Here is a 144,179-nt window from a genome sequence, read left to right on the forward strand (position 1 = left end):
GAACCAAGAAAGACAGGTGGAGCCAGGATTTTATTTGCACACAGCCACAACAGGAATAAATTAGAAAAGTGTGTAATAATCTCACGCAAAGCTTTACTGCCGTGCCCCAGTCACTGTCAACTGAGGACATATAATATTACTGAGGTTTATTCTTGAAAAGGGAAATATTTAATAAACCACAAGTGTTACAAACAGAATCAGATGGCTTTGTGACTTGGGCAACGCATCCTATAGCTATGATTAGTTTCTACTTCCACCACAAAATGATTAAAAATAAAGCGGTTTCAAAGACTCATTTTGGGGTAAACTGTTAAATAAGGATATCTATACCAGTGAACAAAAGAATTCAGGTTATAATTTTGCTTTATAAAACAAACCAAGTTTTAGCTGCTGATTAATTCTAAATAGGTCATACAATATTAATAATGATGCTGCTTTCTTAGAATTAATGATTTGATAAATTTTGTTCCAAAACAAACTTTAAGTACAGTTACAGACATTCAACACATTCAATTCAATGTTCCTGCAGAATAGATGAACTAACAAGCTATGTTAAAAGAAACTACATTTGGGCGTATCTTCACTTTTGGACAATGGCCAGAATAATTGAGTTTAATTTCAATTTTCAAATGGCAAAATATTTTTTTAAACTTTTGAAGAATATTAGCGTTCAAAGTTATCTGCATTAAAAATAATCACAAATAGTCTAACTAGATCAGTTTGTCTCAGAGTTAGGCATAAATAGAAAATAAGCAATTGAAATGTCGACACTAAATGCATATTTAAATGTTTTTTGATTATTCAGTCTTCTGTACATGATGCAGCCTGGCATGTTTACTCCATTGTTGATGGGATTTTGACAATCCGGCTGGACGCACTGTCTGGCTGACATGTTTGCAATTATCAGGGGCACTACATGCTTTCATAGCTATCAGATCTGGTCAGCATCTTGTGCTAATAAAGTGCTTTTCTTTTGGCTTCAAGCCAAGACTCTCATATGAATTAAACTGAGGATACTCTCAACTTTATTGTGCTTTCGAGTAACCTTCTTAGTTGTTACTTTTGGTTGCATTTACAGTACAAGGATTTTTAAAACATGAAACAATCAAACAGAACTAAGGATTTCAGATTCTTGTCTGCAAAAGAAAATATCTACAATTACTCTACATTAAGTCATCCCCAGCTCAGGCAAATCTCATTGAAACAGATGTAAGCACTCCAGTTCCAAAGCAGAGAAGTGAAATGTTTTTTGAACGTAAATTAACTGTGAGTAATCACTAGCTACAAGATGGACAGTATTTACTATTAAGCAAAACAGCATGACAACTGTAATGCTTCCAACCATTTCTGAAATGTGTTTAGTTTTGACACTAGAGAAATAAATGTTTAAAGCTGTACAAGATTATGTGTGCTAAAAGATTTGTCAATGTCCTGGTATAATAATTAGCATTCAAATCCATGGTTCAAACCTAAAACACATTCAAATAAAGTTTAACCAGAAAACAGCTTGTTACAGAACCTTATTGAGCTAACAGGATTTCACATCAAAAGATGTGGAAGTTTTTGTTCAGCACCATTTTTTCTCCCATCTAATTCTACATTCAAATATCAACTCACTAAATAGTTTGATGCTTGTGAGTAAAGTCTTGAAATAACTACAATAAAACATTTTATAAGCTGATTCAAATGTGTCAGGATTCCATCTCACAATCTTTTATTTGGTTGATATAAGGATGTTACAGACAAAAAGGTGTGAATTTCTACAGGGGGTCAGTTTGTGGAAATGTCCCCTTCTTGGACCAGGTTTGCACTTGAATACCTTTGCAGCCTTTTAAGAGAAGTTGCTGTGTAAGTATCCCAGTGTTCATTTTCCAGAGCCTCTCCTTCAACATATATCGTAGGTGGTTTATTTAGTTTTTGGCATGTTTACTGTATTGTTGATGGGATTTTGACAATCTGGCTGGACGTCCTGTCTGGCTGCCACGTTTGCAATTATCAGGGGCACTACATGCTTACATTAGCTATCAAATCTGGTCAGCATCTTGTGCTAATAAAGTGCTTTTCTTCTGGATTTAGGCCAAGACGGTCACGTGAATCAAACTGGGGATATTCTGAACTTTATTGTACTTTCCTGTAACTCTCTAACTACTTATCTCTGGTTGAAATTTACAGCATAATGACTTTTAAAACATGAAACTTAAAAATATAAACAGGATTTCAGGTTCAGGTATTTTTTGGACAGTGTTAATTTCTTGAATTTTAAAAAAAGTGAGAGCAGTTTGGAAATTTGGTTTTGAGAGGACAGCAACACTGGAGTCACCCAAGATCCAACACCAGAGACTGTTAGTATAGCTTTTTACAAACTGTAGTCATGAAAGTCTGACAACAAATATCTCTACAAAACACAGTTGATAGTATAAAGCAGCTGGCATCAGTATGCTTCTGTACAACAATGAGACCTGGACTAGATATCAACACCACATAAAGAGTGAGAGAGAAATCCTATCAAAAATGCCTCCACTGAATCTCTCTGATTATATGGAAGACCATTGTCTTTCCACTGTTTCTTGAAGCTAGGGTCATAAGCTTCAAAGCAAAATTCATGCAAAGTCAACATTGTTCGAGTGACCCCTTATCTGGATGGTCAAAAATAATCTCCCCGCCAGGTTGTGTTGTCGCAAATCTCAACTGAGAAGCATTCTATAAGAGGACAAAGAAAATCGATACGCTGCAGCTCTCCTAACAGCATTGACATTAATAACTGAGAGGTGCAAACCATAACTTGTTCAGAATGGTGATAACTTGCCCATCAAACTGCATCATTCTTAAGAATCCAAGCACACTCAACAGGTGGAGTACAAAGAAAAGGAAGCAAATCCCAGTACCTCAAGGGACTTCTGGGCCCATGTGTCCAAAGATCTCTGGATCAAAAATCTGCCTATTCAGTCACATGAAGACCCATGGCAGAAAGTGGCGACCGTGAGAAGACAATGTCCTTGAATTGAGGAACAGCTGATGGTGAATACATTTGGAAGCCACTGCCCTACCAAGGCTGCCTATTGCTACCCACTCGGTCAAGAACAAACATTTGACAATGTGCTCAGTTCAGAAGAAAATTCTTGGTAAGACAATCAAGCATCAGAATGTGAGCAAACTAAACACCAAAATTGCTGGAATCCATTCCCACATGTTTGATTCAAACCTTCTGCCATGTGAAATATCAAAAGGTGTGGTGTATATCCTAGTGCTCACCACACATGGGAGAAGGGAAGAAATAACTGCTTATGGACACATAGACTAAACATTTACCATGCAAAGCAATGTCTAACCCTCAAGGCAACATATAATCTAATGCCTTTTTTGGAGCTTCTAGCCATTCTCATGATAGTTTTGAAAAGTATAAGAAAAAAAATGGGCTGTTTAGTCCAGAACTAAAATCAAAGTGCTGGAAACACTCAACAGGTCTGTGGAGAGAAAAATAAACACATTGATTTTAAAAGAACAAATGAGTCATGTTTAACCACAGTTATAGGTTGGATCTCAAACTATGATAAGATGGAGTGCAGGAAAGAGATTGAGTGCTTGGCAGCATGGTGCAAAGACAACAATCTCTTCATCAACGTCAACAAAACGAAGGAGCTGATCACTGACTTCAGGGAGTGGAGAGGAGGGCACACCCTGTCTGAATCAATGGTGAAGAGGAGATAGTCAAGAGCATCAAGTTCCTGGGGGCGATGATCACCAACAATCTGTCCTGGTCTACCCACGTTGACACGACAGTCAAGAAAGGACAACAACACCTCTACCACTTCAGGAGGCTAAAGAAATTTGGCATGTCCATAAAAACTCTTAAAATGTTTTATACATGCAGCATAAAAAGCATCCTATCTGGATGCATCACAGTGTGGTATGGCAACTACTCTTTGCAAGGCTGCAAGAGACTCGAGTCATGAATACAGCCCAGTCTATCACGTAAAACAGCCTCTCATCTATTGAGCTCATCTATACGGCCTGCTGCATCAGGAAAGCAACCAGCATGATCAAAGACTCCTCCCACCCCAATTATACTCTCTTCCACCATCTTCTATCGGGCAGAAAATAAAGAAGTTTGAATACACATAGGAACAGATTCAAAAACAGTTTCTTTTGAATGGACCTCTCAAATGTTAATGTTGATCTCTCTCTACACCTTCTCGGCGGCAGTAATACTGTATCCTGCATTCTCTTCTGTTACCCTGATGCACCTCTATAGTAAGATCTGCCTATAAAGCACGTAAGACAACACATTTCACTGTACCTTTGTACATGACAGTAATAAGTCAAATCAAATATTCAACCTGAAACATCAAAAAACATGCTGTCAGACCTGCCGACTAATTTCCACTACCTTGATTTTATATCAGATTTTCAGCATCTACTGTATTCGTTTTTACTTCAGTGTTTTCTTTAGAATGTATATTGCAGTCTGATATCTTTGTGCATTGGAAAGTAAACAAAACGGGCTGAGCTAATAAAGCAATCAAATTCTACATTTCAAAAACACAAGGCCCAGATGCAAGTTAAGACAGGAATTAACAAAATCGTCTTTTAGGCCAGATAGTGATGTTCTCAGAGTAAATGATGATGGGATTGCAGCACACACCAGCAATGTGATGGTTTTAGAATCACTGATGGCTAGCAAATGAAGGTGAGGCCAAAAATAGGCATTAAAAATAAGCTAAATTGGGTCAGAGTATCCAATGGGGGTTACATGGCCAAATCAGCACGACTATCTTTTTGGAGGGAAGATGTGGCAGAAATAATAATTCCCAGAGAAAAGATTATAAACCTAGTTGTATGCACCTGTGCAACAAAGCCATACCTCAAGAATATAGCTTTGCTGAGTTTGCCTTTATTGTAGCACCAAAACCTCGAGGCAAAAAGTATTAGAGTTACTTTATAATAGCATTGTGTTCAGAAGTCATCATTGGTAATTAAAAATCCAATTTATCAACATTATTAGAACATTTTATTATAAATGTCATTTTGAATTGTATGATAAATTAACCAGCATTTTCTGAAAAATAAATGCAGAAAAAGTTCAAAGCAGAAAAGGTTAATGACTAAATGTTTCCTCCCTTTAGACCAAACAAAAATGATTCCAATTTGTTAACTAAAGGCCAAACTGAAAGTAGAAATTGGAGTCTAGATTAGAGTGATGCTGGAAAAGCACAGCCAGTCAGGCAGCATCTGAGGAGCAGGAAAATCAATGTTTCGGGCAAAAGCCCTTTTTCTAGCACCACTCTAATCGAGACTCTGATTTTCAGCATCTGCAGTCCTCACTTTTGCCTGCCTGAAAGTAGAAATTCCTTTTTAAAACTGAACTATAATTAACAACAGAATTGAAATTCAACTTGGGCAGGGGTGCAGGGGGATAAGAGTGAATCAATGGCTCTAACATTTAACTGAAAAGCCAGACAGAGTTAGCACTATAATATCACCTTGCTTTTGCTTCCACTCAAAGCAAGTTCCAGTGGCTAACCTAAAATATTTTTATAACTGAAAGAAAGTGATAATATGACCAAAACAATGGTGGCAACTGCTTAGACAAAAAAAATTGCAGATCAGCTGTAAACTTCTTTCCATTTGCATTGTATTACTCCAGCTGTGGGTTGGGCAGGACCAGAAGGTCTCTATTGAAATAGGCAGAGGGTTAATAATGCAAGAATGAAAACATTATGCATACTGTGAAAGATTAGGACTCTGACATCGAGGTATCAGCAAAGTGCACAAACCTCCAGGCAACACATCCAAAAAATTACCAATGCTTGTGAATACCTGTAACTGCACCTAAGAGTGGTGGAGGCAGGATCATTCAAAATATTGAAGTAGTACTTAGACGAGCACTTGAAATGTCGTAACATATGGAGCTACAGAGCAAGTGCTAGAAAATGGGACCAGAGTAGAAAGCTGCTTGATGACTGGTGCAGGCTGAAGGGCCTTTTTCCGTGCTGTAAAATCTCCACCATAGGCTCTATCCATATGTGCGCCAGTGATTTTAAGACTCAAGGTCAGTTTTAGCAGATAACAAATTGAAGGCATCTTGTCTGTTCCTTCTCACAGCCTATTTATTTCCTGCAGCTCCATTTAAAATGTAAAAGTAAAAATGAACTAAAATGTAGACTTTATTCATTAATTACCGTCAGTTACATTCTTCAATGAAAGCATAACTGAGACGCTTTTAATACTGCTACTTGGTGCTACTTGTGATTTCGTTTGTTGGTGTTCTGGGATTCTTAAGTGCTGCCATATGACAGCACAAGATGACTTCTTTCCCTGGTTAGACTTGCAAAATATATGTCGCTAAAATTACTCGAGTAACTAAATCTTGTGGGGAACTTGCTTTGGACTCTGAACAGCAGAAAGCCAGGTGCGTCTCCTTCTACGTATGTGGGTATGTTGAGGACACCTTGGAATGTCAACTAGGGTCACCTTCCTTCTAAGCCGCAGCTATTAAATAATGCACAATCGTGGCTGCCCCATCATTTGACAACATTGTCTGTACGATGTGTTTTCTTCCATTTTAGCCAGAATTTAGTGGTGATGTATGCATACTTAATACTCTTATTAGAATTACCTTATAAATGTCTGAACTAAGGAATTAATCCATCTGTGTTAACTGACTTCGGAATATTACACCCCATCTCAAATTTTCCACGAACAGTAACAGGGTCGAAGTGTGGTGCTGGAAGAGCACAACCTGTCAGGCAACATCTGAGGAGCAGGAGAGCCGACGTTTCGAGTATAAGCTTATCTTATGCTTGGAACGTCGACTCTCCTGCTCCTCGGATGCTGCCTGACCAGCTGTGCTTTTCCAGCGCCACACTCTGATCTCCAGCATCTGCAATCCTCACTTTCTCCTAGACGAACAGTAAGTAGACCTGCCATGTTACTAAGTCACATCTCTGCTATCGAATGCTCCATTACTATTTTAGAAATTCATGAAATAAGCTGACTATTTTCAAACAATCATAATTCGCATACCTGGGATGTTGGGATTAATGCATGCGGAGAGGCAGTATTGGTTAGGGTTATATCACAACATCTAGAACAATGTTCGAGATTGGTGGTAGAATCTTGTAGAAACCTACAAATTCTAACAGGATTAGGCAGGATGGATTCAGAAAGGCTGTTCTCAATGACCAGGGAGTCACAGTCTAAGGATAAGTGGCAGGCCTTGTAGGACACAGATGAGAAGAAATTTCTTTCTTTACCTTGAGTGTAGTAAACCTGTAGAATTATCTGCACCAGGAAACTGTCAAGGCCAAAACTTTGAGACTTTCAAGAAAGATGTAGGTACAATTCTTCAGACTAAAGGGTTCAAAAGGTTTGGAGTGAAAGCGGGAATAAGATTAGATGATCAGCTGCGATGACAGCGAATGATGAAGCAGGCTTGAAGGGCTGAATGACCTAATTGTGCTTATATTTTCTATGCAATACATAGAGGTTTACAGAACAGCATTTAGCCCATTATGTTCATGTAAGTAAAAAAACATTCTGACTACACGAATTCCATTTTCCAGATACTGGCTCATAGCCCTGCATGCAAAAGTAATGCAAGAGAATATCTAAATACAGTTTACATGTTACAAGAGTTTCTGACACAACCATCACTTCAGACAGAGTTCCAGACTCCCACTGCCCTTAGAAGAAACGTTTCTTCAACTCTCCTCTCAGCTTTCTACCTCTTTATCTTAAAATTTATGCCTCCTGGTTATTGACCCCTCTACTAATAGGGAAGAACGTGTTTTCCTGTCCACCCCATCCATGCCCCTCCTAATCTTGTACATTTCTATTTTGCGCGCTCCACAAACCATTGCTGCTCCAAAGAAAATAACCTCAATCTATCCAACCTTTCCTGCCATCTCCAATCCTCCAGCCTAGGCAACATCCTAGTAAAAATCCTCTGCACCTTCTCTAGTTCAATCACATCCTTCCAATAGTGTGGCAAGCAGACTCCATGCAGTATTCTGGTGGTGGTCTGACCAATATATTTTTTCCCCAAACAGTTCCAGCATGATCTCCTTGTTCTTGTATTCTACGCCTTGGTTAATAAAAACAGGTTCAGCAATTTGTAAGCTGTATGACTATTTATTCTTTCACTCCACGAGATTTCTTTTTGTTCACACAAATAATCTGTTCATTCGTACATGAGTTTTAACTGGCATCTGGATTAATGAGACATCACAAGTTCTTACCCTGAAATCCATTTGGATATATTTAGTTCTTGTCTGCATAACCTATTTAACAGATGTATCCTTCTGGTTCCTACCAGTTTTTGCACTATCCTAGCAATGTGACTTAATATGTTTCACTAACTTGATTCCCCAAATACTACTGATACAGGTCATACAGCATCACATTTCCAATTTCTCTTCATGTAAAATACTGGAACAGAGAGCAAGCAACACAAAATCATAAAATAACAAGGTAGAAATTCATACTATAGCTTAATACAACAGAACAATTACACATTAAAACACAGGAATGGACAGGAGCCTGAACCAGACCATTTACAGCCGATCAAGTGTCACTTAGATAGGCTTCCAGTGGTAATGTTAAAACACAAATGCGCAGAAACATTCTCACCGAAGCCAGATGCTAACTCACTGACACCTCCTCCTACCTCCTCGACCACAATTCCACCTCTCATTCACCAAACCATCCTCCCTTCTCAAGGTGTCCCATATCAATTGAATCTCACAAAACATGCGGTTCAAGGATATACTGGAGTGCTGCGCTATTTCTAAATCGTAACACGTACCAATTTGACAAAATACTTCAATTAGCCTAAATAACAGGTGCCATCATTGGTCAATTAAGTTTTATTTCTCAGAAACATTGTGACTTACAAATGTGTCATTACACAACAAAGCCTAAAACTCAGAGTAAAAATACAGAACCTGGTTTAAAGTGACTTTGCTGTGTTCAATATAGTTCAAAGACAGTATTTTCTTATCATGTACATTTATTTTTACTTTTCAAAAAAACTCACAATAATCTATAGATTCATCATGTCTAGGTATACATTCATAAGATTGCACTTCAACAATTGAATAAATATGTAAATCAAGGAAAACATTCTCTTTTTATTAAAAAAAATGACTTTTAACAGAAGAATCAACAACTTAATTCTCTGGTCCTTTCGTATATTTTAGTAGATAAACTTAAAGTACACAATTGAAAAATAATTAAACCTAAGTTCTGAAGATACTAAAATCATTGAACAGTTACCACAGAACTCCACTAATTTAAATAGTACATCTCCACTAGGAACAAAAGCAAGATTTTTTCATCACTCGAAGATCCATGGGCTAGAGGGGTAAAAAGAAAGAACTTTTTCACAACCACAGGCTAAAAAGAAAGAAAAACTCAACTTTGTACAAATATATGCAGTTTCACTAATCCTACCACTTGACCTTCTCAAACTTTGTACAATAACATGTCTAGTTAGAGACTCATTTGAAAATAGAGCTTGTATTTATTGGGTATAAAAAAAAACTTCCCTTTTATGAAGTCGAAACTTTAAAACTGACCTTTATGCAAATTCCATGTTATTAGCAAGTCACAGAAACTTAAGTTTTAAAAGCTGAATTGTGAAAGTAACAGTTAGAATTTATTCTGGCTTTATTTTAATGGCTAAGTCAGACGTAGGTCAAAAATTTATCAGACTTGCACTTCAAAATTGACAGTAATTTAATCATCTATATATGTATTCCTTTGAACTTTCAAATATAAATACCACACAAAGATCTAAAATTCAAGTTTTATTTTAAGTCTAATACAGCAAACCCATAACTACTTCGAATGATTGACATGATGCAACTAACACCTATATGAACTACATTAGGACTTAGCCCAATTTTTTTTAGATCTCCACAAGGCACTTCAGTCTTTTCTCACTACCTACCCCTTTTGATAACCTAGGTCACAAGGATTATTGTTATAGATGTTGCATTTCATAGTACAAAAAGTGTATCATACATTCAAAAATATCAACTTCATTTTGTCTATTCACTACTACCTAGCATTTGCACATTCATAAATAACACATAAATGCTGTCAATAATAGTATGAAATAATTCAAGACAAATAACTAAGACAAGAAAATAGGCTATGAAACAAAGCTTTTGCACACTTCAGAATACAAAAGTCATAACCTGAGCTCACCATTTTCTGAAGTGGGACTAAAGTGACAATGGTTGACTGATCTTCTGAGAGGCTCCCTAATAAAAAAAACCTGAAATACCTTTGGCATCTGCTAAATACAGATTTTTCTGATATCTTGTTCAAGAAACTAAGCTCAACAGTTTAATTTCTAAGCTTTAGAGATACCTTAGTGATTCTTTGATTCAGTGTCACCATTTCTACCTCTGAGGAAAAGGACAAATGGTTTATGGCTGTAACTAGACAGTTCTGCTGTAATGGAGACCAAAAAATAGTTTTAAAATCCCAGGTTGATGTCCAGTAAGGCACATGAATCCCAGAACAGTGGGCGTATTCACAGTACAGTCTGAAGGGTTGGGCTCAGGACCCACAGACAGCTCAGGTGAAGACTGGAACATTAGCTGTAAATATTAGATGTTGTGCAGCAGGGATACCTGTGACCAATCGGTGAAGGTGCCTAACGTAAAGGTGAAGTAGGATTCTTTAGTAATGATATTGATTCCCCTTAAGAAAAGTAATTTGAAGATTAAAAACAATGAGAAAGAACGGGAAAGCTGCTGAACAACTCTCTCTGACTAAAGGGCTCCAAAGTCCGATGTGCCAGTCTTGATTTAGGATTAGCACTTGACCAGGGCATAACAAATGACTGGTCTTAGCTATACTGATCAATAAATTATGCAACTAATTCTTTTTATAGCAATAATTCAATTTAGTGGGATTCAGAAAACAGACAGTAAAACGCAGTTCCAAATGTCAATGGATTTTAATGTTTTTCAAATTACCTCAATTACCTTGTCTCTGATGTCTGATGACATCATTTAAACATGTCTTTTAAATTCATTCTCCAGGCTACAGCAGGACAGTTGTCATTTATCAAATTATTGCCATACCATGTACAGATACCTCAAAGTGGTCATAAATTTCTGGAATTTTTCACAGTAAATTCCTTTTGCATTCAAATACTATATTTTTTTATTTACTTGTAATGTTGATAGTGAATAAGTAAAATATCATTCATAATATTTGAAATGTGCATGATATATTCATTAATTAGTTCACAATTGACTGAAGATCAGAACATATCACAAATTAGTATTTTATTAATCCCTCTATGGAGTTGCGAAACTTGAATTACAAGTTTCAAATTCACATAAATGACAATAAATAAAGCATCCTTCCACTGAAGTTTTAAAACGTATTTTTCACTAAAATTAAGATAGAGTTTCTTATTCAATATGCTTTCACAGTATCCACTAAATAGTGCACAAGCTTCTTTCAGTAGGAAAAGATAATTTCTTATGAAGTGCCTCAAGTTTGAAGAAATCATCAGCTGTTTTCCACTCCAAACTAAGGCTAACAAAGAGGGAGAATGCAATATAGTACAAGAAGATGTCAGAATGCTTGCAGATTTATCTGTTTAGAGGGTAAAACAATGAAAAACACTAAAAAGGCATTGGGATTTATTTCTAAGCATCTAAGAGGTACTGAAGTTATGTTAAACTTGTAGTGTCGAACGTCTTGTTCAGGCTACATTGATTTGAGCTATGTACTATAAAAAGATGTAAAGCAGGCTGGAAAATGTGCAGGAAATTTTTACAGGTACCAGAACTGAATAATTATGGCTACCAGGAAAGACTGAACAAATAGTGTTTTTTTTCTGGAGTAAAGAAGAATTAGAGGACGCCTGCAATAGAATACAAACACGAACAAAGACTAGCTAGGTCTAATGACTTGCTCCTGTATTGTTGTATGTAATCGCTCTGTTCCTGTTAGCAAGATGTCACTTATGAATGATTGATAATCTAAGAGACAGCTGGGTTTGAAGGTGATTTACAACATGAGTTACTGAGTAACTTTGTAGCTGTGATCTTGCTTTCTAGGGAGAGTTTGCTAAGTGTACTTCCTTCAGTGTACCTCATTTCAGTGGAAACATCATATTCAGGGTTCCAGGTGGAAGCTCTTTAATTCCTAGTTGGTCTAATTTTGGTCATGTCATCGGACACATGCAGCAGAATGTCATTTGACAATTTGTCTCCTGTCCCCATACTATCCACTGAATTTTTATTTCCAAAGTTACTGAATAGTTTATTTCTATATTGGCATCAACCTTACATGCACTCATGTACACCTACTCAGGCATGCACATAACATGCATTAATAATATATGAAACAAGGTCTTAAAAAAATGAAAATTATTTTAAAACTATCAGAAACAAAGCAGGAATTATTCATAGGAACATTAGAAATCTTTGTGTTCTTACTAACAACCTTCCACTTTCTCAGACAAGCATTCAAAATTCTACAAAGTAGCATTGAAAGGTAGAATGCTATAAGTCTGGGATAAGGTTTCAGTTAAGTGTTCTTTGACTTTTAAATAACTGACAAAATCAAAAATAAACAATTCTATCAACTTAGAACTTAATATAAAATGAAATAACCTCTTAAAAAACTGGTTGTATCTTCGATCAAAACTCTGTAGAAAATGCAATATTTACACTGAGTGCAGGATTGAGTATGCACTTGTTTAGCTCCAATGCCCAGTGTGTATTAGCATTCTCTAGTATTAATTGACCAAATCAAATCTTTTAGCTTCCTCAATGCAGTCTTAGATCATTACTCTCAAACAACCACAATATTATAGCCTAACAATCTCATACACAGAGGTTAATTTTATAGTGAGTTATTTTGTGCAACAGCAGAATGATTGTCCTAAGTACTGTAATGCTTCAATTTATTTTACGCAACCATGAAGAACAGTGCCTTGGCTCCAGTGAATTTAATACAAAAGTAAACATTTACTAAGTGTAACAAGTAGTAATTTTTGAACATTCCCCATAGTGAATACATGGATGTAAACTGTAGTATCATCCTTTGGATAGAGATTCCACATATGAGAGAGCGCTCTGCATAGATGTCAGACAGTAGCCTTCTTCACCAATTAAATATCTAAAGAAATAAAAGTTGGAGTTAGCATTTCTTAAGACCATGTATTTAAAAGCTACATGAAACAGTAAAATTTCCCAGTGAGATTTGCTTCAAACCAAGATCCTTTCAAGTTTTCATGCAACATTCATGCATCAGGGTGAGATAAAAGACAAACTTGAGTCTGTGACCACGAAGTACCTTTTACCTCCTCAGGGACATTTACTGAACATTTCATTTATTTTGTAGTCTATAAAATAACGAATAAAAATGCTTTTCACATGCTACGGTGCAAAAATGGATGGCCTATTGCTATCCAAACTATGACTGTGGACCATACTCAATCCGTTGGTCCCCAGAATATGAAATTCCAATTTTAAGTGATGAAGTTCAGTATGCACTGATACTGAACACATTCTGCCTTGAAGCTCATCAGCATAGTTATTTTGAAAAATCTCAATACACGCTAAATCAAAACCAGACTCTCTTAATAATTGCTGCTTGAGATATATTCAAATTGGTGGGTTTATTGATTTAAACATAGTGTACAGTCCATGTGAAACCATAGTGCATGCAAATGATTTACAAAGACAAAGAAACCTTGTTAATAAAAGCACTAAACATTCTATTTGTTTTGAGAAAGGTACAGCATGGTAAGTAGTACTTCAGTTGTAATTAACGACGATAACATAGTTGGACCTGGGAAGGCTAGGATAAGATCACTTTTCATCCTGCTGAAGATAGGATATGGCAGACAGCTCCTCAGGGCAAACTGTGCCCTAGTCTATGTGATGACTTAAATTTTATGAATAACTTAGTTATAAATGAACACAGGAGCATTCCATTAGAAAGCAGTGAATTGTATGACAAACTTTATGAGAAAGTAGTAACCTATGACGTACAAATATCACTGAATGTATTCTAGATGCTGACACAACCCAATAATTAACTGAAGATTGTTTTCTGACAACAGTTAGTGACAGCTAATGAGGCCAGCACTGACTTTTCTATCATGCTGCAGAATAGATATTATCTTTATTATGTCATTTTGCAGATAAGGAAGTGGAATTCTGCAATTTAATTATCATCAAAAACCACAGATTAGATAATTCATAACTTTGGAAGCATTTTGGTTATGCTAAGCATACTTCTACAAGAACAAGCTTAATAAAGTCATAAACAGTTATGATTATTAACAGAAACATTTTGCAAACCTAATTACTTATTTGATAGCCATTCATTTGCTCAAATTGATTTCATTGTTCAAGTTTTCACCATTATTTTGGTCCATATATCGTGAAATACACGACAGTAATGTAGTTTCTGAGCTAAAGCTAAGATACCATTTCTGTGTGAAAGTTAGAATGTATTCATTGTATTAGAAAATACTCAAACTTGATCTATACACTCCTCAAAGTTGATAATCTGAAACAATGAAACTAACATTTTCAGTTTGCAGCATGGGGAACGAATGAAGTTGGGGACTTTTGAAATATTCTAGGAGAAAGTGAGGACTGCAGATGCTGGAGATCAGAGCTGAAAATGTGTTGCTGGAAAAGTTATGACTTTATTAAGCTTGTTCTTGTAGAAGTATGCTTAGCATAACCAAAATGCTTCCTTCTTCAGGAAAGAAGGGCTCACGCCCGAAACGCCGAATCTCCTGCTCCTTGGATGCTGCCTGACCTGCTGTGCTTTTCCAGCAACACATTTTCAGCGACTTTTGAAATATGCCTTATTACTGCACCTCCTTAACTTTATTCAATATAGCATTCCTCTTTTTCATTGATATATCAATCCAGTTTACCTGTTGTGGGCTAGTGTCTATAATCTTCCTCATTCCCCACTCACCACCATCCCTTTGGAGTCTGCTGAGAGAACAGTAATCTGCATTTCACTCTTGAATGTCTATTCATGAGTGCAAAGGCACTTGCCACCCTTGATCTGAGTAAATCAACTTGCCAAGGGTCCTTGAATAGCATTTCCTGAATCTGTGACTTCTACTATGCAGAAGAACAAGGTAAATACACTCTTGTAAAGAATCCCCTCCAAACCAAATATTATCTTGACCTCAAATTATATTTGAGGGATTACCTCCAGGCAATGATCTTTGAATTTTTTTGCTTGCTTACATCATATTTTCTGTGTACATTGATTTTGAATTACCTGCAAATAAATTCTCAGCTAAAGAGTTAACAGCCCAGTTGCTACTAGGCACAGTTGCTACATCTATTACTAACCCATAATTGCTCCAGAACCCTACTAAGCAGTGGGCTGGCACCAAAGATAAAACAATGTGCGAGGAATTGGAATCAGCCAACTGTCATCAAGAAGGAAAAAAAAGTGATTCATGCATTTAGTATGGGATAATTGAAGAGAAAGGGAAAATTATGAATGTCTCTCGTGTTAATTGCCCAACACCTTTAAGCTTTGTTTGTATGCAAAATATTTATTCAACGAACTCTGAAAAAGAGGACAAAATGGGAAATTTAAAAGAAGTAAAACTTCAAAGAGAAATGAAATCCACACTAAGGCAACCATAATCAAATGGATAAAAAGGCCAGCTTGGAATAAGTAGCGTGTCCAGAAGTATCAATGTTTCTCCTGTTTCATAAGTGAATGAACAACAGACACGCAAGTAGTCATTTAAGGATCTTCTAACTGATATCATGACAAATGTGGCTTGGAAACACTGGAAACTTTAACATTGCGTGAGCTTATGAAATAATTAGTTCAAGATCCAAGTGCATATTTTACTGCCAAGTATTGTCTGGTTTATTAAATTGAAATTCTGTTTTGCTCATTTACTTCATATTTCTTTGGCAAATGCACAAGTTCAGAGGGCATGGAAGGAGACAACTCCACGAGAGAAAACAGCGATTGAGAAAACCTATCATGTGGTTTAGTGATGAGCAATCCAAACAATTGATTTTATTTATGCAGTGGTGTGCCAATATTAATGATAGTTCAGGTATCTATAATCTATTCAGTTGGGGGAAGAATAGAAATTAATCAGATATTGAAAATTACAAGACATCTTTCTTTATCATAATGTTATAAGAATGGTGAACAGTTATTAATATGCATGTCCAGATGCAGCACTGATGTGGTGGTGGTGGTTGGGGGGAGTGGGGTGTGGTGGAGGAGGAGGAGGAGGAGTAGAAGATGTGGACAAGGACAAGACATCTTTCTTTATCATAATGTTATAAGAATGGTGAACAGATGCAGCATTGGTGTGGTGGTGGTGGTTGGGGGGAGTGGGGTGTGGTGGAGGAGGAGGAGGAGTAGAAGATGTGGACAAGGAGTAGAAGTGGAGGAGAAGGAAGATGAGAGTGAAAAAATAACTTTATTTGGTATTTTGTGGACCATTTCTTGGAGTTACATTACATTGGTAACATCTCAGCACTGCATTAGTATCTCAAAGTCCATCATGTACTGTAGTAATCCCTGATCATTCTAATTTTTGCAGACCTCATTAAATCCCTATCTTCTAACAAACTCAATTTAAAATCTTTGTCCTGAGCCTAAATTCCTCCACAGCTCTGCCACATTGTACCCTTATATCATCTGTCATGCTTTATCACTTGCCTGAGTGTTCTCTTTATCCAATTTTGGCCTTTTGTACCTCATCCTCTATTATAGACTCAACCTTTCATCACCCAGGTCCATTGAACAGATTTCCTGTTTGTGTGGAATTTCTTCCCAGAACCTTTCTACTTCAATCTTCACTTTGTAAATATTCCCTCAAAATAAACTTGTTTAACCAATGTTTGTTTATCTTACCTAATCTCACCCTTCCTAGCATGGTATGCAATTTTCTTATGTCATGAAGTTACAATGTTATAGGCACTCCCTGAGTTGAGAATAGGTTCTGTTCTGCAGTTTTTCTGCAAGTCAGAACACAATGCAGGACAACATAAACGAGTCACTTGTAAGTATAAGAAATGTTCCCATTTAAAATTAAACCCCTGTATGAGGTTCCATTTGTAAGTAATGAGCATTCATAAGTCAGATGTTTCTAAATTTGCACTAAACTATGTTGTACATATGGAAATTTCCACTGCATTGCAGCCTTAATTCAATTGAAACGGGTTCAACTACTACATAAAGTATTGGTTCCCAATAATTTGAGATAAAAATCAATAATTGTAAAGCTACAAAAGCTAGCCTACTCTACCAGACAAAGTGTTTGCAAGATCTTTTATGACAGCTGTGCACAGATAATTTGCTTATTTCTTTGGACAGAATTCAATTTCTTATTAACTCTGTTTAATGAATACTTGCTGTCTTCCACAAAATATTTATATGAGAAACTCCTAGGACAAACACTGCTCATGGCATATTTTTAAGAACAAACTGATCCAACATTTCAGTTTTAAGGTCAGAATCTAAAGTAGAAATATATATTTACTCTCTAATTAGCAACGTTATAACTCTTCACTTATAACAGAAGTTCGATGATTCCATCAAGCTTGAGAAATTCAGACTGTCCAAAAGGATAATATAACATATCCTCAGAAACAAATACAATGCACAAATACAAGAGTCAAAAAATGTCGTGCTGGAAAAGCACAGCATCCAGAGAGCAGGAGAGTTGACGTTTCGAGCATTACCTCTTCATCAGCAATGCACAAATATGCCAGCTTAACAGACAACTGCCAATGAGATTTTGAATCTATTTCCCCAAATATTGTAACTGTTAAACAAGCAATAACTGACAAACACCTCACACCAATTGCGTTGGGAGGTTCCTATTACTGACAGTCAACAGTGGTGGGCTGGGTTAGACTCTCTCTTTTGTACTAGAACACGATGAGTTTAAAAAGACACGAGCATTCAGTTGGTTAGAATTTAAGCACAAATCTAGCCTTGGACTCATTTTAATTGATGTTCATTATTTTGAATTATTATGGCGTATTTGTATTAATTGAACAAATATTATAATTGTTGCTCTGCATTTTTGCTTACTCTGAAACAAGTATTTTCTTGAACAAACTCTGAATAAGTTGTGGTTGAGAGTGTGAGGCCAACAGATATGAATATGCAGTTCAGAACTTTAAAGGGTACGACTTGTCTGAGTTTGTGCCCTGATTACAATTTCAGGCTCTCTTTCTTGGGTAGAAATTCAATATAAGGATTAATGATGATTTTGGAACTTGGCACAATGAAGAAACAGTGAAAGTGATACAAAGCAAACTATCTTTTCTTGAAGCAGAGATTAAAGGCAGAGGGAGAACTAATTTCAAAACTTTGAGAGTCTGATATAAATATGGATAAAATTAGATGCTTAACTTGAGCGATGATGTGGAGGTGCCGGTGTTGGACTGGGGTGGACAAAGTTAAAAATCACACAACACCAGGTTATGGTCGAACAGGTTTATTTGGAAGTACTTGCTTTTGGAGCGCTACTCCTTCATCAGGTAGTTGTGATAAAGGAGCAGCACTCTGAAAGCTAGTGCCTCTAAATAAACCTGTTGGACTATAACTTGGTGTTGTGTGATTTTTAACTTGAGCCAGGAACAGGAAACAGAAAAATAACACACCTGGAGGAAGAATTAGGAATTATACATTCCTCCCAAAACAGCTAGATTAGGTTTTAGATGGATGAAGGTACAATGAACAATGGTGTGGTTAATGAAGTTGGGCACAAGCACAATGGTAGCATTCAAGAAACACAGTGCTCTTTGACGGTTGTAGGGCTAGAGGAGGTTACAGATACAGGAAGGAGTGAAGCCATGGAGAGAATGGAATATGATGGTAAGAATTCTTTTAAACTTTGAAACACTCAGGTACTCTGAGCCAATGTAGGTCAACCAGCACAGTGGCGATGACCAACAGTACTTAGTACGAGTTAGGACACAATCAGTAGAGGCTTGGATGAGCTCATGTTTATGGAAGACGGGAGGTACAAGGTGCAAGATGAAAGCTGGACTGGACAGAAATGGAACAAATTGAGTCACAACTTAATTGAAGTATTAGTGAGATTTTAGCTGCTTGAGAACTTTCAACCTCCTGCTTGAAAGCTGAACTACAAATCATTCTGGGCGCAAGTGAGGACTGTAGATGCTGGTGATTAGAGTCAACCTGGTGAAGAGCTTTTGCTTGAAGCGTTGATTCTCGGGCTCCTGGGATGCTGCCTGACCTGCTGTGCTTTTCCAGCACCACACTCTCTACAAATCATTCTGTCTGCCGTTCAGAGATCAACTTATAAACAGAAGAGCCCAAACTTGTCATTGGGTTTGCATTATCATACTAAAAATATTACTGAAAAGTACTACTCCAACTGTTCAAAATATACTGAACAATTATAAAGAATCTTTTGTTGATAAGGACATAACCAGAAACGACACAAGTCTTATACCCTCAACAAATAAAAAAATTGTTTTGAAAATAACGTCTTGGTGCAGCCCATTCAATCAGTCTGTAAGTGACAATACTAAAACTAACATCTTCACCATGGCTGGTTTTCATAATTGGATTTTGCCAAACATTTGTTGTTACCCTGAAAATTGATATTCTTGTGATTCATTTAAAAGAGCAAAACATTCTGCAGTGTAAAAAAAGTATAGCTGGGTAAGTGGAAGTTAAAGAAATGGTGAAGAAAAATTGCAGCAAAAAGTGGACCAGTGGAAAACTTCTGGCTTCTGCTTCAGAACACACACTGCTCTATAATTTATATCCCATGGTCAGATTCAAGATAGCTATGACAGTGCACAACTCAAACACGGCAGAAACACTCCAAATATACAAGCATGAATTATAAATACTGTACCCTTTGTACTACGCTAGACTATTACATGCTGGAAAAACTTCTTATCCATCATCTGAATGGCATATCCATTCTTTCAAGTCTCAGTTTGGAATGTGTTGGAACACAAATGCCAACGGTGAACTGGGGTTTATATTCACTAGAAATCTGATGGATTGCTGCTGGTTTCGGTTCAGCTGTCATCCTTCAGGCATTAATGGAATTTTGCTGCCTTTGATCTTTGCCAGTTTCAAACTCAGACTCCAAAGTGATTGATTTTAAGTTTCACTGACAGTTGCGCTTCTCTTCCCTTAAATTAACATTTTTATGTGCCCTAACACATAAATCCATCACAGAGATGAACAATTGACATTTGGGCTTGAGTACAGCTCAACTTGGCAAGACAACAGCATCCCTGCCACAACTGTCATCATGCATTTTGGATTTTGAATCATAAATATAGTCAGGTTGTAAATTACAAATATTGTTCGAAGACTTGTAGGAAAAAGTTAAATCATAATTATGGAAAATTAACAAAATATGCACAGATCACTACATCATTAAATGTGATCATAAGCTTCAAAATAAACTGACAAAGTTCATAGGCTTATTTACAAACAAAAATTGACAGAAATACTTTGAACTATCAGCACATTATCCTTAAATTCAACATGCAACACTGTACTGTTCATTTTGAGAAGCCAAAACTTTACATACTCAATTCACAAACGTCGATCATAGCAATTTACGGCACAATTGGAAACAATTGGGCTCACCATTTCTGTGCTAGCCAAAAAGGAAATCCAGCTTAATTCTATTTTTCAGCTCTGGGTCTATAGCTTGGGAGGTTCTGACACTTGAAGTGCATACCCAAGTTACGTTTCAAATGTGATGAGGGTTTCCACCTCCAGTAAATGACAAAAGGTTATCAACCTGAAAAATTAACTCTGTCCCTCTCTCCAAGACACTGAATACTTCCTGGATTTTCTGGTTTTAGCACTACGCCCAGTCTGGGTTTGGTATCAAAGTCTGATAACAAAACAAACTTCCATATTTGAGCTCATAAATAGTGCACTTTCAAAGTTTATAGATGATTTTCTTTTCTAAGATAATATTTTACATTTATGAACAATGAAATTCACCTGCTTTTTCAAGCTTAAGAAGGATAATTTTGTCAAAGGACCATAGAAGTTCTAATGTTTAAAAGAAAGTACTCTCCTCCAACAGATCAAACAAGATAGTAACTGGAGCACACAGCAGAAGTCATGGTCAGACAGATACTATTGTTGGAGTCTGAATTCAGTTGCCAAGCTATTTTCTGTGGAGTTGGCTAATTCACCACTAATTGTGAGACCTAAAAAATGAAAACAAATATCAGACATAATTGTGGTTCATCTGACCTTCAAAACAATCCCAAACTAAAAAGGGAAGTATTTTATTTCAAGTGGTATTGTTTTAGAAATAAAGAACAAAGAACAATACAACACAAGAACAGGCCCTTCAGCCCACCAATCCTGTGCTGACAGATGATGCCTTTATAAATTAAAAGTCTTTTGCCTCTGGATAGTCCACATCCCTCTACTCCCTGCCTATTCATGTATCTGTCAAGATGCCTGTTAGACATTGCTATTATAAGTGCTTCTACTACCTCCTCTGGTAGTGCATTCCAGGCACTTATCACCCTCTGTGTAAAAACATTTTCCTCTCATATCTCCTTTAAACTTTCCCCTTTTAACTCAAAATTGTGTCCCCTATTAATTGATATTTCTACGCTGGGAGAAAGACTCCGACTATCCATGCCTGTCATAATTCAATCAGGTTGCCTCACAGACTCTGAAGTTCAAGTGAAACCAAACTAAGTTTGTCCAATATCTCTCCCCTCCAGAACAGATAGCATTCTGGTAAACCTCTTCTGGTAGACCAGAAATGAATGCAATATTCCAAATATAGCCTAACTCAAGTACTACAAAACTGCAACATGACTTACCAATTTTTATACTCTGTACTCTGACCGTTGAATGCAAGCATGCCATATGCCTTCTTTACCACTTTAACCACTGGTGTTGCCATTATCAGGGACCTATGTGCCTAGATCTTCAGTATGTTAATGCTTCGAAGGGTTCTGCCATTTACTGTATGCTTCCTCCCTACATTAGATCTTCCAAAATTCATCACCTCACATTTGTCCAGTTTCAAGTCATTTGATTTCAGATAATCAAACTAAAGTACAGCAGAAATTCAAGAGCAGGACAAGTAAGAAAGATTGGTATTCTATTCTGGAAAAGTAGTAAAACATATAACTGGAACTTAACCTTTAGACACTCTATACAAACATTTATTTATAGAGGTATGCAGAACATGACCACTTTCAAATGCAAAAGACAAGATTTCAGTCCGCTCCTAAAAATCCAAATACAAGTGAATTCCGAGTTTGTGCCCAGAATACAATTAAACACTCGATTAATATGCAACTAACAGTTATTGTGAGAAACATCATTCATTTTGTCTGAACATATTTCTTTAAAATATGCCTATTTTAAGAACATCTCTTTCAGCAATAAACACATCGGACAGCAAACTGATGTGTAACATCTAATTTCTTTTCAGCATTAATATTACTCCTGCTATTTATCTAACGTCGTTGGGTTTCTAAGTTGCACTCAAAATACTCGGCAGCCTTGTACATTTTTGAAAAGTTCATAGCATCACCTAAAATTAGGCTGAAAATATGTGCTGCTTTACACTTCACCTTTTTAAACCAGAAATATACAGCACATCAAAGGAAAACTACATAGTAAATTCCTATTTTTAGGACATTAAAATATATTTAAAAAGCAACAGCACTACCTTCTGGCATCTGCTGCATGTGCACAAGACAGGAGCATAGGAGCTAAAGCTCCATGTAGTGTTACTTTTTATATAGCATTACAAAGGCATTAAGTTAAACTTCACTGAGCTGGTTGAAATTGGTAAATAGTGATATCATGTAGATCAATGAAGTTCGAGATTTGACCCCTGAAAGACTGGCATTTTGGCTGGTGTCAGCTGAGCAAAATATTAAGGGATGCTATAATTAGCGTTGATGCTGTTGAATTAGGAGAAATTGCAAAATACCCTCCACCATTTGTAGACTTTAGAACAGTTGAAACAACACGTTAATTTAAGAAAAAAATCTACGGTTTTTAGCATGAGTGCAGTTGCTTCATTAGAGTCTTACCCTTCATGAATAAATTCTTCCAAAGCTGCACACTCCGATATGAGTTGCGTTAAGTTGCTCTTCAGTACCACATAAGACAAAATAGGTAGTAGATCATCTGCACCGCTACAACAGATTACAAGACAGACAAAATACATTACTGATATAAAACAGATCAATAAGAAGAATTTTCATAAATATAAAACCTGATTGATTGGAATGGTTTCCCTTCGTTGTCCTTTAAATGAACTGTTCCCCACAATATTTAAAATCTTAAATATGAGGAGCCCAGCAGTAGTCAAAGCTGTTCTCCTCCATTCCTGTCTACACCTACAACAAAGTTTTATTTGATGCAAAAAGAAGTTAATACCTTCAATAGGTATGAAAATGGTTGAGATCCTACTTAGAGCAGCTATACTCAGCTGTTCAAGTGTCAAATATATCCTGGTTCTAGGAAGACATTCAGGAGCATGAACCTTTGAGAATGTAAGATAGGTTAGACAATTTATCTTCACAAGTTGTCACAGTTTGTTTTACATTACTTATGAAAAGAACACACCTTGCTGATATTTGAGATCTTTAAAAAAAATCATAGGCTTCCCAAATCAGTTTTTAAAGAGAGTAACTGAGCAATAGAAACTAGGAAGATCTCTAGTTCAATTCCTGGCTGTATCCATCAAGCTACTGCCTGTCTAACAACCGATCCAACCATAACAAAAAGGTTGATTGATGCTACTAAACCATTTGTAGTTACTCCTCAAATAATGATAGAGTAATCATAAATGTCTGTGCTAACTTACTGTTTTTAGTCAGATGTAAATTGCCTCTGAATGCAACAGAGTAAAGCTCCTCTTTGAATATATGGCCACATGATTGATATATGACCCCAAAAATGTGGCACCCAATCTAATCTGAAATTATGAAGTTTAGCTTGGACAAGCAATAAGAATACTAATTATAATTTACCTCATTGCTTCAAAATCTCTTTTAGATGACTAGTTTTCTCAAGCTTTTTTCTTCTGGCATTTATACGATCAAATATTTGGTTACACTTCCCAATTTCAACCATATTATAGGCCCTGACACCAGTGCAAGCAAATTCTGCAAAGAAATATGAATGCCACTAACCTCTTGGCAAATATACCACAACACTTCATTGCACTGTGAAAAAAAAAGCTTGGTGCAGGTTAGGATACAGGCAGCAGAGTTTTGGACATTCTCAATTTGAGGTCGATAAAACTAGGGAGGTTAGTTAGAGTATACTAAAATCATTAAATAAATAACAAAGACATGGCTTTTCTTTTCTCACAACCTAGCTGCAGGAAATTTCTACATGTCCACTATTGATTGTTGGACCAGAGGTTTGACTGACCGTTAGAAACAGTAGAAAGAATAAGAAAGGTGGGTTGACAGAGCTGGGTATTGTCAGCATACATGAGAAAACTGATGGGGAACCATCAAAGGTAACAGTCTGGGGTGTAAACCATAGGTAATGTCATCAAAACAAAATACATTACTTTTGAATGATATTTATCAATGCACAAAATGGAGATGAAAGTGGCATATGACATCTACAAAACTCAGGGGTGGAAAAGCAGTCAAAATAACAATGTATTTCATTTTATCTACTTCTGTAAACTGACAAGAGGCATGTCAAAGACTGACTGAAAGTACGTATAATTGAAATCAAGTGGGATCTGATTCCTGATCAGTGATCTGACAATGATAGACTTAGAAATAAATTATTTGGAACATAACAAAAGAACAACTATTGGGAATATTTTGCTGAAATTACCTATATTTAACCCGAGACAGCAGTTGGTGAATAAAACTTAGAATATTGTTTCTTGATATAGAAAAATAATTGAAGCTCCGAATCTGAATTTGATTAAAAAGTGAATTTACTACAAGAATGGGAATATCATTTTTACAATGTTGTAAACTTAACACATATGGGATGATGGGCTAAAATGCAGCAATATATCAAATCAGTCCCTATTTTCAGTTGCCTCATTTATGTTGCTATGCTTCAATGTCTTGTTTCCATTCAAAACAGTCGGTCATGAAACGGCTGGTTGCAGTCGACAGCATCGTGGCTTCATTGTGCCCGGAGCAGTACAAGAACAGGACTTTGCAGCAAGGCGGCTAATAGCGCAATGAAGGGTGGCAGTGGCTGGGGCCCAGCGTGAGCCCAGATGGTGGCAGCAGCGAGGCAGTGGTGAAGGAAGGCTGTTGTGGCAGTCAGCAATGAGGCAGCGGTGCCAGTGGCAATCAGTCGCAAAGGATGGTAGCAGTGTCGGTTGGGACCCAAGCCTTGCAAGCAGTAGCGAGGCCTGGCACACCTGACGGAGGTCAGCAGTGGCCGCTGGCTGTGAATATTGCTAGCGAGCTTAGATTGATCTTAGCCCATCGTGGGGGACAGCGAGCCCTGTAGGGGAAAGACCAGCTTGAGGCATTTGCAGGCATATGACTTATTAAAAGACTGTAATGTATAATTTTTTCTATTTTCCAACTTTTATACGAAGAAGACTGTTGTGCTAAACTTTGTAACCTATTTGCCTATTTTTCTACATCTGTAACTAAGATTTTGTACCTACCATGTGTACATTGTAGACTTATCACTGTACTCTTATACCTCTACTTCAGTACATGTGACAATATAACCTAAATCTAAATCTAAAGTCAATTATAATTGGCACTTTTTCTTTGGGAATATCATTTTAATGTTGCATTACACTAGGCTGATATAGTGTCACATGATCTGATTGAGGCAGGGTCTATATGGATCGACAGCCCACTCACTCCGTGGCAATCATGCTCCTCAAGCCGCCTGTTCTCATTTTCGACTCTCCTACTTACCACCCATCCTAATACCCTATCTTCCCATTTGCCTGATTGGTACACAGAAGGATTAATAAGTTGGATTTCAGGAGAAATAGTTAGTTTCTTTTTATGCCTTAAAATTTATTTTAATCATTTGTTTGTACAGTATTTCAATATATAAGGTATATAAGGTAATCTTTGAATAGAAAGGATCTACAGAACTTTACAGCTTTTACACTGGAAAATCTAATTCACTTAACGTTCTTTCATTTAATATTGCACGTTTGAAGAGAGCAATTAGGATGTTAAGGAGAGAGGAGTACTGTACAACGTTTGAGGGGAAATAATTAGAGACTGCAAATTGCTATGAAGCATGAATGAAGTACCTAATTTTCCAGACATTTTTTATGAACTAACAATAGAGATAGTCTAAAAATCCACGATACTTAGAAAGCCCCAATGCTAATACGATGATCTCTGATGAAAGTCAAATTTGGATTGAGTAAAAAGATTATATGTAAGTTTTAACAGGCTAGACAGTTTAACATGGTATCTCAATAAAAAGGCTAAATTTATTTTATTTTACACAATATTCTTCTCATATTTAAAACTTGGTCATATGTTTTCAAAGTTCTGAATGTACATTTTGTACTTTCCAAAAACCTATGTACCACTGAAAGAACACATTCTTGAATTAATGCCCTACCCCTTCTAAAAATCAAGCTGCCAATTTCACACTTAATTTTTAACTTAAATTCGGCAGTTCTTCAGACAAAACAAAATAAATGCTATCTTTGATGAACAATCAAACGGAGACAGGCATTCAAACATGGCAAGAGGATCAGCAAGCATTGGCCATTAGAATCAATAAGATTTCCTTCATCTCAATCTATTGTAGAACTTTCTGAGATGGAGGGAATGGAGAAAAATCTTACATAAATAAGGTCCCCAGAAAAGACAGAAAGCAATAGGTTTCTAAATCTGTAACCTAAAAAACCTAAAATAGCAACAGTGATAGGTGCATAAGAAACAGTACCATCTGCAAATTTTGTGGTACTTGAAACTATGTCAGCATTCCTTCAGTCTTGCAAGTCAAAATCTTGTAACTCCCTTTCATCAGCACTGTGATTGTTCAGTGGCTCAAGAAGGCAGCTAACCATCTGCTTCTCAAAGGAAATTAGGAGATGGGCATTAAAGGCTGGCTGAACTGGCAACATCAACATCTTATGAATAAATATAATTTAGGGAGGAAAGGTGTGGATGTTAACATGATTTTTTTTTCAAAATGGCACTTTCCTTTGCAAAATACAGTAAATAGTAGCAAGATGGAAAAGATTGCAGTTTAATGAACCAGATCTAACTTGCCTTTAAACTTATGCAGATTTCTTGAGAATTTGTGGAAGTTTGCTCATGGACTTAAGGTTAGGTATGATTCCCTTGTTGCAGGAGAACTGTGCCAAGTAATCTAATAGCTAATAAAGTATAATTATTGCAGCAGCCAAAGTACTTAGGCTTAGAAGCACAGATGCTTGATAAGAAAATATTGAGAAACAATGACAACAATAGCTATGCGTGACTGAGGGCGAAGGTTTTACATTTCTATTTTAAGTTGTGGTTAACTAGTTACTCACGCAAACACCCATTTGCATTGTATCATGCAAGCAGAGGTCTGAAGCAAAACCATTTTAAGTCTTATACTATGATAAATCAATTTATATATCTCACTTAAAGACTACTGAAAATATCCAAGCAAAGAACATACATCACAATATGCTACAATCACTCTTAAAGCTATTGAAGAAAAATCTGATTTATTATTATTAATGATCACTAAACAGTAATCCAACTGAAAAATGTGCACAGACGTTGGGTGAGGATAAGATCAGTGCTGTGACACTTTGCATGAGTAAATTGTCTGCTGGCACTGACTATCTCGTTGCATGATGAATAACTAGTGCCAATAAAAAACAACAAGAGATTACTTGTACTTATGTTGCTGCATTCCAGCATGAATCAATGCTGGATGGAGGCAAAAACATAACATGTTAATTTGAAGTTTACATTTGACTTCATCAGCCTACACTGGATTTGTAAAAAGGTTTTATGGGGTTGAAGATAACTCAACGTGTCAGCCACTTCTCAAAATTTAATTTCACTAAATGTTGTATTAAAGGAGAAAGGAACTCTTAACAATACGACTTTAAACCTGCTTGACCTTTACCCAGTATTTCATACACAAAGTTCAGATTCTTTCCTGCAACCATACAAATATCTAGATTGTCAACAAAGAATCAGCACACATATTATGAGATTTGGGGAGTTACTGTACAGTGCAGCTCAATGAAGAGTGTAAGAGGGCAGGCCAGGAGCAACACCACGTATACCTAAAAATGCATGTGAACCTGGTAAAGCTTTATGTTTGAGCAAAGGTAACAATAATTTTCTACAGAATTAGCAATCCAACAAGATATTAATTAAAAGGTCACTCATCAACATTATAATTGGCTAACATTATTTCATATTAGCCACACTTCACAGAAACATATCTGCAGTTTTCTCCAAACAAAATGGATTTCAACACTCAAAGAAAATGTCATACAATGCAAAAACACATGCTCAGAGACTACAGGATGTCTGCTGCCAGAAATGATAGGCACAACAGTCCTCTTCCAGCACCACTGATCCAGAATCTGGTTTCCAGCATCTGCAGTCATTGTTTTTAACTCAAAGAAAATGTCATACAATGCAAAAACACATGCTCAGAGACTACAGGATGTCTGCTGCCAGAAATGATAGGCACAACAGTCCAATCAAGATTCAGATTACTCAAAATAAAAGTGCCATTTACCAGCACTTTTGCATTTGGCAGAAGTCTTATAATTGAGGAAAGACAATCCAGGTGCCTACCATGACCACTGCTCATCTTTAAAACAGTATCTGAAGAATCATATCATACTTGAAATCTTAACCCTGTTTCACGCTCCATCGATGCTGCCAGATCTTCTGAATTTCTCCAGCATTTTCTGCTTTTATTTCTCTTTTTTTGGATGTCGAACTTTCATGAAAAGTCAGTGAAGAATGAATCCCTAATAAGGCAGCCCTGCACTCATTTAACATAACATGGAACGTAATTGGGAGGCCATTGGGAGGACTTTCGCCCGTCTCTGTAAACAAAGTTCTGCCTCAGAAAGGTGCCAGTAAGGGGAGGCAATGTCATAGTGGTAATCTCATTAGTGTAGCAATCAAAACCCCAGGCCAATGTTCTGGGAACTTGGTTTGAAGTTCCACCATGGCAGATGGTGAAATTTAAATTCACTAAAATGTGGCCATTGTCAACTGTTGTGAAAATCCATCTGGATCACATTCCCCTTTATGGAAGGAAACCTACCATTCTTACCTGGTCTGAACATCCGCATTCCAAGAATGAATTCACAAAGAGTCAATTAAATCATGCAGTAGGCCCAGAGGTACCACAGGTCGCTGCTGGGAATACAAATAGTTCCCAAGTCTGGACTGGAGCCCACAACATAAAATAAATAGACAATAGGTGCAGGAGTAGGCCATTCTGCCCTTTGAGCCTGCACCACCATTCAATATGATCATCCTTAATTAGTATCCTGTTCCTGCCTTATCTCCATAACCCTTGATTTCACTATCCTTGAGAGCTCTATCCAACTCTTTCTTAAATGAATCCAGAGACTGGGCCTCCACTGTCCTCTGGGGCAGAGTATTCCACACAGCCACCACCCTCTGGGTGAAGAAGTTTTTCCTCATCTCTGTCCTAAACAGTCTACCCCATATTTTTAAGCTGTGTCCTCTGGTTCGGCACTCACCCATCAGCGGAAACATATTTCCTATTGCCAGAGTGTCCAATCCTTTGGCCCTGTACAGCTGCAGAAGAACCTCTTTGCTTCTATACTCAATCCGTCTTGTTATGAAGGCCAACATGCTATTAGCCTTCTTCACTACCTGCTGTACCTGCATGCTTACCTTCATTTACTGGTGTGCAAGAACACCCAGATCTCTTTGTACTGCCCCTTTACCTAAATTGATTCCATTTAGGTAGTAATCTGCCTTCCTGTTCTTGCCACCAAAGTCGATAATCATACATTTATCCACATTAAACTGCATCTGCCATGCATCTGACCACTCACCTAACCTGTCCAGGCCACCCTGTAATCTCCTAACATCCTCGTCACATTTCACCCTGCCACCCAGCTTAATATCATCAGCAAATCTGCTAATGTTATTACTAATACCATCTTCTATATCATTAATATATATTGTAAAAAGCTGCGGTCCCAGCACTGATCCCTGCGGTACCCCACTGGTCACTGCCTGCCATTCTGAAATGGAGCCGTTTATCACTACTCTTTGTTCCCTGTCAATCCAAGTTAGTACTTTGCCCCCAATACCATGCGTCCTAATTTTGCTCACTAATCTCCTATGTGGGACTTTATCAAAAGCTTTCTGAAAGTCCAGGTACACTACATCTACTGGATCTCCCTCATCCATCTTCAGAGTTACATCCTCAAAAAATTCCAGAAGATTAGTCAAGCATGATTTCCCCTTCATAAATCCATGCTGACTCTGACCTATCCTGTTACTGCTATCCAGATGTGTCGTAATTTCATCCTTTAGAACAGACTCCAGCATCTTTCCCACCACTGAGGTCAGACTAACTGGTCTATAATTTCCTGCTTTCTCTCTCCCACCTTTCTTAAAAAGTAGTACAACATTGGCCACCCTCCAATCCGCAGGAACTGATCCCGAATCAATCGAACTCTGGAAAATAATCAGCAATGCATCCGAGATTTCTCGAGCCACCTCCTTCAGTACCCTGGGATGTAGACCATCAGGCCCCGGGGACTTATCAACCATCAGACCTAACAGTCTCTCCAACACCAATTCCTGGCAAATATAAATTCCCTTCAGTTCAGATCCTTCAGCCACTGTTACCTCAGGGAGATTGCTTGTGTCTTCCCCAGTGAACCCAGATCTGAAGTACCAATTCAATTCTTCTGCCATTTCTTTGTTCCCTGTAATATATTCCCCTGTTTCTGTCTTCAAGGGTCCAATTTTAGTCTTAACCATTTTTTTGCCTTTCACATACCTAAAAAAGCTTTTACTATCCTCCTTTATATTTTTGGCCAGTTTACCTTCGTACCTCATTTTTTCTTTGCGTATTTCCTTTTTAGTAATCCTCTGTTGTTCTTTAAAAGCTTCCCAGTCCTCCGTTTTCTTGTATAATTTATGCTTACCACAAAACATACCCCAGTGATCCAAGAATTTAAATCCTTGCTTCCTGCACCAGTTCCCCAGCCACATGTTCAAGTCCATTATCTCCCTGTTTCTGGCCTCACCAGCCCGAGGAACTTGAAGCAAACCGGAGATAACCACCCTGGATGTCCTGCTTTTCAGCCTTCTTCCTATTCTCCGAAGTCCCACTGTAGTATGTTCCTCCTCTTCTTCCCAACATCATTTGTGTCGACATGTACCACCACCTCTGGCTCTTCACTTTCGTCCTTGAGGATTTCCAGCATTCTGTCTGTGATGTCTTTAACCCTGGCACCAGGAAGGCAATCTGGGGTCTTTCCACATATGATGGGGCTGTGCATCATTATGACAAGGACATCAAGAAGTGGAGAGGGGCAGGGTACATGCATGCATCTGATCTGGAGTACAGACAAATGACGGAGTTTGTCCTCCTCATCTCTCCTGCCCAAGGTTAGAACAGTAAGGCCTGAGGAGATATGGCTGATATGTTCCTACTAATTGATTACTTGAGGGTCTTATCAGGCAGAACATCATCTGGGAATTTTATGAGGACTATCTGTTTCCAAGAATCCTCACTAATTTGACAAGTGAATGCTGTTAAAACTTGTCCAGCCACTGGCAAATATAATTTCAGCACTTCTACATCTTCTACTTGTATGTGCACTGGTATGTAGAATCACCAGTATCTGTGCTTCAATATTAGTCTTGTGGTCGGGTGCCATTAGCAGGCGTCAGCAGCTAGACCTTGCTGCTTAATGTACATCTAGATCTTTGATGCAATCAACTAAGGGTGCAATGTAAGTTTGGTATTAGCTGTTCTGGGTTTATGTACTTACACTGATATTCAAGATCTGCAGGTGAGAAAAACAAAGGATCACAATGTGAGTATAACGAAAGATCACAATGAATACAATCCCTTCTTACTTATTTAACAGGTAAACCAATCAGTGCTTTCAATTGGGCTTTGGATTCCGTCACAGGGCTCAAGCACTTTGAGGAAGCCAGAAATCCTATGTAATCTGAGTGACCCCTTCCTTTGCTGTGCTGCAGCATGCCAAAAGTTCATTAATACAAAGCCTGATGGATTATGACATCTATGGCTTATTAAATACTAGCCTTTCCAGTACTTGATTCAAATAACACGCAAAATCATGAGTGCAGTAGTTACCTGCACAGCCACAGACAAGGCAGTTTGGAATAACAGCGTGGCTGAAAGCCTCCATTAAAATTTGCAAGATCTGAAGATGATTTATTATGTTTCTTTTTCAGATAATGCTTTTTGATACCTTACGATCTAAAATGTATTTGATACTTGCATGAGATGGCAATTGTGTTCTAACCATGTTTCTGGATGATTGACTCTTTCTTAGTTCCTACACATAACCCCTCTGACATCATCGCAAAAGATCATCTGAATGGGATGGAAACAAGTTTCTTCAGGTCAACACACAGGCATGGATTCCCCCCTTATTGTTCCATGTCAGGCTCACATTACGTACAAAGCTTAGAACATTGTGACTGAGTAGACAAGGCATCTTTCTCCCTCTCAGGTTTCCTCTCCAAGAAATTCCAATAAATGACGAAATGTTTGGAAGTCATATAAATGTAAAAAAAAGGATATTTGAATATCCAAGTCAATTTGTCTAAATTTCTTTCATACAAAAGTCTCTTGCCAGTAGAATGCAACTTCCATTAAATATTGACAAATGTTAAACTAACTCCTGTGTCTCTTCAGAAATGCTATAAAATTTTCTGGTTACTTCAATTCTTAAAAATTGGGCAACGAGTGCCAGCCATTAGGCTGATCTCAGTGATAATTTCTGGAGATTTCAACATCATAGAATCACTGGCAATAACTTTTGGATTTCCGTATTTCACTTTCACATTTGCAGGCAGCAGAGGCTGCTGTTAGTTTCCAGAGTACGGTGCAAACACTGGCAGTTTCACCATCACTACCGCCACAATAATCTAAATCCTTGTATTGTGCAATGATTATGTTATTGAAGTGGTAATCTAGAGAGCTGGATTAATAACCAAAAGAAAGTGCCCACATTGCACAATGCCATTGAGTTAGAATTTAAAAAAATATTCATGCAGATAATTGTTGTCAGCGGAAACTAACCAGTAAGTCAGCTTTCCTAAAAACCCAATGGACTCATTATTTCCCAGAAAAAAGAAACCTGATATCCTTATTCAGTCTAGCTGATTTTGACTTCATTGACTCCATAGGTACAGATTTTAAGACTTTTAAAAATGAACCACCAGTGAATGGAATTGAAGTTTGTTTCTGAAGTCACAAGAGCAATGATTTGCAACAATGGATTGACTTGGTAGATGGGATGTTTTGTTGAGAGCTGAACATTATAAAAATATATTTTATTTTGATTTGTATAAATCATTCTGTAAATAAAAGTAGGTCTGCATATTTGAACAAACTATTAAATTGCCTGATTATTGATCACAAATATCTGTAACTGAAACTTTCCTGAAATTGTGTTCGAGATGCACCAACTGGCTACTAAACTTCTCGCACCTGAAATTAGTTCAGCATTGCCAGCACTGGGAAACATTAGTGGTACTAACTGGTTGGAATCCCAAGGTTTGAGATTAATTTACATATCTGGTATGGAAATGGTTGAGCATGCCTTCACTGTGGCTCCAACTTGTACCATATCTGATGTGAGAATCATCGATATACAGATGACAAGTCAAAAATGGAGCATGATGCTACTTGACTCACCACTAACATGCTTTTCCTGCAAAATGTTTGTTTTTTCGCACAGCTCAAATAATGAAAATAGTTTAAGAAAATTATCGGCTGTTGAAAGAAATGACAGCTGCGTAATTGAGACTGCTGTAATCTAAACCACACATTAAAATTACTTCAATCTAGATATTCATTGAATGCAAAGTTACTAACTTGTTGACAGTTACATCTTTGGAGAATATACACATTCCATCCATCACTTATCACATACACAATACCTCCTAGATTGATTGAAATACTTTCAGAATCTTTTTGTAGGATTTAAATAGATCAGAAGGATGCAAATTTCTTTCTTAGTTTTTTAGTTACTACCTTCTTAGTCATCCATTCCAACTAACTACAGTTTACTGAATAGATAAGAGTAAAATACATTTCACCTCAAAAGATTAGAGAAAAGAACAAAGCAGGTCTAATTTCCAATTGGAAAAATCAGTGTAAGGTATATACGAATAACAAAGTATAATATCGTTTAGATTTCTTAAAAACGAAGAAGAAATTGCTGCAGATCTCAGACAAAAAGGAGCTTCTCAAAATGTATTTGGCCTGAGTAAGCACTGGCATACTCGCTAACCCCAGTCATGATAACACTAACATCTTACAAATCAAGGGACAACTCCACTAATAGGCTGGTTGTGCAAATCGTAAGTAGATGCTTTATTCAAACAACAATACGTATGAGATTCACAGTTGATTTATAACCCTCATTAAAGGATTATTTACTTTGTAATAAGTCAGAGTTCGGTATAAAACTGTAATACTGCATCTAAAATAAGAACAGAAAATGCTGGAAATATTCAGTAGGGTTGGCAGCATCCATGGAGAGACAAACAGTCAGATCTGTAACTTTTCATCTGATGAAAGATCATCCGTAAACTGCTTTCTCTCCACATATTCTGCCAGACCTGGAACACTTGTCATTTTCTGTTTTGTTTCAAATTTCCAGAATCTGCAGTGTTGTATTTTTATAAACTATACCTAAAATTCTTTACAAATGATTTAAAGAAAGAATCATGCCCATGAATCTATGCAGAATCCTGATCCCAGACTCAAGAAGCAAGAACTGCTAACAAAAGGCTGAGCATGTTCTGAAGACACTGAGGAACAAGGTTCTGGCTCAGATCATCAGCGGCTTCCTGCTGTTAGATGAGGAGGAATAAAGCCAAATACAAAAAAAAATAGCTGTAATACAGCACACCATAGGCAACAGAGAGCATGGGCATAGTAACAGAGAACCATAAGAGTTGGACAGGGAGAGGCAGAGCAAGCCTTTTACTTATGCTGACTTAAGAGTCATAGAGTCATACAGCATGTTTATGCCGAACTACACTAATCCCATTTATCTGCGCTTGCTTAAAGCCTATTATGCCCTGGCATTTTAAATGCTCATCCAAATGATTCTAAAATGTTGTAAGTTACCTACCTCCACCATGTCTCATATTCCTACACTCCTCTGGGTAATTTTTTTTTCTCAGATCTCCTCTAAACTACCTACTCTTTACTTTAAGTTTGTGCCCTTTGGTCTTAGCCATGCCTGCCATGGTGAAAGGATTCTGACATCTACGCTGTCTATGCCACTCATAATTTTGTATGCCTCAAGCAAATCACTGCTCAGCCTCCTCTGTTCCAAGAAAAACAAACCCAGCCTATCCAGTCTCTCTTCATAACAAGTTTTGTCATCCCAAGTAACATCCTGGTAAATCTCCTCTGCACCCTCTTCAGTACAATCACGTCCTGTCGAGAGTGTGAGGACCAAAAATGCACACAATATTCCGTCTGTGGCCAAACCATTGTTTTATGAAGTAGTAACAAGATTTCCTTGCTCCTATATTCTACATCATGGCTAACAGAGTTGAAAAGTGTGGCGCTGGAAAAGTACAACAGGTTAGGCTGCATCCGAGGAGCAGCAGACTTGACTTTTCAGGCAAAAGCCCTTTACCCAAAACATCGATTCTCCTACTCTTCCAATGCTGCCTCACCTGCTGTGCTTTTGCAGTGCCACACTTTCCAACTCCAACTGTCTAACACCTGCAGTCCTCACTTTCTTCCAGTTGTTGAAAACGATAACTAATGGAGTCATGTATCCCGTATGCCTTCTTCACTGCCCTGTCCACCTGTGTGGACACCTTCAGGGATCTATGGACTTGTACACAAAGGTCTCTTTGTTCTTCAATACTCCCAGGGCTCTACCATTCACTGTGTTTCAGTTTCCCATTTTAGACCTCCCAAAATACCTGACACTTATCAGGATTATTATTGCTCTGCTCAATTTACCAGCTGATATTAGATTGCAACCTGAGACCATTATCTTACCAAAAGCACCAACAAATTTCGTGTCAACTGCAAACTTACTAATTACACCATTTACATTCTCATCTAAGTTGTTAGTATACATGACAAACAGCAAGGGTCCCAGGATCAATTCTGTGGTACACCGCTGGTCACAGGTTTCCAATCACAAAATCAACCGCCTACCATCACCATTTGTGTAAGCTAATTTGGATCCAATTTGCCAACTTGCCTTGGATTTCATGGGCTCTTATCTTTCGGACCAGCCTTCCATGTGAGACCTTGTCAAAGGCCTTACTAAAGTCTATATAAACCTCTTCAACTGCATTGCCCTCATTAATATTTGGTTATGTTTTAAAAAAAGCTCAATTAAATTAATCAGAAAGGATATTCTCTAACAACTCTACGTTGACTATCCATGATCAATCCCTCCTTTTCCAATTGTTGATTAAACCTGAATCTCAGAATTTTTCGAATACTTTCCCTACAGTGATGTCAGACTAACTGGCCTGTAATTATGTGGCCTATCCCTGCTGCTCGTCTTGAACAAAAGAACCACTTATCTGGTAATTCACCTGTGGCTGCTGAAGTATTAAATACCTCCACCAGGGCTCCAGCAATTGCCTTCCATAGCAGTCCAGGATAAATATGCACCTTTACACTCACAAAAGGATCAAATACCTCCTCCTAATTAATCTTAACACTCAAGAACCTCACCAATCCATCTGAAATCCCCAGCTACAACATTCTTCTCCTCTGTGAATGCAGTTAAGAAATATTAATACAAAACCTCAACCATGGCCTCTAGCCTCATGCACAGGTTGCCTTTTTGCCTCTAATAGGCTCCCTGGTTATAATTTCTTCCAATCTCTTCCATCAGGCAGAAGATACAAAAGCTTAAACACACGTGCCAGCAAGTTCAAGAACAGCTTCTTTCCGGCAGTTATTAGACTTCTGAATGGACCTCTCAAATTTCAAATCTAACAGTGATCTTGCTTTTTATGTAATCTTCTTTATAATTCCAGCACCCTATTATCTCCACATGATTTGATCTGCCTGTACTGCACACAACCAAAACTTTTCACTGTATTTAGGTACATATGACAATAATGAATCAATCTGGGAGAAAGTGAGGACTGCAGATGCTGGAGATCAGAGCTTAAAAATGTGTTGCTGGAAAAGCACAGCAGGTCAGGCAGCATCAAGGCAGCCCTGAAGAAGGGCTTATGCCCGAAACGTCGATTCTCCTGCTCCTTTGATGCTGCCTGACCTGCTGCGTTTTTCCAGCAACACATTTTTAAGCTAAAATAATGAATCAAATCAAATCAACTCTATGAATGTTGTAGAAAGTCTTTGTGAATTCCACGCTGAGAACTAAAAAGGTAGCGATCCACTCACCCAATGAAGTGTCACCAAATCTTCAGTTTCTTCCCATTACTTTTACCCACTGACCCCACATGTTGAAGATAGATCAGCCCTCCCATTTTTTCTGTGCATTACTGGCTGAAGCAGCTTCCTTCGATGGGCTGAAACGTAACTCGTGTCCTCTCAGTGGTGAATCATAGGAGGCATAACAAAGATATATTTCATCAACCCAATCAATATAGTAGAAAAAAATGTCATGAGCTCTGACAGTTCCCTGACTAGATAATGAATGAGGCTAAATTTTCTTTATGAAGTGTGACTCTCTCAATAAACGTGAAAGTTCCTGGAACAACAGATTACATTTTCAGCTGTGAAATTCTGAAAATCTTCACATTAAGTTGTATTTTGTACTGCGATTTCTGTATCAAGGAAATGAGATCTTCACAAAAGCTGTTGTGCAATTTAGGGTGCAGAAGTGCTTTAAAGTTAATTTATGCAAGAACTGTCCAGAAGGTCAGTCTCATCTTCCTTATGTTTCACCAGAGGTTGACAATAATTCCACTGTGGTGCACAGCCAGACTTGGAAAAGAGCTAAGTGAGTTTGTTGGCTCTCTTAAACACTTCATGACATGAATGGTATTGAAAAATGGATACTGTCAATTGCTCTAACATTAAGAGGTAACCACTGCTGATAGAATGCATACAACAACGATGTACTGAATGAGGGAGATAGCCGGGTATGGCTCAGCTGCTTATTCTACCAGACGATCTGCATGGAGCTGGTAACCACAACTAAACTTTACCTCTGGCTGACAAATAACTTTAGAAATGCAGCCAAATTGATCCATTTCAATTCTTTAAAAAGTTTTTCTTTTCTGTGAAACGTTTTCTGACATAAAGCAATATGGAGAGGTTAATTTACATGACAGAGATATATAAAAACACATCCTTACCTCACACAAAAAAAAAGCACATCCAGGTATGTAAAAAATTGTGAATGCAGAGTTTGGGGGTTTGATGGTAGTGGATGGTGACAACTGACAGCTCACTGGTTGGAGAATGGAATATTAGGAATAGAAGTGTGGGAGAAGGAAAAGGTGAGTAGTATTAATTGAAATGTGCAACATGGTCAAAACTAAAATTGAAAATCAAAAGTGTGCGAAATTCAGTTTGACCAAAAAGACACATTAACATTTTGCATTGCAAAGATCTACCAAAAAGTTAAAACAGATGAGGGCTGCAACATGCAAGGAGTGCCAATCACAATGAAGACATTTCTTGGGCAGCAGAACATTGAATTCTCTTATTTAAACTGATACTTTTGTAGTGCTCAGTGTGCAGGGGAATTGACTATAAGTATCAACTTCACGAACAATTCCTGTGAAGATGTGGATTCGGCCGAGTTGCATTGCATAGCTCCTATCTATGCAGTCGAAGTGACTGAGCATCAGATATGCTGGTTTAATTTTAAAGTCTCAACAGATTCACCAGAATTTGACATCTGGGTACTTGATCAGCCATTTATAAGGAATGGTGAAGCAGACTTGAAGGGCTGAAAGGCCTACTTCTGCTAGTATTATAGATGTTTTTGATGTTTCTACGTTCATTTCCTTCACCTTAAACCACTTTACTAACAGTTTAATGAACTAGCCAGGGTATTACCACTGGCTTCAATGCTTCTGCTGAACATGAACTTAAACAAAAAACTCAAGCTTGCTGATTGCTATCCTTTAACTTTTTGGAAATAGGCTATGTATTGATAACAGCTGGAAATGTGTTGCTGGAAAAGCGCAGCAGGTCAGGCAGCAGCCAGGGAACAGGAGAATCGACGTTTCGGGCATAAGCCATTCTTCAGGAAATGTATTGATAACAGCCAATGCACTGATAACAGCCAGGGATACGTCTTACAGTCCAAAGACCTGTCGAAATTCTTCAGCATAGCTTAAACATGGCAAGACACAGGAGGATGGCTAGCAGCTTTGGAACTGTACTCCAACAATAAACAAATGCCTTCAAAATGGAAGAATAATGAAAGCTCAGCAAAAAGAACTCAAATTCAAATACAATTGCAACACTAATCCTGAACTTTACTTTTAAAACATACTAGGCTTATTGGGGCCCCGTTATAGGAGCGAGATGTTTTAGCTAATCTGCAACTGGTCACAACTCTATATTTGGCTACTCTATTCTCAGGTCTATATCACCATAAAATCATTTTGTGCTTAACTGACAGATTACAATACAGCTCTTACACAAGCCTAATTCACAATGTTTGTGCGGTGCATGAATATTTATACAGACCTGATGAAAATTATTTATTTCAGTGCTCTAAAATTTTACATAGTAACATCAATATGGCGGAATTTGTAGCAACATCAATATGAATAAATTATTATGAAAAATTACACAAAAGCTCCCTCCATGTCAAATTATTGAGTACAATTCTCAATTTGAAATTATGCCTTCATTAATTCTGCTATTTTGTACATGTTTCCAAAGAAAAAAAGGAACAAGTTCAGACAACAAAAGCAAGACTATTAATTCAGTGGGTGGTTACGGATTTGCTAATAGATTTTGGCAGTATGCCCACTTTTACTTTAGGAGTTGAAATTAAAACAATTATTAGATCTGAAAGGGATAATCAAAACTGCACTTTTCGCATAAAGGAAGTCAAGAATAGAAAACTATGTTGATGGGGTACAATAAACTAAAGTAGGAGAAGGCTTATATAAAATAAACACTGGCACAAACCTGTTGAGCAGAATGATTTGTTTCAGTGCTGCAAACTTTTACATGCAACCTCAACAAGATGGAGTTTCTAGCAAAATCAATATGAGTGATTTGTAACAAAAAATGTCCAAAACCTTGATCCATATAAAATTGCTGAGTACAATTCTCAATTTGAGATTATGCCTTTGTTTATCTTGCCCAGTTAAACGAATGGCAGAAGTAAGCTACCATTTTCAGCAACTGAACAGCATACTTTATTTCACTGGAGCACCCACATTGGTCAGGGGATGTAATTATAACATGACAAGCTTACAATGATAAAAATGGACAGAAGTATTTTTATCAGTGCATGCTTGTCGTGTTATAATTCATTTTAAAATAGACAGAAGCATTTTTACCTGAAAGGTGACCAAACATTTGACACTGAACCATGCAAGCAAATATTAGGGCAGATAAATAGATTTTGGAGGCAAGTTTTATAGAACACTGTTTAATATTTTTATTTCTGATCTCCCCATGGGAGAGCAAAAGAGTGACCTCAGACAAGTAAGGGGAGATGATAATTGGGAATTTCAAATCATACATTCTGTCATTAGTTTTGATACGTTCATTATAAGTTCCAATGTTTACACTTGCAATGGAAAAAGGTGACAAATACATGTCACAAGTTTGAAATATAGGTTATGGTATTGCATATAAAACAATTGTTGAAAGTTCTTCTAAAATGCGTATAAACTATTGAATGTGGTGAGTAAATCATGTTATTTTTTGCATTTGTAGTGTTATACATAAAGGCTTCAGTTCCTTAGGTGATTTCAACAGAGACATGAAGCTCTTGGTAACAGTTGAAGAGGGCAGGGAAACAGGCTGGAGTGGTAAGCAAGGTAGGGAATGTCTAAAGTTTTACGAAGGAAATTTAGAAGTTTCCAGAGAACTTGGCAGCAGTGAACAAGGTTTGATCTGCCTTATTAGGCCAGTTACAACCATTGGAATATTGAGAAAAGAGATGAAGAGAAATGTATTAAGCACTGTACAGGTATTCTTGGGAACTTTATAGATTTGTGAATTGGCTAAACAAAGGCACAAAACATGAAGTAGGATCAAAACTAGAGATAGCCGAGGAAGCTTTGACAAAATAAACCCTGTAACATTCAAATTAATCACTAGGAAGCTGTGAGGTAACTAGAACGAGAATTATTTTTGGAAGATTGTTAAATATCAATTTATTTCTAGGGAATGGGCTGCTTAATAAAGTCTACTTAACTGCAAACACAGTACTTACATTGCAGAAGCAACATGCAGGGTACCAGCCTCCTTAGAATTGCAGTAATGTTCAGCACACTCGCAGATAAGACGCAGTGTTCGTACTGTAGCAATATGATACAATAGTATTATAAATTACATTTAAACCATTCACAAACTTTGTATTAGATGGGAGATACAACAGCTTGAATTTATCTAGCATTACTGATATTGCAAAATGTCCCAAAGTGCGTTACAGGAGTTTTAAGCAAAATTTGACACTGAACCATGCAAGCAAATATTAGGGTAGATAAATAGAAGATTGCAGGCAAGTTTTGGGGAACACTTTGAAGTAGTAAAGGAAGGGACGTTTGGTGGCAATTCAAGGGTTTTGGTAACTGAAGGCACTGCTCCCAATGACAACAGTAGATTGGAGGTTTACAAGAAGCCAGAGTTGAGAACAGGAATTGAGGGTTTCGAGTTTGGAAGAAAATTCAGAAATAGGGAGCGACCAAGAGGAGATGTGCAAAAATGATAAGGATTTTAAAACTGAGATATTGCTTAATGGTGCAAGTTATGACATCAGAGTTCTTGATGATGTCAAATATACAGAAGGTAAAAGATGGCCTAGCATGAAGGAGTCCATTGCAATCATCTGCATGTAATTGATGTATGAATGAAGGTAAACCATAGGCAGCCAATGAGGAGGCTGAACATAGCAAACCTCCCCCAGCTGGTCTCACTGCCAGCATGTGTGCACTCTGGATCTGCTTTCTCTTGTGAGGTCATGGCAAAAGCCTGTGGTAAAATTCAGCCCAATGACTTCGGTCTTCCCAATAAAGAGTTGGAGTAAATGTGTGCGCATCGAGTACTGGATGCTGGATAAAGAGTCTAACAAATTGTAGGAAGACAATTGTTGAGAAGGAAGGTGGTGAAAGAGAAGCAGGCTGCTTGTCAGCCGGCAAGTGGAAACGGATGCTGTGTTTTTGGCTCAGGATGCCAAGGGCTGCATTTGGACAAGAAATAGAAGAGATTGGACTCCAAGGGAGGTGGGGAGGGAATGCATCCAAGTTATCGGTGCAGGTGAGTCTTTGATTTCAATTGCATAGAAATGAATGGAAACAGATGAGAGCAGTTCCATTTAGTTGAATAACAGTGCAGACATGTTGGAAGAAAACGGTTGGTCAACAACATTAAAGACTGTGGACAGATTGAGAAGAATGAGGGATAGTTTACCTCTGTCAGAGTCGATGACTCAAACAAAGAAAAATATGCTACCACATATGCTTTTAATTTATCCTTCACGAGAAACACAAACAAGCTCAAATTTGAAAATCAATGTCATGAGCTGTGGAAATTTTTAAAAATCTCTTTGCTGGTGCCCAGTGTTTTTGAAACAATAAGTGAATTATAAGCTTATTTTTCTTACGGCCACTTACTGAAAGATAGAACTGGAGTCAAGTTTTATACATAGTACATGCAAGCTTTTATTTACAAAGACACACTATATATCTTGATCCCAAAAACCTCAGTTTCATTCTGCTCTTAGCTATTCCTGCAATTGAATTCTCCAATTAATGACCACTACTTGAACTAAACAGCAAATTGATAAACAATTAAAAGCAGGCCATTAAAATTTGTCTCTCATGTTTCCCTTATACATGATTACCTCTCATCCCATTATTGACTTGCACATAATTTTCTATAAGCATCGTTTATTTCTCCAATTTCTCTTACCACACTTGTTTAACTAACTCCTGCTTTTCTTTAAACACAATTATTCTATTCCTTTCCCCATGTGTTCATGTCTTTTCCTCGCTCCTCGTTGTTTTGTCCTATTGATCTGGAAGATCTTCTAGTTTTTAGCTTTTCTCCTTCTGCCTACCGAATCCATAAAACATCTTGTTAACTGGTTACCTCAGATAGTGTTGTAACAGCTGAGTGTTTTATAAACAGCTAATTTGCATTTTCAAAGGACCAAAGTGAAAACTTTAGTGAATACAGAACACAGATAATGGCAAGATCAATCTAATCTAACTACCTCAAGGAGAGCTATTAAGTAAGAGAATTAAATTCCATGAATTTTAGTAAATATGCTTACCAATACATTCAAGCTTCTTTTGTGGACAATATTCTTTGGTTATTAACCTTAACTCCTGCACTGCCACTTCATAAGGATAGGAATCATTTGAAGATTCCGTGGGGAAAAGCTTAGCTGCAACACCAATATCTGCTGGGACAACATTCTTGTACAATTTCATGCTCTTTTCAAGAGCTAGTTCCCTCTGTATATTCACTTTTCTGAAAGAAAACAATGAATATTATACATTATTTATCAATTGAATGCTGAACTTTGTTTCTCACACTATTCTAGGAAGGAAGCCAATGTATTTTGAGCTTTGTCTGATTCTTACATCATGACCTGGATGTTAATGGGAAATCCAGAACTTCTTGCATGCAGTGCAGTTTTATCTTCAAAGCATGCAACACCTTTTGCTTAGTAGGGTGCCTGCATGGCAATCCATCTGATTGACTGACTTGGCTTCTCTGCAGGCAGGGAGGAATACAGAGTACGTCACAGGAACAATAAGGTCTTCTCTATAACCTGGGTGCTGGGGTCAGGTTAGCTGGCAGTGGAGTACGATGATGTGGATACACCCAACTTCAACTTAAACCTATGCTTCTATTCATCCCTTAAATTTCCTGACTTCCAAAATTCTGGGTGTCCTCCATTAGACCTGCAAAGTTATTTAAGTCAAATATTTAAACTGCCAATCTGCTTCCTAGTCCAGCTTTTGTTAAATTCAGGTTGCAGTCAGGTCTGATACTTTGAAAATTTTAATATCAGACATTGAACAAAAGTTAAAATTCTCCCCATGCTTATTTTTGATATTTTCGAAACATCTCGAAGTAAGCAGATCACAATGACAGCCACTACCATTTGAGTAAGGAAAATGTAGCAGTATATAACACACACAGAATTTGAGATTCATGAGAAACTCCATTTGGAATTCAAAGGAGAGTTTAGTCTACTAGACACTTGACATAACAGTAAATCAACTAGACTAGACTGAACAATCGGCACACATTCGTTCCGATGTGTACTCTCTACAGCCTGAAATGCAGCTTTGCCAACAGCAAGCATGGAAACTTCATAACTAGGATGACAAAAGGTGCCGGCTAATCAGAGGCCCGGCCCCATTTTTGCAGGTGACGGTCGCAGCTGACAAAGCATCCACTCAGTGGCCCACTATTATCGAGGAATCCAGGCCACAGATAAGCGAGGACGGGCTGGGGGCCGTATGGGTTAAGGTGGGACAAGATTGGGAGTTCAGGAGGAGGACAGGTATTTGGTTCTCAGTGGTACCTCCTCTTCCCAAGGCCAGCTGTTTTGATCACGCATTCAGCGTACATGTTACTTTGATTCGTTGAAAAACAATCACATCTTCAACTTACACAGCAAGCATTAGTACATAGTATTTTAACAGGGAATCAATTTTGGTAATTTTTCAACACTACTTTCAAACTTAGAAAAAATGCTGTTTACTACAAACCTAACTTTTTTCTCCCAATTAAAAACTCAGATTTCCATTTCTTGTAAAATTTACATATAATACATTACCTAAACAGCGTCAAAAGGAACACCCAGATAGGCCGGAACAAAGCTTCCTCAATGCTGGCCAAGCATTGATCTTTTCCAGTCGCAGTGTTGAGAGGTTCAAAGGCAAGAATACACAAGGACAGCAGCCTATCTATAATAAATAAAACAGAGACAAGAATGTTAAGTAAAAATGTGAAAATACTTCGAGACAATCTGAAAGGACAGACGTTGACAACACAGGGGGCCATTCGGTCCAATTTGTCTTAGCAGTCACCACAGGTCTAATTACACTCATCTAATTACTTTCCTGCTTTTGATTCATAAGCTGGAGATTATAGCAATATAAATGAATATCTAACTGCTGCTTAAATGTTATAAGAGTTACAATATCTGATTTATGTGCAATTCCAAACATTCTAATTTGCTTATTCATGCTATCCTTACAATCCACATGGTGGAATCCATAAACAAGAATCAACAATTAATTGACTCCCAAATGATAAAAAGCAATATGCTTTCAGTTTTTGCAGCACTTATTTTAACATGAATCAGAAATAACACAAATTAAATATAAATGAACAGGCAATAGTCAATGCAACAAAGATATATCTTACACAACAAAAATATTGTTATTACTCCCTATTGACATGTAGCACTATGCAGCTACACGATTCACATTTCTTTACTCACACGGGGTGGGTAAGAGTCAGGTTCGACAACAGCTTTCGTCAGAGTTTCACAGTTATGATTGTCATCAGCACAACACATACACCTGTCAGTCCACACTCTTCAATTATGATAGTTTGGATGGTGTAGCTTTCCAGAATCCATAAACAGCCAACTAATAACACTCGGATTATGGTTTAGATGTATCCGGTAAAATACCTTTTCAGCTGGTGCATCCAGTTTTTAGGGAGCTCCTGTTACCTTTTCTGCAAAACTGAAAAACTGGTCTCTTTCTGAAGGAGTTGCTTTTTCTTCTCCTTACATGGTTTCTGCTTTCCTCTTTTTTTTTGTCTGTGACTGCTTTCTCTTGGTCTATGTATTAATAGGCTGATTGTCAATACCCTCCAGCTCCTTTATGGTTGCAGATTCTCTTTGTGCCTGTCTGCGACACAGATTCATTCTTAATTTCTTTCTTGATAGAGGTGCATCCAGGTCAAGTGTAACCAAGTTGCATAGATCAGCATTTACGATTCAATAAATGGAAACACATAAAAGCCCTTTCCAAATGTTCTTATAAATAATGTCCACAGATCATTTTAAGAAATTATAACTTTTCCTTACTATATTGCTTGCACATCAAAGGTCATCACACCATCAGCATCCAATGGTAATTAGATCTATGATTCTAATCAAGGTATAAATAACTGATAATAAATATGACACTTATTAGAACAATATTCATTTCTATAAATTTTGTTGTGCAATGACATTACTGTACATTTTCATTTTCTTTGATGGGATATAGGTGTTGCTGGCTAAAGCGAGTATGTGTTACCCAACTGCTCATGAACGGAGTAGTTTGTTAGGCTATCCCAGAGGGCAATTAAGAGTTAACCATATAGCTGTGGGTCTAGAGTCACATGTAAGCCAGACCACACAAAAATCAGCAGATTTTGTTCATTAAAGAATATTACTGAGGTAAACTAGACAGGTTTTCATAAAATTCAATATGTGATGTTGGTTTGTGATGTTGTGATGTTGGTTTGTGGTTTTTCATTGTTTGGGATTTCAGATTCTAAAGTAGAGGTAAATGAGTTTTCGGTTTTAAGTCTGCGAAAAGGATTATTTAAGGAAAAGGTAAGAAAGTGATTCTTTTTTAAACATGGAGTTCAAAGCAGCCTTTTCAAGAAAGCATGTGGCATAAGCAAAATGATGAGCAACATGAGGAATTAAGTGAAGAGCATGCAAAATTGAATTTTTTTAACATAAAGAAAGACATATGGCTGGTGCCACAATCAAGTTTCAGCTAAGATGATGATTCATGCCAGTAAAAGGATGTTTGATTGTGTGGAAGTCTCTAAGGCTATCAAAGCAGGAAAGAAGTCTTAAATTGTTTTTGGAATTCAAGTAGACAGCGAGCTTTTTTCTAATCTTCAATTTGGAGAGTCAGTGAAATAGTCAATGTTTGTACACCTGAGGAAGAGACAGTAATTAAGAGAATCATATCTGGTGAATGTGCAGAAATTCCAATAGCAAATGCTGACAACCTGGTTGGTTCAGAAAAATTGAATTAAGACAGGAGTGATACTACACTGGGGTTGAGTGTCGATGAAGGATATTGCTGGGAGAAAGGAGTGAATCTTTCTTTTTTGTTGTTCAAGTTTTGACCTTACTAACTTGTCCTTTATGTTTTGGTTTTCTTTTCTGCAATAGACTTATGTTCATAAGGTCATTAGATATAGGAGCAGAATTAGGCCATTCGGCCCATTGAGATTGCTACGCCATTCGATCATGGTTGATATGCTCTTCACCTCCATTTTCCTGCATTCTTCCCTTGACCCTTCAACCCATTACCAATTAAAAATCTGCAATTCCTCCTTAAATTTACTCACTGTCCCAGCATCCACTGCATTTTGGGGTAACGAATTCCACAGATTCACAACTCTTTGGAAGAAGTAGTTTCTCCTCAACCCTGTTGTACATTTGCTACCCCTTATCCTAAGACTCTGACCTCCTGTCTGAGAATGCCACCTAAGAGGAAGCATCTGCTCCATGTCTATTTCGTCCGTACCTTTTATAATCCTGAATATCTCAATTTGATCTCCCCTCATTCTTCTAAACTCCTCAGAGTATATGCCTAATCTATTCAATCTCACTTCATATGACAAACCCCTCATCTCTGGGATCATTCGAGTGAACCTCCTCTGCCACTACGTCTTACCTCAAATAAGAGGACCAAAACTGTGTATAATACTCTCACCAATGCCTTGTAGTGTTGCAACAATACTTCCTTACCTTTATATGCTACTCCTTTAGATATAAATGCTAAAATTCCATTCGCTTTATTATCTGCTGTACCTGCACACTAGTTTTCTATGACTCATGAATGAGGGCACCCAGATCCCTCTGCACTGGAGCACCCCGAAGTCTCTCCCCATTTAGATAATAGGTCACCTTCCCATTTTTTTCAACCAAAATGCATGATCTCACAGTTATCCACGGTAAACTCCATCTGCCACATCTTTGACCCACTCTCCTAACCTATCTATATCCCATTTGTAAGGTTGATTGTTCCTCATTTTTGGGTCGTCCCCTATTTTTGTTCTTTTATTTGGTAGCTTCATGTGAATATGCTCAGTGACAAACCACCATAGTAAACAAATTGAAAACATAAAATCTACAGTCAATTAAGCCATGTTCCATTCTAGAATCTGATATGTCCAGTATCACCATCAGCTGATATGAGAATATGGTTGCCTTGGTCATCATTGTATAGACTAGCTTCATATTCAAGATATAGTAACTGAAAGCAAATTCCACCCATTGCCAGGTTGGGATCTGAATCTGTATTTGGAAAGCATTAGTCTGAACTTTGAGGTTGTTAAACTAGAAATACCAGTAGTCCAGCACATTACCACAATGTCACTGTCTCTGCAAAGGTGCCTATAAGTGTTATATTTGCACTATGCTTTTAATATAGAAAACTTTCCCATGACATGAGGACTACTGGGTGCTTCAATTAAAAAATATCTTCATAGATTCCAGGGGAAATGGCTATTAGTCAAGCTCAAAGCATGGCAGTGGATAAAACATGCACGATAGCGAGAGGGCTGTCGTGACATCATGATAACACTGCACTATTTCATATCTTAACTCAATAATATTAGTGTTGTGGATTAAATGCAGAGATTGAAATACGTAATCGAGGCACTCCAATCAGTACTGAAGCAGTACCTCACCATGAATACCTATCATTAATGAGGCATTAAACTAAAGCCCCATCTGTACTTTCAGGTGGCTGTATGTGATTTCACAACATTATTTGAAGAAAATCAGGGAAATAATATGTGTATAGAATATTTATTCTTCATCAGCAGCACTAAGATAGACTGGTCATTTGTCTCCCAAACCTTTGAGGCACACTGTTCATAAATTGGGTATTAGAAAAGCTTTAGACTATTCTAAGACTGCAGAAGTTGCTCTATTTTCCTCCTTTACACAAGCAACTTGTGTACAGAAACCTATAATGCAAATCATGCATTATTAAATACGTAAATTAACATAGATCAGTGCAGTGTAATACAAAGAATAAAGAAAATTACAGCACAGAACCAGGCCTTTCAGCCCTCCAAACCTGCGCTGATCCAGATCCACCAACTAAACCTGTCGCCTATTTTCTAAAGATCTAGATCCCTCTGCTCCCCGTCCATTCATGCATCTGTCTAGATACATCTTAAATGATGCTAACATGCCCGTCACTACCACCTCCGCTGGCAAGACATTCCAGGCCCCCCCTACCCTCTGCGTAAAGAACTTTCCACCATATCTCCCTAAACTTTTGCCTTCTCACCTTGAACTCATGAACCCTAGTAATCGAGTCCCCCACTCTGGGAAAAAGCTTCCTGCTATCCACCCTGTCTATAACTCTCATAATTTTGTTACCTCAATCAGGTTCCCCCTCAACCTCTGACTTTCTAATGAAAATAATCCTAATCTATTCAACCTCTCTTCATAGCCAGAGCCCTTCATTCTAGGCAACATCTTGGTGAATCTTCTCTGCACCCTCTCCAAAGCATTTAAATCCTTTAGGTAATGTGGTGACCAGAACTGTATGCAGTATTCCAAATGTGGCCAAACCAAAGTTCTATACAACTGTAACATGACATGCCAATTTTTGTACTTAATACCCCGTCCAATGAAGGAAAGCATGCCGTATGCCTTCTTGACCACTCTATTGATCTGTGTTGCCATCTTCAGGGTACAATGGACCTGAACTCCCAGATCTCTCTGGACATCAATTCTCTACAGGACTTTTCCATTTATTGTATAGTTCACTCTTGAATTGGATTTTCCAAAATGCATCACCACGCATTTGCCCTGATTGAACTCCAACTGTCATTTCTCCACCCAACTCTCCAATCTGTCTATATTCTGCTGCATTCTCTGACAGTCCCCTTCACTCTCTGCTACTCCACCAATCTTAGTGCAAACTTGCTAATCAGACCACCTGTACCTTCCTCCAGATCATTTAAGTATATCACAAACAACAGTGGTCCCAACACGGATCCCTGTGGAACACCACTGGTCACAGTTCTTCAGTTTGAGATACTGCCTTCCATTACTACTCTGTCTCCTGCTGCCCAGCCAGTTCTCTATCCATCCAGCTAGTACGCCCTGGACCCCATGCAACTTCACTTTCTTCATCAGTCTATCATGAGGAATAGGAAGACTAAAACCGGCAGCATAAATATTAAATGTTGTCAATGTATTTAAGAATTTGGCTAAAAGAAAATTAGTTTCTAATAGATTCAGTGTAAAAACATGTGCAAGGATGAAGCAGAAAAAAAATGCACTGTATAACCAAAATAGCAGGCTGACCCTGCTGACCATGTCCAATGCTGGTCCAATCCCTTAATAATTCAGAGAAACTCATGAGGCTGATCCCTCAAATCTGAAGGCCAAGCAATGAAAAAAGATGCAGAACATTGGATTTTACAGGTGAGGAAGAAGGTGATCTTAAGGTGGCATTAAGACAGAGAACAGTACAGAAACAACATCTAGATAGTTACTTTAAACTTACCAATAGTGAATAAAAGCAAGTTCAATCAAATGAATGGTAAATTTTGGACTCATATTAGGGAATTCTTCATACAGAAATGTGATCAATTTGATTGCACTGGTTATTCTATTGCAAGTGCAGACTTTTTGGAATTATTTGAGAAACAACTGAATAAAGAAGGGGGAAGAGGAATACCCAGATAATCTTACTGAATGAATATAGTGCAGGTGTCTGAATGCCCTTCTTCCAGGTTTGTTTTATAAAATATACGCCCAAATATTCGGGGTCTTTGGACAGTCTAAGACTAGACACATAACCAGAGAATAAACATCAGGACCCCCTCGGAAGACGATATGCACCGATTCTGTAGGATCTACCTGAAAAGTGTGAATTTGACAGCCAAAACCTGAACTATAGTTGAACAGTTCTGATTGAATGACTGACTTGGATTGTTTTCCCAGGAATACTGAATAGGTTAAAACATGTCTAGTTCGCAGGTACCTAAATAGCTGACCCCTGAATTGCTTTTGGTCCCCCCCACCGCCCCCAATTTTTGTCCAACCAAACTTGACCTCACCATCTGATTCCCGTGACCCAACCATCCAACTCATCATCCCCCCAACATGAATTTACTATTCCTGATCTGCGAACACCTCTGAAACTGACTTGACGACATGTCTGCCTCCCTACTCAGCTGCTATCCAAGCCCATTAACCTCATCCACGTTCATTTAGTCACTCACTGAAAAGATGTTTAAATATCCCAAAGCTTTTTAATGTGTTAGTGAATGTATTCTTAGCAGAAGACAGTGGCTAGTGCCATAAAAGGCAGACACAGCTTGGCTTCCCCAGATGATCCATGACTGTGAAGGATTCTGATTTAAACTTTGTTCTGAATTTCTGAAGATGCTACCATCAGAAATCCCAATCAGAACTAGAGATCATGGTCACGGCGCAAAAATGTAGGAATGGAGCCACAATCAACAGTGACTGCCTCCCGACAAACAATTCAGACCAGATTTATAATTTAATTTAAATCCTGATCATTAAAGCATACTGACATCTAGTGGCTACTTTTGTTTCTCATTTCATTTATAACATTGTGTTTCCTCAGAACATTCATTCATTTTGTATCTGACTGAAATATCACCTACAAACCGAGCTTTTATTAATGCTTCCACATTGAAAAAAAATTTTTAAACCCTAATTCTTCTGATTTAAATAAAAGTTACTTGTAAGAAAATACAGCTGTGTTCTAATTAATTTTAATGTCACAAACGATTTTTGAATTTTCAGTATCAAGTCAAAGATTGGACTACATTTCGATTGAGTTTATCTAACATACGTCATATTCTCTTATTGTCACATTCCCTAATTGGTGCCAACGACCCAAGTATGTCCCCATAATGCTAGAAAAATATGACTCATTAACTTGAAAATCTTACCTCCCTCGCATAATTCAAAACAAACTTACATTCATCTAGATGACAAGAAATGTATCTCATACCTTTAGTACAATAGATCAGTAAGACATGAATTTCTCAGATCTCTAGAAAAATGCATGAAATTGCATTTGAATTGTTACCTACCTTAGTTGTAAAATGGAAGTGTGCAGGTGATTTCTGACTAATTCAGTTAATGAAGGTTAAAAGCTTAACAAGGTGGCAATTACACCTGATGTAGAGGTGTCCAGAAAATTCAATAATACATAGGAAAGTGGAAAGGAGGAATTAATGAGGAAAAATAAGAACAAAGACAGAGAAAAGGAGAGAACGAATAAGGATGCAAAGTAACTATATTACATTTAATTATGCAACTTTCACAATTTCAGGAAAGCATAAAGTGCCTGAGTCAAAAAGGCATATTTTAATTGAAGCTGCTATAAATAAGCTCAGCAGGTAAATTTACACAGCAGGGTCTCAAACCTGGACATGAGAAAAAATAACCAGTTCATGTTTCTGTTGATTGATGGATAATAGAAGTCCTCTGCTCATCCCTGAATCATGCTTTGGAATCTTCTATGTTTGCCTGACAGGGAAAATGGGCACACGGGTTTTCTGATCTATTATAAAGGTAGCATCTCTAACATCAGATAATGTGCTGCCAGCTCTCAAGTGAACCTTGAAATTGTGAAAGTGAGCCTTGACAATAAATGGTGGAGTAGCGGGTGAGAGTACAGGTGAGTAAGACTCTGGGCATAAGGTAGAAGGCTTTGAGCACAATGAGGTGGAGAGGAATTGACCAGTATAAATCAGGACATGGCAGAAAGGCAGCAAAATTAGGAATAAATGGGCAGTCTAATTTTAAATGTGACCCATTTTGGCTTAATGCACATTGCTCCACTTCAATTGTAGATTATGAAAATGATATAATTCTTACACATTGCACCAATAACAATTCAAATATCTATGCTAGTATTACCTTGAGCAAGAATTCACAGCAACTTTCCCTATTTTGGCCAGCAAATGTCTTCTCCACACAGCATTTACTGGTATTACAGAATAATTACATTTATTCAAAGTTGTGAAGGGAATGAGTACATTACCTATTGAATTATGTACATCTGTTACAATATTCTTCAGAAGATTTTGCAATGAAATATCTTCCATTTGATGAAGATGATCAGAGTTTGTCATCTGCATCAGACTATCTGTAATGCTTCCTGGTTGTTGCTCAAACTTCATCACATAATGTTCCAAATCTTCAAAAGGGCTATCCTTATCAGCCATCAAATTTGGCGTAACAATTGAAGTTGAACTGATTTGTTGACTTGTAATATTTTGAGCCAGTCCACTCTGATCTCTAATATCTGAATTTGCATTTTGATGTTCAGCAAATGCAAATGAGCTAACAGAAGAACTGTGTCTTAATCCACTATTATTTATTTTATTGTGATCTTGAACAGATTGCAAGCAGCATGCACTTTTGGAAGACTTTAACCTGCTTCCTCTGTTGAGTGAAGGTATCACGTCTGTATTCAGAGAATACTGTGAAAGGGATGAATACAATCCGGTGCCTGCATCGAGCTCATTGACGCTAGCCAGGTCTAAAAAATGTTTGTTCACAATCGGATAAAGCTTGCTGTAGATCTTGCACTGCAGTTTCTTCAGGAGTTGGGAGATTGGATATTCTGAGCAACTAGGGAATGAAACAGATTAACCAAAAACAAAATTAATTCACAACTGATGAGGACAAGGGAAAATATATACCTGACCTAAATTCAGTCACTGCCTAAATCCCACGTTGCAAAATCCTGAACCCTTATGATTATTCAAACGTTAAATTTACATGAAAAACAAATATTAAAACTTTGAATTAAATCACATTTGACTTCGTATGGATTACATTAATGGAAATAGAAATTGATTTTTTTTGTCACCCATCTACATAACTTTAAAAATCCATTTGCTCCTTCAATAATTATTAATGATAAGTTTAAAAATACAGCAATATAATTTGTGGAGTGGGTGTATTATGTCTCAATATATTTTAAAGTTGTTTAGATTTCTCAGAGATATGTTTTTTGTAGTAATGCAACAGTGTCCAAAGTAGTGAATTCTGTGGTATTATTATTGTGATATTTCATTTTCTATACAAAGGTGAACGTGTGAGAACAAATCTGAATCACTGAATATTTTCATATAGTCACGGGTAAACAGATGGACAAATGTGGCTCATCTTTAACCTTAAAATAAATCAGTGTCAACATATGACAATATACTTATAAATAATATGAGTCATGCAGTTTCAAACAACTGACTTCTATGCTGAGCAGAATTACATAAACATTCTTGCAGCAAGGACAGTTTTACTCAAATTTGGATGTGGATAACACTAAGCAGTGTTAGCAAATTGAAACTTTAAAGCTAGTTCTTAGCAATCCTCAGTACAATTACAAAATGAATGACTAGCATTTGCAAAGCAGGGAACAATTATGCAAGATGATAGCACTGTCGGCCACAATGACAACACTATGCAAATATTTATGGAAACCATAACACAGCTTGTAGACTAATGCAACAAATCCCTCCATCTATTATTGTTTCGCAAAATATTTAGGAGTTTTGTTCAGCAAGTCCCACAAATTAAGTAATTCATTTTTGGAGTACTGTTTGCATACACCTGAAAAGCTGTTAATTTTATTTGATCATTACTGATGCTGAGAGTGGTTTCAGATATACTTGTGCATTAAAATCCAATTCTTATTAAATGAATTAACATGCAAATAGTTTGCAAGGCTGCTACATTCAAAGGGAGAAATTTCATTTGGAATCTTGTTTCTGATCAGTACTGGGTGAACTTTACTAGTAGACATGTATGTATTTGTAGGAGTTAAAGATAAAGGTGGGCTTGCCACTAACAATCTGTTATTATTGAACAGTTTGCTGTTAAGGTGAGATATCATAGACCGTCAGAATTCCAGTAAGAGCCAAAGGCAAGGTGGAAAAGATTTGAAAAATGTACATTTTGAACTGGAGCACGAGGCTTAAATTATGCACATCTTGAGATGTCTAAAATATTGTAGAATCATTATTTATTTCACTTGACAAGATAGATTTGGAAGAGGCACTGGCACCGAGTCATGCTGCTTATTTGGAGGGGAGTGTACACACAATTGACTTATTGCCCTCTTTCTACACCCAAACACTTTTAAGATAAGGTAAAAAAGAATGGCAATTGCAGTGTAACTTTAGTTAAAAAAATCACACAACACCAGGTTATAGTCCAAGAGGTTTAATTGGAAGCACTAGCTTTCGGAGCGCAGCTCCTTCATCAGGTGGTTGCATCCAGTAGCAGTGCTCCAAAAGCTAGTGCTTCCAATTAAACCTTACTTAGTTACAGTGTGGAAACAGGCCCTTCGGCCCAACAAGTCCACACCAATCCACCAAAGCGCAACCCACCCAGACCCATTCCCCTACATTTTACCCCTTCACCTAACACTACGGGCAATTTAGCATGGCCAATTCACCTAACCTGCACATTTTTGGACTGTGGGAGGAAACCGGAACACCCGGAGGAAACCCACGCAGACAGGGGGAGAATGTGCAAACTCCATACAGTCAGTCGCCTGAGGTGGGAATTGAACATGGGTCTCTGGCGCTGTGAGGCAATGGTGCTAACCACTGTGCCGCCCACTAAACCTGTTGGACTATAACCTGATGTTGTGTGATTTTTAACTTTGTACACCCCAGTCCAACACCGGCACCTCCAAAGCATTTTAACTTGTTGCCTCCATACTTTAAAGGATAGCTCAGTTAGTTGGATGACTGGTTTGTGATGCAGAATGTTGCCAACAGTTTGAGTTCAATTCTTGCACCGGCTGAGGAGACCATAAAAGAGGAGTCTTCCCAACCCTGCCCTTTGCCAGAGGTGTGGTGACCCTCAGGTTAAACCATCACCAATCGACTCCCAGAAAGTTGCCCTGTGGTATATGACAACATTACTTTTGTACCTTTTAAAAAGAGAGTTACAGAGGATCACACAATTCTGAACTAATCAGATTTCAGAGATCTTCTACACTGGGTGACTCACTGGCACTTTATTTTCTTGCCAATTAAAAAAATACATTTTCTTCTTTGACAGAGGATGTTATATTTCAGAAATTAGAGCACAAGGCCCTCAAAAGTTTGCTCTTATTTGTGACCACACAGAAGAAATTTATTTTGAAAAACATCATGGTACAAATGTAACAATATTTTTCAGATACTGCCATATGTTTAAGTTTCTCCCTCCTTTCTTAATGTATCAGTTCATTCTGGGGTCCAGTTTTACCAACTCAACGAGAAAGGATGTAAAACTAATGTAAAAAAACTGCAGATGGTGAAAATCTGAAATAAAAACAGTTCATGGTAGAGAGGAGTTCAGCATGACCTGGGAACATCTGCAGAGAGAGAAACAGAGTTAACGTTTCAAGTTCAATGACACTTAGGCTGAACTGGAAACATTAACTCTGTTTCCCTTGCCATGGGTGTTGCCTGACTTGCTGATTTTCTCCAGCACTTTCTGTTTTTATTCCTATAAGATTCTTTACATATTAAGTTGTTCTTCATTTATGTAGTGCCCTGTTGTTACTCTAGTCTGGAGTACTCCTACGTTTATTTGGATGGCAAGAAAAAGAAGGCAAAGAAAGATATCTGGAAATAAAAAGAAAAAGAAATGCAAACCTTTTAAATACAGCTGATAGATAAGATTTCTGCAGCATTTTGGCGCAAAATTTGTTGGTTGTAACAAGTCACGAAAATCAGTTAGAAGAAAGCTTTGTAATAAATCCATCATGCAACAAAAGAAATCTCAATAATAATAAATTAGTAAATGCTCATGGGCATTTGCAAGACAATACTGAGCTCTTGTGGTACTCCATCTAGTGGTTTGCCTGAGAACAGACCAATGCAAAAACAAAATTCAAAATGAACTGGCTTGCAGTGAGGTTCACACTGTCTTGCTATATATGGCAACGAGTGACTGAAGGTGTAAACTCATTTTTGGAGCTTGGAAGGTTGCACGAGACAGGATCAAGCATGAAGACTAAAGCTGAATTATGGTGGTGGTGGGGGGGGGGGGGGGGGTGTCTTTGACTGTGTTAGTTGCTTTCCCGATACAGTGGGAAATACAGATGAAGTCAATGAATGGAGGATGGTTTGTGCGTTGAAGTGGGCTGTGTTCACAACTTTCTGTAGTTTCTTGCAGTCTTGGGAAGAGCAGTTGCCACACCAAGCTGTGATGCTTCCAGATAGGGTGCTTTCATTGGTGCATCTGTAAAAGTTTTCATGAGTCTTTATGGACACACCGAATTTCCCTAGCCTCCTGAGAAAGTAGACACTGTAGTGTCAACATGGGTGGATCAGGACAGATTGTTGGTGATTATCACTCCCAGGAACTTGACGGTCTCAACTATCTCCACCTCAGCACCATCATTGGAGTAATCTTGCAGTTACAGGCTAGTTATAATAAGAAATTATAACTTTCCTTAATCTTCTACAGTCAATTCGAAAAAAATTGACTAATTAAAAGAACTGCCACATTTGCAACATCTTCACTGGGATTCTATCAACTCACCCACTTCTAAATAAAATCTTTACCTCAGTATTTGGGATAAAAGGCCAGCTACCAGAACATGGTCATTAGGTTGCGACCTTAACTTCATTTTCCATTGTTTGGGCCATTCCTACAGAAAAAAATTTAAAGTATAATTATCATTCATTTTGAAAAGCTTTTCAATTGCTGTTGGCATTCAATAGAGGTCAAAAGAATTTTTACGACAACTATAATAATAAACTGTTGTCTGTTAAACTATACAATCGATGAATAAAAGCTAAATACTAAACTTGCTTCATTTAAAAGTCTATTGCGTATGCACATCTTGTATAGAATAATGTCTATTATTTTAAAACTAACAACTGAATAAAATTAATGTAGAAAAATTGAGTCTCGACACAAATGGCATATTTTATTTCAATGCTTTTACAACAAATTTTGCAGTTGTAAAATGCATAAAGTTGCATTCAGTCTTACCATAAGACGTAGTTTAATGGGTTATTGGGGTGAATTGATTGAATAAATATAAAGACAGAACATAAAGGGGCTCTGTGGCACAGTGATATTGACCCTATCTCTGAGCCAGAAAGTCAGGTTCAAGTGCCACCTGCTTCAGGTGTGTCAGAATGTCACTGAATTGTTTAGAAAATATTAAAAATATAACATAAGGGACTAGTGTGTGGAAGAATTGAGTAGTTACTAAATAGTCAAGATTATACTAAACCTTTGAAAGTAAGTTTTTTTAATTAATTTGTTCTACAGTATATTGGAAACGTTAAACTCTTATTGTGTTTCAGTACATTTGAACAGAATGGCATGTTTTTCTGCTGGTACTTACATGGTCTTGCTCAAACTCTAAAATGCTGGTGTATATATTTCTCTGTTCCTCTTCTTCAGGGGTCAGTGTGGCACTGCTTGAAAATCTCCTTAACAAGGAATCAAATGCATCAGATGCAATACCTTCTGATTATGACATTATAGATAATAATTGCTACACAAAGTCTTCGAAAAATTTGTATTGTCACCACCAAACTGATATATAAGATGTGGAAGAAATCCAAAAAAGCAGACTTCTGAAACACTTACAACATCTGCAAACTAACATTTTTAGTTCTTTGCAACATTCGCTAAAAAGCTACAAAGCTCCCAAAGTAGTGTGCCAAACACTTGTACTTTTCTACATATTTCCTATAGGCTTACAGGTGTTAGTGTTGAACTGGGGTGGACAAAGTTAAAAATCATACAACACCTAGTTATAGTCCAACAGGTGTATTTGAAAGTACTAGCTTTTGGAGCTTCAAACACGTGATGAAGGAGTGGCGCTTCAAAAACTAGGGCTTCCAAATAAACTTGTTGGAGTATAACCTGGTGTTGTGTGATTTTTAACTATTTTCTATGGAATTTTGAGCAGGAACTTACTACAATTAGAGACATCATTCAGTACAGCAACCTCTACAGAGAAGCTGGGACCCATGTGAACAAGGCATACAACTGTCTATCTCCTTTCGCAATCAAACTGAAGAATCACTAATAAGCAGTGTCGGGTCAGAATGAGAAAGTGGCAGTTAGAATAGTGAATACAATACCAAATCTTGTATAGAATCCAAATATAAAAAGTGAAAATACTGGATTAGAAACAAATAAAAGAAACAAAAAAATAAAGATTTATTTTACAACTCTATAAATTTGTGAAAATTAAAGATTTGACAATTATCTCCACATTTATAAAAGAACATGTTCAATGCCAAACAAGTCAAGTTGCAAAGAGTAAGGTTTATTGCATCAATAAATATTGACTTACACCGGAATAAACAAGCTCAAACTTTATTTCACAAGTTTAACATGTATCAATCATCAAAGCAAAACAATGTTTTGCATTTCACATGTTTCAACATGAAGTCTCTCTGCAAGGTATAACTATGGTGAAGCTTGTGAAAAAGTAGGGCAAGTCAGCAGCTTCAGGATCTTCACTTATAACTGCATGTGTGTCGTTGTGGGAAGCTGCTTTGTGATTTATCAGTGAAAGCTGTTGGCTTTCTTAAATTTAAGTCAGTCCAATACTCTGTTATAGAGTCATAGAGATGTACAGCAGAGAAACAGACCCTTCAAGTCCAACTCGTCCATGCCGACCAGGTATCCCAACCTAATCTCGTCCATTTGCCAGCACTTCGCTCATGCTCTAACTTCTAGTTGATTTATCTGATAATATTGGACTGATAGCACCTTATTTGTAAAATTCTTACTTTTGTTTTCTAAGCATTCCATGGCCATGCCTCTTCCAATTTTGTAACTCCCTCTAGTCTTACACCCTTCAAGATCTCTGCACTGTTCCAATTCTGGCTTCTTGCACAAGCGCCTCATTTATGGCAATATCTTTAGCTACTTCGGTCTTGAATTTCGGAATTTGCTTCCTAAAACCTCTTTAACTGCCAGTATGTCTCTATTCATCTTTAAGATGCTCCTTAAAAATGCCTCTTTTACCAAACTTTTGCCATCTATGCTAATATTTCTTTATCTGTTTCAATATCAGATTTTGCTTGATAATGTTCCAGAGGTGCTTTCTTTTGTTAAAGATGCAGTGTAAATAGAACTTTTTGTTGATATTGTAACTTGCATTATTTCTAAGCCAAATTCTGGCTCAATAAGCAAACTAAAATGGACTTACGTGTCACGTGTATATGAACAAAACCCAAAATGTACTCTTTAGGTAGAAATCATCAACTTGACAGATTGAAAGAATGGAAGAAGAATAGGAACACATAGGAATGAACAAAATATATGCTCCCATGCAAGCTATGTTCATTTTTTGTTTTGAACAACTTCTGATGAGATGGTGATAGTATGATTCTGTCACCAAGGGGAGCAATTTCAGGCCTCGCTCAAATCAAGTCAATGACCAGACAGTGCTAAAGGAGTGATTGCAGGCAACATGCTGATTGAAGTGGAGAAGATGACAAAATGTAGAGGATTCTTTGCAGAACTAAGAGCACAAGGAGACTTGGGTTGATGAGGAAGGGTAACAGTGGAAAATGAGTTTTGGGAGTGGGAGAACAAAGCTGCACCGAAAATAGCAGCCATCACTATCAGTAATGCACTGAAAGTTTACCTTAGCACTTTTCAGTAATCTCCAAAAGCTCCTTGTGTCCAACAGACAATGTATGTGGGATTTTAATGGAACTTTAATCCATTGTGGGTATTTATCACAGCCACACTCTCAGCTAAATCTTTAAACCCTCTAAGGAAAGTTAAAAGAAAAGTTATTTTGTGGGACACAGGAGAGCAAGGGCCCCACAAGGAAGCCGAGGTTCTGCTTACTTAGGATCTCCGACCTTTTCCTCAGCTGCAAGGTCCTCAATGTCCAAAGATTAGATTGCTGCTGTCAAACTTAGTCCCAGGAGGCAGGGTATCAACCCTGTATTGTTCATTCACCGAACCCGGTCAGGGGCTGATTTCCTGACAAACATCATTCAAATGCGGCTCAAAAGTAACAAATCTGAACCGCAAACAGATATTCTCATTGAGTTAACAAGAGTTAAAATCTTTTGATCTAGTCTCCATTCATGTTCTCTTGCCAGTACATTTTTGCTAATATTTAATATTTTCTAGACAAGTTTCTTAAAAATACACAAAAGGAGTGTAGTTATCAATTCTTCTTCTTTTGTCCCCGTCCCATGCCCAGCAACATGAGGCAGACAAAATATGGGTTTATGCCTTTTTTTGCGAAGTTTCCTGACACAGGATGCTCCACTGTTGCCAGAGTATATAGCCTAATGGGCACCACTCCGTTCCAAGCATGACTCACCATGAGTTGTCATGCTCTGGCCATGTGTCACAGATTCTTGGAAGGATTCTCAGTTTGATAAACAACCTGGTGACCAGGTTATGGATGCATCTCCCATGGCCATCAAGACGTGGAGTAGGACTTGAATCCTAAGCTTTTGGCTTAGAGGCAGGGCATTAACCATTGTGTCAAAAAAGTTTTACTTGTGGATAGTAGATGACCAATTATATGCCATGCTGGAAAATCACTGATGTTGCAACTTTAAGACTTTATCACCTGTTGGCTTCTTCTTGAAGTCTCACTCTCCGTTCTTCCATCTTTCTTTGCAGCTGTACAGTACACTGTTATGGATATTTGCTCAACTGGTATAACTTTAAAGCAACATGGTTCCCTGAATATTTAAAGTTACGCAGAACGTAAAGGAATAAATACCACTTTAAAAATGCACGATTACCTCTTTTCTTTCTTAAATGAAAAACAAATAACCTTAAACTCCCAGAAGTTAACTATTCAAGATGGTAAACATTAGTCTGCATTTTTTGAAAGGTAGGACTGTAGAAAAAGGTGTGGAAGAGTTTACGCATCTAGTCAGGTTTCTTATCATAGGCCCTAAATCAATTGTTGACCCTCTCCAAAGCAGGGTCAACCTCTCTAAATGGAAACAAGGCTAATGTTTGCACATTGCTGCATTCAATAAAGGGATTTGTTCCAAAGCACTAGAAGTGTTATGTGAGACAATTACTTTTTAAAAAAACTCAAAGTGAATAACCTTACTAACGATGTAATTACTGAGGCTGGAAGGAGGGTGCAGAGACAGAGATGGGAAAAAAAGACATGAAATAGGTTGAATATGAGAATTTTGAATACCAGACCAAATGTAAAGCCACGAGAAGAGGGACTTCAGACAAGAAACACTTGGTGTGTCTTTGGATACAGGCAGAGTTTTAGGTAAGCAGAAGTGTATAAACGGTGAGAGTAAGAGGTCAGCTAGGAGTGTTCGATGTGGTAAATGCACCAGATAAAATGGTGTCTGGTTGACTGATGTTACAGGGATGAAAGTAGGTAACAAACACAGAGAATGCTGTAGAAACTCAGCAAGTCTGGCACCATCTGTGGATAGGTAAACAGTTAATACTTCAAGTTTAGTATGACACTTCTTCAGAAGAGTACGAAATATTTGTAAGATGGAGGAAATAGTGCCAGAATTTCAGTTTAGGATCAAACGGAACACTGAAATTGTCAATAGTTAAAATCAACTAATGACAATGCCCACAGTTGCATAAAAGGAAGGTATGCAGAATGTGGCAAGGGTTAGACAATGGCTTTGTCCTTTCCAATGTTTAACGGGAAGGAGTTTTGGATCAGCTGGCACAGCTTGTCATGTTAACAAACACAGTTTGTCATATGAAGGGGTGAGTGCTTTGTTGGAATGATACAGGCTGTGTAACATTGTATTCATGAGAAACATGTCACCATATCTTTGAATAGTGCTGCAAATAGCACATAGATAGCAGAAATAGCAGGAGGTCAAGGATAATCCTTGGGAGATTTCAGAGATAAAGATGCAGGGTGGAATCAGAAACCATTATTAGAGTTGGTATTAGGTAGGCAATTATTAAAACAAGAAAGGATCATCCTACACAGATGGACAAAGAATAAATGCACAAAGCAAAGTGATGATAGCGTTTTACTGGAATAAGCGATTTCTGAATTCCACCAATTTCTTAATGCAAGATGAAACAACTGCTGGCATCTCAGCAATGCTTGCCAAGGGTAATTACTTCAAAGTCATGTACATCACAGTGTACAAAATCGTGTATTTTGCATTCCTTGTAATTCAAATTCAGGTGTCTGTTTGTTTTATTTATTCAAATTAATTGAATTTCGGATAAAGATGTGCAGTGACCTACTCATGGGAATGCAAGTGGTGTTATATGATTAGATTAGATTACTTACAGTGTGGAAACAGGCCCTTCGGCCCAACAAGTCCACACCAACCTGCTGAAGCACAACCCACCCAGACCCATTCCCCTACATTTACCCCTTCGCCTAACACTACAGGCAATTTAGCATGGCCAATTCACCTAATCTGCACATTTTTGGATTGTGGGAGGAAACCCACGCAGACACGGGGAGAATGTGCAAACTCCACGCAGTCAGTCGCCTGAGGCGGGAATTGAACCCGGGTCTCTGGCGCTGTGAGGCAACAGTGCTAACCACTGTGCCACCGTGCCGCCCACTTATTACACTTATTAAACAGGAAATTCTAAAACATATACCACTGATGCACAGCTATCATTATAAATACTTTGCTAAAGTTCAAAATGAAACCTGACCAACCCTAAATTTCTCCAGTAGTTATTTGCACTGAAGTATGTCACTATAGTAAAAGGATACAGCCGCCTGCCTTGCCTGTGCAATGATCAAGTTCTCCATCATCTGTCGCTGAAGAGACAATCTCTGAAAATGAAAACACGTTTTGACAAGAAAATTCAATGTCAAAATGCTTATGCTTAGGAGATAGATATTTTAACAAAAGTCACAAGTGAAATGTATTTCCATCTGTGAGGGTGATAGCTTCACCTTTATCTGACTTGGCTCACTGTGTTTAGTTACTCGGCAGTTTGTTTTCACGATTCACCTAAAAACCAGTTACAGGAAGCAAATCTTTTTTCCAGTCCTGCAAACTAACATCTCAGTTCACAAAAAAAAAGTATCATCGTTTATTTTTATATTCCTTATTGAATGTTAGCTTTGGGGTTCAGAGTTATGCAAATCCAACTCCAAAATAAATGCAAACATTTTGAAAGATGAAAATGAATCCAGTCCAAATTACTTTTAACTCTCACCTACCAATATTAGTTTTGAAAATCATTATCCATCAAATCAAAATAAACTTAAAATGTCAAGTTAGTTTTTGAAAAGATATGGGGTAAAGAAATCACTCATGTTCACAGACAATTCAACTGAAGAAACGGGAAACTGGACAAAAATGCAAAAAATAAAATTTTCCATTTTGAGAGTTTTCCTCTTTGGGTTTATAATAAAGATCTTTCTGGCTAACAATGCAGAAAAGCTTTTGAAACATGGGATCATGCATTGTAACGAAGTCAAAAGATGTACAGAAATTAAGAAACTTCAGTTACACTACACCTTTCAAAACCCAAGGACATCCTTGAGCATATCACAGCTAATAAAAAAATGTAATGACTGTTCTAACTCCCCATCCAACAGCACTCTGTGAGTATCTTTTTTATAAAGGCTTTTGTGCTTCTCAAGGACAAACAGAGACAAGCAATAACTGTTGACCGAGCTATTAAGCCCATATTCTGTGAATCAATTTAAAAACCTCCAGTTTTTTCAGTGTCCTGCAGAAATGATTGTTTGCAATTAAAGACATGTAGAGAGTGGGAATGAACTTGCCAACTACACAGGCAGACATTCTCCCTATGCTGAAAAATGGAAGAAAGGGTCAAAAAATCAACAGCAAAGAGCCCTAACAGGAAACGTTTCTTTAGTGGTAGCTAGTAGTTAGTTTGTGAGATATAGAGAATGCTAACCATATATAAAACTTAAAAAAAAATGTGACGTACAAGAACACCATCGTAAAATTTCAATCTCATTCGTCATTAAATTGTTTTCTCAGCTTTTCCTTTCTCCTCCCTATCCTCCCTTCACTGAGAAAATATCCAATATCTTCATAACTGTCTCATTGCTGATTTTAAACTGATCACTGGAAGGCTTTCAAATGTTGAATGACTTAACTTTCAATTTTCCATTCAATTAGCTCCAATTGTTCATGACCAAAAGGTACAAAATTAATTTGTAACCAACACCACTGTAAGAAGTATTGTTTACATATTGAGGTAAGACTACAAATGGCAAAAAGTACATCAAAATGTTAAGTGATACAAATTAACATAATGCAAGCTGAAAAAAGGCAGTTTCAATTATTGATAGTTAGTAAGAAGGTTGACTTAAAATCATCTATCAATGCCGATCTAACTTTACCTGCTTTTAACCTCTTCGAGTGATCACAAAATGGAGAAAAGGTAGCAAAAAAAAAACATTTTACACACAACATAATAAACCAAGCTAAATAAAAGGTCTGTTGGGCTGGAGCAAGTTTGAAGATACTAAAGCTGACTGGAGTTATAGCATTGTAACAAGATCCTTCTCAGTAAACAGCCAGCAGAGTGCTGTTCTCTAATCCCTCTAAAAAAATACTCTTACACTGTTTTAACTGGTTGAGAGTAAATTATGTCAATACCTTGATCTAATTAGATGCTTAAAGGTTATTGAAAAGTTCTGAATAATCTGACAGTGTTGCATCAGATAATGACATTATCAACTAAAACATTAGTAAGTTAATTCAATAGCCAAACATTTGAATAATATAATATACAAAATAAGTGAAATGTTACATTTTGAAAATGAGTTTGAAAAAACTGCAAACACACTAAAATATATGCAAGCCATGATGTTTTAAAAGTTCTGAAATTATTTTTAACTTTTCTTATTGCAAATAATTAGTTAACCTGTTGCCTTTCAGATTGTATACCGACACTTCACATGAGAAACAGATGGAAGTGCATGCTTCAAATCAGACTTTTTAAGAATTACTACATTTATCATATTTTTGAATTTCAATATAGCAAACAAATGTAAGTAACAATTTTCAACACAATATCAAAAGTATAATTTAAATCCTGGTCTCTTAATTTAAGACTAGATCTTATAAGCACCATAATTAAATTAAGATGGCATTAGAAGTAGAATAAATTTGTGAGAGTCAAATGAGTGAACCTGAATTATTGACTTTGAATGGAAACAAAGATTTCAAAAAGATCAGTGCCATTGAATTACATGAGGTGGGGGTTGTGGACCTCCAGAGCACGGATGACTCTGTGTATGGAATGATTGAAGCGAAGGTAGATGGTGGTTAGTTTTGAACTGCTGTAGACAAGAACTGGCATAATCACAATGGATTGAGCAGGTTCCTCATATTTTTTACTTCTATGGTTTCACAGTTACATCGTGAACAATAATTTGTATATTGTTTATAATTTATAAAGAGATTAGAATTTAGTGACGGACTGTCCTCCAGCATAATTGACATGAAGCAAATCTACATACAGGGTTAAATATTAAGCTCAAATCACAAGTGTACAACTATTAGAATGACTCATGGTTCTACTCAATTCCTCCTGACACAAACAGTCAAATTTGGGAGAAATAATAATAGACTGCAGGTATGTCCAGTACTGCATGTTATTAACAGAAAAGAAATGTTTGAAACTCATGCAAGTTTGTCTATTATCCACCTTTTAAACTACAATATTTTTCAACCTGCTGGACCATGCAATTCAGTTAATATTTTGGTACCAGTGTGCTAGTGGGAAAAACTGCAATTAAATCAAAACATTTAATTTTACTTAGACAAGTGCCTTTATTTATTGGTATACCCTGTTTAAGATTTTTCTAAGACAAGATTTATTGAGACTACATCAATGAATAGATAAAGAAAAATGATGCAGAAAGGACCACAAAATTCAAATACTCAAAGTTTCTGAAAATAGCAATTCCTAGAAATCCACTTCAACCAAAACACATTGTAGGAATGTGAATCTTTTTATACTTTTTGAATGTTTTGTACTTAATTCCACTCACCAGTGAAGTTTTCTGCATGCTCTGCTTAGGATGCAGCCGTGCCATCCGTGCCTCATAAGCAGCCTTTAATTTCTGGTTCTGTCGCGATGCTTCTTCCAATGGAGTAAGTTCTCTAAAATGTTACAAATAAGTAAAACAGTGAAGCAGCCTTTCAATTCTTAGCAGGAGAAGACAAGAATACTTTGCAAACCTCCTGTCTTCATTCGAAAACAATACATTTTCTAGCAATTGAAAACAAAGCTAGTAATTTAATGCAACTAACCACACAAGGTAGCAATTTAATATATGATTTTTAAATAAAGTTCTTATTCTACTTTGCTTAAATTAATGAAACCTGATTAAACCAAGGTGGACACAATTAAAATGACAATATGTGCTATGTTTGGTCAGTACTGGATTCTTTAAACAATTAAGCTTCATATGTGGACAACTTTTCCACTGCTTAGAACTATATCAACATCTATCAGCCACTTGTAATCGTTTCAGAATCTGCCACCCTATCTATACCAGATACGCCTTTGGCAGATCTTTAAAGCATCTTCATTGAATACTCGGTCACAAAAATTAACCTGATTTGTTTAAAATTGCAATATTTCCAAGTTTTACTCTTTATATTCAGGTAAAGCAATTTCTGCAGGGGTAGTTTTTGCAGGGCTTACTTTCAACCAAAACACATACATCAGACTCACCCACATGGTTCTCGAAGGAACCCACAGACAATTGAGGAAGCAACGCCCACACATCAACCGCTTATTGTCTGTCTGTTTTATTAAAGTGCCTCCCCCAGACCCCAGAAGATGAAGACATAACATCAGCTTGGTCAGCAATTTCAATGCTGCTCAGGAGCCAGAACAGAAGGAACTGGCTGCACAACTGGAGAATGTCACAGTACAGGTTCCCAGACCTTGACCTAATACTTGACCTGTGGATATTTTACTGAATCCCACTGAGTCGCCCCTCCCCACAAAGACTGAAAGCGACAATCAAGGACACAAGACTCAGGTCTTGATTTATTCTAAATTTGGTCTGAAGTTAGGCCCTGCATCCCGTTTCATACGAGCTGTTTGTCACTATTCTGTAATTTGCCCCTCCAGCCAAAAATCAAATCGATTTACATCTTCTTGACTCTGCTGACAAGTAGGAACTGGAGGAAATATGGTAAATGTCACATTTAACTATAAAATGGACTAAGGTTTTTGAAGTAATTGTGGAGTTTGTACTTTGGTTCTGAAGTTAATTCTTGAAAAATGTATGGTCAATTTTTCAGGGATATATTTAAAAAAACTTTTTTTCCCAAACAAAAAAAGATCATGGGTCAACTTTCACAGCAATCACTTCCACACAAGTTTTTTTTTAAATTATTTAACCACCTATGTCACCATCTCCCATATATTGTCATCATATAATTATAAACAGGAGGGAATTCTCAACATGTTCTCTAAAAAAATTCAAACTCTAGGAAATTTGTAGGAAATTGAAAAGTAGCCGGAAATTCAGATGATTTCTTTAACTATCTCACAGCTTTGCCAGACCCAATAAATTTATATCTTTAACCAGTTAAGTATTCATACTTAAGCTGGCGAACATTGGTCTCAAAACAAACAAACAGAAATTGTGGTTTTCTGGTAGGGTGGGGATGCGTGAAGGAGAGCTTGGATAGGAAGAGAGGGAGCCTAGGGAAAGGCAGGAAAAATGATAGGCAGATAAAGGAATTGTTGAGAGTAGGCAGTGAAATATGTAGATTAGTAATGAAGGGGGCTATGTGTATTTGAAAATGGTTTGGCTGTGCTAAGAGCAATCTATGTCATGACAGGAGCTGGGGTGTGGAGGTCAATAACGGACATGCAAGTTTGTGCTCTGTTAAACCAATGTTGAGTCCTTTCAAGTTGTATGGTTCTAAAGTGGAAGCTGAGGTATTGTTTCTCCAGCTTGCTTATCTTCATCCCTGGCTTATTATCAGTCATCTCTTTGTTTGACTACCATTTCTTTTTCTCTCTCTCTCTGGAATCTTTCGCCACCAATCCTTTCCTCAAGCCCCACCCTGTTATTGGCGTAGATAACATCATTTCCTAGTTGCTTCTAATTATGAACAAGGGTCACTGGATGCAAAATGGAGAGAGTGTGGACTGCAGATGCTGGAGATCAGAGTCGAGAGTGTGGTGCTGCAAAAGCACAGCAGTTCAGGCAGCATCCAAGGAGCAGGAGAATCGACGTTTCAGGCATAAGTGCCTTCCTGATGAAGGGCTTATTCCCGAAATATTGATTCTCCTGCTCCTCGGATGCTGCCTGACCTGCTGTGCTTTTCCAGCACCACACTCATCACTAGACTCAAAATATCAACTTTATTTTCTCTCCAGAAATGCTGCCAGACTTGCTGTGTTTCACCAGCAATTTCTGGTTTTGTTTGTTTCAGATCGCCAGCATCCGAGTTCTTTCTTTTATTAAACAATAGTCCCACGAAGTTGAGTGGACTGAGGATTCTTGTAACAAATCCAGAGACTGGATTCCTATTTCAAACAGTAACTTGATCTTTGTAGTTGAGTGATATTAATTTGAGCTTAGCTTGGCAACACAAATGAAACATTCGGCTGTGAGCTGGGTTGAACTGTAGTGGACAGACCCCCGACGACTGTAGTATGGTTCACATTCAGATAGTCTCACAGTGAAACCATAACATTTTCTTGCCATGAAGATTTGAAGAAAACAAGTCACCAATAATTCCCCTCCTGAATCATAAGATGAAGGGCTAGTTCATTGCCATTCATTAGGTGAAGCATTTGATTTTATGATAAAATACGCGAAGGTGATTTTAAAGCACTATTAACTTGCGTTCAAATAATATCCTACACTTTCAATCAAAATATGAATATTAGCCATGGAGTAACATGACAGCAGGAATCATATTCAGCGGGCATTTAAGCTGCAGACTCTGGAGTGATGGGTACTTAAGAGCAGTCCACGGAGTCATCTTCCATAAACATCCCTCAGAGACTCAGGCTCTGAACTACTTCCGTCTGGGTGTGGAAACCCTGTTAAGAATGTGGGATCTCTACTTACTCACTCTAACCTTTTGGTTATCAGCGTTTCTGCAGTCTGCATTTTTTTTAAGCTTTCAGGAGGTAAAAGTGATGCACTATTTCCTCCTCCATCAGAGGCAACTCTACGATGACTTGGCACGTATGAAGGTTTGATGTCTTGGCTTGCTGCAGGCTTATTTTCCATTTTACCTATGAGACATAGCAAATGGCAATCAGGAATTTCAACAATTCACTGTAGGGTACATCTTTCTCTGTATACTAAATTAAAGAAAATCTTTTAACAAAACTGCTACTTACTGCTAATAAGAATGCATAAAATTATTTTATGTATGGCATAAATTTACATTCTATCACAGACAAAAATCATGTAAAAACGTAAAATCAACAAGTTTTTGAAGTATCAACATAACTGACAATGTGTGTACACATGACCGGAGGAAAGGTTTCATTTTGTCAACGTGCTAAAATTGAAAAATGACAAATCATACTTTGGCATTTAAATTGGAGGCAGAATTTTGATGCTGTCTTGAGCAATTAGAAGTTTTTATTTTTTTCTATACAACTTTGAAACAACTGAAGTCTATAACATTCAACCTAAAAATTCAACCATTCATCAATCCCACAGAACACACACACGCTTTTCTCAGCTATAAGGTGAGCCTGGATGAAAAACAAACTTTGCTTTTGCTGCTAAACAAACTGTTGATCCTTTAAATGATATGATTTGGAGATGCCAGTGTTGGACTATAAGACCAGAAGACATAGGAGTGGAAGTAAGGCCATTCGGCCCATCGAGTCCACTCCGCCATTCAATCATGGCTGATGGGCATTTCAATTCCACTTATCCGCATTCTCCCCTTAGCCCTTAATTCCTTGTGACATCACGAACTTATCAATCTCTGCCTTGAAAACATTTAGCATCCCGGCCTCCACTGCACTCTGCAGCAATGAATTCCACAGGCCCACCACTCTCTGGCTGAAGAAATGTCTCCACATTTCTGTTCTGAATTTACCCCGTCTAATTCTAAGGCTGTGTCCACGAGTCCTAGTCTCCTCGCCTAACGGAAACAATTTCCTAGCGTCCACCCTTTCCAAGCCATGTATTATCTTGCAAGTTTCTATTAGATCTCCCCTTAATCTTCTAAACTCCAATGAATACAATCCCAGGATCCTCAGCCGGACTGGGGTGTACAAAGTTAAAAACCACACAACACCAGATTATAGTCCAACAGGTTTAATTGGAAGCACTAGCTTTCGGAGCGTCGGAGGTGGTTGTGGAGGACACAATTGTAAGAATTTATAGCAAAAGTTTACAGTGTGATGTTACTGAAATTATACATTGAAAAATACCTTGATTATTTGTTGAGTCTTTCATCTGTTCAAATAAATACCATGATAGTTTCACTTCTTTCATGTGTAAATCACAAAACGTTTTTAAAAAAGTTGCATTCTCAGGTTAACTATAACAATTGGTGTTAGCTAGACAGTATGTTGAAGGTGTTAGCCCACTGTGTTCTCTGTCTGTGCCATTATGTTTAGACAGATTCTAATCTAAAAATCTAAAACAGAGTCTTACATGAATTCATGCAGTTTATTAGCAAAGTACAATGTAACTCTGCAAGTACAAATTCACCTGACAAACGTATATGTATGTGTGTGCATATGGGTCTGTGTGTGTCTGTCTGGGTTGGGGGGTTGTGAGTGTGAGAGAGAGTGTATATGTGTGTTTATGTGAGTGTAGAGTGTCTTAAGTCTGTGAGGGGGTGCATGTGTGAGTGTGTGTGTCTGTAGGAGTGTGTGTGTGTCTGGGGTGGGGGGTTGTGAGTGCCTGTGAGAGAGAGTGTATATGTATGTGCGTGAGTGTACAGTCGTCTAAGTCTGTGAGAGGATGCGTGTGGGAGTGTGCATGTCTGTAAGGGTGTGTGAGAGTGTCTGTGTATACATGTGTCCGTGTGCATGTGTGTATAGGATTGCCTGTGTGTGTCTGTGTGTGTAGAGTGCAATGGTGGTCACCTGTAGTGTGACATGAACCCAAGGTCTGGAACCGGGACCTTGGGTTCATGTCACACTACAGGTGACCACCATTGCACCATACACACACACACACATGCACTCCTATACACACACACACACTCCTATATACACACATACACATGTATACACAGACACACACACAGACACTCACACACACCCTTACAGACACACACACACACTCCCACACTCATACATGCATCCTCTAACAGTCTTTGACCACTCTACATTCTCAGACACTCTCAACTTCCCACCCCAGATACACACACCCTCACAGACTTAAGACACTCTACACTCACATAAACACACATATACAGTCACTCTCACAACCCCCCAACCCAGACAGACAGACAGACACACACACACACAGACCCACATGCACACATATACATATACGTTTGTCGGGTGAATTTGTACTTGCAGAGTTACATTGTACTTTGCTAATAAACTGCATTAATTCATGTAAGACTCTGTTAACTTGCTTTTTAGATTAGAATCAGTCTAAACATAATGACACAGACAGAGAACACAGGGGGCGAATACCTTCAACATATTGTCTAGCTAACACCAATTGTTACAGTTAACCTGAGAATGCAACTTTTTAAAAAAATTTTGCGATTTACACATGAAAGAAGTGAAACTATCATGGTATTTATTTGAACAGATGAAAGACTCAACAAACAATCAAGGTATTTTCAATGTATAATTTCACTTATATCACACTGTAAACTTTTGCTATAAATTCTGTGCCTTACTATTGTGTACTCCACAGCCACCTGATGAAGGAGCAGTGCTCCGAAAGCTAATGCTTCCAATTAAACCTGTTGGACTATAACCTGGTTTTGTGTGATTTTTAACTTTGAATAATAGGTATTATGCATGCCAACTCCAGTTCACCTCAATTGGACTCGAAGATTTAATTGCTGGCGGGTATGGAAACTTGCAGATAAATGAGTGACAAAGTTCAGGACTTGAGCACAAAAATCAAGTATGATACTCCTGTGCATTATTGAAGAAATGCAGTATTATTGGAGATGCCTAGGATGAGATCTTAAACAGAGTCCTCAACTACCCTCTCAGATGGATATAAAATATCCCAGGGCACTATGCAGATGTGAGACGGGAGAAGTTTTCTGGCATCTTGGCCAACTTACCTGTCAAATACTTATATTGTCATGATCACATGGCTATATAAGTCATGATCACTTGTGGGAGCTTGCTGTGTGCAAAGTGACTACCACGTTTCGTTCGAGTGACTACACTTTAAAATCACCTTTTTGACCTTAAAGTGCTTTGAAATTTCTGGTTGTGAAAAATTGCAGCTTTCTTCATATCCTAAATAATTGAATTATTCAGAGAATTTTCTTCCAAGAGAAACTCAGATTCCACACAATTTAAAAACATTGAAATGCACGAGCATTGAACCTGATTTGCTTGGACTGCATGACAGATGGATTATGCCTTGACATGAAGCAAACTCCATTCCATGTTATTCAGCTGACTGCTGTGAATCACCTGCAGCACATGAGGACACTAAGAGCAGTCCATGGAATCATTATTGACATAACATCTCTCAGAGATTTTATACATCAGAAAATATTTGAAACAAAAACAGAAACTCAGCAAGTCTGGCAGCATCTGCAAGACTGAAAAATAGAGTTAACCCGTTTCAAACCCAGTGACAATTCGAAATGTTAGATTTGTTTCTCTGTCTGCAAACTCTTCTGTTTTTTTCAGGTTTCCAGCATCTTCTTTGTTGTAAAATAATGTATAAAGTGTACAGATCTATTATTTTACTCTCTGGTTGTTTGTTGTATTTAAAACAAAGGAGAAAGTAAGGATTGCAGATGGTGGAGGTCAGAGTCGAAAAATGTGGTGCTGGAAAAACACAGCAGATCAGGCAGCATTTGAGGAACAGGAGAATCAGCATTTTGGGCATAAACCCTTCAGGTGAACATTTTGGACGGTTCTGTAGTACTTACCGGCTTTTGACAGAAAGTTCATGTTGTGGGTATCTGTCACTTCCTGGTGCAATATACAGTATTTTAAAGTCAATTAGTGATCAGATAGCACGTTAGTCCATTTCAGGAATACGATTAGATTAGATTCCCTAAGTGCGGAAACAGGCCCTTCGGCCCAACAAGTTCACACCAACCCTCCGAAGAGTAACCCATCCAGACCCATTTCCCTCTGACTAATGCACCTAACACTATGGGCAATTTTAACAAGTCACCTGCCCTGCACATCTTTGGACTGTGGGAGGAAACCAGAGCAGACACAGGGAGAATGTGCAAACTGCACACAGACAGTTGCCTGAGGCTGGTATTGAACCTGGGACCCTGGTTTTGTGAGGCAGCAGTGCTCACCACTGAGCCACCGTGCCGCCCATGCAAAGACAACGGACTTTGGCTCACAGGAAACTTGCTCTGCTAATGGAATCTTTTGCTGTGAACATGACTTGAAAGTATGAGGAGAAATGCCCAGAAAATCATAGTCATAAGCATGGAAACAGACCATTCAGCTCAACTTGTCCACGCCAACCAGGTTTCCTAAACTGAATTAGTCCCATTTGCCTGCATTTGGCCCCTATCCCTCTAAACCTTTCCTATCCATGCACCTGTCCAAATGTCTTTTAAATATCTTCCTTTTCAAATTTTCCCTCTGCACTCAAACTGCAACATTACCTCATTCTTTATTGAAATAAATGTTTAAAAAGATTTTGGAACACAGTCTTAAAAACAGTGTTTTATTGTTTGATTTTTAAAACTGAACACTTTTTTAAAACACTATTAAGTAAATATTTGCAATTTTTAATGGTGGTTGTTAATGGTCTGAAAGGCTTGTAAGTGAAGGAAACACAGATTAGTGCCTATTGTCTTTTTAGTAATCCTAACTCAAACAGGATTAACAGAATACAATGCAAAGTTTGTTTCTTGGCACAATAACTTTTTTGTAACTTTCACAATTCTATATTAAATTAGCAACAGTAAAGGAGGGGGACTTCTTTAATGCTGCTTAGTCACAAGGATGACCTACTTCCCTCACTATAACAAGACTAATCCCTGACACTGAGACTCTCACCTGTGCCTTTGTCACTTCCAGACTCAAGAATTCCAATATTCCCATACACCTTCCAAACTGATCAATCAACTGCCACATTATTTCATCCCACAGTCAGACCCACTCACCTGTACTGTCAATGATTAATACTGACCCCTCGTCCTCAATTACTCCAAATTTTAAATTTTCTTCCAGCTTTAATGGTCCAACCACAGGTCATCTCCATGACTTGCTCCTTCCTTACAAACCTTTCCTACAAACGCTCTGTTTTATTTGTGGTTTACTTTTCACTCTATCATTGGCTACCATCAGTGACTGGCACTTAGATTCCCACATCCTGCAAATCCTTCCTGAAAATATAACTCACTTTTGTGCTCCAAACTCCAGTAAGATCCTCCTTGAAATTCCCTGTTCTCATGCTTTTGATCACTTCCTGATCTTTTTCTTGCCATTTATGTCTTTAGTGCCTCAGAAGAACTTCGGGATATTTTTTGATGTTAACGTCACTATGTTGATTCAATTTGCTGTTTTATGACATTGTGGCAATGAAGTTGTTTAGCTCCTTTAACAGAAATATGCATGAAGTGTAAAATATAATACACACCGAGTTTAGCAGCAGTGGTCTTAACTCTTTCCAAGCACTGATCAGCCAATTTCAGCATCTTTTGCACTTCAGGTGTTACCAGCTCCATCTCACCTGCAACAAATGATTAATTTTAAATACCTCAGCATTTGCTTTATTTGGGTGTTTTGTATTCACAAAGAACAATACCGATGTAGCCTTTAACTGGGAGGTATATCTTTCAAAGAAAATCATAAAGAAAATGTGCAATTTGCAAATCTGACAAGCACCGTTACCTTTTGATTGGGCATCTTCTAATAACGCTTGTGAAATAAAGTTTATGCTCTTCAGGTATTCGCAATAAGCTTCCTGTTAATGACAAAAGAAAATGAACCATGGCATACTGATTTTAGAATATAATTTTGTTTCAATGCAGTTCACATAGCTGGTGAAGGCACTGAAAGAGAAGCTTTTCCAAATTAACTTGCAATGTTGATTTACATGAGGCAAATCAACAGGATCTAACTGAAACTCACAAACTGAATAGACCACTAAGACCACGGTTGAGTGTAGAATAATTTAGCAGATTCTCAGATACATTAGTTCAAAATGATAATTTATTTTGACGTGTATAACCATAAGAAATAATAGATCTAAGCCATTCAACCCACCAGGTCTTCTCCAATATTTGAGTATGACTGATATGTTTCTCAATCCCATGCTCCTGCCTTCTCCTGTCACCCTTAATCCCCTTACCAATCAAGAAACTATGTATCTCTGTTTCTAATACACAATTTGACTCAGCCTCCACAGCCTTTTGTGGTGATGAGTTCCACAGATTCACCACCACCTGGCTGAGGAAATCCCTCCTCATCTAAGTTCTAAAGGGTCGTCCCTTCACTCTGAGGTTATGCACTTGGGTCCAACTATCTCCAGTTAGTGGAAACATTTTCTCCATGTCCATTTTATTTAGGCCCCTCATCCTTCTAAACTCCCTCGAATACAGACTCCGAGTTCTCAACTACCCCTCAGAAAGACAAGCCCTTTATGATAAAGGCCTAACCTGTACAGGTGAGGTGGATTAGACATAATAATGTGGGATTACAGCGATAGGGTGGGGGTTGCTCTTTGGAGAGTCGGTGCAGATGCAATGGACCAATGGTCTCTATCTGCACTTTAGAGATTCTATGGTTACTACTTCTTCAACTTCATTTTCCAGCGATGCTATATCCACCCTTGCCTCACTCTTACTTTTCAGATATCAAAATTTTTTTTTGCAATTGACTTTTGTATTATCTGCAAGCTTACTCTCATATTTCATCTTTTCCTCGCTTACTACTTTTTTAGTTGGCCTCTGCTGGTATTTAAAGTCTTCTCAGGCTTCCCTCTAACCTTCACTACATTGTATGTCTGATCTTTCATGTTTATGCTGTCGCTGACTTCCTTTGTCAGCCATGGGTGCCTCTTCTACTCCTTAGCATGTTTTTTCTTCCCTGGGATGAATTTCTGCTGTGCCTCCTGAATTACCCCCAAACACTCCTGTCATTGCTGCTCCACTGTCTCCTCTGCTAGGTTCCCCTTCCAATCAATTCTGGCCAGCTCTTCCCTCCTGTCTTCTTAGTTACTTTTACTCAATGGTAATACCATTACATCTGATTCCAGCTTTTCCCTCTTAAACTGCAGGGTGAATTCTCTCATTTTGTGGTTCCTGATCCTTTCCATACATTCTGTCCTATCACTTATTCTGGAAACTTCAACTGCTACTGAGCCCTCCCTCCCCTTCAACCTTTTCCATAAGTTTCCATGCAACTAAACCCACCCCCTCATTATTTACTTTAAAGCCTTATCCAAAGCCCAAGTTATGCAATTTGTCAGGACTCTGGTCCCAGCGTGATTCAGGTGGAGCCTGTCTCATTGGAACAGCTCCCTCCTTCCCCAGTATTGATGCCAATTCCCATGAATTCACCCACATTAATCTTTAATCTATTAATTTTGTTCCAGTTTTCTTGTGGCTCAGGTGGTAATCCAGAGATGATTACCTTTTGGGTTCTGTTTTTTTACTTTAGCCTTTAGTTGCTCATAATCCCTCAGCAGGATCTCTTTCCTCTTTCTACCTGTATCATTGGTATCTATGTGGACTACGACAACTGGATCTTTCCCCTCCCACTCCAAGTTCCTCTGCGTCTCAGATGAGGTATCCTGAAGTCAGGCATTAGGCAGGTAACACAGCCTTCGGGATTCTCAATCCTAGCCACAGAAAATTTTCTATTCCCCTGATTATACTATCCCTGATTACAACCACTTTTCTCTTTTCTCCCTCCTCTTAAATGGCTCCTTGTAACATAGTGCTATGGTCATTTTGTTGATCCTCCCTACAGCCCTCACTCTCATCCACACAGGGAGCAAGAATCTCAAATCTGTTAGACAAACACAAGGGCTGAAGCTCCTTCAGCACTACCTCCCAGATCCTCCATCTGCTTCGCTTGTGGTCACATCCTCCTGTTCCTGACCATTGATTGAATTCGAGCTCATTAATCTAAGGGGTGTGACTGCCTCTTTTCACTCAGCATCCAGGTAACTTCCCCCCTCCCTGATGTGTCACAGGCATCAAAGCTCAGATACCAGTCGTCATAGAGTCATTGAGGTGTACAGCATGGAAACAGGCCCTTCGGTCCAACCCGTCCATGCTGACCGGTTATCCCAACCGAATCCAGTCCCACCAGCCAGCACCCGGTCCATATCCCTCCAAACCCTTCCTATTCAATATACCTCTTAAATATTGCAATTGTACCAGCCTCCACCATTTCCTCTGGCAGCTCATTTCATACATGTACCACCCTCTGCATGAAAAAGTTGCCTCGTAAACTTTCCCCTCTCACCCTAAACCTTTGCCCTCTAGTTTTGGACTCCCCGACCCTAAGGAAAAGACTTTGCCTATTTACCCCATCCATGACCCTCATAATTTTGTAAACCTCTATAAGGTCACCCCTCAGTCTCCGAAGGTACAGGGAAAACAGCCCCAGCCTGTTCAGCCTCTCCCTTTAGCTTAAATCCTCTAACCCTGGTAACATCCTTGTAAATCTTTTCTGAACCCTTTCAAGTTTCACAACATCTTTCCAATAGGAAGGAGACCAGAATTGAACGCAATATTCCAACAGTGACCTAGCCAATGTCCTGTAAAGCCACAACATGACCTCCCAACTTCTGTACTCAATACTCTGACTAATAAAGGAAAGCATTCCAAATGCCTCCTGCACTATCCTATCTACCTGTGACTCCACTTTCAAGGAGCTATGAACCTATACTCCAAGGTCTCTTTGTTTAGCCACACTCCCTAGGACCTTACCATTAAGTGTATACGTCCTGCTAAGATTTGCTTTCCAAAATGCAGCACCTCACATTTATCTGAATTAAACTCCATCTGCCACGTCTCATTGGCCCATCTGGTCAAGATCCTGTTGTAATCTGAGGTAACCCTCTTCGCTGTCCACTACACCTCCAATTTTGGTGTCATCTGCAAACTTACTAACTGTACCTCTAATGCTCGCATCCAAATCCTTTATATAAATGACAAAAAGTAGAGGTCCCAGCACCGATCCTTGTGGCACTCCACTGGTCACAGGCCTCCAGCCTGAAAAACAACCCTCCACAAGCAATCAATACTACGGATGTGATCACTAATAGGGCCCCCCAGCTCCCACATCATGCAGGTACAACAGATTGCCTGGCTCAACACCTCCACATGCCCCTATCTACATGAACAGAGCTGAGTGGAGAGGGTCAAGAGCGTCAAGTTCCTAGGAGTGAGAATAACCAACAATCTGTCTTGGAACGCTCCCAGGGATGCAACAGTCAGGGCCGCTCAACAATTCCTCTTCTTCCTCAGGCGGCTTAGGAAATTCAGCATCTCCATAAGGAGCCTCACCAACTTTTATACATGTAACATAGAAAGCATTCTAACTGGTTGCATAACAGCCTGGTAATGGCAACTGCTCTGCCCAGGACCGTAAGAAACTGCAGAAAGTTGTCTGCACAGCACAGACTAACACAGAAGCCAACCTCCCATCCATGGGCTCTATTTCTGTTGGCTGCAGAAAGACTGCCAACGTCATCAAAGACCCCTCTCAACGAGGTCATGCTCTCTTTCAACCTCTTCTGTCAAGCAGAAGATACAGAAGCTTTAACACACATCAACACTTTCAAGAACAGCTTCTTCCCTGCAGTTATCAGACTGCTGAATGGACCTCTCTAACTTTAAATAAGATTGACCTTGCTCTGTGCACCTCCTGTGCAGCTGTAACCTAATATGCCTCAGTCAGCCTAAGCACCTTATGATCCATATGTCCTTGTTTGCTATAATCTGCCTGTACTGCTTGAAAAACAAAAGTTTTCACTGTACTTAGGTGAACGTAACTACAATAAATCAAATCATCTATTTTAATGACTTTAATGATTTTTGAACATTTCCTAATGGTCTGTAAATATTTCTCCAATTTATTTTTATTCTGATAGTCAGGTTGATATCTATTACCAAACAATGAAATTATGGTTTATCTGTGATGCCATTCTTCTGTGCTGGGCCCCAGACCCTGGTATTCAACTTATCCTGTTAAAAAACCTTACAATCTATGAACCAAAAAAAGCAACCAAACAGCACCTCCACACCGAATTCCTGCATTGCCACTGAATTCACCGAACTACATTCTCACTTGAGCTGGGATCTCTCCTTCCTGATCTCACTCTGAACCTATTCTGAATAATAAGTGTAATGACGATGATCAGTAACCTTCTGTTCTGAGTACAAACAGATATTCTACTTCAATTCTTTACATTTGTCACTGATCTTCCTACTTAAACATTTGGTTTACTTTTAGTTGAAAGTTAAAGTTCAAGTTTTCTAAAATTTTCACAATGCTGTTTGCATTCCTGGAGACAGCTGCAAGTGAGCTCTGTAATACCTGGAATGCTAAAGGAGAAGTTCTCTATTTCTGACCAATCGTGTCAAAAGATTCTAAATCTGCTTCAAATTACCTCCTGTTGTGAAAGTAGTTCTTTTACCTCACGTTTTCTGCATTATTTGACTATGGACTAACTCAGATTATTGTACTTTTCTCAAAAAAAGTCAATTATTGCTTTTCAATTTTGGCAAAACTCAAAACCTTTGTATTTTGGCATTTAAAAACATGCATATTGAATTCATATTAAAATTCTTGTATCTGCACTGAATATCCGACCATTACACCATTCTTGGCCCATACTTGCAATGAAAGCAGCCATGTTAGCTTGTCAAACTGCAAATATAACTGGACTTCCACCCCACTCCACCCTAAAGACCTCTACATACAATCTCCCTCAGTAGAAGTATACCTACCACCAATGAGGGAAAGATTTAATGTCTCATAGAACACAAGATACTAGACCTCACATGGTGCAAATCTGAAATAAAAAACCCTAAAAATTCTACATCACAAGACAGAGTTTCTGTGGAGAGAACAGGTATTTAATCTTTCAGGAACAGAGATTTGGAAACGTTTACTTTAGTGATGTTAACATTAATGTTCATGGAATGGGCAGCGAAGTTATTGAACATTTCAAGAATTTTTTTGTTCTTTACGGAGTGATAAGTTGACATAGGCAATTTCCATTATAAGTAAGGACACAGGAAACTATAATGGAAATATAAAAGTAAGAGCACTAAAAGTGTACCACTGGATCTTAAGTACATTTCATATTTCAATCCAGTTACCCATGGTGTCTCATTCTACAACTAAAGATGATAAAAGAAAAATACTGCAGATGTAACCCCTCCACTCTGGAAATATACTGTTCAGAAAATTCACTTGTCCAGAATTTGTTTCAGCAGATCCTAGCAACTCCTGGCATTTTTTTAGTAAATTATCTTGAAGATATAAATTACAATATTTTGAACTTTTTTAACTACTATATGTTTCATCAAAGTGCAGTGTGTCAGGTAAATGTTTATATCTACACTGTTTTCGGATTCACATTCTCGAGCTGCAGAATTCTACCCTAATTGATTATCTAGTAGGTTGCAAAATCCATAAATGTCACGGTCCCAAGCATTCTGGAGAGTTTACAGGGTTATTGTAGCTTCAAGAAGGAGCATCTGTGAAAACATACGTAGGCTGGGATTAAATAGTCAAAATAGTCATTGCTCAAGATCTACCAGTCAAGTGACGTGCAAACAAAGTGAGAGTAATGTGAGAGAGAATGTTCCCACGCAGCAAGTTCTGAGGGTACGGAAATGTGATGGAGACCAGTTTGATTGACGCATTTAAGGGGAGGGGGGGTCATTGGATTTTCTTTTGGATAATAACAGCGTGCAGGGATATGTGGAAAGGACAGGAGGTTGGCACAAGACCTCATGGAGCCAGTGCAGGCACAATGGGCCGAATGGCCTCCTTCTGCAGAACCGTGATACCTGATGATTCGAGCTGAGATCCTAAAGCTCTGCAGCCTGTCAGCTGAACAAGATGAACTGAACTCAGCCAACAGACTTCCCTGGGTTTGTCTTCCATTGAGCATCCACATTCCCCTGGGTGGGAGAAGACCTGTCACAGGGAGTGAGGCCAACATGACCAACATTAACCCATAGCTTTTTTTAAAAAAAATAAGTCGAACACTGGTCATCGCCACATAAAATTATTGAAAGATGTCAACTTTGGTGCAGTTAGGGCTGACAATTTAAATATGGATTGTGTTCTAAAGTCTCGGCTTTCTAATATTAAAGATTAAAAGGATGGAGAGACATCAAACCTTTGACCTTCTTCCCGGGGACGGGGTTGACGCTGCAGCTGCCGAGCTCGCCCCCGCCCCCGGCCCCAGGCCCCCGCCCCCGGCCCTCACATCAACTCGAGCCCGGGGATTCACTCCGGCTCCCGCTCTGTCTAGGCCTCGCCACCCCAGCCCCGGACACGGCCTCCACCTGACTTCCTCCCCCACCCTCTTACCTTCTGCCTGCTCTCCGTGTCCAACTGGATCGCGGCTCTCGCCAACTTCATGGCGTTTTGCAGCGCGTTCGCCCCCGACTCTGTCAACGCCATGTCGCCGCCGGCCGGAACCTTTGGTGCGGGGTGTTGGGAACTACCCGGAGGTTGACGTCTGACGGGACGGCTGGGAGCCCGGACACCTAAGCCCGCGGCACGCTGCGGGGCATAGGCTGCGTGGAGCATTCAGCGCTGCCCTCTGGTGACAGATACAAGAACTGCGTCTGATCGCCAGAGGCCAAGGTGGTAAAAACAATGACTGCAGATGCTGGAAACCAGATTCTGGATCAGTGGTGCTGGAAGAGCACAGCAATTCAGGCAGCATCTGAGGAGCTTCGAAATCAACGTTTCTGCCTTTATCAGGAATAAAGGCAGAGAGCCTGAAGCGTGGAGAGATAAGCTAGAGGAGGGTGGGGGTGGCTTCCTCCAGGCGTCTGGTGGTGAGGGAGCGGCGGTGAAGGAGGCCCAGGGCCTCCATGTCCTCGGCAGAGTGGGAGGGGGAGTTGAAATGTTGAGCCACGGGGCGGTTTGGTTGATTGGTGCAGATGCCAGCACATAGCTTCCAACCAAGTCTCTGATTCTCAGCTTTCCAAAGTGTGCAGTACAAACATTGACCATATGTTTGGAAGCAGGAGTGCTGGAGATGTGTGGCACATCTTATTGACAATCCTTTTGTACCATTGAGCAGTTTTCACTTGTTAAACTAATCTACATACAATCCTAAAAATGGGAACAGAGTAGGCTGTTTGGCCCCTCGAGCCTATGCTGCCAGCATCATGGCTAATTCAGCACTCCTCACATCCATTTTCCTGCCATTTCCCCATAACATTCCATTTCCCCACTCATCAAGAATCAAACTGTCTCAAACAAAAGCAAATTATTGCCAATGCTGGAATTTTGAATCACAGAAAAGTTTGGAGAAAATTGGCAAGTCCCGCAACATTTTTTGGAGGAAGAAACAGAGTTAAAGTTTCGAGTCCAGTATGACTCCTGTTCAAGAAATATTTCCAGCACTTACCGGTTTTATTTCAAATGTCCACCATGTGTAGTACTTTGCTTTTATTTTGAGCTAACCATATTTGACCATTCAACCCCAAATAATCACCTGAAGCGAAAAGATGATTACAGTGAAGAGAAGGGAGTTGGGACTAACTTAATTTCTCTTCTAGAGAATGGCAGGATCATGATGCGTTGGATGACATCTTTATGTTCTGTAGCCATTCTAAGATGAACATTCCAAACACATTTCTCCCATTGTTGCTTCTCCCACATTTTGAGCCCCAAACACGAAGACACTGTGTTTTCCAGTTTCCATTTCTGATAAAAGTTCAAACTGAAAGATGAGGCTGCTTGATTGTTATCAATTGATGTTTTTTTTTGTTATTTTTGGCATTTTAGACCTCTTGATTGAGATATCCAGCATTTTTAGATTTTCCTTCTCATTACTTATCACTTGACTTATCAACTTTGTTTTTTGTCACAAGCAGAGTAAGCCAAAGTTAGTTGCTGCTTTCATGAGCAATTTGCTTAATACTTTAGTATTCTGTTTAATTCATGGAAGGCCTAAATGAATAACTTGTTCAAATGCAATTGATGTGCAGGAAAAGTACCCTTTATTTATTTTCATGTTTCACTGTTTTAATATTTATTGTTTAACATATTCTATTCCTCTTCAGCAGATTGCTCAGACCCATCATGATCAGTATCCCAATATGGAAAGCAGAATTCCTTTAATTTCTGTCAGCGTGGATGTCAAGGCACTTTAAGTTCTTGACTGAATTGCTCATGGTTGGCCTGGACGCATTGGACCGAAGGGTCTCTATGACTATGTTGTAAAATTCAAATGCATGGCCCCTGCACAGTAAATATGCATGAATTCGTAAAGACATCCTTCTCCTTTTCCAGTCTTGGATCTTGTAACTCCACTTCCTCTCTCCCCCCCACCTCCCAGTACAAATGTGAAACCAATGAACACTCTCTACTGTAAGATTTTAACACTGTTAATTTGGGCATTTGAATTAACATTTTAGGATTCTGTCTTTGCGACATTTTCAAAGAATTTGCATTTCTGCTAGTAAATTGGTTAATAGCCAGCTGCTTAACTGGTCTTACTGGTTTAAACGGTCTTAAAGGTGCCAAAGTGTCTGGATTTAAGCAATTATGAAACAAAAGCATAAACTGCTGGCGACACTCAGCAGGGCTGGCAGCATCTGTGGGAAGGTAGCAGATTTATGTTTCAAGTCCAGTGATGGTTCATCAGAACTGGACACGAAATGTTCATGCTAAAAGGAGAAAAGGCCACACCGGGAATTGTGCACATTCTTATAGCAATAGTCAGGATGTGGGGAAGAAAATAAACAGGAGGTAGAAAAACCATGCAAGAAAGGCACAAATATTATAATCACAACATCTTTAATATGCCGGCGAACTGGGAAAAATCAGGTTTGGAGCAGATCTCAAGGAAAGAAATTCATGAACTGTCTATGAGATGGGTTTTTGAGCAGCTTGTGATAGACCCCAATAGGGAACAGTAATTCTGGATTTAGTAATGTGTAATGAGGCAGACATGATTAGGGTGCTGAAGGTGAAGGAACCTCAAGGGACCAATGACCATAATGTGATAGAATTCACTCTATAGTTTGAGAGGGAGAGGATTGAATCAGATACATTTCTGTTTTTGTTTCAGATTTCCACCCTCCGCATTTCTTTGTTTTATTTATACTATTGTATCTGTTTTAATTTTATTCAGTTTATTTGTCAGCTTTAAGTAAATAGTTAAGAAGTTTGAATTTAGTAGCCTCAGTTGAGTATGACAGCTGTCTTTAAACATTGTGTATTTAGAGTAGGATTTTGTTTGTCAAACTGACTTGGTTAATTATCAAAATCTGTAGAACAAAATGTTTATATTTTCAAATGATATCCTGATAGTATGCTCTAAATTTATTTAGTATTCCTGGGGACATTAGGGAAATGTTTGTGATAGTTAGCATTATTGATAACATTGTTTGTACAACTTTTCTGTATATAAAACAATGGATCATTTGTTAACTTAAATGTTATATCTTAATGAATATGTGATAGACCTTCACGTAGCCTACTTGACTTTTGTTAGAAAGGTGGCGTCTCATTTTAAACTGCAGAAAAAGTTAGTTTGAACAATTTCTTAATAAAGAATGAACAAACCTCAGAACTGGCAATAAGATTAGCAAACACAGTTTATATTTACAGTATTTCACCAGTTTCTATTGTGCAATGCTTCTGGGACACAGTCCAATGTAACATCACTTCAGAGACATTCTGTTCTGTTAATGAATGAGAAAACATAAATGTTGAAGGTTAAAAAAGAAACCTTTGTATTGTCCACACTGCTTATTTGTTTAGTATTCTTAAAATTCACCCAGTACATCTGTGGCTGATTTTATCTTACAGAAGTACAGCCTAGTGAATCAACAGCACAGGGGCGTGATACTTCATTATGGAAGGCGTTGAAGGTGCTTTTCAGATGCAGATCAGCCTTTTCCATTGTGGATAATAATTGGCTGACAGTGGGACAGCAGCAGGAATGTAGCACCTAAGGCTTCACTTGGACAACTCATTGACATACGAATCTACAATAAGCACACACATTGGCCACCTGAAATACGCCAGGTACTACTGCAGAAAAATAGCTGGAATGTTCTCTTGAAGGCGCTGCCAGAGGCTAATCCAGAAAATGGTTTGAATCATCTTTCAGCAGGAATGCTTTTGCTTGTACCACAAACGTACCCACTGCCCGATACCAGCTTTCAAATTCTCTTCTTAATGATAAATTTTGGTTTGGCTGTTGTGAGAAACAGCCTCCTTGCACAGATTGAGACCTCACCGAAATTGTACTGAACGTTTAGAAGGCCAAATCTGCAGTATTTCACCCATAAGCACGGACCAGTTTATTGTAAGTCCATGACCCAACATTTGGAAATAAGGATGGGGATAAAGTCTGGTCAGGTGTGTGGAAATGAGCTGTTGTCTTGAAAGAACCCACCAAGAGTGATCTTGCTATAGAAAACTGACTTTGCTGCTGAAAGCAGTTCTTAGGTGGTTTGATGTCCTTCAATCGTTTATAAAACTTGATTTCTCCAGAGCATGCAAAACCAAACTTGATTATTTTCTAGTCAGCCTTAATATTTTTAATAGGTGGAGGATCTTTTTACTGTTGTGTAATGGCACACAGCAGATTTGAGATCGAACTTTAAGGGACACGCTCATGATGTCGTCGCTGTACTATGACTTTTGACTTAATGGTATAAAGCTCCCGATCGCCATCTTACTGAGCTCTGTCCTCTTGCAGCATTACATGCTGAATGACGCATGCTGTAGTGCTTTGCTTCGGCCCAGACATGCAAGTGCCTATGATTATGGTGCACACATTCAAATACAAGGAGCTGTCGTCAAAGTTCATTGAACGTTTCAGCACTAAGTTACCTATATCTCATATTTATATTATTGGGACTAATCCAAATATCATAGTGTGACAGTTGCAGATCATGAGCTATCACATCATATACAAATACTGTGTTCACTATTTAATTATTTTACCGAATTTGCCAGACAGAATATAATGAAGTCCCATAGCTGGTATTCTGCTTGACTAATACCACTTTAAACACTTATTCCCTCCACTGAAGATGCACATTGTGCAATATTTACAAGATGCACTGTGGCAAGTTTCCAAGGTTCAGCTAAAAGCACCTTCCAAACCTTCAACTTCTACGGGCGAGAAGGTAAAGGACAACACATAAAAGTGAACACCAGCACCTGCAAGTTCTCCTCTAAGCCACACAACATCAGCATTTGGAAGCATTTGTTCACAAAACAGTAAAAAATCAGCGAACAATTCTGTTTGAGTTTCACAATTCTGCCAGGAGTTAAAAGATAATTTATACACAAAGGCACACAAAGGGCAAAGATCAAGAAGAAAGCTGCTGTACGTTTACCAAGTAAGATCTAATGGAAAAACGTCTGGAAATTACTACAGTTTCACAACATAAACTAGCTTAGACATTTATTATGTTTTGGAGACAGTATATGCAGATCAGGTACTTAGGGTCAGACAGCCATATATAGTTTTACAGATTTGTTACGCAGATGTTCATTCGAATTCCACAAATTTGAATACATGACTAGGAAGGGAATAGAAGGATATGGGTCCGGTAAGTAAAGATCATTTTTATATGGAAGAGCAAAGTGTGTCAGCACAGGGTTGGAGGGCCGAAGGGCCTGATCCTGTGCTGTGTTGTTCTTTGCTCCTTGTTGTTTTTTAATTCAACTGGATTGAGGGAACTGCAGCAGCTTTTTTCTTTTATCCAATTAACTGCAAGCGGTAGCAATTGGATTCGAGTATCCTCACTGACGTACAGACTGCACTGATATTGCAGCTGAAACCTGACTGAGAGTTGGGGTAGGATTGACTGCTCGACATTCCAGGTGATGGGGCATTTGCAAAATATTAGGAGGGAATTTGAAGAGGTGTTTTGAGTCTTGGTGACTCTCCATTAGAGCTTTGGCTCTGATGAAGAGTCATCTTGACTCAAAACGTTAGCGTGCTCGCTCTCTCTCTCCATAGATGCTGCCTGACCTGCTGTGATCAATAGCATTTGTTGTTTTCAGTATAGATTCCTGCCTTTGCAGTGATTTGCTCTTAAACTTGATTTTGATACATAACATGAGCTAATCTGGTGAGTAGGCACATAGTTGGATTGATGAGGATTTGATATTAATTTGGCAAAAGTGAGGACTGCAGATGCTGGAAATCAGAGTCTAGATTAGAATGGTGCTGGAAAAGCACAGCAGGTCAAGCAGCATCCAAAGAACAGGAAAATCGACGTTTCAAGCAAAAGCCCTTCATCACAAATGAAGGGCTTTTGCCCGAAACGTCGATTTTCCTGCTCCTCAGATGCTGCCTGACCTGTTGTGCTTTTCCAGCACCACTCTAATTTAGACTTTGGTATTAATTTCTCAGCTGCAAGTTTGAAAACCAAATTGTGTGTTTCATTCAACATGTGTCTGATTGTGAATCTGTGCAGAAGCTGTGCCTTTTTATTATTGCACTGGCTGCTTTATTTTGGTGAATCAAGTTTAAATATTGGAGAATTTCTCAGTGTTTCAGTGTGTGTGTGTGTGTCGGTGTTTGAGTACGTAAGTGGGTAGGATAGGAGGTGTAAGTGCATAAAAAAAGGGTAGGGTGGGTTAAGTGGGCAAGAGGATAGGGTGGCAGGTAGGTTAGGTGGTGAGATGTGTATGGAATTGGAAGGTCAGGTAGTGAGGTCAGGCCGGATTAGTTCAGGTGCGTTCTGGGGAAATTCAGCGAGGGATAGAGGGGTCTGGGGTCATTGGAAGGGTATTGAAGGGTCAGGTGGGTTATTGGGCTTTTGGGAGGTAGTTGGGGTAACAGTGTTAGAGATCAGAGGATAGGAAATGTATTGCCACATGTATTTTTACATTAAAAATGTAGTGAAAAGTTTCATAACTCTCCACCACAGCGCTTACTTCAATGACAGAAGTCTGCATAATAATAAAGAAAAGTAAAGTTAAAACAGAGTTCTTCATAGTTCAACTGACAGCTCCTGGGTTTGGGGAAAGCAGATTAAGAAACGATGAAATATCCTGAAGGAACAGCTGGAACGAGAGCGCCACACCAGGACAAGACTACCTTTCTCCTCCTTCAGACATTCAGGCTAAGCAATGGACCTGGAGCCTTGGCCTAGCCTGGAGAGTCAGTCCGGGACCTGCTTCTCACTTGGCAGTATACCCTGTGCTGGACTGGAGGCATTCCTGGCTCATTCCGGTGTTGCTGCTAGAGACTTCCTCCTTCACCCACCACTCTCCAGAAAATGAAGATAAAAAAGAGCAAAAGTGAAAAGAAGAAAAATAAACAAAGGAAGCTGATGGGAGCAGAGAGGCCCAGGCTCAGCACCCCCTCAACCTCCTACTCTGCTGCCATCTTGGAAGGGAGAGAGTTGGGGATCAAGTTTAGTGGAATGTCAGGGGAGTTGGGGGTTGGTGTTGGGGCAGGAAGTGACGTGTCAGGATTGGGATGGAGGTGGAAGATCAGTGGAAAGTTAGGGGCCAGAGGGAGAGTTGGGGTACCTTCGGGGGACTCGGGTTAGTCTGAGTGATTGGGGTGGTCAGTTGAGTTTAACTGGGATTTTACTATCTAATATTTCCTGGATAACTACCTGGACAAGTAAGTATGAATTCTCCAAAATATCCAACGCTAAATCCCAATCCTGGAAGGTTACAGGGAGTAAAGTTCTCAGGCAATACTGAGGGTCTCACTGTGTCAGGATTTTAGCAGAAATCCCATGTATGTCCAGACCCTCAGGAGACTGGGAAGTCTGGGCCCATGTGTGAAATGGATGTCCGTGCAGCATCACAGTGACCTCCTTGTTAGAATTTGACAGATTTTGCTTCGCACCAAGGAAATGTATGAATTGAAAAGTGACTGTTTTATAATATATTCCATTAGACAATGCATCACACTGACAAAAACTTTCTTGTGGGAATTGTCAACTTGAAATGGTTTATTTTAGTTTTACTTATTTGCATTGATTCAATTTGATTTTAATTAAGAACATAAATTTATTACTGGAAGTTTTACATATGTTTTGCGAAGTTATGTTTTACCTTGTCAACTGTCAGTCACATTGCTATTATTATAATCCCAGCTGTCAGTAATAGTGGAATAAAACAAAAACCTGCAGGGACTGGATATCTGAAAAAAAAACAGAAAATGCTGGGGAGGTTCATTTAGGGAAAAATTTCTTTCTGTTGACCTGATCAATTCTCCTCATAATTTTGTACACCTCAATCAGCCTCCTCCTCGCCTTCCCCCACAGCCTTCTTTGCTCAAAAGAAATCCCCAGCCTATCTCATAGCTGAACTGCTCCAGCCCAGGCAATATCCTCGTGAATCTTCTGTACATCCTCTCTAGTGCAATCACATCCTTCCTATTGTGTGGCAAGCAGAACCGCACATAGTCCTCCGACTGTGGTCGAAATTACATTGTATATAATTCCATCATAACCTTCCTGCTCTTGTATTCAATGCTTTGACTAATAAAGGTAAATACCTCATCTGTCTTCTTAACCAACTTATGCATCTGTCATGTTGGCTTCAAAGATTTGTGGATATGCACACCAAAGTCTCTCTAATTCTCTGTCGTTCCTACCATTGACCATGCACCCCCTTGCCTTGTTAGTCCTCCCAAAATGCACCACCTCACACTTTTTAGGATTAAATCCCATTTATCATTGTTCTGCTCAGCTGATCAGCCAATCAATATTGTCCTGTAGTCTAAACCTTTCCTCGTCACTATTTATCAATTTTTTGTGTCACCTGCCAAAATACTGATAAAGAAACTTTATTTCATGTGTAGGTCATTATGTACACAACATACAACAAGGGACCCAGCACTATTCATTTTCAAATCCTCTGGATAGACGATGCTAGTCATAAAATGCTGCAAAATCATCCTTTGGCCATCATTCTCTGCCTCCTGCGACTAACCAATTTTGGATCCGAATTTGCCAAATTGCTCTGGATCCCATTGGTTCTTATCTTCTTGACTAGTCTCTCATATGAGACCTTGCTAAAAGCTTTACCAAAGTATATGTACACTATATCCATTGTGCTACCCTCATTCGCACATTAAGGCATCTTCTCGAAAAACTCAATCAAACCTGTGACATATGATCTCTTCCTGTCAAAGCCATGCTGACTATCCTTGAGTAAGAGTCAAAAAGAGTGGCGCTGGAAAAGCACAGCAGGTCAGGTGGCATTGAGGAGCTGGAGAGTCAACATTTCAGGCTTAAGCCCTTCATCAGGCAAGTATGAGGAGGGGGCACAAGGGGGGTGAGAGATAAATGGGAAGGGGGTGGGGCTGGGGGAAGGTAGCTTGGAAGGTGATAGGTAGATGAAGGTGAGAGGGTGTTGGTGGTAGGTTGGAGCGGAGGGTGGAGTGGATAGGTGGGAAGAAAGATGGACAGACAGGAAAATTAACTCTTTTCTTGCCAAGTGGAGATTAATACTGTCCTTTACTCATTTTTCTATTCAGTTCCCTACTCACTGACCTATTGGTCCCTGGTTTATTCCTATTGCTCTCCTTTACTACTGGTACCACATTAGCTGTGCTGCAGTCCACTGGCACCTCTCTGTGTCCAGAGAGGATTTGAAAATGAATATCAGGGCCCTTGCAATCTCTTCCCTTGCCTCCCTTGAGAAAGCCTTGTACCTTGTGACTTATCCAATTTTAAGCCGGCTAAAACTGTTACCATCTTCTTCATCTCAACTGTAATTTGTTCAGAAGCATTACAGTCAACTTCCCTGATTTTTATCCAGACACTGTTCTTCTCTGTCATGAATATAGATGTAAAGTTCTTGTTTAAAAATATGTTCTGGCTCCACATGCAGTTTTCCACTTAGGTCCCACTCTTTTCCTGATTATCCTTTTGTCCCTGATATAGTTATATCTTTGGATTTTCCTTTATTTTCCCACCAGGGATTTTTCATGCCCCCTTTTAACTTTCCTAATTTATTTTTTTAATTAAGCCTCCGCACTTTCCATCTGCCTTTAGGACTCCTGGTGTTCTGAGCCCTCAATGTCTATCATAAACTATCCTTTTGTTCCAAAGTCAATCCTCTACATTCTTCAATACCGAACGTTCTCTGGAACTTTAAATCTACAACTTCACCTTTGCAGTAACAGGCTAGACCTGCACATTCACTATTTCCTTTTTGAAAGACTATCACTGTTCCGATGTAACTGCGCCTAGTCCACTTTGGCTAGGCCCTGCCCCGTCATATTGAAATCAGCCTTCTCCCAATTCAGAACATTGATTTCTGGTCCTTTTTTTTTAAGGTTGGGGCATTAAGTATGTTCAAGGCTGAGACTGACATATTTTTAATCAGTGAGAAAGTTAAGGGTTATGTGGAAAGGACAGGATACTGGAGTTGAAGATGATCAGATCAGTCATGATCTAATTAAGGTCCGGCATTGCCCTGTCTGTTCATGGCCTTTTTACACACTGGCTTAAAAGCTGTCCTGGACACATTTTCAGAATTCCACACCTGCTAAACCTTTCACACTTTGTCTATCCAAATTAATATTTGAGAAGTTCAAATCCCTTACTCAATCCTCTCCCTCCGCTTTGCAAATGCTAGTAGCACTATTTAAAGGGATGATTAGCTCCCTTCTGATTAATTGCTGATTGTTTCTACTGGCCTGGGCGTAGTTTGTAGAAGTTGTAGTTTCAGAGTTTTCTAAAGCAGACTCGTCCCAGTCTCAAAACATTAACTCTGTTTCTCTGTTCACTTACTGCTGCCACTCTTACTGAGTCTCTCCAGCATTCCCTGCATTTGTTTCAGAATTGCAATCAACAGTATTTAGCTTTTATGTAGTTTGCAGAAGTGTTGTGGTGTTGTTCAAAGTTGATGGGCAAAATGTGGTGATGTCTGTGCTTGATAAATTTCTGGTCAGATCATTTGCTCCCAGTGCTGGCTGCATCTGCTTCTCCAACACAACTGTGGTCCTATTTACCAGCTCATCAAAAATCCATGTAACCTACCGGGAGAGGGAGAACCATTACTCTGCTGGCTTTTTAAAAATCTTTTGCTGAAGTGTGTACATGTCTTAAATATTCATCTAACCTTGCACAATAACTCTCTTGGTAACACATTACTTTCCAGTCATAAATCTAATCTTGCATCTTATTTTGGTGAGTATGTTACAGATTAGCAAAGGGGAGATGATGACCTAACGGTTTTATCACTGGATTGTTAAACCAGGAACCGAGGTAATTTTCTGGGCACCCAGGTTAGAATCTCACCAGGGTGGATTGAATTTAATAAAGATCTGGAACTATGGGTCAATGATGTCCATGAGTCCATTGTTGATTGTCAGGAAAACCCATCTGGTTCACTAATGTGCCTCAGGGAAGGAAACTGCCATTCTTACTTGGTCTGGCCTATTTGTGACTCCAGACTTACAGCAACATAGTTTACTCTTAACAGCTGGATGGGCAATAAATGCTGGCTGAGCCAGAGATCCCACGAATGAATTTTAAAAAAAATTATATAGTCCTGAGTTTCACACACATTTTCTATCAGCTACAAATTTATGGATGATTCCTCCAACACTGATATCATGATCATGAGTAAAGGTCCTAACTCTTAAGGCTCTGGACCACCAAGCAGACCTAAATCTATCTCCCTCAGTTACTGTCCCTTGAGCTGGATTTCAATCCAGTGCAATTGTCACAATAAGACCATACAACAAAGAAGTAGAAATAGGCCTTTTAGCCCATTGAGATTGCTCCTCCATTCATCGAGATCATGGCCTTAACTCATCAACCTCAACTCCATTTTCCCCCACCACTCAGGCATGAGGTTCCAATTCTGTAAAGAGGAAGCCTCTGTGAGGCACTTTATTAAGAGCTTTCTGGGAGTCCTAAGAAGACAGTGTTTGTGAGAGCTCTATTACTTGATATTCCTTCACTGCAGTCTCGATAGAGTAGGTTTAGAATTTGTATGGCCAATAACTAACTGATGGGTGAAGTGAGAATATGAGGCATACCAGGAAAGGAATTGTTAGTGAAAAACCATTATTTCTGAAAGAATAAACAGATTTAAAAGTGGATTCATCAACAATTCCCTTGGTTACGTACAGCGTTTTGACACGGAACACTGCTTGCTTTGGCTGGGGAGACCATTTCTGAAGAATTATCAATTTAAATTTCTCATCGGGAATGAGAATAGTGATTAGAAGAAATTTCTCTACATAGAGATATTGGGGCTTTGGGATGTTTTGCCACAGAAAATGATTGAGGGAAAAATAACAATTTGTGTTAAGGGAAACATTTTGAAAAATACTGTACTGTGGGGAGAGATCAGGACAGTAAGATGAATTTTGGATTGCTCCAGCAAGCAGTCAGTGTAAACATAATAGCTTCAGACTGCGCTTTAAAATCTATGGTTCTTCTCCTTTTGACACAGAAGTCAAACTTAACAGGCTTGTTAATTTTAAATGTCCAAAATACTCTATAGTACAGTCAATAATGCCAAATCTTCAAAGTGTATGAGGTGATTTCCTTTTCTCCATTCATTGCCATGCTGAGATTGTCAAAAGAGACTGTTACATAACGCACTTCACCAACTCCAACACAGTGAACTGACTGAAATTGGACTTCAAACCTTTTGGCATAGAATTGCAGTCTGCAACAGTTGCACAGACAGAATAATTTACAGAAATGAAAGCGGGTTCACTGAAATGAACACAGATATTGACAAACAGGAACTAATCTGAATTACTTTATGTTTTGAGTGGTGGCAAGAAAAAGAGTTGCAAGAAATTAAAATGCAGCATCACTTTATAATAATATATGTCAGATATTTTGGGAAAATTCCATTTCAAACTCAGGAACAACTAAAACAAATTTTTTCTGACTTTTTTTTTGGTTTGCATTCAATTATGAAGATTGTATTCCACTGAATGCAATAAAGTAATTTCTTTAAGTTACTTGATTTGATCCAAATCCCTATTGTCTCTTCCCCCACCATTCCATGCAAAACTAATTAAAGGAGGTGTTTGGAGGAACCTTTGTAAAATATAAACAAATTTTATGAGTCCTGTTAAGGCAAAGTCCCTTAAGAATGTGTAAAATTTCAGATTCTTCAGGGGCAAGAGAAATGAAAAACAACATAGCTTGAGACCCTGCATTTAAACCTGCTTCAATATAAAATTTTCCCAAGATAGCAGAAGAAAATTATTCATTTGATGGATAATGCTTGGTGAATGAGTAATTTCCCCTTTGTCCTTCCTCTTCATCTTGGCATCCACAAATATCATTACCATTCGAGGATGCTGTAGATACTTGCTAATAAATAACAGAATTCTCTAAATTACATCCATTGAAATTAAATTAGGAAAGTTAATGCAGATGAGAGTTTTTACTTCTGTGTGCTGGTTATAATCTAGCTCCATTACTGAAGTACTGAAAAAAAATTTGGTCTCCTGATGGGATTTCTCAGAGAAGTGAACATTTGAAAATAATGTAGATTTATTGCAGTTTATACTGTGTGTGTTTATACAAGTTGATATTGTGTATTACTTTAATATCCTTTCTTGCCTGAACTGCATTTGATAGTGATCATAAATCATCAGTAATGTTTTGTTATCCTTTGGCTGCTTTTCTCGTAATACTCCATTCACATGGATACACACCTTGATAAGGCAGTGACATAATGGCCTAGAATTAGCTGGAACGCAGCATTTTGCATTGACTGTGTCATAGAGTCGTGTACATTGGATCTTTTCCTCTCCCCTTCAACTCTGATTAATTTTGCTCTGCAAATTCCTTCAAATGTTCTTGATCACTGCACAATGAGGTAAATGGAGCATTGACCCCTATCTATCGCAAATAAAATTAAAGGATAGTGAAAATAATGGCAAATGATGGAGAAGGAATTTAAATTAAACGGGGTACAAAAAGGAAAGTAAAGAGATGGAAAGAAGGATTGAATTGAGAGAAAGGGAACACATGATTTTAAAATTGCTAGGACCAAGTGACTGTCAGCATGAGTCAGCCTCCATTGTTTCATATGTTCATTTTCTGAACTGGTAATGTTGAGTGGCACTACAGGAGTCTCATGGACTTGTATATCATGAACTCCCTGCTCTAACTTTCTGTGTGCATGTTACAGTTACCAATCCAACAAATTCTTGAATCCTGTGGTGAGATCTGGTTACTGTTTGAATGCAAAGCGTTCAGTCATTTGGGTCAATTTGCATTTCCTAGCATATTTCTGCCTTACTACTATTAGCTAGATTCTTTTATGCTCTCAGGATGGCATGCACCTTTAATTCATATTTGGACAATGACATGATTTTGTCTTACAATTGCTCTAATATTTTAAAATGTTGTGGAAGATTTTTCAAATCCTTCCTTGGGTTTGGTCTTTCCTGGCTATGTAATCTCTTTCAACCCTGAGATATTTGGACTTGGTCTTATAGTAATCTCTATTGGCAATGATACCTTCAATTCTGGGACTTCTTGCCATAACTATTGCCTTTTGACATTGCTTTTCATCTTCTCAAAATCTACCTTTTGACCAAGTTTTATGTCATCTGCTCTAATATCGCCTTAGTGTCTTGACGTTGATTTTTAAGTATCAATGGCATTTAATGGAAAAAAGGTCTCCTTCTAAAGGAAAAGAATCCTTCTAGGGATGAGACACATAAATAGCACAAAAAAGCAAAGTTGATATGTACAATATATTGTATTTAATCAATATCTGTGCTGCAGATATTTGAAGCAACTGGTATTTTAATATTTAAAATGGCAAGACCTCTGACAGACAGAGCATGCATGTTTTATTAAATGGTTTACATTTATGACCTAGATATTGTAATTGTCAAGCTGGAGATAATTGCAGGAATCCAGATGTAACAATAATGTTACTGTGGTGGTACTATGCTACCTATACTTAACAATAAGCATTTATATAAATACTTACATGGTGGATCAATGGCTAGCACTGCATCCTTACAACACCAGGGACCCAGGTTTGAATCCAGCCATAGGCAACTATCTGTGTGGAGTTTGCGCATTCTCCCCGTGTCAGTGTGGGTTTCATTTAGGTGCTCCAGTTTCCTCCCACAGTCCAAAGATGTGCAGTTAGTTGGATTGGCTAGGCTAAATTGGCTAGGGTGGCTGGGTGGGTTTGGGTGTAGTGCTCTTCGGGGGGTTGGTGTGGACTTAATGGACCAAATGGCCTGCTTCCACACTATTGGGATTCTATGACCTTTACTGGAGTAAAACATCTCACAATACTTCACAAATGCATAATCAAACAAAATACAACATCAAGATGTGCAAGATAACTACTTGAATCTGTGTGTGAACAGAAAGTGCTCATCCAAGTTGATCAAATTAACCACAGAAAGGAAATTTTTCTCATGAAATTATGTGCTTTTTCGTACCCTGGTGACATGCATCCCGGGATGTTGAAATGAATGGCTGTGAAAAGAACTGGGGACCGTTAGTTTGGTTTTCCCAAAATGTGCCATAGGACTGGAGAGGGGTTAGACTGGGAAGCTGCGGAACTGGTCACCTAGTTTGAGTTACTGGAAAAAGTTATGATTTGAGGTAAAATTAAATGAGCTTTGGACATGGGTAGACTAAACAAGGGATGAACATTACAAACTTCTTAAAGACAAATCACATTTGGCAAATTGAAGAGATAATTCAAGAAATACTGAGGGGTTTGTGAGTCAGGATTTTCAAATGGCACGTAACAGCATCTCAAATGCTTTCCAAAAGGCTTAGACTTAAGAGTTCACTTCTTGAATGTAACCCACATGAAACAAAATCGGTTGAGAGCTAGAATCTGTTTTATAGCCTGTTTGATTTTCTCTTTCTTGCCCTTGATGGAGAATTAAATCATATGGGATCTAACCAACATTTTCAAATGCTGCTTATTATGTTAAAATCATAGAATCCCTACAGTGTGGAAACCGGCCATTCTGGCCCAACAAGCCCACATCCACCCTCTGAAGAATATCCCAACAAGCTCCATTCCCCCCACCATCACTCTACATTTCCCCGACTAATGCACCTAACCTGCGCATCCCTGAACACTACGGGCAACTTAGCATGGCCAATTCACCTACCTGCACATCTTTGGACTGTGGGAGGAAACCAGAGCACCCGGAGGGAATCCATGCAGACACGGGGAGAATGTGCAAACTCCAAACGTACCGTCACCCAAGGCTGGAATTACATCCTGGGTCCATGGTGTTGTGAGGCAGCAATGCTAACCACTGAGCCATCGTGCCGCCAATCATATCTGCTTCAGTGTGTCAAAGGAATTGTAATTGTAAGGATGAGGAGTTGAGTTAACAGGTAAATAACAACCTGATTTTGAATAAATGTATGTTGCTTGGTCTCAAGCTATGATGCGAATTGTGTATTTTTGGGCCAGTGCTTGATTCATTCTATTTTGTCTGGAAGGAGGATTTGAACCTGGGAATGAGAGGCCAATGATTTGCTGATAACCAAAAGGTAGGGGTCTAACAAATGAAGACAAGAGGATTTCAATGAATATCAGAAAGATAGCAGTTTATCAGAATGGATAACTATATCGCTATATGGCAATCCGATGCTGTATGCCTTGTAGTTCCTGAAGCAGCTAAGCTTGGTCATACACAATGAGAACTTCCTCTGCCCAATATCCTTTTCCTCATCCTCTTGCTGCTCCCTTGAAAGTTACATATTATTGGTTTGCTTTTGGCCTATTCTTATATAATTGCTGCTATCTTTACCATCATTAAGATGCCCATGTTCAATTTTCAAGCACCAATGCAATGGTGCAAATCACCTTGGACCATCATCCAATCTCTCACCACCTTCACTCTGCATGCATTGCAAATGAGAAATGAAATGATTGCAAATTAAATGTAGCTGAGGTTTTCGAATCTCTGCTTCCTGTATTTGATACTTCAGTGTCCTCTTGTGGATCCCACACTTTCTTCCATCAAACTGATACTGATTTTGTCCATCACTCGGGTTGTCCTGGTCAATTTCTATATGCATTTTGCATCTAGAGAACAGCAAATTGTGGTACAGAACACAGTTCACCATCAGCACAGCTCTACCTGTCACCAGGTTGCTCCAAGTTCTCCATGACCCATTTAACCTCATAATACCTTGACGAGGCCATTTCCATCCAACACCACCTCATGTGGAGACCCACCATATTGAACTTTGACTCAAACTCTCCCCCCTGCCTTTTGAGCCTCAACATTATTCCTGTAATGATGCCCACCCTGGTCCTTGTGGAGGTCAGAGAAGTAGTAACTGCCAAAAACACCTCACCCCACACCCTTCAGCCTTACATGATTCTGATACTCTTCTGCATACTTTCTGTACACCTTGGAGTTTCCCCTTACCATCACTACCACTGCAAACTTCTTCTTTATACCCTCAAACCTTGACTTCCTCATCCTGTTGGCAGTGTTTCCCTAACCACACACCCACACTCATCACCCTGCAGAGTCTACAGGTTCCCCTTTGTCTCAGATCTCTGACTGATTTGATGAACAAACGCTAGAGTTGACTGACCAGGCCTCTGACTACTGACTTTGTCACTCCCTGACTGATGATACAGATCCACTGGCTGCTGCCTGCGCTGCAGGATTAACCTTTGCCCACTCCCTGAACTGCATGCGTACATATCACCTCACCATGAGCAGTCCAAGCAGATAAATGACCATGGTCAAGCCACCAGACTGAATGTGGACCGTACCTGTGACTGATGAGACTGGTATCACTGACTGACAGTGGCCATCCCTTGACTGGACAGAGGACCAACACCCACTCAGTGCAGTGTGTTTGCTTCACAGGCAACTGGCACATGGTTTATGTGCTAGGTTGACATCTTTGGATGCTAAACAGCAAAATATCTTCTCCCTGACAAATGCCCACTGACGAACAGTCTTTCTATGTGTCTGTAACAAAGAGAACATCAACACAGCAATACAACTAATAGGCTCTGGCTGAAGTACCAATGTGTTGCCCAGCATGGCACAGCATGGTATGGATGCAGTGAGCATGCAGGTAGGCACTAAGTGAGTATGAACTAAGAGAGTATACAAGCAGCTGTAAGATGAAGCCTGCTCTAGGAGTGCAATAAGCCTTTCAAAGCCAGTGGGTTCTGCAATGCAAGTCTGTGCTGCCTAAGCAGCCTGCAAGCAGATTGGGGAAGTGCCATAATGGTCGTGAGGGATTGGCAAATGCCAGATGCAGGTTTCTGTTGGATATGTGTGGCTGGTGCCTAGAGATCATACCATGAGGTGATGTCTGTTGCTGAGCAGCGTGGAGGCTCCTCCCAGCCAGCGGGTGAGCTGACATCACAAGGTACCTGCTCTGACGTCTGTACCAAGAAGTCTCCAAGTCTAGCTTAGTTGGAGTGTTTGGTAAGACAGGAAGCTGAAGATTAAGACGACGAGTTGTAGTGATCCTGTACATGTAGCCCATTTATGATTCTACCCAACGTGTATGGCATTGAAAGACTGCCACTTGATGAAAATCCGGTGGACAACTGTCCCAATTTTAGCACATGCCTCCAGATGAGAGGGATCTTGCAGGGTTGAGTGTACTGGTATTGTATTTGCAAAGTTCAAAATTCAATGCTAAGTGTGGTTGATCTGATCTTTTGCTGATGCAACCTTTTCATATTACTGGACCATTTCAGAATTGAGATCCAAGCAAAGTGTTGTGGGTCTGGAGTGATACATTGGTCACATTGGCTAAGGACTGAAGATTTTCTTCCTTAAAGGACATTGGTGAGTCAGATGGACTTTACAGCAATTCAGTCATTTCATGGTCATCTTTACTGTTAGTAATTTTTAAAAAGATTTCAAATTTATTGAATCAACTGAACTTATTTTCCACAACTAACATTATGGGATTTGAAATCATGTCTCCAGATCATTAGTCCAAGCCTCTCAATTAATAATCCAGAAAAAAAAACACAATACTGCATTGCTGTTAATTTATCAGTGATTAAAAATGTGATGATTCATTTTAGGAAAGTGTACAATGAATGGAATTACAAAATAGCAGGATGATGATGGAATGGATCACCAGAGATCTGTTGTGTCTTATGCAGATTTTTATTCTAATTCTGTTAAACTTCAGTGTTAGAAATAAACTAACATACAAAATTGAACTTTTTTTTATGTTTGTATTATCCATCACCTAAATTGCCGTTTACACGTTCATAAACTCTTAAATTAGACTGAGAAAAATATAGTTTCTGCATTGTATTAATATAGTTAGAGGGAATTCAGATGCATGAGAATTTCATTACAAACACTGATGTGAAGAAACTGCAGGTTTTACTTTCATTGACTTTTTATAATTATGTGATGAACTATACAAAATGAAATGTGACCAGTTTCCACTTTGAAATGCTGCATTCATTTTTGCTGTGCTTGATATGTTGCTTGTCATGTCATTACAAGCATGTTGAAGTACCTATACTTTGATGACCTGTGACAATAATATTAGAAATGGATTTTTTTTAAAATCTAAGGAATGTGAATGGTTATATTAAAAATAAATTTCTTACAACTTCAGAGCATGAAGCCTGGAATATATGAAGCAGCTGTGTAAATCATGTTTAGGTCAATTTAAAATTCATCCCATATAGAGAACTGAAAAAGGGTAATGCAGTTTTAATCTATTTCCTTTTCTTTTGGTCTACCTAAATTGATGCAAATCCCACAGTGCTCATTTCAATGGATCTTCATCTCACATACACAGAGAAGGGCTATGGGTAAAACTGTAAGCTAGGACATAAATTCCCAGCTAAGAAGATTTGAATGGAAGTTACTCTGTAGATTCAGTTTATGAATTTTTCTTTTAAAGAAGCTCTTACAATCCTGAAGCAAATTTCTGGGATATAATGACAATACTGGCAAAAAGATTATTGTGCAGCCTTTGAAAATGGTTCCATCAGTTGAACAGCAGTTCTGATAAAGTTGAACTTGAAACATTAACTTTGCTTTCTTCCCACAGATGTTGCCATTCCTGCTGAGTTTTTCCAGCCATTTCAGTTTTGTTTAAGCTATTTAGATGTCATGCAAGTTTCAATCAATTAACATGGAAAAGTCCCAAATCTGTCACTCTTCCATGTAAAACAAGCACTGAGTTTGTTATGGACTGTGTTGATAATGTAAAGTGTATTTAAAAATACTCCAGAAAAGACACTCCTGTTGTTTGTCGCTTTCTTGTTTGAAGTTTGGCTTTTTACATTATACTTTTCTTCGACCACATTGTTACTTTTACATAAAATGGTAGCATTCTTACTTGTTCATCATGAGAGTGTGGTCCAACCAGAACTGAAATACTGAGGAGATGCTGTTCTGTTGGATTGTTATCTCATTGCTATTTGTGGACAAAATGCTTCACTGAAGTAAAAATGGTTTTGGACATCATGATGACGTGAAAAGTGTTCTATAAAAATCTTTCTTTCGTGCATTGAATGCAGAATTGGTTAACCACTGACAGGAGCATGAAAATCAGAATTCCTGATTGAACCTTACCCATTGCTTCCACAGTAGACAGCACACAAACATCTTCCTGCCAGCTAATTTAACCCAGCTTCCGAAGCAAGGCCACAAATCATGAGAAGCTACCACGATTTAAAGACAACCTGAACTCATGAAAACCAGACGCGGTTCTACCAGAAATCAACAGGGTAGATGCAGAGAAGATGTTCTTTTATGATTGAGGAGTCAAGGACCAGGGGTCCCAGTCTAAAGATAAAGGGTAGGTCTTTTAGGACAGGGATGAGGAGAAATTTCTTCATCCAGAGAATAATGAGCCTGTGGAAATCACTGCCACAGGAAACTGATGAGGTCAAAACATTGAAGACTTTCAAGAGAGATGTAGATATAGTTCGTAGGACTAAGGGGAACAAAAGCAGGAACAAGGTACTGAGCTGGATGATCAGCCTTGATTATAATGAATGGTAGAACGGGCAAATGGCCTATATTCTAATGCTTTTACATTTGAGCATAACATACAGCTTGCTGGAGCTGGTGTTAGGATTGATTCTAACAGTGATTTTGGCATGGGAAAGGTACAAGAATGAGAGAGCTTTTCAGAACTGCACTGGAGATACAGGATGTAGTGAGGAAGAGAGATGTCATGTATTCACAAAAGACTAACAGGCCCTGCAGCCAAACTTTGTGAAGACAGTGGGATCAAATTGACATGTTACATACTGCCAGAAGTCTATTCTCGAGAAATTCAACAACATGAACCCAACCCAAAACCTCATCTTCCACCTTGGAACCATTTTCAATAATCTTTTTGCCAGTACTGTCATTATATCTCAGAAATTTGCTTCAGGATTGTAAGAGCTTCTTTAAAAGCAAAATTCATCTCCAACCACACGGAATCAACGTTGATTTCACCAGTTTCCTCATCACCCCTCCACCTACCTTATCCCAGATCAAACCCTCCAACTCGGCACCGCCCTCTTGAACTGTCCTACGTGTCCATCTTCCTTCCACCCATCCGGTCCACTCTCCCCTACGACCTCTCACCATCATCCCCCACCTTCATCTACCTATTGCCTTACTTCCTTCCCCCCAGCCCTATCCCCTCCCATTTATGTCTCAGCCCCCTTGGAATCCCTTCTCCCATTCCTGATGAAGGGCTTACACCCAAAATATCGACTGTCCTGTTCCTCAGGTGCTGCCTGACCTTTAGCGCCGCACTTTTCAACTCTGATCTCCAGCATCTGCAGTCCTCACTTTCTCCTGGTAATTATGATATACTTTCATGTTTAAAAAAAATTACACCTCATTTAACAGAGCTTAACATTTAACGACTTTCATAGTGAGAACTGAGTGGAAAAAGTACTGAATCTCATGTGAAATCTTGTTATGAGGTCTTCATATTTAATATGTTTCTGGTCTGCAGTTTGAATGATTGTGGAGTTACCTGGATTTTTTCAAAGCTCATTGAAAGGACAGATTATAACTTTTGCTTACCAGGCATTTCTTGGAGATGACATGGTTCTAGAAAATTTCTTATTTTATTTATTTTAACTCACTTCAGAAAAAAAACTGACTGCTTTTACAATGGGATTTTGGACTGTCAGGTTGTAGTGCCTGTTTGGATATTATTAGGAATAAATGGCAACCAGCCTTCTGAAGGAAAAGAGCTTCACAGTTCAGTTCACCTGTTTCTGGGCCTACATATAGGTCCAGTGAGGTACCTGGAGCCTTGGTCCAGCTGCACATGCATAAGAAACCTCTGAAAGCGTTCATTGGTATTTGCTGAAAGTCTAGGCCAGCAAAGGTCTCCAGTGACAACTGCTTGTGTTCAGCAACATTTGGCTTTGGGTGCCAGAATGTCAGACTCACAGCTATCTGAAACCTTATCCATTTTGACTTCAAGTACTATTACTTATTAGCCAGAATTTTTGTTTTAAAGTGCATTTCTTCAGTGAGAAATAAATTTTGACTTCCTTTGCCTGATGTATGCATGTGTTTGTTTTGTGTTACTTAGGTACATTATCATAGCACAAACTGTGGACAATAATCAATTCTGCATTTTTGTGAAAAATATTTTGTTTTTTTAATAAATTAATATTATTGTGTTCAGTTAAGAGCTCTGATTGATTTACTTAATCTAAATCTAATACAGAAAACAAAATGATTGGCTTTACCAAAAACTGGATAGAGTAATTTAAAACAACGGTGGAGTACTGGAACTAGAGGAAGATAATGTCCTAATTCAGCCTCAGTCATAACACTGTGCTAATTGTATCAATGGAGACAGCAACAGTGCAGACTGTAGGGGAGCAAGTTATCACTGATCACAACATCTGATTCTGAGGTTTAACTGCACATGTGCAGTAACTAGAAGTTGCTCTCAGTTTTACAAAGCAATGATGGCAAGTGCTGACAGTTACGTTACCATATCAACTGCAAATTTCACGCTATTGTCTTTGAGATTATAATTGGCATTAGAATGCAATGAAATATGTAAATATTATGAAAAGTAATATTTTACCTTCCATATTCTGATGAAATTAATGTACATTAACAATTTTGACTTCAACAGTCTGCAACATAGAATGTTAAATACTGCTTAAATTGTTATATTTCCAGTCCCCTTCAGGGGTAATCTGATGCTAAACAAAAGCAATTATAAATCCACTGGAGACAAAGTACAAGCAGCACTGTCAACTCGTGGAAAAAGAAATGTCAACATTGTGACACTTTTGTCCTGGTTTGTTTTTTTCAAAGCACAATTACATCATTAAACTTTTTCAAGCATTGGAGTATTTCTAAAAGTCCATCCTGCGTATTTTTAATGTAATTGTTCCATGAATTAAACTCTCACAATTGTTTTCATGATATATTCCAGAACCCTGCTGTTGGTATGCACCATATAATATATTTACTTTAAAATATTGCAATTTACATTACCTTTTATATCAGTAGCATTTACGATCCCCAAGCGGGATTCCTTCTGAAGTGAAAATGCACCATTTAAAATGAATCTTTTCAAAATCACTAATTGTTTTTTGTCCGTATGCCAGATTCTAATAAGTTAACTCAATTATTAAAACAGTTTTTTTAGAAATTTTCTTCAGTTTTTGAAATAAGTTACTAACAATTTAAAAAGAAAACAATTTAAGCAAGAAATACTAAAACCATTTAGCAGGTTAGACAGCTTCTGCAGAGAGTTAGACATTTCGACTATTTAGTCTCTTTAGACATTTGGGTATTCAACAAGTTAGAAATCATATGCAAGTGTTGCAAATTATTCATGATTGCGTTGTTGTAACTATATGACTCTGAGAAATTCTTGAGTGATGATCTGAATTATTATTTTGGAATAAAATTGAATGGGTTTGAGCAAAGTTCTAGTATAGCGAAGTCAAGGCAGACTCAATGGGCTGAAGGGTTCTCTTCTCTGCTGTACGACTCTAAGACTCTCTAGACATAATGCATCATACCAACATGACAGTAGAGAACAAGACTACCATCTGAATTAGTGCTTCATCAATATCCTTATCTTTAATCATGGTGAGACCAAAATATAATGCAACAAGCATTGCAGAAGAGGTTACAAGCAATTTTAGACAGACGTTCTGAGTGGAAAATTTTAATCTGCTGTTTCTCAAAGTCTAATTCAGGTCATTGCACAGATGTTAAGAAGACCATAAACCTCAAAATTCTCCTCCAGGTCATCTACACATACATCATCAAAGGAATTACCAAAACAACATAACTTCTTGAATGCCATCTCTACAAGAAATGCACAAGGTCCTGGTAAAGGTTATCATCTTTTTGAAGTACAAATTGGCATGAAACAAAGTTTATTATGTGGAAATTAAATGCATGCAAACTCAGTACATGCTTGAATATTGAAATTGCAGCGGTATGGCTTCATGTCAGTTTCCTTAAAGTAATACCCTCCTATTTGTGTTTCAATTTGTGTTTGTGAATGCAAATGGCAGGCCATTTTGACAGGTAACAAATTGTACATTATGTGGGATGCATGCAATAAGATATTATTTTTAATTCACCTTGACATGAATGCAAGGCATGATAGCTGATGATCCGCAACTGTTCCACTATGATACCTATTTTAGCTCTGTAACATAAATGTGCAACATGGGTCATGTAAAGCTGAAGAATTCAATGAACTTTTATTCCAGCTTCTGGTACTTGCATACATGTGTTACAGTGTCAAGCATTTGCATGTCTGGACTCAAACCAAGCAATTCATACGTACTACAGCACACTTCTCTCAGCATGTCATACTGCAACTGAACCGAGTTCACTACAATGGAGATTGACAGCTTTCTACCATTATGTCACATGCCATGCATGATATGCAATGATATTTTGAGCATGTCTGTTAAAGGTATATCACACATCTGCTGTGAGACATGACACAACATATCTCACTTTAATTTCATTGTACTCAAGTTCATTCAGGTAGGTTCTGTTTGGTTCAGGACAAAGAGGAGGAAATTGCGGAGTTTGCTGGGATGATGGACTTGCAGAGAGAATTGTACGAGAGGGTGCACACCAGACTTCTGGTGGCAAGAAACTAGTCAGTGATTAAGTCAACGAATAGAAGGTACAAAGCAGGATACTCGCCTGTTAGCAGTGAGAAACTCATTGACTTGTTTAACTGTCTTCTTGTACATAATTGAAATGCAAGTTAGCACAATTTAATCCACTTTCCTGATTTACTAAAAGTCACAAATGTCTCTTGTGTTTTCTACTGAGGGGAAAGTGGTGACTTAGACCTGTATAATATGTATAATATATGAGTCAATGTAAAAGTCCTTTGGACTTCCAGGAGACAGGCATACGGCATTTGATTTGCCTTGGAGACCTTATTTTGCTGAGCTGATGTTCTAAGGGGGTGCTGTCTCAGGCAGGAAATTTCAAAATCTCAAAGTACGGGGTTCAAAATTTAAAGGAGAAATGTACAACTGAAGTGTGAAGAGATAATCCTTTAAAATGGAATCACAGACCTGAATCGCTGATTCACCCATCCTCATATGGTAATTATGCTAGTCAACACATTTATAACAGAACAATGTATTTGTTTTAAAGTCAGATTATTTTATGTTAGCAGCATTATTTTTATGTGATGGTTATAGATTGTAACTAGATTGTTCCATTTAACCCTCTGATATTTATACTTATGTTGGTTTGAACCATGAGAGAAGAAATATTGGAACGGATGCAGTCTAAGAATTTCTGTTATCATCATTCTAGATATTGATCTGTGTTTCTTCTTGCTATTTATATGTTTCCATATTTATAGTATATATTAATGACTTGGATGGGGAAAGTGAATATGTAATGGGAAAGTTTGTGGATGGCACAAAAATAGGTAGAAAGGCAAGTGGTGAGGATAAGAAAAACAGCCTTCAGAGGGGTTTAGACAAGTTAAGCAAGTCTGCAAGAAGGTGGCAGATGTGGACAATATCAGAAACAAAGCAGCCCCTCAGTAATATGATCTCTCTTTCATATGTGGTTTCCATTCAGGTAAAGTCTGAGGGTCCATTGCAGTACATTATAAGCAGGGACTACATGTAATCTTTTGATTCTTTGCAACAGGCAGTTGAAGAATGTCCATCTGAAGCTATGTGGTGGAGAATGAGGATCTGGGAGTGTCCTAGCACTTTTCAGAGTAAGACCAGAAGCCACAGTAGTATGCAGCAGGGTTGGCTAAAGCTATGTAGGCAGGACTCTTCGTGAATCTCACTGGAACTGAGTCTTTTTTAGACTAGATTACATTCCCTACAGCTTAGATTATATTAGAATCCCTATAGTGTGGAAACAGGCCCTTCGGCCCAACAAGTCCACACTGACCCTCTGAACAGTAACCCACCCAGACCCATTTCCCTTGGACTAGTGCACCTAACACTATGGGCAATTTAGCATGGGCAATTCACCTGAACTGCACATTTTTGGACTATGGGAGGATACTTGAGCACCCGGAGGAAACCCACACAGACATGAGGAGAACGTGCAAACTCCACACAGACAGTCGCCCGAGGCTGGAATTGAACCTGGGTCCCTGGAGCTGTGAGGCTGCAATGGTAACCACTGAGCCACTGTGCCACCCACCCCATTTGCATGAAAATATCTCACAGTTAGTGTAAGTGTTGGGGTGCTGCAGAGGCCAGCATTCCTGTGTAATCTCAACTTCAAATGTAGCTTATCTGTTTGATTTATTATTGCTTTTCCTGTTGTTCAGTAAATGCTATGCTGCCAAATGGACGGCGTGTTCACAATTTCTGATGATCCCTCATTCAATCATGGCAAAGTTTCAAGCTATTGTGGGTACTATGGAAAGAATGGCTATCATTCAGATAGGATGAGAACATTGTCCAGTGCTAACAATGGTGACTCTTCCTACATTCATTCTTTTAGCTGCAGCTAAGTATTAGCCACATGCAGACATGGTGATGTAATGTGGACATATATTAACAATTGTGATAAGGTACCTTCAACAAAGTTTCAGTTATGTTACCCATGTACCCTTATAAGGATTTTGTTTTTCTCTCTCACTACACCATATGTAATCCTAGGTTCCACAAATGAAAGGGGGGAGGCGGTCCTATAGTGAAACCCATTGACTTTGGAGATTCCAATGCAACCTGGGGCACTTTTGTGATTAGAGGACCCAGACATGCTGAGGGCATCTTGCCCAGATGCAGGCTCAGCCTACTCAGCTTAAACTTCCACAGGGCTGAGAGGTGCAAGGTCAGTGGAGGTGGAGGAATTGGGCATCTCTGAAGGCCAGCAAGCTGCGGCATTCCTCTGTCAGCTGAAGGGACATGGCAATGATACACTCACCAGAATGTGTCTCTGACTAATCTAGCTAATATACCCAACATGGTGTCAGTATCTGAGCTGGTTGGGGTTGGTGGATGGTAGCCTGTTGGTGCTTCTTCTCAAGAAAGTTTGGCTTCTTCCTCAGAGGTGGAGGGAAGGATGGTATCTTGAGGAGATGATGCCCTGAAGAGATGGTGCCCTGGGGAGATGTTGCCGTGAGGGGCATATCTCTTGGAGGCAGAGACTATACGAATGTTGCTTGTGTTTGCAGGAGACCAGAGAGAGATTGAGTTGTGAAATTGAGGTAGAAGTTTAGACAAGTTAAGATACATTCACTGTGTTGGTAATGGGAGAGCAGTGCAGTATTTGACAATTAATCTAAATTGGTGGCTGGGACATGGAATTCTTATCATCACCACATGAGTGGTCAGGATTATCTTCCTTGTAGGTGAGGATTCTTTCTTTGTAGGGGAGAGAGAGAAATAGTGGGCACTCCGTAACCATCTTCTGGAATGAGACAAAGGGAAGGATTGAGTGTGCTGAAAGTGGCTGGGACAGGCTTTACTGCAAGTGCAAGTAGTGACAAGTAGTGGTCGGTATCTCGAGTGAGTAGGCAGTGCAGAGGGATGTGGGGTGCGAGGAATAGGGTGGGAGAAAATGAGTGAGAGAAGATACTGCATATAGTTGTGAGAGTGATAGACCATTAGACTCAATGGGAGAGGGCACAATGGCGGAGATTGAGTGAGATTGAGGTTTCAGAGAGAAGGAGGTGACTCTTACCCTCAAGGAGCTTCTTCTTACATTGCTGGGCATTCCTTCAGACCATTAAAAACACACTGACCCAGGTGGCAACTTCAGACATGGTTGGCAGGTCTTGTTTGGAAGTTTTGAGAAAAGAAGAGAGCTCACCTCTCCACCACTTTTTCCACCAGGACCTCCAAGTTCTTGTTAATATATTGGATTACCATCTTGCCTCTTCCAGGGAAATGCTTCCCACAGATTAACTTGGATAGCAGTTCCTGGCTTGCAGCTGGTATACAACTGGGGTTTAAATATTGTACCGGTGGAATGAACCCTGGAAGCTCCTGGGAACAGTGAGTCCTTTCAACATCTGCTGATTTCAAGAACACACGAGACTGGTGTTATTGAGGCATGGTTCATGCACAATAAAATAAACTGCTGAAAATTGCATGTGATAACTTGCTAGAGCTTACAGAGAGAAACCTTCTATGAAAGTTGTTGAAATTGACACTTAGCTGATCTTTTGGTAAATTCCAGTCTATTGTGTTTCCTGTGCTAAAAATTACTTGTTGGTGTGTGATTGTAATGAGGAGAAAGTGAGGTCTGCAGATGCTGGAGATCAGAGATGGAAATGTGTTGCTGGAAAAGCGCAGCAGGTCAGGCAGCATCTAGGGAACAGGAGAATCGACGTTTCGGGCATTAGCCCTTCTTCAGGATTGTAATGAGGTAAGCCAGGTGGAGCTTGTAGAATATGAGTTCCCTGATTGGGGCTATTAGTCTGGTCCAATCAGGGAGCCCTGGCTAACAGCTAAAAACAAAAGTGTCAGACATCCTGTGCATTCTGAGAGCTGGTTCTGAGGGAGCTGGATTAGTGTCAAGGACTCTCCATGAGTGAAAATGGAGTCAGGATACCGGCTTATGTGGAGTTATTCCAGTTGAGTTTTCCGTTCATTCATATTATAGGGACAATAAAATCCATTATGATATAAAAGTATTGCCTGCAATCTAGCATCAGCAGGTGAGAAATGTAATCATTTCCTTTAATTAGCTTCACTTACCATAGTACTAAATCTGGTATATAAAAAGTCCAGCACAGAGGGATTAGGCCTCCAGCATGCAGCTGAGTGTATGGATATTATTTAGCACCCAAAATAATATAATCAATATTGGTGACTATTTCTTTAACGGTCATCAGCAGTAGAACATAATAATAGAATCTTAGGATACCTACAGTGCAGAAAGATACCATTCAGCCCATTGAGTCTGCACTGACACTTTGAACAGCATCAAACCCAAATCCACCCACCCTACCATGGATAATCCACTTGGCCTGCACAGTCCTGGTTTCTATTTTATAACGTTATCCTTGCTTGCTTGGATCTCTGGGATTTTATGTGAACCTTAGCCTAAACAAAAGTAAAGGTCACTTGCTTTAGCTCCTTGTTCATGGTCCGAAGATAAATACCTCTGTGCACTTTTAATTTCATTCTCAGAAAATGTGGGTCAACTGCATAAATGTGGCTTCACAACATACATTAGCATGAGTTAATCAATGGCTATAGATAGCCATGAGTTCCTTTTCAAGACATGTATTCAGTTTTATGTTCTTTCAGTCTAGGTTGGCTGACGTAAGTAACAGTTTTACAAAGTACAAAACTTAAGTCAATATGTAGTTGAAAACATTATTTGGTGCAAGTTGAAAACAAGTTGGGTACTCTGAAGATTAAAGCACATGTGGGGAAGATTGTAAATCAAACAACAGATTATAAATTTACATTAATGCTTCCAACATTTTATGTAGAGAAATGTCTAGCATACTAATTATATTAGGTCAATATTTTCATCTGAAAGAAAGCAATCTCTGGCTGGATTTTTGTGTAGATGGACTATAGAATGGCACTGTACTACCAGTTATTGTACTGCGGTCTTGTTTGAATTAGAGCATGCTAAATGAATGCACCCCACTGTGATGTAAAGACTGTGCTCCGAGTGGTTTATACTATCTTCAGTGAAAGACATATTTATATCTTCCAGATTGGTAATTAATCACTCAGTAGGTTTTTGGGTATGAGCATTCATAGATCTTTTTGTACTGCCAGCAACCACAAGCATGGCTACAATTAAAATGCTGATTTAATTTATAGCAGTGAGGCACGAAATGTGCGTGTTTTAAATGATGCCGACTCAAAGAAGCACCTATATTATAAACAGAAACAAATGTGTGAAGAAATGGAGAAATTTTAATTTCGTATTTTAATCCTGAGGAAAGTAGACATAATCAGTCATTTGCAACTCAGTAATAGATTTTGGTTGGCAGGTTATCTTTTGCGTTATGAAGGTCATAATTCTTTTTCTGACCTAAAATGATTGTTAATATTAAAATCTGCTTTGCTTTTTTAAATAATCTTTCCTCTCTCATTAGTATTTAGCGCCTTTTAAGTAAGTTTATATAATAAGGAACTAAAAGTGTTGTACAACTAAACAACATCCATTTCTATCCTTCAACTAATTTCAGAATCATCTTAAAAAGTTCTGTAAAAAATTAAGTTTACTTCAAAGTATTTCCATGCATCTAAGATCAACATATTATACAGTAAAATGATTGGTTTATTGGGAGAATGTTTGTGTTTCTCATAAGTTTTTGAGGCTACACATAACCTATTTCATTCTCAGTTAATTTGAAGAAAGGGAGGGGCATTATGACATAAACGTATATTTTTCTCTTGTTTTAGCATTCTACAAATGCAATGAATTAACAAGTGTTAACAAAAAATGTGTTACCTTCAGGGCAATGTTGCATTTTGGGCTTATACATAATGTCTGTAGATTTCAAAGATCTGAATATTTTGAAAGGCAAGAACATTTCAGAAGGCTAACTCCAGAGTATAATTTCGTGATTTACCTGTTCAGTTGCTATGTACATTGCCATTGGTTGTGTAGAGATGTGTTTCCATTATACGCCTCTTTTGAAATCCTATCCTGACGCAAGGGTACATAGAGTTTGAATTAATGTCAGAATTTCCAATGCCAGAATTTCCCCTCAGCTTTGGAAGAGGGGGTGGACATATTCCGATGGTTATGTAATAATTTCTGCAGGGCATTTCAAAGTTGTAGGTCGAATATATGCAGAATTCCCTATGAGCTGATTCCGTGGAAGTTGGCTGGGAGTTTCAGATTTCTTTGGGGCAATTACCCTATGTCTAAATCTCCGACTCTGAGTTGGAGGTGGAGATTTCAGAGCATTCCCATACACCTAAGTTTAATATTTAGTTTGGGAATGTCCAAGGATTAAAACTTACTGTAAATTCTGGATAATTATTCAAATGAGTCCCCCCAATCTCCATTGGCATTCCAACAGCAACCCCAACCTTTGATACTCCCTGACCCTATGCTGCCTCCTCAAGACTTCACACCCCTATCCCTGAACTGACAGGTCCACATCCTTCTCCGACACATCTTTAGAACCCTCCAGGGAGACAATGGCTCAGTGATATTATTAATAGGGTATTAATCTGGAGATCCCAGGTAATATTCTGGGCATCTGGGTTTGCATCCCACCATGGCAGATGATGGAAATTGGATACAATAAAAATCTGGAATTTAGAGTCTAATAATGACTGTTTTCTCTTGTCAAGAAAAGCCCATCTGGTTCACCATTGTCCTTTAGGCAAGGAAACTGTAATCTTTACCCAGTCTGGCCACATGTGACAAATGCAGTTAACTTTCAACTGCCCTCTGGCCAACTAGAGATGGACAATGAAGACTGGCCTAGCCAGTGATACTCACATCCTGTGAATAAATAAAAAAAAAGTATTCAGATCTGACATTCTCACACTTGATCCAACCTCTAGGCCTATGCCAATTCACTTACCTGTCATCCTACCACTCTCCAACACCCACTTGCCACACTATCTCCTCACCAATCCGATATACTATCTGCACCTCACCTGGCAACTAATCCTCTCATTACCTGGTACCCTACACCCCCAACCAACTTGACACCCCATCTCTATCCCACCTCACACCATAACACCCAGCTTCCTCACCCACTGTACCACCACTTATCTTTTCTCAGTTACTGACAAAGTGACTGCCAGACATTTAAACTACAGAGTGCAGTACACTTGCTGCTGTAAGAGACATGTGTGGCCTCCACACAAACCCACTCTGGTGCCGACTGTGAGCATTCCTGGACTTGTCTCTTAGCTGGCTCACAGCAAAATGTTCCTGTCCAAAAAGTCTGATAGCAGAACTGATCAGAATGTGAGTGTGCATTTTATCTTGTCCGATCAAGATTAGAAACAGTGAACTGAATTTTCTGGGCCTGCCTGTACATTTTAGAAGGGCAGGCAGGGAACTTAATTGAGCAGAAGGTAAAAAGTCACTTTCCTGATGGTGGGTTAAATATTTGTTCTTAAGTTATTCAGTATTCGTGGGCATGTCATGAATTCTCATCAAAAACAGCAATTTGCTGGAATTACATTCATTGGCACAGTGAGCTGAAAATGGGAAACAGGTGTGGTCACAAACCAAACTATATATACTAGATGTGTACCTTTTTTTACACTCACATGTGGAGATGTGAGTATTGCCAGCTGGGCAAATGCTTATTGCCCATCCCTAGATTCCCTCGAGATGGTGGTGATGAGCTGTTTTCTTGAACCATGGCAGTTCTTATGTTATAGGTAGACCCTCAATGACAGGATTCTGGTCCAATGACAGTGGAAGGAATAGTGATATGTTTCCAAGTCAGGAGAATGAGGGACTGGGAGGGGTATTTGCAGTTGGTGGTCTTCCCATGCACCTGCTGCCCTTGTATTTCTAGATTGTAGTGACCTCTTCAGATGGTAGTGACAGAGTAGGCTCTTCCATTCCATCTGCTTTTCTTCTTCTTTTCTCCTTTTTCTTCTTATTTTCTCTTTTATTTTAGTATTTTAGTTCTTATTTACTTGCCTTCTGGAGAGAGCTCATCTGGAGAGGCAGCGACTGTGACAGCATCGTGGCTTCATCAGGCCAGGAGCGTGACAGTGGCTGGGGGCCCGGTGTGGGATTTTGGTGATCAGAGATCAAGCCCAATATGGGAACAGCAAGACCAAATCAGTGATGAGGGAGGTCCCTTGGCATCGGTGGCAGAAGTAACAGCAGGCAGCCTGAGATCTCTGGGAAAGTGGGCCAAAGTGGAGGAGATTGAGCCTATGTTGGACTGCGAGCCCAGCATTTCTAGGCATTTGAAGAAAGACTGTTGAACATTTAACTTTACTTCTTTATTTTTCTACATAATAGTTAAAAGGACTGTAATTTTTAACTTTGAATTTTAATTTTTTTTCAATTTGTATGTAAACGGTTGCATACCTTTTACCCAAGATGGCATTGGGAATAGTGACATTTTACACTTTTCACTTTATTCATGTACTTCTGCACTTGAGTCCATGTGACTATAGAATCTAATTCTAATTAATTTTAAATTCATGAAGGTGCTGTCTAAGGAGCCTTGGTGAGTTTCTATCGTGAGTGTGGTGCTGGAAAAGCACAGCCGAAGTCTCTTGCTCCTTGGATGCTGCCTGACCTCTTGTGCTTTTCTAGCACCACACTTTTTGACTCTGGCCTCCAGCATCTGCAGTCCTCACTTTCTCCAAATTTCTGCAGTGAATCTTGTAGATGGTACGCACTGCTGCTAGTGAGCATCGGTGGTGGAGGGAGCGGATGTTTGTGGAAATGGTGCCAATCAAACAGTCTGCTTTATCCTGAATGGTATCAAGCTGCTTGCGTGTTATTGGAGCAGTTGGGAGTATTCCATTATATTGCTGATTTGTGCCTTGGAGATGATGGGCAGGCTTTAGAGAGTCAGGAGGTGAGTTACTTGCTGCAATTTCTTTAAACCTCTGACCTGCTCTTGTAGCCATTGTATTTGTATGGCCAGTACATACAATTTTTGGTCAATGTAATCCCCAGGATGTTGATAGTAGAGGATGCTACAGGAAGGACAGAAAAGGATGCAAGAGAGGAGGGGGAATGGCATTTTTGATAAGGGATAGCATTATAGCTGTACTGAGGGAGGATATTCCCGGAAATACATCCAGGGAAGTTATTTGGGTGGAACTGAGAAATAAGAAAGGGATGATCACCTTATTGGGATTGTATTATAAACCCTTAACAGTCAGAGGGAAATTGAGAAACAAATTTGTAAGGAGATCTCAGTTACATGTAAGAATAATAGGGTGGTTATAGTAGGGGATTTTAACTTTCCAAACATAGACTGGGACTGCCATAGTGTTAAGGGTTTAGATGGAGAGAAATTTGTTAAGTGTGTACAAGAAAATTTTCTGATTCAGTATGTGGATGTACCTATTACAGAAGGTGCAAAACTTGACCTTTTCTTGGGAAATAAGGCAGGGTTGGTGACTGAGGTGTCAGTGGGGAAGCACTTTGGGGCCAGTGACCATAATTCTATTAGATTTAAAATAGTGATGGAAAAGGATAGACCAGATCTAAAAGTTGAAGCTTGAAATTGGAGATAAGCTAATTTTGACAGTATTAGGCAAGAACTTTCAAAAGCTGATTGGGGGCAGATGTTCGCAGGTAAAGGGACAGCTGGAAAATGGCGAGCCTTCAGAAATGAGATAACGAGAATCCAGAGAATGTATATTCATGTCAGAGTGAAAGGAAAGGCTGGTAGGTATAGGCAATGCTGGATGACCAAAGAAATTGAGGGTTTGGTTAAGAAAAAGAAGGAAGCATTTGTAAGGTATAGACAGGATAGATCGAGTGAATCCTTAGAAGAGTATAAAGGCAGTAGTATACTTAAGAGAGAAATCAGGAGGGCAAAAAGGGGACTTGCGATCACTTTGGCAAATACAGTTAAGGAGAATCCAAAGGGTTTTTACAAATACATTAACGACAAAAGGGTAACTAGTGAGAAAATAGGGCCCTTCAAAGATCAGCATGGTTGCCTTTGTGTGGAGTTGCAGGAGATGGGAGAGATATTAAATAAGTATTTTGCATCAGTATTTACTGTGGAAAAGTACATGGAAGATATAGAATATAGGGAAATAGATGGCGATATCTTGAAAAATGTCCATATTACAGAGGAGGAAATGCTGGATATCTTGAAAAGCATAAAAGTGAATAAATCCCCAGGACCTGATCAGGTGTACCCTAGAACTCTGTGGAAAGATAGGGAAGTGATTGCTGGGCCTCTTACTTAGATATTTGTATCATCAATAGTCACAAGTGAGGTGCCAGAAGAGTGGAGGCTGGCTAATGTGCTGCCACTGTTGAAGTAAGGTGGTAAGGACAAGCCAGGGAACTATAGACCAGTGAGCCTGACGCGGTAGTGGACAAGTTGTCGGAGGGAATGCTGAGGGACAGGATGTACATGTATTTGGAAAGGCAAGGACTGATTAGAGATAGTCAACATGGTGTTGTGTGTGGGAAATCATGTCTCACAAACTTGATTGAGTTTTTTGAGGAAGTAACAAAGAGGATGGAGGCCTGTGACCAGTGGAATGCCACAAGGATCGGTGCTGGGTTCACTACTTTTCATCATTTATTTAAATGATTTTGATGTGAGCATAAGAGGTATAGTTAGTAAGTTTGCAGATGACACCAAAATTGGAAGTGTCATGGAGAGTGAAGAAGGTTACCTCATATTTTAACAGGATCTTGATCAGATGGGCCAATGGGTTGAGAAGTGGCAGATGGGGTTTAATTTAGATAAATGCGAGGTGCTGCATTTTGGGAAAGCAAACCTTCGCAGGACGTATACACTTAATGGTAAGGTCCTAGTGAGTGTTGCTGAACAAAGGACTTTGGAATGCAGGTTCATAGCTCCTTGAAAGTGAAGTCGCAGGTAAATAGGATAGTGAAGAAGGCGTTTGGTATGCTTTGCTTTATTGGTCAGAGTATTGAGTACGGGAGTTGGGGAGTCATGTTGCAGATGTACAGGACATTGGTTAGGCCACTGTTGGAATATTGCATGCAATTCTGGTCTCCTTCTTATCAGAAAGATATTGTGAAACTTGAAATGGTTCATAAAAGATTTGCAAGGATGTTGCCAGGGTTGTAGGATTTGAGCTATAGGGAGAGGCTAAGTTTTCCCTGGAGCGTCGGAGGCTGAGGGGTGTCCTTATAAAGGTTTATAAAATCACAAGGGGCATGGATAGTATAAATAGACAAAGTCTTTTCCCTGGGATGGGTGGGTCCAGAACTAAAGGGCATAGATTTAGGGTCAGAGGGGAAAGATATAAGACAGACTTAAGAAGCAACTTTTCACACAGAGAGTGGTACGTGTGTGGAATGAGCTGCCAGAGGAAGTGATGGAGGCTAATACAATTGCAACATTTAAAAGGCATCTGGATAGGTATATGAATTGGAAGGTTTGCTGGGATATGGGCCGGGTGCTGGCAGGTGAGACTAGATTGGATTTGGATATCTGGTCGGCATTGACAGGTTGGACCGAATGGTCTGTTTCCATGTTGTACATCTCTATGACCCCATAATGTTATTGAATGTTAAATAATAGTATTTAGATTATCTCTTAATGTGTGGCAGAATAAATTGCTTCCTCCAAGCTCATGTGAATATAGTACATGATTTCTTCAGAAACAAGAGGATTATTTTGCTTAAACATTTTGAGTCTTGAGTGAAGGCTCACCATGTTGAGCAGCTCATCAAAACTTACAATCAGAGGAGCTCAGGCTTCCACAATTTAACAGATTATCGTGTCAGAGGTGAAGACTCACCAGTCCCACTAGCCTGTCCAAACAAGATAACCACACCAGTTCACTCAAACAAACCACCCAAGCAAGTGTACCTGCACTCAAAAGGGCAATCAGTTTAAAAGTAGCAATAAGTTAAATGGAGATGCAATGTAAAAGGGGAAATAACAGAAAAGAATGACACAAATATGGAATGACAGCAAAGGACAGGAAGAGATCTTAACTTAAATAGCCCAGCACTGGGGCATGGAGGGAGCAAACAGAGATGAAGAGAGGAGTATCATTGTTAGAAGGGACGCTAGGGCCATCATGAGTTGGAGCTGGATGTTAATGATGTGGAAAAATGAATCATTGTATTGTCGGACTGTAGAATTTTAGAGGACAGATGGAGGCCATTCGACCCATCCTACAGTAGCTCCCAAAAGAGCTGCCTAGCTAGTCCCATTCTCCAGTCCTATCGCCTCAAAATACATCAATTCCTAATATATATCCAGCTCTCTTTTAACACCTCCTATGAACCTGCCTCCACCACTCACCCGGAAAGTGCATTCCAAATCCAAACAACTCCCTGAATGAAGAAGTTTTTCCTAACCTCACTGATAGCTGTCTTGCTGACAATCTTGAAATTATGACCTGTAATTACTGACATACCAACTAGTAGAAACAGAGTATCCATCTTTAGTCTGTCTAAATCGTTCATAATTTTGAACTCCTCAGTAAAGTCAACTCTTAATCTTCCTGCTTCATGGAGAATAAGCCCCATTTCTTGAATCTTTCCTTGAATCTAAAATCGCTCATTCCTGATATAATTCTGATAAATCTTCTTTGTGCTCTCTCTGAAGCTTCAATATCCCTCCTTAAATAAGGTGCCTAGAACTGAGCACAATACTTCAAATGTGGTCAGAACAATGATTTGTAGAGGTGTAGCATGACTTCCTTGCTTTTATACTCTGTGCTTATATTTATAAAACCAACCATCCTACAAGCCTTCTTAACAACTGTTGCCTGGCCACCTTCAGAGAATTATGCTCTTGAACCCTGAGATCCCTCCACTCATGTACTCCCCTTGAAGTTATACCATTGAGCTTGTATTGTCTCTCTGTGTTTCTTCATCCAGATGCATTAACTCACAATTCTCCGCATTGAAATTCATCTACCAGGTGTCTGCCTATTAGACCAACTTGTCAATGTCTCTCTGAAGTTGCTCAATGCCATTCTCTCAATTAATTATCCTCCCTACATTTCCCTCAAAACCCATCTCCAAATTTTTATATAAATCAGAAAAAGCAAGGGTCCCAACATCGATTCATGGGGAACACAATTTTCAACTTGTCTTCAGTCTGTAAAATGCCCATTTATGCCAATGCACTATTCCCTATCTTTTAGCCAATTTCTAATCCTTGCTGCCAAGGAGACATCAACCTAAATTAGCCCATATCCCTCCAAATCTTTTCTGTTCATGTAATATCCAAATATTTTTTAAATGTTGTGATTGCACTCGCATCCATCACTTTCTCAGGAAGTTCATTCCACACGTGAACCACCCTCTGTGTAAACAATTTTCTTCTTATGTCTTTTTTAAAATCTCTCTCTTCTCACCTGAAAAATGTGCCCCCTGGTCTTGCAATTCTCCATCATAGGGAAAAGACAGCTACAATTAACTCTACCTGTACCTCTCATTATTTTATAATGTTCTATTAGATCACCTCTCAGCCTTCTATGCTCTAGTGAAAAAAGTCCAGCCTTTCCATCCTTTCTTTATAACTCAACCCTTCCATCCTGATAAATCTCTTCTGAATCCTCTCTACCTTGATGATATCCTTCCTATAACTGGATGCTAAATGCATCTTCAATTAACCTGCTCCAGTTCAACTTTTAGACTCCAAAAATCTGTCCTTCTGTAGTCTGTAGTCTTAATCCTTAACTGATTTTAATTTTTCCACTTGCTACTGAAAATTATGATAGCTATTTTCTAAATACTCTCCCATTCTGGTGTTCTCCATTTGGCCTGCCTCATTTCCTAGGATTGGAATGAGCAGAGCTCCTTCCTTAGTAGGACTAGAAATGAGCTGTTCCAATAGACAATAGGTGCAAGAGTAGCCCATTCTGACCTTCCAGCCTGCACCATCATTCAATACGAAAGTGTTCCTGCACACATTGGAGGAAATTCTCCCCTTCCGTGCCCCAGGCTCTACATTTTTTCTCAGGCTATCTTGCAGTGATTGAAATCACTATCATAACCCTACCTGTCCTGCAGATTTCCATAATCCACTAACAACTGCTCTCTTTTACTTCCTTCCCACTATTTAGTGGTCTATAATAAATACCCAGCAAGATCACCACTCCTTCCCTGTTTCTCACTTGTATAGATGCTGATTCAAGAACTGCATCTTGTTTCTGAGCAACAATTCTATCTTTTACCAAGGCTAGAACATCTCAACCTTTTTACTCATCCTGTTTCTACTGAAAACTGTATGTCCTGGGATATTAAGTATCCAGACTTGTTCAGACTTGATCGATGCTTCTGTCAATCTTACTCTGTCATATCCCCAAGGGCAATTTCTGCTTCCAATTCTCCATTTAGTTTACAATACTCCGTGTATTTGCATACATAAAATTTAACCCTGCCCTTAACTCTTTGTTGCCCTTTCAAAGGCAACCATTTCTTTGCTCACTGTCAACACTCAAGTTTTCTCTCACTTCCTTTTCCCTACTCTCCATTTTTTTGCTTTTGCCCTCACTAGTATTTCCAACGTAGGCCCATTAGTCAACAGGTCCACCTATTTGGTGAATTTACATTCACCCCACTACCCTATCTACTCTCTCTTCCAGAAGTTAAGTTCCATTTCTGCTTAGGTGAAGCCCACCTCTTCTGAACTGCTTACTGATCAGACGCTACTTGAGTAGGCAGTATGGCAATAATGAGTTTTGAGAAGATTTGTAGCTCAGGTTGAGGTTTTGTATGACAATATATCAGTATGACAATAACAAAAAGCAATAAATAGGGGAAGCAAGAAACTGAAATTTTGCTGGAGGGGGAGATAATGTACTCCAGCTCCTGCGGCATCCATCTCTCTCTAAAAATGATGAGGAATCCAGAGGCTCTTTCTTGTTATAAAACCAACACCAACCCACTAAAACAAAGAACATTACAGCACAGAAACAGGCTGTTTGGCCCACCAAGACTGTGCTGACACATAATATTTTTCTCAACTAAAGGCTTTCACCTTTACGAAGTCCGTATCCCCCTATTCCCTGCGGATTCATATATCTGCTTGTGTTTTTAGGTAAATTAAGCATTTAGAAGGACTGTCCAGTAGGGTAATGCAATAACAATAGAAAGAGGGGAGGGCAGGAAGAGGGAGGGTTAAATTAAAATGGAGTTGGTGAGGGAAATAATGCACTCTACCATGCGCGCATGTGTGTGTTTGTATGTGTGTGTGTCACTATAGCCAAATCACCAGTGTTGCAAATTAAATAACAATTAACAAGCAAGACCTATCAGGAGTGGTGCAACAACAACAACAAATATATGGGAGAATAGGCAAAAGGGGAGGGACCTAAATAAAAATGCTCTCCAACCCCATGGTCCCCACCCCTGTCTGAAAACTTTGACGGTTTGTAAGCTCTAATGAGCATTACCTATTCTTAATTAACTCTGATGCTGCCTTACTGGGCATTTCTAACATTCTCATTGACTCGTGGCAAGAGAGAGGTTTGCTGGAAAATTGTAAGGTTTGTCGAACCATGAGATTGTGATTCTGAGGCTTGCATCGGGTGCAGAGTTTTCCTTCAAACATCTTTTATTTACAATACATTTTTACTTTTCTTTCATTTTGCCCGTTTTGGTGGCAGGTTTTCCTGGGCAGAAGCACAGCCTGGATGTTGGGCAGCACCAGAATGGTGATTCCTGCTTGCAACCTGTTGAGTTCCCTTTAGTTGCAAATGGTGAGCTACAAGTGGTTGGTAGCATGAATGTGGGTCTTCTTTAGTCATCCTGGGTCTCATTGTTTCCTCAACTCCTGCATCTCAGTTATCAGGTATTGGAGAACACAATGAAAGGAGAGGGGGGCCGTTAGGAAGGGACTTCCAGGTTTTTGACCCAATGACAGAACAGCGATGCACTTACACATCAGGATGGTGTGCAACCTTTAAGGGAACGTGCAGTTGATGGTGTTTCCATGCATCTACTTCCCCTGTCCTTCTAGCAGTAGAGGAACGGGTTTGGAAGGTGATGTTGAAGGAACCTTGAGGAGTCAGTGTGTTGCTCGTCTTCATTTCTTCATTCTGTACATTTAAATTTAAATCCACTGCATTTTTGTTTCTTTAAAGTTGCAGCAGTTACATTGCTGGCTGTTTGTTTATTACCCCATTCCCCCCAACCCCTGCTCCTCTGGCAATGCGTCCTTTTAATTTCACAGAGTTGGTCTCCCTAGCACAATGGGTACAGGGTCACCCTAGCAGTGTGGGTACAAGGGTCCCGGAAGGAGAGGGCATTGGAGTTAACATGGCAGAGCTGACAAGAGGTGCCAGAGATTTTTTTGCCAGTTGAAGTAGAAGGGTGAAGGAAGCTGGGAAGCCACAAATTAAGCTTTTTTTTGTTCTGTATCATAATATGTGGGAAATTGTGTTTGATGAGTATATGACTACATTTACAAATGTAACAGGCTTGACTGCTTCAACATATGTGATCAGGGATTGTTCCAAAATATACCATTTGATGTCCCATTGATGCCTGCTGCAGTTTAGAATTAGAATTAAAAGTAGAACTAGGGTTTTATTGTCATATGTATTCAAGTACAAGGACGTATGAATACAATGAAAAGTGTACAAAGTTGCCATCTTAGGTACAAAGGTGCTTAGGCTTAAATTAGAAAAATAAAAGAAATAAAGTTAAAATTTCAGCATTTCAGTTCTTCTAAAGCAGAGAGAAAAAAAAATAAATGCAGAGAGAGTAGATGAGTTTTGGACATTTTAGGACATGTTCGAAAAGTCAATCATTTGTTCCTAGTGAGGAAGGAATTACTTTTGTGTTATTCAATTGTTATTTCACCCTTCTCAAAATATGGAAGCCATTTTGTATTTGATGAATGCCAAGATAATCATAAATGTTATTTAAAATAAACCTAGAATATCATTATTACTGTGACTTTGTTATTTTGAATAACATTCTAACTTTGTATTTCGTCTGTACCTTTCCATAAATTAAGTTTTGAAGTAAGTTTTGAAGTTTTTTGCCAACGAAAGCAGTACAAAAGTATACAGCTGTAGGTAATTTCAAGTCAGCCTATTTTAGGCTGGAAATGCAAAGTAAACATGGATTCTATCCATTGTAAACAGCAGTCACAACCGTGTTTTAAAGAAGTTTTGAAGATGTTCTACAGTAAAAAAGAATACCAGCATGAAACAACAGATGGCAAAAATTAAATCCACACAGTGAAGTAAGTGCTGGTTTGTTTTTTGGAAAATAATATGTCACAGAAAAATAATGTTCTAATAATGTAGCTACAGGATTTGTAGTCTCCAGAGATGTACCAAACTAATTATCGGCAGGTGACTACAATGTTGAGTGTTCAAATGAAAACCTTTCTTCATATTTGCTGAAGTGTTCCAGTTATTATCACCTTTTTTTTTGTTGAGGGTGGTTTTGTTAAAGCTAGATCTCTGTAGCTTGGCAGAACACACAGTTTGGAATTGCACAATTAGAACTCCCTCCCGTGTGGTCATGTTGAACAGTGACTCACTGTGCAGGATGTAATTGTGAAATGTACAGATGCTGAAGAGGTTTTGTATTTTGAAATATATTCCAGAAGTGTAGCAAATTTCAATGGGGGTAAAAAAACAATGGAAAACCATGAATGTTCAACAGCTGTGTCATATGAAGTTTTGTCCTTGGTAGAGTAGTGAATTTTAAATGCAAAAAGGCTTACAATTTGACTTCTAACGTCAACAATATGACAAACTGTGAAGGGGCCATTTTTGAAATGACATTTATTGAAAAATATTGGTCATGGACTTGTAATTATATAAAGTAACAAAGTTTTGGAAATGCTTTCAACTCTGAGATGGGCTCGAGCCAACAAGCATGCACATATTTCAGATTTGACCTACACACGCTGGAGAAATCTGGAATGATTGAGACCCCAATTCGTTTTGCTCCTTGACTTTGAAAAAGACATCTGGTTTTGCATCTAGTTGCATGAACCATATAGGCGATGAGGCAGTGAAGAGTGATTGCTTTCTGAACTCAAAAGGAGATGGGTGCAATGGGAAACTGATGTCAGGTGGTGCAAAATGACAGCATTATAGAATGGTAAAGGATATAAAAATTAGTGACCATACAATGATAAAACAATTGAAAATATATTGTAGATTGTTAAATTATCATAACTTAAGAACTACAAATATATATGGAAATGGAGGAGGAATAGTGCAATATTCCCAGAGGGCATTTGTTCTTGCAGACACATTTATAAACAGCTTGAATAATTGCTAAAATGTGTTAGCCAACTGTGCTCTGGTATTTGAGTGACAGCTGTTGCTGAGTATAATCATCAACAGATGAGTTTTACCATAGTGAATAATTGCTGCAGAAGTGAAAGTGATTAATTCTATTTGATTTAAAGGTTATAAAACAGTTTGGATTATAGAGACACAGCATCTTTTCGAAAGCAGACTTAAGTTGAATTACAGAACCCTAACCGATACGAGTCAGGATGCATAAAGGATTCCAAATCAATCAGCTGGTATAGAAACAAATTCTTTAAAGCTGATTTATTTGTTTATTTTTAAAACTTAATTTAGATATTAATTATCCATTGTGCAAATTTGCAATGGAGAGAACAGAACCTCAGCTAGAGAACCTACAATTGGATATCATCATGGTTTTGTTGAATTGATTGCACAGAACTCCACATCTCCAAGGCTTAATTTAGAAACCCAGAAACTGGAATTCAATGACACACCTCTATTATCAGCATTACATTTGTTTCTTCCAATATAGCCTTATATAACATGTCTCTGGCATGTTACTGACATTATTGGTTTGAAAATATTTTGTTGGCAAGATCAGAAATGTTGGTAGTGTGAGCTGTCCTCAAACAAGATCCAGAATTATTTAATCTAAGTTTTGATGAGCAGAATGCATATCTACAGAGATCAATGTGGATGTGTTGAATTTTGACTTCCCACCTCGAACTTCATCCTAAGACCCTTATAGGCAAAGATAAGCATATTCTTGGTGCTGTGGGAAAAAAAATAACATTCTCAATGAAGGTGAAAAAGAACTGTCTACAAATCTTTCACAAAAATAAACTTTAAACACAATTTAAATACTGAGTAGAATGTATAAGCTAAAGTTCCTCTCTCTATGATGAAGCAAACGTTCAAAACTTATTTGTGTAAATGTATTGGATGACAATACAGGAGACATTGTTGGTAAGTTTGCAGATGACACCAAAATTGGTAGCATAGTGGACAGCAAAAAAGGTTATCTAAGTTTACAAAGGTGTCCTGAATAATTGGGTCAATGGACTGAGGAGTAGCAGATGGAGTTTAATTTTGATAAATGTGTAGTATTGCATTTTGATAAAACAAACAAGGACAGGACTTATTCAATTAATAATCGGGCTCTGGGTGGTGTTGTAGAACAGAGAGACCTTGGGGTTCAGGTACATAATTCTTTGAAATTTGCATCACAGATAGACTGGGTGGCTAAGAAGGTGTTTAACATGCTTGCCTTCATTGCTCAGACCTTTGAGTCTCGAAGTTGGGGTGTCATGTTGAGGTTGTACAGAATGTTGTACAGTACTGTGTATAGTTCTGTTTGCCATGTTATTGGAAGTATATTGTTAAATTGGAGAGGGTTCAGAAAATAAAATTAACAGGATGTTGTTGGGAATGGAGGGTTTCAGTTATAAAAATAAGCTGGCTAGGTTGAAGCTTTTTTCACTGGAGCATAGGAGGTTGAGGGGTGACCTTATAGAGTTTTATAAAATCATGATGGGCCGAGATAAAGTAAAAAGCAACGGTCTTTTCCCTAAGGTGGAGGAAACAAAATTAGGGGGCACATTTTTAAGTTGAGAGGAGAAAGCTTTAAGACGGATAAGAGGGGCAACATTTTTACAGAGAGTGGTTCATGTGTGGAATGAACCACCAGAGGAGCTGGTGGGTGCAGGTACAGTTACAACATTTAAAATACATTTGAATAAGTACAAGAACAGAAAACATTTGGAAGGATATGAGAAAATACAGGCAACTGGGACTAGTTTAGTTTGGAAAATGGTTGACATAGATTAGTTGGAGCGAAGGGTCTGTTTCAATGCTGTCCGACTTTATGACTCTATCATGTGCAGCCGCATATTTACAATTGTGTTTTGATTTGTTGTCCTCTGCCGACAATCCTCATGCCTCTCTTTCCAAAGGCCTGGTGTGCATGTTTTGTGTCATTGTCTTAACGAGTTGAATATAATAAATGTTCCTGGTGAGAAAACGATATTGAATGAGGTTGTCAACAGAAAGTTAAAACTTAATAAAATCTTGGCATTTTGTCAATGTAACAATAATTCAATTTCAGTTAGTAAGTAATCTTACTGTAACAGCAAAATTAGCTTGTGATGAATAAGGCATAGTTTTGGAGCAGCCCATATTTGAGAGACACAAAATGGCTGACAAAGTAACTAAAATAAAATTAACAGCTTGGTCCAGCATTTATGTGAAACAACGGTACCTTTGAGAAGGGGTTATTCAGAGGCAAAAGGGCGCATTGCATGAATAACAGCTGCAAGGCATGTTGGTAGATAGTTTTTATAAGAAATGTCCAGGGATAGACAGTCTGAAGATTTGTAACAAACAGTGAAGAGGGAGGTAAACTTCTACCAGAACAAACACAGATGAACTAGTGGGGTTATAGCTTGTAAAAATCTGATGGATCAAACAAGTTCATTCAACTATGACATATGATCGATTCCAGCCTCGTTAATGAAAGGATGTTATCCAATTCAATGAAAAGAATCACTCAGAATAAGGACAATAAATCTCAGTCCAGAAGGCAGTCAGCCTAACTCATCATGCAGCTGTGAAAACAGCAGCTAAGGTTATTTTGCAGTAATTAGCTTTTTTATATATTATTCGCAATATTAAGAAATTGGTTCTAGTTAAACATTCTTCAGATAATTACAGAGATGCATGGCAATGTAATTATAGATACAAGTATACAACAACCATTGTTAACTGAAAAGCACTGGGGAAAAGTTTCAAACATAGGTATGAAAGTTAGCTAGTCTCACCTGGCATATCCTGTATGATACAATTGCTTGCAACTCATTAGCTAAAGAGTGCTAACAGTAGAAGTAATAGAACTCTTTACATACAATTAACTTTGTAATAGAAATTAACATTATGAATCTAATTGCAGTTAGCTAGAACCAACTATCATATAATATATATTAGAACAGTGGGAAAATAAAAGAGGAGGAACAGAATTTAATAGAGATATCAAATGAAATCCAATGAACAACATGATTCAAGCAGTCCTGAGAGATAACCAAGACTGGGATTTGACAGAAGGAGTACAGCCAATAACTTTGGAATGTGAATTAATAAGATGCATAGCAAGATCCCAAGGCCTGGAGATTACAATGTCTGTAAAACATCATGAGTTCATGGGGAACTAGGGCTCTCCGCAGGAGTTTCCATCATTGATTATGCATTTCAAAGGATTGGATGTATAGAATAAGGGATGTGCACAGTGACCACCATCATTTATCTCTCTTCTAATCTGAGCTAAAGATGAAGGGGACAACTGAGTTCTCATGTTGAGACCAGATTCAGGAGGATCCTTGCATGATCTGGTGATTGCTTGATTAAGAATAAAGACTGCCACATGCCTGAATTCTGCCTGCTCCTGACTCTTTGTCCTCAGTCAGGGATTTTGCTCCTACACATAGTAATTGTAATAAACTCTACAGGTGATTCAACAAAGTTTGTGAACAGAATCATCTGACCCATACTGTGCAGCCAGATTTAATAAAAAAATGCTGTAGATTAAAACAAAAACATAGCCTGAGATGAAATTAACATTTTCCACAAAAGCAATTAATGCAATTGACCAAACTGCAAGAGTCCTAATGTCTGAGCGATTTACACCATTATGAGAGTCGTCACATATTGGAGATGAAACAAAGCAAATAATTACTAAGTTTGAAAAGCATAAACTCAGCAGGTAGCGAATGTACAATTCATCTACTGTTTCAAGAAACCCTTTCCTTGGCAGACTAGAGAACATGAATTAAAAATTGAAGAATTGAACACTGATGGAGAAGACTCTATTTCCCAATAAGAAATGTGTGTGGTTACATCACTGATTGGAAAGAAACTTCAGAAAACTGAGAAATTAAACGATAACTGCAATATTTGTCACTGTTGATGGTCCCATTTGACCAGTCTCAGATTAAAATCAGATGCCCCAAGGAAACCCAAAAAGGTCTAAACTGTATATTATTTTATGTTTTTTTTACTGGACCATGTTCCCTTTTAACTTTGTACCTGTGTGTGTTTGAGAGCAAATGTGGCTGCTGAGAAGCCACTTGCTTGACCTCACATCTTTATTAATTTTTGGGGGGTTAACAGATACTAAAATCATTCTTCCTTTAACATTGAAACACAGAAACATAGAATTTTTGAATGGGAGTGGGTCATTCTGCCCCTCAAGCCTTTACTGCTCTGATTATATTCAATATAATAATGGCGGATTATCCAATATTGTGTTTCTACTTTCTCCCCATGTCCTTTCTTACCTTTAGCTCTAAGAAATATATATAATTCCTTTCTGAAAATGTGTAATGGTTTCACCTCAAGCACTTTCTGTGGTAGACAATTCCTCAGGCTCGCCACTCTCTGGGGGAGAAATTTCTCTTCATCTAATTCCTAAATGGCTTACCCCATATCCTGAGATTGTCACCACTGGTTCTGGACTCCTCAGACATTGAGAACATCCTTTCTGACTTTGCCTTGTCTAGTTTGAATTGTATAGATTTATCCCCCTTATTTTTCTAAACACCAGTGAATATAATCCTAACTGAAACAACCTATCTTCATATTTCAGTCATGCCATCCCAGGAATCAGTCTGATAAACCTTTGTTGCAGTCCCTCCATAGCGAGAACATTCATCCTTGGCTGAGGAGGTCAAAACTTTGCTCAATACTCCAGAGGTGGTCTCACCAAGGCCCTGATCAATTGCAGCAAGACATCCTTGCTCCAGTACTTGAATCCCCTCGCATTGAAGACCAACAGACCATTTTCCTTCTTCACTAATCTGCTGCACCTGCCTACAGGGAATGTCATCCAGGTCTCATTGCAAAATCCCCCTCCCAAGCTATCACCATTCAGAAAATAATCTGCCCTCCTGTTTCTGCTACCAAAGTGGATAATTTTACATTTATCTACATTATACTTTATTTGCCATGCATTTGACCACTCAACTGAAAGACCCCTGGATTCTCCTCACAGTTCACCCATCCATCCAACTTTGTGCCATCAGTAAACTTGAAGATCTTACATTGAGTTTCCTCAACTAAATCTTTAACATATATTTTAAATAGCTAGGCCCAAGTAATGATTCTTGTGATACTCCACTTGTCATTGACTGCCTTGTGGGAAATAACTGTTTATTCCATCTCTTTATTTTCTGCCTGCCAACTATCTTCTATCCAAGCCAGTACATGACCCCCAATCCTACTTGCTTTAATTTTACATGCTAATCTCTTCTGTGGAACATACCAAAATCCTTCTGAATGTGCAAATAAACAACATCTTCTGGCTTCCCCTCATTAATTCTAATTAATTCCTGTAATTACATTAGTTGGGGAAGAATCTTCAAATTATACTGATTTTATTTAGTGGACAGGCATGCTTTTTTTTTCAAGAAATAGTTAATGCATTAAACATCGAGTGTGCATAAATGAAAGTAGTAGTTGTTTTAGTATATTTTTGAAGTCCTTTCTCAGTGATTTTAAATTAGATTATTCACAATAAAAGACCAAAACCTTATTAAACTTCAGATTTTTTATGATACACTCAATTTCAACTCTTTCAATGGAATTGCACTGGGTTACCAGTTCCAAATACATCAAGTAATAGATTTTAATAGAAAAAAACTATAAATTATTACACTGCTTGACTGCATTGGTTCATGGAAAGTTTTATGGTTATGATTTGCAAGTTATTTTAGATATAGAAACAGTCTCTTTCTAGTTCAGACCTTGAATATTGGTGAAATGCGAGACATATTGCTGAAGACCTTCTTCCCACATGGTGAAAAGCTTCATCAACATGCCACTTTTTCAATGATATTCAAACTATTTTTCATGAAAGCCTGAACTGTAACCTAACCTAGATATTTTGGGTTCAGTTCTTTGGTTGTGCCCAAAGCATCAATTCTACCTCACCATATCTCTAAATGGCATTAAACCATCTCCTGTTTCTATCGGGTGCTGGCTTTACTTGCAAACTCCCTCCCGTCTCCCAGTTTATTCCTCATAGAAGCAAACAGAAGACACTGCTCCTTGTTGTTGAGGCTTGTTGTATTATTTAGTATCCCTTTTATGCAGAATTGTATTTTTAAGTTATGACTTTTACATAGTATGTACTTTATAAAAGTCAAATGACTCCTTAATTGTTTCAGAACTGTGATGAACTCATTATTGGAGCTCTGTGTGATTGATATTTTAAGGTACTGCAAATAAAATTACACCTAATACTTTTGGAATCTATTGATCCCATTTTTCAAGGGCACCTGGGATATAATAGATAATGATATTAGTAACATCTAAACTTGATCACTTCCTGACCAAGTTAGTCTTTCTAGTGATTTGTGGGCTGTGTTGTAACAGTGTCTCTCCAAAGCTCATAGTCACTGCATTATCACTAGGATACAGAAAGGTAGGTGATGTAGTTTTGGGTCAGTGGGTATGTTTATACCCAAATCCAGTACCAAGACAGAAAACTTGTCAAAAGCTTGGAATATATCTCCAGAAAAGTTTAGACCATTTCTGGGCAGCTTGCTATTTTTAGCTCTTTCTTTTCCTTTTTTTTCGGTTTTATGTCAGCTGTCCTCACTCATTCTTTTACTCTGTCCAACTCTCTTCCCTGGTGTTAATGAGTTTGCAAATTTGCATCGGCTGGCATGTTCAAAAGGGGCATCTAGTGAAAGATGCCAGGCTGCAGAGTGGTTAGAAAACAAATGGAATGCTATCTTCCAGGGAATACCCTGATGGGCAAAGGGCAAGTTCCAAAGATCCCTTCCTATCTACAATTTTTAAAGCTTTTTTTAAAGAACAAGTTGCCCCTCCAATCATATGATGACATGGACAATGTAATATTGGAGTCAATTGAGCTTTTAACAAATTCGTCGGACACTTTTTCTTTAAAATCTACATTTGATGAATGCAGATTTTAGTCTGTTCCTGTATTATGTGTGTGAGCTCAGGGGAGGATAGGAAGATGGTGGGTTAAACCCCATAGATTATTTTACATGGTCCCTGACAATACACCCAGTGAGGGCATATAATATTCAGCCCTTATGTTGAAAAAGCCATGGATAAGTGGCCAATATATTTTGTATGCAAGTGTTTGTTTTCTATAACTTTTTGAGAGAGAATCAGTGCTGCTGCTGTGGCAGACCAGTAGTGCCCCTACCTCTGAGCCTGTATTTATTCCCAACTATTCCAGAGATGTGGAATAGCATCTCAGAACAGGGTGATGTGAAGATATCTATAATAATCTCATTTACAACCTCCTGTTTCTGATGTGGTAGACCTGTAGTTCATTGGCTGGCTTTGACACTTTAAAGTTGAAGTAAGGATCTTTATAGTTGAGGATTCTTAGCAGGCTGTGTCATAGAGTCTTACTGCACAGAGACAGGCCCTTTGGCGCAAACTGGTCCATGCTGACCAAAATGTCCATTAGCGCTAATCCCATTTCCCTGCAATTGGCTCATATCCTTCTAATTCTTTCCTATCCATCTATTTGTCCAAATGCCTTTTCAATGTTGTGTACCTGCCTCAAACACTTCTGCTGGCAGTTCAATCCATATGTGTATCTTCCTCTATCTAAAAAAGTTGCTTCTCAGGTTCCCTTTTATTCTTTCCCCTCTAACCTTAAATTGATGCCCTCTAGTCCTTGATTCCCCAACCCTGGGATAAAGACTGCGTGCATACATCGTATCCATGCCTCGATGATCACATACAACTCTATAAGGTACCCCCTCAGTCTCCTACACTCTAAAGAAAAAAGCACTAGCCTGTCCAACCTCTCCCTATAACTCAGACCCTTGGGTCCTGACAACATCCTTGTAAATTTCTTCTGCACTGTTTCCAGTTTATTAACATTATTTGTATAACAAGATGACCAAAACTGAATACATTACTCCAAGAGTGGCCTCACCAATATCCTGGCAAACTGTAACATAACTTCCCAACTTCTATACTCAGTGCCATGACTAATGAATGCCTGTGTGCCAAAAGCCTTCTTCACTGCCCTGTCTACCCGTGAATCCACTTTCAGAGAACCCTGCACCTGAACTCCAAGGTCCCTCTGTTCCACTACACTCCTTAATGCCTTACCATTCACAATGAAACTCCTACCTGGATTTGACTTTCTAAAATGCAAGACCTCTCACTTACCTATACTAAACTCCATTTGCCATTTCTCGGCCGACTTTCCCAGCTGATCATGGTCCTGCTGCAATTTCTTATAACCTTCCTCGCTGTCCATGATATCGCCTATTTTAGTGTTATCTGCAAACTTACTAATCATACCTTGTACATTCTCATCCAAATCATTGGTAAACAGCAATGGGCCCAGCACCAACCCCTGATGCACTCCACTAGTCACAAGTTTCCAGTCCGACAAGCATCCTTCCACTGTTACCCTCTGTTTCCTACCACCAAGCCAAATGTGTATCCAGTTTGCCAGCTCCCCCAGATTCCATGTAAACTAACCTTCCAGAGCAGCCTACTATGTGGAAATGTATCAAAGGCTTTACTGAAATCCAGATAAACTATGTCTACTGCCCTGCCCTCATCAACCTTCCTGGTCACTGCATCAGGGAAATCTAACAAATTTTTGAGGCATGACCTCCCATACACAAAGCTATACTGACTATTCCTAATCAAACCCTGCCTTTCCAAATACATATATATCTTATCTCTTATTTAATCTTCTCAAGTAACTTACTTATCAGAGCTGCAAAGCTTCTTGGAGTTGAATTTCCCGGAGGATTTTTCTCAGCTGAACTTTAACTGGAACTGATGTCCCACAATATTTATAAATCAATGTTACAGACTGGTTGAGCTGATTGCTAGGTGGCTTCTGCTGGAATTGCTACAAACAGCTGTTTGGTTGGTTTTTAAAAGCAGACAAAGGAACATGGCTGTCTCAGCATCTGTCTTTTCACAACTTTGAGACCTTTATCCAGTAAGGTGTGGTGGACAAATTGCTTACCCGTCCTATGTTGTGGGTTTTACACATTCAGTGTCTTTGCCTTTAAGTGTCACCTCCATCTGATATACCTTTCTAATTAGTTTCATATTGATTCACATCAGTCTTCTTGAGATTGGGGAGTGGTTCTAATCCACAATTGAGTTCATGTGACCTTAAGGTGGTCGAGTGTTCCAGCCTTTCTGCATTACTTAAAATAGAAAATTTAGTTTGAAGTTCAAAATTGGACATTCTGGTACTGGGCATTTCACTTCATTACATTGAATCTGGATAGCCTTTATAAATGATTTGGATGTGAATACACGAGTAATGGTTAGTAAGTTTGTAGATGACACCAAAATTGGAGATGTAGTGGACAGTGAAGAAGGATCTCAGAGTATAATGTGACATTGATCAGATGGGCCAATGAGCTAAAGTTTGGCAGGTGGAGTTTAATTTCGATAAATGGGAGGTACTGAATTTTGGAAAGGCAAATCAGGGCAGGACATATACAGTTAATGGTAGGTTCCCGGAGCGTGTTGCTGAACAAAGCGACTTTGGGGTGCAGGTTCATCGTTCCTTGAAAGTGGAGTCATAGGTAGAAGAGGTAATGAAGAAGATATTTGGTACACTTACCTTAATTGGTTAGTGCATCAAGTATGGGATGTCATATTGCGGCTGTACAGGATATTGGTTAGGCCACTTTTAGAATACTGCATTCAATGTTGGTCTGCCAGGAAGGATGTTGTGAAACTTGAAAGGGTTCAGATAAGATTTAGAAGTATGTTGCCTAGGTTGGAGGGTTTGAGCTATAGGGAGAGGTTGAATAGGCTGGGGCTATTTTCCCTGGAGTGTTGGAGGTTGAGGGGTGACTTTATAGAATTGTTTTAAAATCACGAGGAAAAAGTCAAGGTTTTTCTTCCAGGATAGGGGAGTCCAAAACTAGAGGGCATAGGTTTACTGAAAGAGGGGAAAGATATAAAACGAACCTAAGGGGCAAATTTTTCACATAGAGGGTGGTGCATGTACGGAATTAGCTGCCTGAGGAAATGTGGATGCAGGTACAATTACAACATTTAAAAGGCATTTGGATAGGTATATGCATAGAAAGGGTCTAGAGGGATATGGGCTAAATGTTAGCAAATGGGACTAGATAGATTTAGGATGTCTGAATAGCATGGATGATAGATTTTCATCATATAATCCTTACAATGTGGAAACAGACCATTTGATCCAAAACGTCCACACCAACCCTCTGAAGAGTAATCCTCCCAGACCCATTCCCCTACCCTAATACTTTACATTTACTCCTGACTAATGCACCTAACTTCCACATCCCCGAATACTATGGGCAATTTAGCCTGGCCAAATTATCTAACCTACACATCTTTGGACTGTGGGAGGAAACAGGAGCACCTGGAGGAAATCCATGCAGACACAAGGAGAATGTGCAAACCCCACACAGATTGAGGCTGGAATCGCAACTGGGGCCCTGGCACTATAAGGCAGCAGTGCTAACCACTGAGCCACAGTGCTGCAATATGGACAGAAGGATCTCCTTCTGTGCTATACATCTCCATGACTCTGTGACTCAACTATGATTGGGGAATGACACTTCGGGATTGAAATAAATAAAGTCCCAGAGCTAGACTCCAAAATACTTTATTATACGATACATGATTAATTTGATCTTGTGCAAATCTATAAAACTACCAGGATACAAAATTGATTATCTAAAGTTACTCAGGCAAAAGATTGAATGTGGTGTTCCAGAGTGCCAAGTGCTGGGACCACTGTTGTTCACAATTTACATTAATGATTTTGACTTAGAACTCAGAAGTCCAATTTCACAATTTGTAGTCAACACCAAAGTGGCAAATGGGATGGGCTGTTTTGTGAATAATGAGGGAGACTGCAAAGATCTACAAGAGGACAGCAAAAAACTTGCAAAATGGGCATGAAGCTGGTAATCAACAGAGAACCATAATCTTAAATTCTTGAGTTGCTATGGCACAACACTAGCTGTGACAAACAACATGATAGCCAGAGTGCATTATAAAGTTAATTTCTGTGGTCTATTTAACAAGATAACAAATACAGACATCAATATTAATTGCCCCCATACTGTGTTAAACAAGATGTACAACCACTTTAATTGGCTAACAGGCTAATTAATAGAATGACAAAGTTCAGGCGCTGCCCAGCTTTTCTGTAGAGACCAGGAACAATCTGTTCTTTGCTTTGCTGCCAAGTGATTTGTATATCTTTGGTGGCTTAAGACTTGAATGTTAAACAGTATGAATACAGTTTTCATTCAAAGGTAACGTTTTTAATGAAATGACAATTTATTTCAGTTTACCTGTCACTTGGGAGTTCCTCCTTTCAAATTTTGTTTTGTAATGCTCCTGTGAAGCACCAAGGAATGCTTTATTATGTTAAAGGTGATATTTAAATGCAATTTGTTGTTATTACATTCATAAAGCTTGTTCATTCACACTTAAATCCCACAAATTAATAAAAATGCGATCTCAACCTGCCTTGCATGCTCCAAAATCTTCCTGTGTTTTTCAATTGTTCTTATTTACCATTGTGTCTTAAGTCTTTCATATAACCACCAATTTAAAAACTAATGCTTAAATTTAAATGTTTCAAAATACTCTTGGAGATCAGTTTGAAAAAACAAGCCAATTAAAGCTACGTAAACATGACCTGGTAATTACATCTGTCTGGTTAACTAACTCTGTAAATTCTTCACTTTGGATCTTCCCACATGTGACAACATGCTTCCTTGTACTGATAAACTGGAATCCAATGTTTAAATGCTTAGTATTTTCTGACCACCAAAAGCAATAACAGGGAAAACTTTTTGGTGTGTACTCTTTGCACATTTCAGTGTTCTATAGCCTGAATGCTTGCTTGACCATTCGAATACTGATATAAGGAATATGGGAATATGCTTAGAAAAATGTGAGCATTTCCATAATTCATGTGAATATTTACTAAACCATTTATCCTTTTAGATTTGCGACATCTGGAGAGCCTTTGGATGAACCACGTAAGATCAATACACTTCAATGATGCAGAAATTACTTTACCTTAACAGTTATATATTTTGCTGTAAGTTTTTGTGCCATAAGCAGTATAGATATTTTACTGCTATCATGAAAATTATCTGTATACAAGGGCAGTAGCAAGTCATTGTATACATGTGAAACAAGAGTTGAGTCTGGAATCTGAGACAAGCCTAAGGACTTATTCTAAAAGTTTCGGTGGTAAACATTAATTGGGTAATATGGTTTTATTTAATGTGCACTTTTTACAGAAAAATCGATATTCCCAGCACATACTATCAGCTATACTAACAAGGGCAATTGCCTGGGCAATATTCTGAAGTACTGTCTTGATACTGGGTTGAAAGCTGCAACTCTCCCTTGAGGAAGTCTTGAAATTGCAGGTCAAATTCACAAGGAGTGACAAATTCTTAATGGACTGTAACCTGAAGGGTATTGTTTCAAAGTCAGTAGATTACATTGACCTGCCTTCCATTGAACTCTACAATAAGGCGGGCAAAGGCTGTTGGTGTAGAGGAACAAATGGAACAGCATTGAAGAAATGTTGAGAGAGTGCTGTTTCTTTGTATAACAGGTGATTCAAATATATATACTGCACAAAGATTATGAAAGACCGATTCTTTATTTTACTAACAATGTATCTTGAGAAACATTAATGGAGAAACATTACCCTTGAGGAATTAACTATTTGTAATGAACATTCACCCAATATTGCAGATCTCTCTAGTTATTGTTGTATTGCTTAACCCTGGGAAACAAGTTGATAGTCAGAGGGACACCTACTGCTAACTTCCTGGGAACCTGAAACACAAATTACCTTGTCTGCCAGACACAAGGAGGATTTTTCTCTACTTATGGCCTCACAAATTCAGAGTCTTTGCTCAAATCATTCATTTGGGCCTCTCTCTTTTAGGAAGGGAAGTTGATGTATTTTCCCCTCCCATTATTGGTTGTACTGAAGTAACTAAGCTATTTCTGTTGATGCTACAACATCTTTTCTTTCATTACAACATATTTACATGCAATTTGTTACTTATAACTGGAGCATAGTTTGAGCATTTCAACTAAATGTAGAATTTACTGGGCAGAAGGCAAAAATCCACAACTGATCTGAATATTTAATACATAAATAATCTAAATTAGTGTCATTGTTGAGGCTAAAACAACATTAATAGTCTTAAAATGTTCCTCCACAAAACCAAAATGCACCTCAATAATGAAATGACTGTCCAAAGCTTTGGACAGGATATTGCAACTAAAGGTTTAGCAAGTCACTGCTTAGTTGTGGTTAATTTGTAGCAAATACCTTTGTATCTATATTGTACAGCTATCTTCAGTTCTGTTTTCTTATTCTTTTCTGGGATGTAGACATTGCCGGCAAGGCTAACATTTGTTGCCCATCCTTAATTACTTTTTAGCTGAATGTCAAATAAGAGTCAAACCCATCACTGTGCATCTGGAGTTGCTTGCAGGCTAGGCGAGGTAATGATAACAAATTTCCTTTCTATGAGATATTAGTGAATCCATTTCTTTTACAAAATTGATGATAGATTCATGGTCAGTACCAGGGAAATGAGCTTTTAGTTGCAGACTTATTAATTGAATTTAAATTCCAGCTCACTGTTAGGATTTGATGCTTTGTACCCAGAACATTAGCCTGGGACTCTGCATTCCAAGTTCAATGATATGATAACTACATCACCACCTCCATTTTGCTTCTGTGGTTCCCACATTTTATTTTCATAAACTAAACATTATAGATTATAAGCAAAAAAAGGAAAGTGTTTAACAGTTAATGTCAGAATATGAACAATCGCGTTGTCCCTTTTACCATTCCACTAATTTTATGATTTCATGTATATTTGCCATCTTGTCATCTTGGAACTCTTGACGTTTGTGCTGGTTTCACCTTACTAACAGCAGCATTACCAGATAAGATGATTTTACCAAGAGTTAACTGTAACAGATAAAAATGTCATCCATCCAAGATTTGCATGGCTTTTAATAAATGACATGCCTCCTGTTAAATGTTGCCAATATGATCTATGTCATAAGGTTTAAACATTTTTCTTTAGCAAGTGCAGTCTTTTTGCCATACCCAAATTTTTTTTTCTGTATTGTGAACTGATGGGAATTCTTCTGTGAGGAACAACAAAGGAAGCTGCTCAGCAATTTAGGAACACTCCAGCAATATCAGCCACCTGGAGCTCCTTATAGTATTCCAGATCATTTCCTATCTTCTCTGACAACCACATACCCAGTACAAGAACTAAACAGTGATGACATGTTTCAATCAGATGACTTATTTATTTTGTCTTTCTGTTTCTGTTGTTCAATTAATCACAAAAAACACATATCCAACTGTTTGCATTCCTCTCATGAGAGAACAAAGAGACATTTGACCTCATATTCAAGGAAAGAGCTTTCAGAGAGAACGAAAAATACTGCAATCGTTTACACCTTGTTATGATTGAGAGGTGTTGCAGATGAATCTGTCTGAGTGAATGTCCACATGTTAGCTACAAAAGTTTGTTTTCAAGCTCTTGAGGATGGTAGATGTGACTGACAGTAACATATCTTTCCTGTATTGCAGGACTTAACCTTTGAAGAAATTCAGCTGGTATATTTTCCAAACTTAACATGAATTAAATGTGGTCACAATTGTTTGTCTTTTGAAATTGTTCTTTCACGTTGAATAATATCTTTTCTATCTCACTTTTCTTATTGATTGCATTTGTTTTCTTTTTAAACTACAATTCTTTCTTTCATTAATCTCATTTAATGTTTGTACCTGCAAAAAGAAATGTCCAAGAAAGCCCGGAAGGGTAGTAAATTTCATTACGTTTGTGCAGTACATTGTTTGATTATTGCTGCTGGGTAGTACTGCAGTAAGAATCGACACTGCAATGTATTATACTTTGTGTTCGATTACATCCAGTTGGTCAGACTACAGAAAGGCCATGCTATTTGTGTAGTTCTGCTTCTTGATAGTGCCACCCAGTTGCTAGTCTCAGTACAGCACTCTTCAACATGGAAGGTCACTATAGCACCATCCAGTGATAGGAATCAAGATATATCACATGGTGAAACTGTTCCCTCGTGGGTTTTAACTGAGTTTCCGCAAGCCTGACCAAAAGTTGCAAGACGGTGTTTCAAAAGATAATTTTCTTCCATGAAATGAGATTGTGCTTTGTGACACATTATAGATATAACATGAAATAGGAATAGACCTGAACAGTAGGTCTGCTATCCAGTAAAATAGTAGCTAATCTGATCGTGGCCTATCTCCATTTTCTCACATGCCCTGCGTAATGCTTGACTGTTAATCTATCAAAATTCTAACACATTCTTCAACATGTGCCATGACCCAGCCACCTCAAATTTCCTTGAAATAGAATTCAAAGACAGATGAGCCTTTGTGAAATTTCTCCTCATCTCCTTCTTAAATCTTTTTAAAAAGAAAATGTTCCCTCTAGTTCTAGATTCTCTCACATGTACAAACATCCTGTCAGCACCTACCCTGTGAAGCTCCCTTCAGAATCGTACAAGAAGATCAACTCTCATTCGCTAAACTCCTCCGAGTATAGGCACAACCTTCTCAATCTTTTTTTCAGAAAGAATAACCCAGCAATCCCAGGAATCAGAACAGTAAATGTTGAAAGATTTATACTTACCGTGCTAAATGGGACAGACTTTAAACAGATCTAACAACTCAAGTCTGGGCATCCATGATGCACTGTGGGCCATCAACAGCAGCAGAATTGTACCCAGCACAATCTGCAACTTCATGGCCCAGCATATCCCCTACTCAACCATTGCCATCAAGTCAGAGGGTCAACCTTGGTTCACTTAAAAATGAGATGTTGTGGAGTTATATATAGCACAGAAACAGACATTTTGGTCCAACTCGTCCATGCTGACCGGATATCCTAAATTAACCTAGTCCCATTTTCCAGCATTTGGCTCCTATCCTTCTTGTCAACCTGGTGCAGCTATGAAACAGTCCTACCTGCATGCCAGACAGCACAAGCAGTAAGCAATAGACAAAGATATGCCATCCCACAACCAATGGATGACTGCAAATGCTGGAAACCAGATTCTGGATTAGAGTGGTGCTGGAAAAGCACAGCAGTTCAAGCAGCATCCAAGGAGCAGGAAAATTGACGTTTTGGGCAAAATCCCTTCATCAGGAATAGAGGCAGAGTGCTTGCAGTGTGGAGAGATAAATGAGAGGGGGGTGGGGGTGGGGAGAAAATAGCGTAGAGTACAATAGGTGAATGGAGGTGAGGGTGGAGGTGATAGGTCAGAGAGGAGGGTGATATGATATGATATCATATCATATGATATCAAGAAATGATTGAAGACACTGAATACTGCAAAGGCTATGGGCCCTGACAACATTTTGATAACAATACTGAAGACTCAAGTTCCCGAACTTGCAGCTCCCAAGCTGTTCCAGGACAATTACAACACTGGCATCTACCTGTCAATGTGGAAAATTGCTCAGGTATGTCCTTTACATAAAAAGCAGGACAAATCCAACCCAGCCATTTATCATCCCATCAGTCTACTCCCCATCATCAGTAAAGTGATGGAAGGTGTCATCAACAGTCCTAGTAAATAGTACCACTCAGCAAAAACCTGTTCAGGGATGCCCAGTTTGGGTTCCGCCAAGGCTACTCAGCTCCTGACTTCATTACAACCTTTGTTCAAACATGGACAAAAGAGCTGAATTCCAGAGGTGAGATAAGAATGACAGCCCTTATCATCAAGGCCGCCTTTGATCGAGTGTGGCATCAAGGAGCTCTAGCAAACTGGAAATCAACAGGTCTCAGAGGGCAAATTCTCCAATGGTTGGAGTCATACCTGACACACAAAAAGATGGCTGTGGTTGTTGGAGGTCAATCATCTCACCTCCAGGATATCTCTGCAGGAGATCCTCAGAGTAGTGCCCAGGCCTGACACCACCCAAAGAATACTTGATCCCCCCCAAAGGATCCATGATCCCTGATCTCAAGGTATCCTTGGACCATATCCATTGGGATACCTCATGTCTTCAAAGGAGAATCCTGGCTATCCAAAATAAATATACCAAGGACAGACCTGATCTTACCTGGCCTAATCGCCTCTGTCTGTGTTCCAGATGTTAGGGAATCCAAAATTTGATTTGAGTGGAGGCAGTTGATCAGTTAAATGTTACCTTCCTTTGTTTTTCCCTAGGTGACAAGGATCTCTGGCCATGCCAAAAGTCTTGACCTTGATCATCGTAGAAAATGTAACTCTTCGCACATCAAACGTCATGAATTAGTATTTGTCAAATCAAATCAATAATTGCAACACTATGAAAGAGTAGTTTCATTTGCCTTTTAATGTTTCTTTCTCTCTTTGTTTCTCTGCTTTTCTCCTGAAGGCATTAACTGATTCCTGTTGAACATTGACAATTTCTTTTAATATATGAGGCTATATAATGCTTGTTGGCAAAAATGCCTGTCCACAGGATGCAGCCATCCCTGATTCTCATCACATATGTTCACTTCCAGCAGAGGTCACTGTATCATCTATCCTTATTCTCATCATATGTTCACCTGGTGTTGCCTCCCTCACAAAGTACAGATTATATTTTGCACAAATTTTACCTATAACCAACAGAAAAGCATTTTGATTCTGCTGACAGCTTTCACATTTCACACTGGAACAGGTATGATATCCTGTTCCAAATCAGCTGCCTCCTCTCAGCACAGAGATGATATGAAGCTGTCTTGGATATCTTTGGGAACCTCACATTAACCCACTGCAGGAGAAGTTGGACTGACACAGAATTTTCCTTTCACTTTGTTCCAATTTCATCCTGTGTTAGTGGGTAATGAAGTATAGAGTAGAATGAGATAGTACTATCATGAAGCTATAGCTGGTACCTGTGTTGTCCATTACTGTCGAAAGGAAGAGCTTCTAAGCACACGATCCACAGGATTTGCAATGTCCCTTCCTCACAATTGGAGTGAGTGTTCTTCAATTCTTTCGCTGATATATCAAGTTCTCCCAGCTCTGAGACAGTATCCTCTCCTTAAGAAATAGTTTTGAGTCATGGATTGTTGCTTTCTGTTAACTCTAGATGCTTGTCTGGACGGTGGCAGATTTTCTCGGGATCAGGGATTCCAGGAGTCGGAATCATGCT

At 38.6% G+C, this 144,179-nt stretch overlaps 1 protein-coding gene and 1 long non-coding RNA gene across 7 annotated transcripts in view; both read right to left on the reverse strand.

The window, feature by feature from the left end:
* Positions 1 to 8,849: 8,849 nt before the first annotated feature.
* Positions 8,850 to 83,264, reverse strand: vps9d1 (VPS9 domain containing 1). 5 transcript variants are annotated; one of them, XM_043706681.1, is made up of 15 exons: positions 83,033 to 83,264; positions 76,358 to 76,430; positions 76,104 to 76,196; positions 70,438 to 70,597; positions 67,371 to 67,482; positions 64,098 to 64,160; positions 61,977 to 62,029; positions 58,758 to 58,845; positions 57,964 to 58,049; positions 53,430 to 54,022; positions 45,182 to 45,311; positions 43,661 to 43,860; positions 41,600 to 41,684; positions 23,091 to 23,195; positions 8,850 to 13,152 (listed from the first exon to the last, which is right to left on the reverse strand). In XM_043706681.1, the coding sequence occupies exons 1-15, from the start codon at positions 83,252 to 83,254 to the stop codon at positions 13,071 to 13,073; spliced, it is 2,145 nt and encodes a 714-aa protein (XP_043562616.1). In that variant the 5' UTR covers positions 83,255 to 83,264; the 3' UTR covers positions 8,850 to 13,070. The 5 variants fall into 5 exon arrangements, 4 of the variants coding, with proteins under 4 accessions (XP_043562616.1, XP_043562617.1, XP_043562619.1 ...); XR_006314088.1 differs by lacking the exon at positions 8,850 to 13,152 and adding an exon at positions 23,440 to 25,497; XM_043706682.1 differs by lacking the exon at positions 8,850 to 13,152 and having other exon boundaries at positions 23,091 to 25,497.
* A 43,355-nt stretch (positions 83,265 to 126,619) lies between these two features.
* Positions 126,620 to 144,179, reverse strand: part of LOC122558285 — a 68,018-nt gene continuing 50,458 nt past the window's right edge. Inside the window, exons 1-3 of one of the 2 annotated variants that reach the window (XR_006314091.1) lie at positions 137,293 to 137,341; positions 127,822 to 127,934; positions 126,620 to 126,698 (exon numbers count right to left, since the gene is read on the reverse strand). This is a non-coding gene — a long non-coding RNA (uncharacterized LOC122558285). Of the gene's footprint in view, positions 126,699 to 127,821; positions 127,935 to 137,292; positions 137,342 to 144,179 lie in introns of those variants that run through there. The other variant, XR_006314090.1, reaches the window with a different exon arrangement.

This window comes from Chiloscyllium plagiosum, chromosome 17 (assembly GCF_004010195.1).
Source record: "Chiloscyllium plagiosum isolate BGI_BamShark_2017 chromosome 17, ASM401019v2, whole genome shotgun sequence".
In the NCBI taxonomy this organism is placed as follows: Eukaryota; Metazoa; Chordata; class Chondrichthyes; order Orectolobiformes; family Hemiscylliidae; genus Chiloscyllium; species Chiloscyllium plagiosum.

Coding starts and splice junctions, on each gene's coding strand:
- vps9d1 (XM_043706681.1), bottom strand. CDS start 83,254: ATGCTCCACGCAGCCTATGCCCCGCAGCGTGCCGCGGGCTTAGGTGTC. Junction 70,598..76,103: donor GACCACTGCTGCTAAACTCG/GTGTGTATTATA, acceptor TATGTCTCATAG/GTAAAATGGAAAATAAGCCT. Junction 67,483..70,437: donor GAAACGCTGATAACCAAAAG/GTTAGAGTGAGT, acceptor GTAACATTTTAG/AGAACTTACTCCATTGGAAG.